The sequence below is a fragment of the Pithys albifrons genome, chromosome 18 (assembly GCF_047495875.1).
Source record: "Pithys albifrons albifrons isolate INPA30051 chromosome 18, PitAlb_v1, whole genome shotgun sequence".
NCBI lineage: Eukaryota > Metazoa > Chordata > Aves > Passeriformes > Thamnophilidae > Pithys > Pithys albifrons.
The window spans coordinates 1,322,164-1,426,443 of NC_092475.1; the positions used below are offsets into that span (position 1 = coordinate 1,322,164).

At 52.3% G+C, this 104,280-nt stretch overlaps 5 protein-coding genes and 1 long non-coding RNA gene across 10 annotated transcripts in view; 2 read left to right on the forward strand and 4 right to left on the reverse strand.

Annotated features, from left to right (window-relative positions):
* Positions 1–3,023, forward strand: part of BPIFB2 (BPI fold containing family B member 2) — a 4,666-nt gene extending 1,643 nt beyond the window's left edge. Inside the window, exons 6-15 of the mRNA XM_071573229.1 lie at positions 186–246; positions 493–584; positions 706–882; positions 1,184–1,225; positions 1,356–1,520; positions 1,799–1,866; positions 2,166–2,211; positions 2,436–2,499; positions 2,595–2,671; positions 2,955–3,023. Of these exons, the coding sequence (XP_071429330.1) occupies positions 186–246; positions 493–584; positions 706–882; positions 1,184–1,225; positions 1,356–1,520; positions 1,799–1,866; positions 2,166–2,211; positions 2,436–2,499; positions 2,595–2,671; positions 2,955–3,023 (861 nt within the window). The remainder of the gene's footprint in view (positions 1–185; positions 247–492; positions 585–705; positions 883–1,183; positions 1,226–1,355; positions 1,521–1,798; positions 1,867–2,165; positions 2,212–2,435; positions 2,500–2,594; positions 2,672–2,954) is intronic.
* Positions 3,024–6,773: 3,750 nt separating this feature from the next.
* On the reverse strand, positions 6,774–18,521 carry LOC139680380 (BPI fold-containing family B member 4-like). Its single transcript, XM_071572923.1, has 17 exons — positions 18,448–18,521; positions 17,881–17,969; positions 16,981–17,107; positions 16,114–16,228; positions 15,543–15,647; positions 15,152–15,307; positions 13,554–13,617; positions 13,087–13,150; positions 12,560–12,651; positions 11,403–11,576; positions 10,678–10,731; positions 9,932–10,099; positions 9,753–9,820; positions 8,706–8,748; positions 8,169–8,232; positions 7,775–7,851; positions 6,774–7,242 (listed from the first exon to the last, which is right to left on the reverse strand). Exons 3-17 carry the CDS (start codon positions 17,090–17,092, stop codon positions 7,219–7,221), a joined length of 1,380 nt encoding a protein of 459 aa, XP_071429024.1. The 5' UTR covers positions 17,093–17,107; positions 17,881–17,969; positions 18,448–18,521; the 3' UTR covers positions 6,774–7,218.
* Positions 18,522–29,547: 11,026 nt separating this feature from the next.
* Positions 29,548–36,323, reverse strand: LOC139680357 (uncharacterized). Of its 2 annotated transcripts, XR_011699336.1 has the most exons (5): positions 36,257–36,323; positions 35,260–35,350; positions 34,445–34,523; positions 29,860–30,029; positions 29,548–29,746 (listed from the first exon to the last, which is right to left on the reverse strand). It is a non-coding gene; the product is annotated as an uncharacterized lncRNA (long non-coding RNA). The 2 variants fall into 2 exon arrangements; XR_011699335.1 differs by having other exon boundaries at positions 29,548–30,029.
* Positions 36,324–51,910: 15,587 nt separating this feature from the next.
* Positions 51,911–60,510, reverse strand: MAPRE1 (microtubule associated protein RP/EB family member 1). Of its 2 annotated transcripts, none has more exons than XM_071572866.1 (7): positions 60,426–60,510; positions 59,659–59,782; positions 57,008–57,153; positions 55,244–55,448; positions 54,768–54,877; positions 53,931–54,083; positions 51,911–53,557 (listed from the first exon to the last, which is right to left on the reverse strand). In XM_071572866.1, the coding sequence occupies exons 2-7, from the start codon at positions 59,777–59,779 to the stop codon at positions 53,501–53,503; spliced, it is 792 nt and encodes a 263-aa protein (XP_071428967.1). In that variant the 5' UTR covers positions 59,780–59,782; positions 60,426–60,510; the 3' UTR covers positions 51,911–53,500. The 2 variants fall into 2 exon arrangements, with proteins under 2 accessions (XP_071428967.1, XP_071428969.1); XM_071572868.1 differs by lacking the exon at positions 60,426–60,510 and adding an exon at positions 59,995–60,015.
* Positions 60,511–61,661: 1,151 nt separating this feature from the next.
* DNMT3B (DNA methyltransferase 3 beta) lies at positions 61,662–81,662 on the reverse strand. Of its 2 annotated transcripts, XM_071573019.1 has the most exons (20): positions 81,585–81,662; positions 80,790–80,865; positions 76,333–76,468; positions 75,562–75,668; positions 74,392–74,472; positions 73,777–73,965; positions 72,443–72,601; positions 71,552–71,659; positions 70,701–70,842; positions 70,181–70,309; positions 69,695–69,739; positions 69,269–69,348; positions 68,907–69,019; positions 68,338–68,521; positions 68,001–68,085; positions 67,321–67,559; positions 67,069–67,159; positions 66,680–66,828; positions 65,957–66,042; positions 61,662–64,779 (listed from the first exon to the last, which is right to left on the reverse strand). In XM_071573019.1, the coding sequence occupies exons 3-20, from the start codon at positions 76,460–76,462 to the stop codon at positions 64,638–64,640; spliced, it is 2,259 nt and encodes a 752-aa protein (XP_071429120.1). In that variant the 5' UTR covers positions 76,463–76,468; positions 80,790–80,865; positions 81,585–81,662; the 3' UTR covers positions 61,662–64,637. The 2 variants fall into 2 exon arrangements, with proteins under 2 accessions (XP_071429120.1, XP_071429122.1); XM_071573021.1 differs by lacking the exons at positions 80,790–80,865; positions 81,585–81,662 and adding an exon at positions 76,705–76,789.
* Positions 81,663–88,261: 6,599 nt separating this feature from the next.
* On the forward strand, positions 88,262–93,820 carry COMMD7 (COMM domain containing 7). Of its 2 annotated transcripts, XM_071572671.1 has the most exons (9): positions 88,262–88,385; positions 89,562–89,615; positions 89,699–89,801; positions 91,329–91,385; positions 91,465–91,502; positions 92,062–92,152; positions 92,274–92,323; positions 92,816–92,864; positions 93,434–93,820. In XM_071572671.1, the coding sequence occupies exons 1-9, from the start codon at positions 88,302–88,304 to the stop codon at positions 93,508–93,510; spliced, it is 603 nt and encodes a 200-aa protein (XP_071428772.1). In that variant the 5' UTR covers positions 88,262–88,301; the 3' UTR covers positions 93,511–93,820. The 2 variants fall into 2 exon arrangements, with proteins under 2 accessions (XP_071428772.1, XP_071428773.1); XM_071572672.1 differs by lacking the exon at positions 89,562–89,615.
* The last annotated feature ends 10,460 nt before the right edge of the window (positions 93,821–104,280 follow it).

Genomic DNA, 104,280 nt, shown 5'->3' on the forward strand with positions numbered 1-104,280 from the left:
TGGTGCTTTCCCAGATCTCCCCCACAGTTCTGTGCTCACTGGACACAGTTCTGTGCTCACTGCTATTGTTCCCTGGCCCCTGGCCAGCCAATGGGGGCACTTGCCTCAGAGCCATGCTGGGACACCCAATGCCAGCAGACCCCCATGTTCATCTATCACCTCTCTTTCTGTTCTTTATTCCATAGATTTGCCTGGAAGTCTCCAAACTGCTGCTTTTCCCAAACGAACGTCTGATGTCTCTGGCAGGTGAGCACTTGGCTTTCAGTCCCATTATGGATTGAAGGCTCCAGGGATCGTTTTGGAGCAGATCATGAGGTGGGATGGGCTTCTACCCTGCAGCAGAGGCTCTGCTGCCAACATCTCCTCAGGGACCTGCTCCCTCTGCCCAGCTCTTTCCCTATCTTTTTACTTGGGAAACACAGATGTTTCCCAGGGCCAATCCCCTGTCCCTGCTGCCCTCCTTGTACTCAGCATCCTCTGCTCCATTTGCAGCTCCGTTCCCCATCACACCAACCTGCCAGGTCCAGTATGTGCCCCTGGCTGCCCCCATGTACTCTGAGCAGGGAATCATCATCTCCTTGCAAGTAAGTCCTCGCTTTCCAGCTCTCACAGCTTAGTTCCAGTCCTTGGGAGAGCCACTTCTTCCCAGTGCTACATGCTCTGAGACACCTCAAATTCATTTTCTCCTTGCCCATGTCCCTGCAGACAACTTTCCAGGTGGCAGGGACAGCGATCCCCCTGCCAGTCAGCCCTGTGCCTTTCAGCATGCCTGACCCAACGAGCCCCAGCCCTTCCCACCTCACCTTGGCTTTCTCTGAGCACTTCTACACCAGCCTCTTCTTTGCCTTGGAAATGGATGGAGCCTTCAATCTGACCATCCTGGTGAGTGGAGCAAGCAAGGAAGGAAGGAGTAGGAGATATGCACTTGGAAGGACAGCCCAGCCCTGGGAATGGCTTAGAGGAGACAAATGCCTTGCACAGAAATTAATTAGTGAGCCCCTCAACCTCACACTCCCAAAAATATTATTGGTCTAATGGAGTTTGCCATGAGGGGTAACCTGTACACTGCTCCTGGCATGGGCTGGCATGAGAAGGGCTCCATGCAGGGGCTGCATGGCCATGGTGGACACGAGGCCCAGAGCAGCAGCTGTAGTCTGATCATGGGCTGTGCTTTGTCTTTCAGAGCCCCCTGACCACTGCCACTCTGGCAGAGAAGATCACTCAGGTGCGTTGCTGTGGCTGTCACCCTGAGAGGCAGAGCCCCAGCTTGGGCAGTGCCCCCCATGTGCCCCACCACCCCCCTGGGGGTGCAGGGATGGATGCCATGCCCAGAAATAACCCTGCTCCTTCACCAGATGGGCTCCCTCTTCCCAGAGGACCTACCAGTGGTGCTGCAGACCACAACACGGAGCTCGCCTCGTGTGGCACTGGAGGAAGGCAAAGCAATCCTGAGGCTCTTCCTTGCTGCCCAGATCGGAGCAGTATCACCAGTTTTCCAGAGTTTCCTGACTGTGAACCTGGTGAGTGTGCCCTGCAAGCACTCTGAGCTCGGGAAGGGTGCACTGTAAGGGTGCCTGTGCTGCCCACGGGCACTGCCCTTTGCTCTGAGCCCTGCTCTGACTGCAGCCACCACAGGGGCTGATCCAGCCTTTTCCCATCACAGTGCTCCTGTCTCCAGCAGCGTTTGCCTGTGTGGCATCACGCAGGGAGCACATTGCAGGTGGCAACACATGGATGGGTTCATCACTATTGGAAGCCAAAGTTTCCTCACTGCTCCTGCCCTCTGTTCTTTTCACAGGACGTGTCTGCAAGGCTCCACCTCAGCGTTGTCGACACGAGGATGATCATCTCTGCAGCAGCAATAGAGTAATGAACCCAGCTGTGCTTGAGGGCCCAAAGGGGTCACGTCCCAGGCACAGCAGAGAAAGGAGAGGCAAAGGACTCCTGGGAAGTTCTTAGGTTTTAGAGTTTGGGCATTGCAGAGGTAGCTCCTTCCTCAGGGAAGCAGCAAGACTCCAGAACCATGGTTAAAAGGAAAAGTGGGAATTGCACCTTCTATTCCCTGTGCTGTTCCTAAGCCCAGCTAAGAGATTTGGGAAAACAGGGATGTCACTGCTTAATACAGCTCAGCACCAGTAGCTCTTGTACTACTCTTTGTTTTCCAGGGATATCGAGCTCAGCTTGGCTGCCTCTGACGTGGGTCCTGTGCCGGTAGGTGCTCCTGGCCCCACAACCCTCCCAGCCATCCTGGGCAGTGGGTGCCAGCAGGCAAATACAGAAATACTGACTTTGAGTCTTCATTGCACCTGGTGGAAGGGAGAGTTGGGTCCTTGCAGGGTGGGGAGAGGTGCAGAGCATCAGGACCCTCTCTCATGGGCCTCTGCCCCTCTCCTCCTGCTGCACCTCCTCTCCATGAGCTCTGGCTCTCCCCACAGGCTGCCCTGCTGCAGGAATTGTTCTTGCCCACGATCCGGGAGGAGCTGTTGGCCCAGATCAACGGTGAGGAGACGGGAGCTGTGCAGGTGCTGCCACACAGTGTGCCCAGCACAGCCCAGGCAGTGCCCAGCTGGCAACTGTCCCTCTCTCTTTCCCAGTGGTCCTGAGAGGAGGTGTTTTCCTGCCCCACATCGTCAGCTTCACCTACACCAATGTCAACGTCACAATTCACAAGGTAAGAAATAAGACATTTAAATTGCTCCCTGCTGTGTGTGTTTGATTTAAGGTGAGTGTGGGAGCAATGCTAACCTTGCAACTTTGGAATAAATCAGTCTGCTCCTCCAGCTCTGGCAGCCTGCAGAACCAAGCTCCATTGCTTTCAACAGGCCCAGCCCCTCTGTAGCCCCACAGATATGGGCCCTGGCTGTGTCAGAGGGGGTGTGGGTGGTGGTGAGCCCTGTCTGGGCTGGTTGAACCACACGGGTGCCATGCTCAGCCCTCCTCCCTCCCCTGCTCAGGACTACGTCTTGATCCCCTGCAACCTCCAGCTAGAAGCAAAGACTGGTGAGGCAACAACCCTGGGCTGAAGTTTGGTATCTGGAGTAAAACAGCAGCACAAGCATTCTGTCACCTCTCACATCACACTCCGTGGTTTGCCACTGCTTGAAATGTTGAAAATCTTCTTTCTTGCCTTATTAAAACATCATGGTGTCTTATTCTGCATAATAACAGCATTGCACTGGGACCTTTCTCCTCCAGTCCTACTCCTGGCACTTCTGTTGCACAGAAGATGGATTGTAGCAACTTCCTGTGCTTTAATTAAACATTTCTCTTTAATTCTGCATTTTCTGGTTTGACTGCTGACATTTTTCCCCCTCAGCAATTTGTACCTATAAACAGATGAATTTTGCCTTGCTGAGAACTGGTACCAGTACAGATGTCCAGATATTTAATTAAGGGAGCATGAAGATTCCACTCATTTACAAGGATGCAAACAGCCTCCTGCCTCTCAGCTGCAGGACAGCATGGCCTCTACAGTGAGAGATCTTTCATCTGCATTTCCTCCATGCCTCGTGTTACTATGGGAACATTTCTGCTGTTGGGTTTCCTGGGTCAGAAAGAAGAAGGGGGAAGGAAATCAGTCTGCAGAATGGTTTCTAATTTTAGCCTTGAAGGCAGTTATATTTTCAACACTTTGCTGCTGAGAAAGCTCATCACAGAGAAAATGCTGAATGAGAGGTGACTGCAGGTGTCATGCTGCAGTCACTGGCATTGGGATGCTCTTTCCTATTGACCAGATGCATCTCCAGGTTGTTCAGGAAGGTAAAGGGGGAAAAAATCAGCCACAAAAGACATGAGCATCCAAAAAGGAAGGGTGGGTGGTAACAGAGCTCCAAAAGCTGCCCCAGTCACTCAGTCACTGGGTGCTACTGGCAGCTGTCCTGGCCAGGGCAAGCACATGTCTGATGTACAGGAGGAGCATCCTTATCCCTGACCATGCAGCTCCCACCTCAGCTCTCCCATGCTGATATCCATCACTTCTGGCCTCTGAAGCTGCTGAAAAACACTTCAACACCTCATATTTCAGAGGCTCACATGTAGGAAAGCAAACAAAACAAGCCAGGTTGATTTACTACAAGGAGTAAAGAACCCTGAAGGTTTGTGTGCCCAGCATCAGGACCTGACTAATGATGTTAATGTCCAAAGTTGACCACAGTGGGAACTGGTCCTAATAAAAGCTTCCTGGCAGAGCTGCAACCATTATTCTTTGACTAATACATCTTACACCAGCTCCCCAAAAGGAATAAGCTATTGTAGTAGAGAGATGGATTTCTTTGCCAAGGGATATTCTGGCTCTAGGCTTCACTGCATGACTCTGCCTCTCCAGGGAAGGGCTGGATTCCCAGGAGCTGCACTTCCCAACCCTTAGCCCCATATCCCACCTGGAAGCAGCCACATTCTTGGAGCAGAGTTGGCTCATGCTGGAGAACAGGGGTCTTCTGCCTCTCCCTCCAGTCACCCCATTTCCTGAGCACCCCCAGCACAGCTGGGTGTTCAGCAGATGGGCAGTGCTGTCTTGAGCTGCCACTTTGGGTTAACCTGGGAAAAGAAATACTGAAAAAAGTGTTTGTATTGGCATCTTTGGCATCCACAAAATCCATCACCTTCTGGGCACTTCTGTGGGAAAGTACTGCCTGGTGATGCTTGGGGCTTCCTTTGCCTGTGGCACATGGACCAGGAGGCACCAACTGAATGGTCCAAACACCCACAGGGCAGCAGAGGGATGAAGCCTTACCAGGGGCATTCCTGGAGCAAGAGCTGCAGAGCCCCAGGTCCCACACACTGCCAGCAGCACAGCCAGACCCTTGAGCCCCTCCTGCTGCTCACCCAGCAAAAACTTTCCCAGCCTGTCATGGTGCCAGTGTTAAGGAAATTTTCCTGGACAGGATTATCCCAGCACTAATTGATTCTGGATTGCAGTTTCCTGCTCTGGATATACTCCTGAGACCAGCTGAAATTCAGATCCTTAGATGCACACATTGTACAAATAATGAGTTACACTGAGAAGATGCTGCCCTTTCCTTTGGAAAAGACTCCTCTGCTTTTTCCCACTCAGCCTTGTGGTATGAATGGCACGATGGAGGTCAAATCCCAGGAGGAAAAGAGGAGTTTTCCCCTCTTCTGTGACCCCAGGCTCACAGCCCTGTCCTGGCTCTGCACAGCAGTGAGTTCTTGTCACGTGTTTTCCACTGTCTTTTCATTCTCAAGTCAAGCAGAGCCCTTGGACAGTGACAGATCACAGAGAGCTCCCAAACATGCCAGCAGAATGAATCTCCCCCAGCAGAGCAGAAAGCACACAGAAGTGATGGCCAAACGAGTGTGAAAAGAGAGGCTAAACTTTACTTACTGGCCAGAAGGTGTTTGCTCAGGAACCAGAACAAAACCTTGTGCAAGCACAGCCTGTTCTGCCAACCTGTGGGCAGAAAGGATGAATGGAGACAGCAAGCCCCAGCAGTGCAGCAACCCTGAGGTGGCACAGAGCTGCTGCCAGTGCAGGCTGCTGGAGCTGCTAATCCTCCCCTCTGGGTAAAAGGGTTGCACAGACCCCCAGACCCTGCTCTGCCACCTCCATGGGCATGCTGATGGCAGAGAACATGAGCCCCCTGCTCCTGGATCCCGAGCACGGCCTGATGATCCACAGAGTTCACACGTGTTGGCACCTCACTCCACAGAGTATCCCTCACCGTGGGGTTCAGCTGGCACTGGGGCCACACCCAGCCCACTGCTTGAGTGTGGAGCCCCATCACCATACCAGGAGCATTATCACTTCTGCCCAGGGACAGGGAAACACCCAAGTCACCACAACCTTTGGAGAGCACAGTCCCACCAGCAACATCAGCCCCCACCAGGCTGGGAACCAAAGGAGCTGTTTTCAACATCACCACAGACTTCAGCCCACTCAAAACCCTTCTGCTGGACACAAGACAGGACAGTCTATGTGGTGAGAGCGTGTGACACCAGGTTTGTGTTTGTCACAGCTCAGGGGAGTGCTGGGCAGCTCATGTGAACTGGGAGCACTGACGGGTCCAGCTGTGTTCAGCAGTTCCTCTGCAGCTTCTCACAGCGATGCTGGGAACTGATCCAACAGCCACAGGCTTTGGCCTGGAGGACACTGAACTATTCCTACCTTCAGAAAGAAATGTAGAGTGGAACAACACCCCGTCCCTCACCTGCTGAGTGCCAGACCCATTCTGCAGCAGTGCCATCCCCCCACCAGCTCTGGGGACACCAGTGGGAAATAACACACTCATCATAATCTCCAGTACTTGGCAAAACAGGTGTTGGAGAGGCCATTTAAAACCTCAGGTCTGTTTTTTTTTTGTACCCAGAATAATTTGTTTTCCTGAAATCCCAGGTCCTGGGATTCTTGTCCCTGTGATGTGCAGACCTGAACAGATTGTGACATCAGCCTAAGATGTGGCTCTGGCAGGCAGGCAGGGGTGTTCCAGGGCTGTCAGACCTCTCAGTTCTCTGGTAACAAAGTTTGCCCTTCAGATTCTATTAGGAAATGCTTCATGACCTTCAGAAATTTGACTTAATTATGATTTCTGCTTGTGGATTAGTATTTGGTCAGTAGGTTACCCAGCTAAGGAGGAGCCACTGAAAATCCAAGTATTTTCTTCTCTCTGGAACTTTGAGTGGGAAGAGATTTCAAACCCAAAATCAAAATATCATTTGTCATAAAGGAACTGGATCCCAGAGTGGGGGCAGGACAGAAACTTTCCCTGAGAAGCAACACAAACCAGAATCTCATTCTAAGCACTAAAAAAGTAGGAACATTTATTAAAAGAGTTACATGACAAATGTACCCTGAGCTCCCGCTCAGCACTTCACACCCTCCCCAACTGGGATGGGGAAATTCACTTCAGAAGCCACATGCAACAAGTTCACTTTTTCTTTCTATCAGGCAGAGTTTTACCTCAGAATAAATATCTCAATTCCACTGCAGCATTACAAGCAACTGCAGTGACTGTGACCCCCCAAACCACACCAACTTCTCTAAATAAATATTTGTACAGAGAGCTGCTGATCAGGTTTGGCTTACACAAGTGTTGCTGTGTTCACACGAGCCCATTCACTCTAAAGTGTCTTAAATATTATCAAGAATCTTGAATCAAGTTTAGCAAAGAAAAGCAGATAAGGCTGGTCCTGGTGGTGTGTCCTTGCTGGTCTCTTCCTCTCTCTGCCCCCGCAGCCCCCTCCGTGCCTGCGCTCCCCAGTTCACACCAGAAGCACGATCAGGCCCTGAAGGGGAGCAGGGAGAGACACATCCATTATCCTCATTATCCACACTATACACAGAACAAAGGGAAAACCCTCCTGCAAAAATCCTCATGCCCAGTTTGCAATAAGGAGGGCACAGAACCCTTTGGAAAGTTTTGGAGAATATCCCAACACTTCTGGGACACCTTTGGGGTGCACAGCACCAGAACTTGGTGCAATTCACTTTGAAGGTGCCACTGGAAAGGGCTTTCCCAGCCCTCCAGATCCACATCAGAGCTGCTTCCATCAAGTTCTCCACAAAGGAAAGAAGGTCTGGCCAGGGAAACAGGACCTGTCCCGGGGTCTGAACCCTGATCATTGGGTCCATACCACATGTGGGTGTCACACCCTCAGGCAGCATCCCCTGGTCTGAGATAGAGCAGCCCTTTTGGCCTTTCAGGGATTAAAATCTACAGCTCTTGCACACACAGCCAGCACTGGCAGGACCCTGCAAACAGCCCTGGTGACCTGTGCCAGTGCCTTACAGGAGGGAACAGCCCATCTGAACACTCACCGCTAATATCTGAACATCCACCTTTATCAAGGGAATGCCCAGCACGTTTGGCAGTGGGATCCCGATGCTCAGGGCACCTGCAGGAGACAGACAGGTCCTTACACACCACTGAGGAGTGACCCAGCTCATGCCCCACAGCAGAGCTGCTCAGGGACACTGAGTGCAACACCACCATGCACTTGGCTTTCCATATGTTCTCTGTCACTGACTGTTGCCAGGGCTGATGCTGGTGCAAGGCTGAACATTTACCTACAGCCTCAGCATGGGAACTGAAGAGCTTTAATGGTTTCTGCTCTCCTGCCAGAGCTTCCAGACACACACAGGCATCCCCCTCTCCCCACCCTCCCCAAAACCCCAGGTGTTCCCAACATCACAGCCATTCTGGTCACCTTACCATTGAGTGCAGGCAGCAATCTTTCCATAAGCAAACTGCTGCAGTGGGGCTTCAGGATGGAGACCTGAGCCAAAGAAGGAACAAGCACGTGAGGGGAACTGCCCTGCTCAAGGCAGCAGAGACCCCATCCTTGGGCCTTGAAACCACCGCCCACTGACACAGCAAAAGAACAAACAGTCCCTCTTCTCTTTAGAGCTAATCTACTTCTATTCCTCAATTTGTATTCAGTGCTTCCTTTGTGAAAACCTGGTGACACTCCTGCCACAGCTCTGTGTGAGCTTTGCCCAGGCAGGGGTGAATAAACAGATTTCAGCTTTACATTCCTGTTATTAGAAAAGGAAGAAGGGGGGAAAGGACAGCAAAAGAAGAATTGTTATAACCTACACCACAGAGCAGGAATGCCCATCAGCAGGAATAAACTATCACAGCATCCCACAGCCACAGCCTGGCTCCCTCCCTCCCTCCCTGAAGGCTCAGGGCACCATGCTTGGCTGCTCTGCCTGCCCAGTAAAGCCCAGACTGGTACCAGAGACTTACATTACTTATGCCAACATCAGAAGACTCCAAGGAGAGAGAAGTACTGCAGGGAAAGGAGAGCAAACAGCAGGTCACACAAGGCACCAGCCAGACCTTGGCCACCTCCAAGCACCAGGTTACTCAGCCCATGGGCAGGGACCCCTGAGAGTCATCAACCTCAGGAGTCCCTCCATTGTAACACAAAAGTTTAACTCTCCCTGCTCAGCTTATTCACCTTTAAAGAGGAGTCAGCTCCTGACAGCTGAGAGCAGAGGTTCTGGAGCCCCATGGCAGGGTGTTGGACACAGATGATCTGTAAGGTCCCTTCCAACCCAAACCATGCTGTGATTCTCCATAAAAACACTCAGTCCAGATTTAGACACTGGAGAATTTGTTACAGCTTCTCATTTATCACTGCAATCACATGACTGCCCATACCTAAAATGGATGTTCTATTTCCACTTTCAGTTTCTCTTTTCCACTTCTATCGAATCTTGTTATACCTTTGTCTATTGAATTAAAAGCCTTTTGGTGCATTTTTATTCCCTATATCACTGCTACAAGCTATGCCAATTTTGCCTTTAAATCCAGCTCTTTGACAAGCTAAATAGCCTGAAATCCTCAAACCTCCTGCTATAAGGAATGCTCTTCAATCTTTAATCACACCTTGACTAGCATTAATGACAGCACTTTCCTTTCCTCCTTTATCGCTCGTGTGCAATATCAGGCATTTCAAACCCCTGCCCAGGATCAAAGGCAAGCTGACAGCCTTACAATTATTCAGGTTACCTCATTCCTCCTTGTTATAAAACTGACACAGTTTTTCTCCAGCCTCCTAAAACTTTCCAACTGTTGTAATCCTTCCTGAAACAGTCTGTCCACCTCGTGCCATCAGCAAGGTGCAAAATTCTCAGACTGAGGAAATGAAAGGTCTGATTTACAGACAGGAAAAATGTTTCAAGTCTGTGGCCCCAGAGCTCAAGTTGCAACACAGAGAATGTCACCAGCCAGCACAAGGGGGACAGTCTGCCTGCCCAGGGCCATCCTACCTGCCCAGGGCCATCCTACCTGCCCATGGCCAGCCGCAGCACCAGCCTGCCTCCAACAATGGACACACGGACATTCAGACCAAGGTCCTGAAAGCAGAGAGGAAGAGGATCAGCCCATGGAAATGTCCCCATCCCAGTCACCAGCCACCCAGCTGGGTGCACAGGACACCCCTTGGAGGTAACTCCGTCCACACTTACGGCCTTCAGCAGCAGTAAGTTGAGGATGGATCCATCTAGATGGTTAATGAACACCTGGATCAGCACAGAAAGTTTGATGCTGGCTTTGTTTTCTTCCAGGAGGATGAGCGGGTTCCCACCCAACATCAGCTTGATGTTCAGAGGGCTGGTCCCACGGCAGGTGGAGCACTGTGGGAATTGGGAACACATGGAGGTGGATACTGGCATCCCACACACCAGCCAGGCAGGGGACCAGCAGTCCTCAGGCAGACTCTCATACCCTCATAGCTCCACAGGGCCTTCCACAAGGTCACACAAGACCTTGGACAAGCCAATTTTACAGAGCAAATCAGTCGAGCAGAGTGGGGCAGCTCTCCATACTGCAGGCATAAGGAGCTGAGGACAGAAAGGTGGGCACAGAAGGGGTTGTGGGTGCCAGAGGGTGCCCAGAAAATGGGAGATACCAGGCATTTAACAGCTCTCTGTGTAAATGGCTACGAACTGTGGGAGAAGACTTTCCCCTGTTCAGGGATCAGAAGGGGCACTGGGCAGGGGCTGCCAAGGCTGGGCAAACCCCCAGTCCTTTTGCCCACTCCCATCAGCTGGTCAGGCAGGAGGGCAAGCTCAGGCCATGCTGGTGCAAGAGGAAGGCAGCAGTAGGCTGGAGATGGTTGGCAGCAGCAAACCAACACATCCAGGCGCATCCCTTGGATGGCTCAGACCTGGTGAGGTTTCCACAAACCCTTGTGCCAGAACAAGTTACTCACCCCAGTAGGAGCGATTGACCACAAGGCTTCATGCAGACGGTTGGCACCAGAGAACTGTGGGGAGAGAAGCACCAGCAGCCCCAGTGAGCCCTCCAGCTGATTACAACAACATCTATCCCACCAGGGCCACCCCATTACACAGCACCCTCAGCTGCCCACCCTTTCCCCGCTCTTTGGGTGATTCCCAACCAGCTGTTCAGGTGAGAGGACCCAGCTGTAAAAGGTGACAGCTTGAACACCTAACAGGGTGTGGACCCCTAACATTTCCCATTGGAAGTACAGTTTGGAGGCACAGGAGAAGGAAACACCCAGGGAATGGCACTGCACACACACAGGGGCTTTTCTCAGTGACATTTTGCAGATTCCTTGAAATGGATCACAGTCTGCAGGAGTCCATGGCACAAGCAGGGCACAAGTGGCCTCAAGAGGTGTCCCTGGGGTGCCCCCACAGAAACAAAGACAGCTGAGCTGTGCAGGTGCTATTACAGCTCTCTGAGAAGAGCAGGAAGGAGCCAGCACTGGGGCTTGAGCCTTTGCCAGTGAGCACACAGAGGGACACACACAGGGACAGGCACAGGGACACGCACAGGGACACGCACACACAGCCCCAGGTGCCAGCAGCACCAGGCATGCCTCAAACAGTCCTCCTCGAGCAGACCCAAGGCCTGGCTGACTCCTGTCCCTTGTCACCCACTCTGGCATGAAACAGGTGCTGCTGCACTCACAACGTCAGGCGTGCAGGGGAAGGTCTGTGGCGGCAACCGGAGCAGGAGGGTCAGGATGGCATTGAGGAAGCTCTGGCGCATCACCAGGAGCAGGAGCCTGTCCAGCAGTGGAGGCAAAGCCGAGGGGGATGAGTCGTGGGGGATGGTGCTGCCTCCCACCTGCTGCACTGCACCCTGCAAAGAGAGGTGACACAGACATCAGTCCCATCCTCAAGGCCACAAGGCACACCCAGATCCTTGAGTTGGGAGCACGAGGCCACTGCCAGCTGAACAGCCCTCCTCTTGCCAGAGCTTCAGGCAGAACCAGACTCAGAGCGGTTCCCTCTGTGTTTCACAGATGACAAGAGCTGATAGAGGCCAGTATGGATAACTGAGACCTTCTTAGTGCTTCGTCCACTGCTTCAGTTCATCCTTGAGGTCTCATTCCAAGTGAGGGGTGAGAGTGGCCATCCCAGCTCTCCCAGCTGGGTGTCAGCCACCCTCCAACTCCACAGAAACCCACAGTGACACCACCTCCTGTTGAGGAGACCAACTCTGAGCACAGCAAAGACTCATCCCTATGAAGTGACTACACCAAAGCCAGTACAGCAGCACGGGTTTCACAGGCTTCAGTGTTCACTATCAGCAGTTTCTCCACTTTAGTGCTCATGTCTCCCTTCTCACCAGCTTCCTGCTTTTATTTAATCTCTTCTGTTTGAAACTAGTTTGCTTTTTGCTATTTTTCCCCCCAGTGAGACAAAAGTAAAAGATATGCCCAATTGCCAGGTTTAGCATTCACCCACCAGAGACTGAACAGCAAAGGCAAAAAGTACTAACACCAGGTCTGTGGGGTGAGGGAGAGGAGGAAAATTGCTCATGCCAAGAGAAGGAGAACTGCTCATCCCATCAGCTACACCCAAAAGACACAAAGTCTTGGGCAGACTCAGGGTTTGTTCACAAACAGAGAAAATTTGAAAAAAAGCACCCACAGTTGCTTAGTGGCAACTTGGGTAAAGATCTAAATCCTTAGGAGCTTGCATTTCCAGGACAAATCGTTAGCTCAGCTCCTTCACAGGATTCTACAGCTCCCATGGGATGAGGTGAGCATGGCATGAGTTTGCATGGAAAGGCAACGCACAGCCACAGTCCCAGAGTCCTGCTGCCCAGTGGTCACTTACGTCTAAATCCATCCCAAGGAACTTGCCAGAGGTGTAGGGGATGCTGGCCAGCTGGTAGTGGATGGTTCCTGCTGTGCCAACAGGGACAACAGCTGCACACAGGGAAAGGATCATTACAACACCAGGAGATGAGCAGGAACACAACCCCCCTCCCCTGAGCCCTCAGACCACCAGCCCTCACACCCACAAACAGGTCTGAGAGTCGCTGCTGCAGGTGCTCACTGGTACCCCAAATGGCCAGAACATTCCCAAATTCAGCTTGGTGGGATCTGCCTTTAGGATATGGCCCAAAAAGAGCATCAGAGAAAATAAACTAAATCCAAGGGTGATGCATAAAAAAATGGTATAAGGAAGGCCAAGGTGGGAGCAGTTCACTTGGAATGCTGGGATGCAAACTCAAGGTTCAACAACAGCCCTGTGGAAGTGTTGGACTTCTACTGATGCGCTGATGGACTGGACATGGGAAGAGCCCATCCCACTGTGGGGAATGTGGAGAAGTAGCATCTCATCCTCTACAGGAAACTCACAATTGACAGTGCCCAGGAGCTGGATGTTCACAAGGTTCATCACAATGTCAACCACAGGACAGAGCTGCAACACAAAGCAGAGATGCAACAGCTCAACCCCCCTCACCACCGTCACCCACAGCCTGTCCAGACCCCCTTCTTGTCACCCAAATCCCCATGGAGAAAGTGCTGTATGGCACTGGGCACAGCTGGGCTGCTGTGAGAGACCTGGGGGCAGGGGAGCAACCCTGGAACTGGGGGACCACACTGGCAGGGACCTCTTTGGTCTGGGGAATATCTCAGGCATCATCCCGCTGGCAGCAGCCTGCTGGAGCTGCCAGGCTGCCCACAGACCTCCTGCCTCATGGCACATGCCAGCGCTGTGGGAGAGCAGCACAGAGAGATGGGGCAGCTTGCTGTGACCTCACAACAGGTTTCCCAGTGTCTCTGTGTTTCAGCTGTGAAAGGAGGGCACTTTTCAGCCATACCAAAGCGGGCAGAGTTGCTGTCAGCTGGCGAAGCACCATCTCATTTACTGACAGGGTGAGTAAGCTGGAAAGATCAGAAAAAAACTCCCAGTCAGTACCAAAAAAGCTCCAGGACAGGAGACCAAAGGATCTCCAGACTTCATCTTACACTATGCTGGTCCTCAGTCATCCCTGCAGGGCCACTGCTGTGGCTGACACTGAGGGGAGAACTGGGCTCATTACTGAGAATCACAGAATCATTAAGGTTGGAAAATCCCTCCAAGAGCATCAAATCCAACCATTAACCCAGCAGCACCACCACCAGGTTCACCCCTAAACCATGTCCTCAAGTGCCATAACCATATGGGGTTTTGACATTTCCAGGGATGGTGTCTTTACCACTTCCCTGGGCAGCCTGTTCCATTGCTTGACAACTCCCTCTGTGAAGAAATGTTTCCTTCAGCAATTAGGGAGCACAGATATCACTGCACAAAAGGAGTGAGCCTCTCACAGAGTAACCTGTGTTTGGTGGCTCCCTCTGGTATTTAAATCAGTGCTGTAGTTAAGGGAAGAGGGAGCTGTTAGGAGATATCCTCATGTTACTTACTGGGAACAAACAATTTGCATCTGGAATAACAAGAGGAAAAATCTGCTGTGTGACATTTCCACTGAACAGCTCACTTGGGACGTGCAGTGCCTGCAGCACCACAGAGCCAGTTACGTCTGATAATCAACATATTTCTGGACTGTTGAGTTGGCAAGCCACAGATAGCAGGAATTCATAGAGCATCTTGTTGTTTATGCCCAAATTCTGCCTACAGATGTGTCTGAGGAGTGCCATGAAGTCAATCATGTACATCCACATTCCCCTTACCCCCCTGGGAACTCAATTCCTGCACACCATGGCTGTAATTCTGCTAAAACTTAAAACGTGGCCCCCAGAGCAGGTGAGTTGTGTCCTTCTCTTCACTCACACAGCATTTTTCAAGCAGCTGCTGCACTGATAGAAATATAATGCATAATGCAAAAAATAATTAGGAGAAGTTCAATGAACCTGAAAAGTGAGTAATTCAAAAGCAATAAAAGAAAATATTTCCCATGATCAATTTACTGCTGCATTCATCAATACATGAAGTCAGCAAATTCTTGCTGTCAAGAATTTAATAAGACTGAGGAAGTGATGGGGCATTTGCATGGAATTACACACATCCACAACAGTCAGAGGGAAGCTCCACATGCCCAGCATTCTCCTGGGACAGCAGCCAAAGGCAGAATGTAAAACCAGGGCAAGTCATCCCCCTGTTTGCCCAGAACTCTCCTTACCCAATTACTCATACCCTTTGGATATAAATCCACTAACTAGTTCTAGAGAAAGTGTGTTGGAAAAGGTACCAACCTGATGCTTCAGATCTTAAAGTTTCCACAGACAAACAGGACAAACAAACTTTCTTTCCATTTCCACTGAAGCAACTGGCTTTGGCAATAGGAGGGAAATTCCATCCCAGAGGTCTGGCTCTGTGTCAGCCGAGCACCGTCTGTGTCCTGGCACACTGCCCATATTGTTGGATAAAGTGAAGAGAATTGAGTGCAATGGAAAACATAAATCCACAGGCACTTACCCAGAAAGGACCTTGATCTTTATGGCCCCAAGGATGCAGAGACAGTCTTCAGTGACAACCTGGACTGTGCCAGATTCAAAATTCGTGCATTTAATGTTTGCAGTGATGTTCACATCCACTAAGATATCAATTAGTTCTGAGAGCAGGCCAACCAAGCTGCAAAAGAGCAAATGGGATGATTTTCTCTCTCAGCCTCTACCCAGAGGAGCTCAGCCAAGCCAGAAGAACAAACAGACTGCACCTCCCTCTCCTGCAGACCATTACCAATGCCACAAGCCAATTTTTGGTGCCCATTTTGCACTGTGACTTTATTATAAGGTAAGAAACACCTCAAAACCCATAAAGGATGCAAAATATGGCAGGGTAGGGGTTGTTCTCATCAGCCACTCACCAGTTGCCATTGAGCTGCAGCTTTGCCCCAATGGTCAGCTGGACCCCAATCCCCGACAGCAGCACGACCGACAGCCTGGGCAGCCGGACCTGGACGAGGTGCAGGCTGTGAACAACAGCAAAGGCTGGCACACATTAAGAACATCTTCCAGCAGCTGAGCAGCTCTACCCAGTGTGGAAGCCACAGCACCCACAGCGCCACAGCCACCTCCAGCTGGAGGCATGAGGATAACAGACAGCTGAAAGCCAAAAGTAGGCAGCCCAGAACAAGATTGGGGTGGAAGGTGAGTTTATAGAGCTGTCAGCTTTTTCCTTCTGTGCTCACTTTTCCCTCTCTTGGTGCTGTCAAGTGTCTCAGACATCAACAGCACCACCAGAGCTGTCATTCTACACCTGCACTGACAACCTGCAGTGCACCTTGTCACCTGCACTGCTACCACACAGACAACCTTATCACGTCAGAATTTCAGTATCATGATAAAATGAGGATAACAGCCTGGGCCAGCCACACCCCCAGCAGCTCAGCATGTCTGGCTTCAGAACTGATGGTGCACTCACAGTGAAGCACTTACCCCGTGATGCTGGTGGGAGAGTTCAGCAGACCCCCTTCACCCATGATGTTGGGGAGCACGAGGCCCTGCAGGTGCTGCTGGAGAAGCCCATTATGAATTATGGCATCTGAGAGAACTGGAAAAGATCTGTGTGTGAGGACCAGCCCAGGCAGCAGCGACCTCTCCCCACTTGGGTAGATCTGTCCTGGCAAAGGTGGTGCACAGCAAAGCCCCTCCACTCCCAGATCTCCTCATGGAGCCATCAGCTGTCTCCATGCAGTCAAATCACAGAGGGATGGTATTTTACAATGTGCAATGACCCCCTGGTGAATTAACCAGGAGGGGCAGCAGAGGGGAGCACCCCAGACCCCCCACTCAGAGGTCACAGTTCAGCTGTGAACTGCCAGGAGCACCAGAAACCCCGCTCAGAGCCTGGACTTCCATTCACAACTCATTTCCCATTTGTCAAGGGGTTGTTTGTTGATGTTTGGTTTTGCTTTGGGGTTTTTTTGCTTGTTTTTTAGTAGAAGCAACTTGAAGAGAGCTGGAGCATTGCAAATATTATTATGGCTGCTACTTCACATCAGCTGTTTGTCAAGTATCAGCTGTTCCAATATGGAAATGAGAAACTAAGTCAAAAAAAGGAAATAACCCAGATCTAGCCCTGAGACTCTATGTGGTGGTTGCTTGGCACTGAAATGTGTCCCAGTTCTGGAGCTGGTGCTTCCCTGACCTGTGAACCCAGCAATGGCTCTCCTGGGCTCTGAGCAAAGTCTGCAGCCCCGAGGAATTATAAAATAAAGATGAAGACACTCAAGATGTTTTATTCCCCTTCATGGTCCCACAAAGCTTTGAAAACAAACACAACTCATGTTTTTCTGTAGTTACCATTCTGCATTGCCCGTGGACTGACGGCGCAGGACAGGCCAGACAGGACTTCCTGAGAGGGGCAGAGGAGGCCACAGAAAAAGATGATCCCAAAAAGCTTCAATACCGTCATCTCCAGAAGATTCCCCTGCTGGCAAAGGAGACATCAGAGGGAACAGTGGGGGGAAAAGCCTCTCAGAAGAGATCTCAGAGTCTTTAGGAGGAAAGAAGTCAAACAAGAAATCCCTCCTTTATTCTTTATCCATCTGACATGAGATTCTGCTTGAGCCCAGAGCAGCAGGACCTTCTTCATGTCCATGCACATGGACAGACTCCACATATGGGTCATAAAAGCCCTTTCCTGTTCCTTTGTGACTGGTCCAAAACATTCACTCAGAAGCAGCCAAATTGCTTTGCCCCCAGACTGATGTTTAAGTTATTTCTCTATCCCTGTGATGAGGATTTGCAGGTGTTTTGGTGAGGGGCTTTGCCAGAGGAAGCATCTGAGGACTGTCCTTGTTCTTTCTAACTTTCAAAAACAATAACTAAGCATAAGTGACAGAAACGAGGTAGCTAAAAGTTATAATTTAATAATTATTACCATAAATTTAATTGTGAAATGGCAGACATAGGCAGGTGATCAGGAGCTTGGTGTCCAGCACATTCTCCAAATACAGCCAAGGAAAGAAAGCACCAGGCACACACTGCTCTTGTGCTTCCAGAGGGAGGACCCTGCCACCATCCCTGCCACCACCCCTGTCACCCTGCCACCATCCCTGTCACCCTGCCACCACCCCCTGTCACCCTGCCACCACCCCCTGTCACCCTGCCACCACATCTGTCACCCTGCCACCACATCTGTCACCCTGCCACCACATCTGTCACCCTGCCACCACACAACCAGTGCACAGAGGGTGTTACCTGAGTCAGCCCCAGCCAGCTGAGACAGGGTCTGGGCTCCACTCAGGCTCCTCTCGACTCCTCCGGCCTCTGCGGTGTCCCCTTTTCCTCTGAGATGAGATGAAAGAAGTCACCCTTATATAAAACCTGCAGCCAAGCAGACACACCTTTTCCTCGCAGCCTCCCTGGCCCATGAGCAGCCATCCCTCTGCTCCTGCTCCCTGCAAGCAACACCCAGCTGCCACCTTCTTGATTTATACAAGGCAACGTCACCACTGACTTGACTGGCTGCCATGTCCCTCTGTGGCCTGGGTCACTTAGATGCTGCTTTTTACCCCCCCAGTTTATCTTAAAAAGAACTCCCTGCAACCATTGCAGGGATCCCCATCCCAGTGGGGATCCCCACGCTTAGAGAAAACCAACTTTTTTTAGGGAATCTTGAGTTACTGAAGCATCTGAAGCTGACAGGAGGCTGATGGGCTGCCTGGGGAGGAAGGCAGCACACAGGTCACACAAGGATGGGTTCAAGGAGCCTTAAAGTAGGAAACTATCTACTTTTTCCAGTCCCTAAGGAGCTATGGGACTTACAGTGCTCATTCTTGTTTCAAGTGCAGTCCTGAGAAAAGATTTTCTTGATAAAAAAGCAACATGGAGAGGTTGCAGAGACCTGATAAGTGTCGGCTTTTTTGAGACCAAGCTTCCAACCAATTTCAGTTGGATCTGTCAAGCGTCACAAATCAACTATAAAAAATGAAATTGTATTGAAATGCATAAAGAAAACAACAAGTGTAATTTTGAATAAGCAACACTTGGTAGCTGAGTGAGCTGAGGGCAGCAGGAACATGGGTTACAAAGGAAAATCCTATCCTGCAGGGATGAGGCTCTCACCCCTCAGCAGATGCTTTGGCCAGGCTTCACAGAAGTTTCCATTGTGCAGGGAGATCTTATCTGGGGACTTTGTTCAGGTCTGGTCACCCATGTTCAACAGAGACAGACTTGGGGGAAAACCAGGCAGCACAAAGGGCTGCTGGGCCAGCTGGGGAAGCAGAGAGGGGCCAGCGTGCTCGGCCTCATGGAACACAGAGCAGCACAGATACCATCATTGTCCACAAACAGGGGAGAGGAGAAGGAGAGAGGGAGGAGAGGAGACCTGCCCAGGCTCAGAGACAACGTTGGCACAGGAACAAACACAAGCTGGGATGTTCAGGTGGAAGCTGGGAAAGCTGCTACCCCCACAGTGAGTTTGGGGTTCACTGTCCTATGGGAATACAGAAGGCAGCAAAAACAGCCTTAGGATGCTCTTCAGTAATGTACAGGGTGTTCTTTCTTGCAGCAGCAGCAAAGTGCTCCCACCAAGTCCCTCAGCATGTGCTGCCAGGAGCTCAGGCTCTATGGAGCTGCCCTGTCACAGAAACACTGTATGAGCTCCTGTTTTATCACACACACACTCAGCTGGACTGCATTTGGTGTGCTGGTGACAGTCCAGTCCCAAAACCAGGAGCTGGACTAGATGATCTTCAAAGGTCCCTTTCAACCCACACCACTCCATGATCCTATGAATGACGTTAACCTCTCTAAGGAGGCTGGAGCCACAGAGTGAAGTCAAAAACCATCACCCCTTGGAGATGCAACCCAAGTGTCTGCCAAGATGGTGATTGCAGGGCTTGGACAGCAGGGAAGAGACACAGAGCAACACATCAGCCCACCCCAGGCTCCTCCTGGAGTGCATGGTGTGGAGCCACACAAGCAGGTCCTTCCCCAGCTGGCCCCTCTCCAGCCCATTGCAGTCCCACATCCCACCATTAGCTCTCACCCCACTTTCCCCATTTCCTCCTGGTGTTTTACACTCCCCAGTTTTATTTCTGGCTCTGCTGCTTCCCTCAATGTGCTTCTACTGCCAGGGGCAAACTTACTTTGTTCCTTTTCCAAGAGCCTCATCCAAACGTCCAGGTCTGAGGGGTCACCATGAACACCCGCAGTGAAGTGTTGATGAGACTGCCCTGGCCTTGTATGAGCTGCAGGAATATTGTGCTGGCCAAAGCCACTGCTGAGCATGTACAAATGTGGCTTTCCAGCTGGTTTAAGAGATGCCACTGTGTGTGCAACAAACCCCCGAGTTGTCCTGTACATGCACAGCACAGCTGAACACCCACATCAGACCCTCTCACAATTACATGGCAAGAAGCAGAAGCAGAGCTCTGTGTCCAGACATGCTTGTCCTGTAACACAGCACTGAGCAGGAGCTGAGGAACAGGGCCCATTTTACACACCCTGTCCATATTTCTTCTTGCTCCGAGAGTTTTTCTTCCTCAGTCACATCCTTTGCCTCCCTCCCACATGCCCATATTTCATCCTCTCCTTGCAGAAGTGATTTAGATATCACTTACCAGGAGGTTGGATCCAGTCCTGCAGTGACAAGGGAAGATACATTAAAATAAAGCATTGCAAGAAATTCAGGAAGAGATTATCTCAACACAAATGCTGCAAAGTGGAAGAGCTTATAGAAGGACCAACACCTGCAGAGCAGAGATGCTCCAGGGCAGCTCCCGGCGTCCTGCACTGACCTGAACTTGTGGTTCTGCAAGATGGCAGGTTGAACAGCAACAGGACCTTTAGAAGAGTAATATTAAAGTATATAAATGCAATAATTCATTAAATATTATTAAATTAACTGATTTTTTCTGTAATGTTCAGAACCATGGAAACCTGGGGAAATCTTAGGAGAATTGCACCATGAAGATCAAATTAAAATGCTGAGCAACACTAAATACGAAATAAAATCAGAATTTTTCCACCACATTTTTGAAGAACAGCACAAAATTATCAAGACAAATGGTGATTTTGAGACATTCCAGAGGTTTGCAAGTTATAGGAGCACAACTTCTCTTCATTGTTACGTGGCAGATAAAAAATAAATTTTTTTTAAAAAAAGGTGTAACCTCAGGCTGTAAAACTTCTTTAAATGGACAAATAGTAACTCCTTATTAAGAATATGCATAAACTGAATCCTTTCTCTGTTGCTGAAAAACCTAAATCTGGTGGCAGCACTTGCAGCCTGTGGTGGGGCTGCTTTGTACAGATGTTCAGCCTGTTCCTCACAGGGACACTTCCCAGGAGTCAGTGGCTGCTTCCAAATGGATGCTGTGACCATTAATGAACTGCTCAGCTCTAACACTGATGGAAAGTAACTCCCTAAAGCCAACAAGAAGGTGGCAGCTCGAGGGGAAGGAAAAAGCACTCAGGGAGGAAAATGACACAGCAAACCTCAAACCACATCAGGCTGCTGGAACAGAAACTGGGAAAGGAAGGGGCAAAAACGAAATAGGCTTTAAGCACTAACTGTACTTGGGCTGTGAAGTCCCAGACTGGTTTCTGAAGAGCTGGAGGTCAGGGGATGAACAGTTTTCCCCACTCAGCACTGTGCCAGGGAATATGGAGACATGGAAACCAGTCAGATCTGCACTGGGAGGTCAGGCACACGGGCCAGGGGCAGCTCAGGACACAGCCTAGAAAGGAAATACACAGAGAAGTGTCACTGCTCTGTTTCCTCTGCCTCACTGTGAGCAGGTTTGCTCAGGGCAGTTTTCTTCCCATTCCTGTTAATGAAATTGCTCAGGGAAGCAGAAGGAGGGAGCTCTGTCTGAGCTCCCCAGTGCTGAATTCAGCACCAGCAACACAGTGTGAGTGCAGCACCTGCCCCTGCAGAGTTCCCTGTCCTGGGTGGGCAGGGATGATGGATCCTCCCTGAGCCAGGCTCCAAAAGTGATTTCTAGCAACAGAATTTGCCAAAACATGAACTAAATTCTCCTAGAAAGGAGCTGGAGGGTTTTAGTAAGAACTGAGAGAATCAAGCCCTGCTCAAGTTTTGGGACTGCCCAGGATTGACAGGAACCCACAATCCCCAGGGCCAGATTTACACCTGGTTTAGCAGCTTCCATTGTCAGCAACCCAGGAGGGCACAGCAGCTTAATTAATACCCATCACTCCTGCAGCACAGCGAGCCTTGCCAAGCCGAGCCTGGGCTCAGGCTGACCCAGGGCTCCTGTTTCGTGCTCATACCCAGGACTCACGGCACAGAGTGCGTGGGCACACGTCAGAGCCCTCCTTGCCAGCTGTACCCCTGTCTGATCGCTCACCCGTGCACTTTCCTTCCCAGGGAACTCAGAAACAGAAACATCATCTCAGGGAAGGGCCACACAGAGAGCCCAGGCAGGGAAAACAAGGAGAAGGACACAGGCACAGGGGCATCAGCTCCCAGGAGATGCCAGAGGAGGGAGAGCAGCAGCTTTGATTTCTGGAAGCATCCACAATGATGAGCATAAACAGCAAGGCTGAGTAAAATCATTGCTATGAGATAACCACAAATTGATGTCTCCAGGAATTTTATAGACAGGAAACTTTCTTCTTCAGAGACATGAACTGAAGCAGAAGGAGCATAATGTTATAAGCCCTGAAAAAGGGACAAATTTCATTAGTCACAGGCAACATGATGAGCTGGAGTGCAAAAACTGAGGGAATTCTGCAGATATGACTTCAGCCCTTACCCAGAGCTCCCCAACACAACACTGACAGCAGCACAGGCTGGAGGGCTCTCAGGGGCACCCAGTTATGACAGGGAAGCCTGGGCAGCCCAAATCCCTCCCCAGCTGCTTTGGGCAGGTCCTGGATTCACTGAGTTTTGCAGTACTTGGTCAGTGTTTGTCACTGCCTGCACAGACTGAGGTGCAGTCCAATTGCTGCCCTAAGCACCTTTCTGGGTGGGTATCTTGGCTGTTGACTCTCTTAGTTCTGGCCCATTCCAGGTTTCCCCAGGACATCCTGACCCCACACAAGGCACCTTTGGTGTTAAAACCTGGTGTCAGGTGAGCAGAAGAGGCTGTGACCTTCCTGCAGGGCTGCCAGGAGCCTCCAGTGACAGATACAAGAAACACATGAGCCCTCTGCTCTGTGTTTGGGGTGCATGGCCAGAGCCATCCCCAGGATCTGCAGTAGCCAGCCTGCCCCAGCACCCTCCATCCATCCCTCCCTCCCTGCCAGCAGAGCCACAGCAGCCTGGGTTGGGTTCCTCAGTGATGCAACGTGCACCTCAAAGTCAATTCCAGTCCTGTATTTTAAACAAACGAATCCCTCTCCTGCCTTCTTCCCATCACTTCCAATCACTCGCACTGCGAGCGCTGTGAACGCCTCAATTCCTCCTCACTCTTCATTCCTCCAATTTATTTTTTGTCTTCCTTCCAGCCTGGAAAATGGATTTCTGTCCATTTTGTTGTCTCGGAAAGTTTGGGCATCGTGGTGCCAGCAGAGACTTTTAAATAAAGACAGCTAATTCCATTTGACTGAAGGAGGGTGACACAGACTCAAAACCGTGTTTCTGCCTTGCCTCAGGTTTGGGGAAGCTTCACTTTACAAAAAGAAAAGCAGTATTGAGTGAAATTGTCCTTGATAGTCTCCATTAATCCCTGGGAAGAATTAGCAGCAGCTTTATATTACATTCATACATCTTCTGGAAGTAAAGATTTCAGGCTTTCTATCTTATTCTCAGGTTTTAATAGAGACTTGACATGGTCTCTTTGGACACATCATCAGCACAGGTGGCAGAATTAGTGCCCTGCTTTGTCCAGATGCTCCTCGGGGGATAAATTACAGCCCTGCAGGCAGGAAGGGTTTGGAGTCAGCATTATGGAAATAAATGCTTATATCCAGGAAGACACCAACTGCTTTAAAGAAAATGCAGCTGAAACCAGAGAGCTCATGTTAAGCAAACCTTGCTGATGAGTTAATTATCCTCTGAGCAGGGCTAAGGTGCCATGTGCCATTTCCCTTCCATGATCAATCCAGTGTCAGTGTACGGATCCTGTCTTGGGGCAGAAGCATCAAAACACCAGTGTGATGCTGAAAGGAGACAAAGAGGTATTAAAGAAGAAGTCCAGAGCAGGCTGGAGGGTGAGTCGCACCAGACAGGCAGGCAGCTCTCCTGCCTCTGACCCTGCAGGGTCAGCATCCCAGTTGGCACCCACAACTAATGCAGAGGGCTGTGAGCACCCACCTCCTGGACACTGGGGAGGCACCACAGATCTCACACACCCTGCCTGGGTTCCTCTGAAGAGCTATTTCCACGCAAAAAGTGAACGAGGACCTCAGCTCCTGGAGATATAAACCAGAGACAAGGAGTGAGAAGCAGCACCACATCCTCACCCCGTGGTGAGGGGGCCCAGAGCCAACCTGCGGCCAGGTCTGGAGGATTGTCCCCATGGACTGATGGAATTTACCCCTGTGCCGCAGAGGAGCACAAGGGAGAGACCCCTGGGAACACGCAGGGGGCACAACGACCCCACGGACACCACGCGCGGGACTCGAACCGGCGGCCCCGGAGCGGTTCTGCAGCCCGGGCTGGGGCGCCCCCTGCGGGCGCGGGGAGGGAGCGCGCGGGGACACGGACCAGGGACCCACAGGCTCCGTGGGGATGGGATGGGATGGGATTGGGATGGGATGGGGATGGGATGGGATGGGGATGGGATGGGGATGGGATGGGGATGGGACGGGGATGGGATGGGGACGGGGTCAGGGCAGGGCAGCAGGAGGATCCTGCTGGAGCGCTGGGGGTTTGGAGCTGCAATGGCAAATGCACCGGTTGGGAAGGTTCCACAGAAAATGATTCCAAAGGCACACAAGGGATGATAACACTCCTTCAAGCGAGCCCCAGGGTGGGCAGATCCATTCCTTTGCAATGAATACAACAGAGATAAAATACAGAGAGGGATTTGACACCAACCTGACACACAGCAAGGAATGAAGTGCCAGCCCAGAGCACAGACTCAGCCCAGCATGACAATCACATGGTCAGAGTGATGGGGACAGAATTCTTAGCAGGGCCTGTTGCATTAGGACAAGAGATAGGCTTTAAATTAGAAGGGAGATGATTCAGACTAGAGATAAGGAAGAAGGTTTTTACAATGGTTGATAAGACACTGGCACAGGTTACGTAGAGAAACTGTGGCTGTCCCATCCCAGAAAGTGTTCAAGGCCAGGTTGGAGCAACCTCATTTAGTTGGAGGTGTCTGTGCCCATGGCAAGGGGCTTGGAGTAGACAACTTTGAAAGGTCCCTTCCAAGCCAAACTGTTATATGAGACTAAGTTAAAAAAAAAATTGGTTCAAGGCCAATTTCACTCACTGATACAGTAAAGACAAGACTTTGATAGCACAGATTGATCCATTAACAACAGCCACTAATGAGCTCCACAGCAGAGCTCCTTCCCTGCACAATGGGATGCACACACTGGCACAGACAAGCCAAAGGTCCTGGCCACCTGTGAGGGCTGCAGGAAAACACCACACACCCCTCACCTGCACGACAGCAAGAAATGTGCATGGTTACAAACTCACTGCAATGCTAATTAAAACCTAAATAAGGGTCCACATTTGCTTTTGGCATCCCATCACTGAGCAAGAGGGACCCCTCATAAGCATTTGGGGGCACAAGTTCTTACAACTGGAATTTGTGTGTGAAATCACCACGTGCTCTGACAAGGTGTTTTAGCTGGGTCACCCCAACACTGAACCCCAGCACGCAGCCCTCCAAACCATCTCCCAAATGAAGGATGGGATTCTTCAAGGCACCCCCAGGCTCCAGTAATTTCCAACAGCCTCTGCTGCCTGCAGATGCTCAGACCATAAATAATCACTACACATTTTTGCTGTCACTGATATTTTCTTGCCCGAGGCAGCCACTCTCCATCCTGCCTCTGAGATAAGGCTGGGGAGTTTCACAGAGTTTGGGTGCTTTGAGTGGAATCTTCTCAACATCAAAGTCCCAGTAGGGTTTTTAGTGAGGCTTCAGAACCAAGCTGAGGATTTTTAATGTGCCATCCAGCACCCAGCATCAAAGCGACAGCATCTGCAGGGACCTGCTGTTAACAGAGTCACCGATAGCACAGAAATACAGCTGAACTAAACAGCTTTATCACCAGTATTTTCAGCAACTTTTATGTACAGGATATGAGCACTCTGGAGGTTTACTCCAAGCAGAGAGTCTGAATAAAAAACCTGACTTCCCTATTCGCCATGTAAAATTAGCCAGATGGAAATGAGGACTTCAGAATCTTTGAGCTTGTGCTGCGCAGCTCAGTATAAATATTCCCATTGAATTATGGCACTTCACAGCCCTCACACACAGAATCAAGGTCATCACCAGCAGTTGGCAGGAGAGCTCTGCTATTTCAGGATACAATTGGTTTTTCTTTCCCAGCAGAAGTTATTGTGAGCAGGGGCTAGCAGGGCTGTCAGGGGAGAGGCATGTTCGACATGGCCATGGGCAACAGCAGCATTGCTGCGTGGAAAGCACAGCCCTGCTGCTCAGGAAACAAACCCCTGCTGCTCAGGCTCGGCCTCTGGTAACACCAGCAACATGCAAATCCTTCTCTCCCATGGTTCATTCCTCCCAGGAACCAGAGCATCCTGTCTCTCACACCAGATTCTCCACATGCCTCTGACACGGTGCCCTCCAGAACTGGCAGTGAAGAGGCTCATGGTGGAACCCCAACACCAGGAGTGATGGTTCTGCCTTGGCTGAGGGACAGTGAGGGCAGAAACTGCTCCTCCACCACAGCAAAGAGCGTGGGGATGGCAGCAAACAGCTCCCACAGAGGAACCCAGCCCTGCTCCTGCAGCGTGAGCTGCAACACTCTCCACAACACGAGCTGCTTTTCTGGGAGCTGGAGCAAACATAACATCTTCCTCCAGTTTCTCTCTGTTTTTCAGAGAATAAGTAAGACAAGGAAGGGCAGAGCAATGTGATTGTGGCAGAGTGGGATCCGTGGGTCACCTCTGCAGCACTGCACACCAACCAAAGGTGAAACACCTGCTGTCTCACCCAGGGGAGTGGGGATTAAGGACACAACACAGCAATTTGGTGACAGCTTCAGAGCCACAGGATTCTCATTCATTTCTGCCAAGCCCTGATGCACAGAGGAGATAAGACATCCTGAGGCTTAATTTTCTAAGGTGAAAAGAAGAATCTTGATTAGATACTTGTCCTTGTCAAAGAAAATGTGTGCCCAGCCCCACACTGCAATGCTCTGTCTTCCCACCCCTTTGCCTGTTTTCACCATTATTTTTAAAGTAACAGCCTCCAGCATCTTTTCAGACCAGCAGGCACCGTCCCTACAGATGCTGTGGCCCCACTGCTGAATGTCACACTGATTGCAGTGGTGCAAAGCAGCAGGGCTGAATTCAAAGGCTTTGGGCAGCCTCTCAGCAGCCATCCTGCTTGGCCAACAGCAGATATCTGCTGTACCCCAGGGCTGGGCAGACCCAGGGCTCCCAGCTGCCACACAGCTGAGAATATCAAACCAATATTATTAACTTAATGCCAGCCCTGGGTGCCTCCACCAGCGATCAAAGCCACCTTCGGCTTCACTGGCATGCAGTGACTTGTAAAAGGCTGAGCTGAAACAGTATTTCGTGGCTTGAATTGCTTCAAATCCCCCAGGAACAAGTGTCACGTCTTTCTATAGCTATAGTGCTAATAATAAAACAGGGACCTCTTCCAGTATCACAGCACAAACAGTAGTTATTTCTCTCTCAAAGCTTTGATTCCTGAAACCTTTCTTACATTCAGTTTGACATCAAAACACCCATCTCATTCACTCAGGCTGTCACAGGAGAGTTGTGTGCTATTAGAAATAGCCCTGAGGTGAATTAAGAACAGCCTGTAATGATGTTCCACTACAGCAACTTTATTTCTACCAAACCAAATAAATGAGCAATATTTTATCTGATGTGCCTTGGCTCGGCAGAGCGGCAGCTGCTCCCCATATGATTTATTGAATGGATGTTTTCTAAAGAGCCAAAGTCAGGCTCTGGAGCCAGCCACAAAATTTCCCATTCCTTAATAGCTGAGCAGAGACAGGAGAAGGACATTCAGGTTCTGGATAGGGGCAAGTTTGGGCATGAACCGTTTTATTTGCAATTTTCCCCCCTATAAACAGAATGTGCATGCAAGAAACTGTATGTAAAAAAATAATCTATAAATATGGATGCTCAACAGCAGACAGCAATGACACAGGGCACAGACACACCTCGCTGCACATCTGCAGAAGCAACACAGCCCAGCACAGTCAGGGGAGCTTTGGGTGTTCAAAGACACCAGTGCTGCCAGAAGACCAGGCTAAGGGTAAGGGAAGGATGGAGGGGGCAAAGAAAAATGGACCTTGGTATCTCTTTGGGAGTGGTACAGGCAGCACAACCCAGCACTGCAGCCACACTGGGGCATGGCACTGTCACCCCAGAGCAGCAGCCCTGGCACCGCAGTGAGGTGAGCAGAGAGAGGAGAAATAAAGAAATCACACAAGCACCAGCAAGCAGGACTGCAGCAGACAGAGCTAAAGTGGGATTTGGGCTTCTGGAGAACTGGCAAGAGGAAATGGATGTTCACATGAGCAATTAAAACATGGGGTATTCTGCCAAAGGACATCACCAAAGCCAAGAAGTTAACGAGATGCAAACCAGGTTGGGACATTCCCAGGGACACTGAGGACACAGGCAGGGAAGGGTTGCACTGAGCAGAGACACATTTAGTGGACATCACACCTCATGGATAACACACTCCAGTGCACTCTGACTCCGACACCAGAAGAGCAAGGGGAAGCAGGTGGGTGCTTTAACACGTGCTGCAAAGTGCTGGTGCCTCTGAAGGGCCTGACAGCAAGAGCTGCCAGCAAGGAGTGACAGTCCCAATGGATGGAGATGATCCTTTCAGGGTATTTTGATTCTTTTAGTGCCAGAGCCATGGGAAAAGCTGACAAGGGCAGGGCAAAATCCTGACCACACACAGCAAGTGCCCAGTCTGGGCAGTGCTGGGATTCCTGCTCGGAGAGAGGAAAAATGCCCCAATATTTATAGCCTGGGGAATGCCAAGCACTCGAATCCACACACTGGCTGAATGTCTGCTCTGGGAGCAGAGCACATAGCGAGGGTCCCTCGGGATGATGGAGCTGGGGGTCCCCCAGAGCGTGCTGGGGAGACACCAGTCCCAGGAGTCCCCATCTGTGGAACTGCTGATCAAACACACCCAGGCTGGGCAAAGGCTCCCGAGCCTGCTTTGTTGGTATTAGTCAGCATTGTCAGCCCTGCCTGCTGAAATGTCAGGGAAGCCTTAAGGGAAAATAGCTTAAAACCTCCACAAAAAGCTCACAAAGGCTTGTCCTGGTGCCAGTTCAAGTCCCTGTCAGCAGATTCCCAAACCAAAGCAGCCTTTGATGCCAGCTGGGCACACATTCCCCACGATATTTCACTCCAAAGCCATAAAAACAACAACAAAAAGAATTTCTCTGATACTTTGCCCTTGACTAATGTGCACTTACTGAAATAAATAACCACCTGGCCCTGCCAGTGAAGAGCAGCACAAACATTGCCACAAGCAGATTATTGACCAGAACTACAGAAGCCAAGTTATAAACAGGTCCGTAATTCAATAAACAGAACTGTAAAAAGCATTTCTAACCAGCCCATGCACACCTCACTCTACCTGCCCTCCAACAAAGGAAGTCAAATACCTATTTATGAGATTCTAACTTCCCATTTTCTACGCCATTCAACACAAAGAAGAAAAAGAATCAAGATAAAGAGAAGGCATATTTTAGGTGTACAGGATTTATTCATTCAATTTACATTTGAATCAATTATCCAGGCGACGCTGACTCTGCCAACGTGATTTAGGTGGCTGAACACAAATCATAAATAGTGCAGCATTCCAGTCATATAATCCGTGCCTGCCGTTCCTGGATCACTCCGGGAGCAGGAAGAATATCCCGGCTCACAGTGTGCCATTCTCTCTCAGTAACAGTGTGCTGGGCCACAGTTCAGAACAGAACTCAAACAAAGCCCTGGCTGACATCCAACCCAGGGGATTAGGGATAAACCCCTGGAAAGCTCGGCCAAGCCCCCAGCTCGGCCAGCACTGAGCACAAGCTGGAGGGACAGGAGGGCAGGCAGGAACTCACGTGGCTGGGCTGGACATTTGTTCCTCACTTAAGGAGCTTCGAGGTCATGGATGGCTCCTGGGGTGGGAGAGCCCCAGAGGGCACAGCTGCCTCTTTGAGGTTGTGACAACTCATCCTGTACCTCAGGATTTTGGTTTTGTGGCAGTAGTTACAGCACACAGTGCATCTCTCTGGAAAGAAAAAAGAAAACAACAAAAAAACACAGAGGAAAAAACTCAGCTAATTTCACAACCACGGAGTGAATCCTCTCCTCTGCTCAGCTTTCTCTAGAATGTATCTATGCTGCAATACAGTTTAGCCTTGTACCGACACAGGCAGGGAGACAAAGAATTATGGAGCCGTGTATCCCATTAGCATCCAAATGCAGCTGGGGAGACAAGGGGTTTTTCCAGAGATAAGGTGTCTTTGAAACAGTTCTAGGAAGAGGGAAAATTTCTTTTATGAAACACACATTTTTCACCGACCTGGAATCCACAGCGTGTTATAAAACTGAATTTGTTGCTGTTGGTTTTATTTCACAGCATTAATCACTAAAGGCTTTCTTAGGTAGCCAGGAAAAATCCATTTCCCCTCCTATTAACTTCACACCAGTTTAGAAGCCTTTCAAGGCCCACATAAATGCAAATAAACACTCCCAAGTCTGGCTGGTCCTGCACTGGTTGGACAGTCAGACATGGAGGGGACTTAAATCCTGGCAGCTCCATCACCCGATGTTTGATTTAAATGAGCATTCCTAGAACGCTGCTTCCTTTGGAATAAAGAATGAGAGGAGATTCACCCTCTATCCCTGAGGATTACCTGTGCAGGGGGCAGAAAAAGCCTGTGTTAGTCCTGGCATCCCAAGCACTGGGATTTTTCCAGCTTCGAGATTCCATGAATTAACAAGCACAAAGATCTCACCCCCTTGGCCTGCCCTGTCTCCCCATTAAGGTTTCATGAGAACCAGTACAAGGTGAAAGGAAGGGCCAGAAAGGTTCAGTGCAGATATTTAACAAACCTCTTTTGTATTTGCTAAAGCAGATGTGCAGTTACAACACAGGATTGTTACCCCAGTGACAACACGCTGCTTGCAGTCAATTCTGAGTAAAATTATCTCATTACAATGTGAAGGAACAGATGGATTTGGTGCATCATCTGGAGATAAACAGACCCAGGTCAGGTGTAGGCAAAAACACCCATCAGAGCTTGGGAATTTTACTGCTCCGTCCTCCAGAAAACCAACCCCATCTTCATACAATAAATATGAACGTTGCTTTGGCACGTGAACAGCACAGCCTGGGAGCCAAAATGATCGTTGTGGATACCTGAGGTTCATTGTGCCCTGCCTGCCTTTTAGGAATCAACACAAACACAACGTGGTGAATTGCTCCAGGAAAGAGCAGGTACTTGGACTGCTCCAAAAAGGAGGGGAAAACCACCAAAACAAAACAAAAATTAAAAAACAAAAACAAAACTCCACACAAAAACACAACAAAAAACTAAAACCACAAAACCCCCCAATAAACAAAACCCCACAGCAGCAATAACAACAGAAGAAACTACTAAAAAATAAAAAAACACCACCATTAAAAAACCAAACCTCTTGGCTTGTGTCATTTGGATTAAAAAGCCAACCACTAAAAAAACCAAACCTCTTGGCTTGTATAATTTGGATTAAAAAGCCAACCACCAAAAAAACAAACCTCTTGGCTTGTGTAATTTGGATTTTGAGTAAGGAGCAATCAGGAAAGGAAACATCCCTGTGGACTTGCAACTGATTTCCAGAACAAAAGCTCCCAAGGGACCTTGAAGGAGGTTCATCTGAAAAACAAAAGATGACCTTCTGGGCCAGCCCCAGGAACACATTGCTGCAATCCCAGCCCTGTCCTCTGGCAGCAGAGGGATTTCTGCTCCAAAGGCTTTGCAGGAGCTGCTGTGAGAGCCGTCCTGGCACTGCCACAGCCCGAGAGCTGCTGCCCAAACTGCGAGAAACTGCTGCGAAACTTCAGCCTCGCGACAGACACTGAGCTCACATTTCCCTCCCGAGGCATTTCAGAGGAGTAATTACGGGTGGCTTGGGCTCACACGTGCTTTTCTCTTTCTCAAATGCAATTACAGCTGCAGAGAAACAGAAGGAGATTTATGGAGGAAACAGCAGCAGAATCAATACATCAGCCCAGGTGGAAGACCGTGATTTTGAGCTGCTGCTGAACTACACTAAACCCCCTAAATTAACTTAATTAGGTGTCAAAACAAGTTTATTTGATATATCAAAGACATTTGTTTTTAAAAAATCTCAATACAGTTTTAAAAAAGCAGGCGTGGCTCTCAATCAACAAACAGCTCCTCCAATGAACTTCCAAAGCCTTCATGTTCCATGAGGCACAGGCCACCTCTGCAGGTATTTTATAGCTCATCTCGAATTTACATTTAGATAAGGGGGATCAGCAATGTAGAGAAAAAACCAAATCAGAAATAACAGCCAACAACTGATTCCAAGGAGACCAGGGAGACAGTTTAGCTGAAAGCAAAGCTTTAGATGCCTGAGCCTCAGCACTGCCACAATCAGCTGTTCACACATCTGGAGACAGTCACATCAGAAGACATTTTATATAACTTTGCCCATTCCCTCCTTCCTCCTTTCCCTTTCCCATAAGTTTTTCACTTCTCAGACATCCAGGGCAGCATTTAAAAACAGAGCAACTTCTCTAAATAATTAGTGAACGCTCCCACCATGGTGTGGTCTGTCCTGAGGCTTTTCACAGATGTGTGTGCAGCTGGAACAGCCCATAACAAACACCCCAGCAGGTCGGGAAACACCCGGGCACCTCCCGACCAGCATCCTCGGGGTACAAGGACACTGAGAAGGAGCATCACTCAGAATTTCCATGGAACAGCAGCTCAAAGGAGAGGCAGCTACAAACATGAGAATGTTCCTGCATTCCAGGCTCAGAGATTGAAGCTTAAGTCAGGGAAAAAAACAGGCCTAATTGTTTTCCTTTTAGAGGTGGCGGGTTCTCAGCTGCGCTGCCACACATCGTTTCCGAGATGCTGTTACTCATTAGCAGAGCAGGAGGGCACAGAGAGGAACACACAGTGCTCGGGAGGGTTCAAGGTGTGATGCACCTGCAGCTCACGACGCTGCCACGGGGACCACCCCCTGCAGCCCCCGGGCAGGCGACAAGCGGCGGCCCCGGAGAGGTGACAAGCGGCGGCCCCGGGCAGGCGACAAGCGGCGGACCCCGGGCAGGCGACAAGCGGCGGACCCCGGGCAGGCGACAAGCGGCGGACCCCGGGCAGGCGACAAGCGGCGGCCCCGGAGAGGTGACAAGCGGCGGCCCCGGGCAGGCGACAAGCGGCGGCCCCGGAGAGGTGACAAGCGGCGGCCCCCGGGCAGGCGACAAGCGGCGGCCCCGGAGAGGTGACAAGCGGCGGCCCCGGAGAGGTGACAAGCGGCGGCCCCGGGCAGGGGACAAGCGGCGGCCCCCGGGCAGGCGACAAGCTCACAGCCAGGGAGATAACCCAGGCTCCTGCTCTGTCTCAGCAACAGGGCTTTGCAAAAGGGGGACGTGCTCCAAGCCGAGTGAGAAAAATCCCTTTTCTCTTCCTGGTGGCCCCAGGGAAAGGCATCAGAAATGAGCTATGCCCTGGTTTGTAACTCAAGTGGGATGTTGTTGCTTAACGTGCTTCCACACTGGCATCAATACCACTCCACTGCAGACGAAATGAAACTACTGTGGAATAAAACAAACCATTAGCAGACAAGAACAATTAGAGAAATGAGAGAACTGATCATCAGGAGGGGATTTGAACTCGGTTTGATGTTTTCAAGCGCTGCCTCAGGAGAGGGAGCTTCAGCAAGCAGATGGACCCTACTCCTCTCCCGTCAGAAGGGAGCACACAAAACACAACAGGCTCCATTCCAAGGCTCTTCTGTCCAGCCCAGATCACCACAAAAAGGTTGGTCCAAATCCTTGCTGCCAAACCCAGAGTCCAGACCCGAGGAAGCCGCAGCTGCCTCACCACCAGCACTGCCAGTCCCTCCTGAGATCCCTGCACAACAACTGCATCCCAGCTTTTCTCTGGAAAAACCCACCCAATATCACTGATTTCAGGGACTGAAATAATTTACAAGGCCATTCCAAGTACACTTTTAAGCAACACGAGTCTCTATTTTTATTTAACATACTCAGGTCTGTACAAAGAGCACTCCCTTACGGAGAGGGTGTCAGTAAAAGGTCCTTCCCCCAGACACCTCCTGAAAAAATCCAGCCCTGCCAGGAGCTGCTCACAGGGGTGTGCCTTGTAAAACCAGCCCACCACACTCCTCTGTGAGGCTGTTACATCATGTGCTGTTGTGAGTCCCAGTTCCCCAAAACATTGTGTACGAAACATTCATAATAAACATTATAAAACATTATAAGATGCTGAGGACCTTGCCCTGTTGCTTTACTCTTACCTCTAATGATGAGAAAAATTGTGCTCTGTGCTGTGAAGATGAGTGATGAGACCTGTACACAACCAGCCCCACAGCACAAAAGTTGAGGAACACAAAGGATTGGAAAAATGTTAGGAAAAGCAGAATGCAAGGCCCGAGTTAATGCACCTTTCCAGAGGCCCCTCTTCCTCCAGGCAAAGGCACCTGAACCTGCAGATCTCCCCAGCTGCACCACCAAGCCAAAGTCCTGTAAAATGAGCAAATAAAGATGAATTAACAAAACACCAATGCACACTGTGCAGTGCACAGCATTGTTCCACCACTTGTGTTTACCTTTGTGTTCAACACATGCAGTAAAGCTCAGGCTTAGATTAGAAAAAACAGCACCAATGTCTTGTACAAGGCATTTACAGTCATCCCTTTATTTCCTTACTACCACACAGCTGAGTTGGACTCTCAGGGTGGCACCTGCCCCCTCCAGAGCTGCCCCTCTGTGCCTGACTGGGGAAGCTGCTGCCCTTTCCCTTGCACTGCCCCTTTCAAGTGCAATCCAAGCCTTGCTGGTGCTCACAGCGATGATGTAGTGGAGGCTGCCATGTGTTTTAGCTTTCCTAATTGTCCCCCATGGTCTACTAAGTGTAATTGCCAAATAATGTCTATAAACACGACTGTGTCCTTGGCAATCAGGCCCACCAGCTCCCCCAGTGTCTCCTCTGTGGGTCCCTGGCCACCCACCCTCATCCCAAAGCCTCAGCATCTCCCAGACAGGAGCAGAACAGCACCCAACACTCCACCTTCCTCTAACCTGACAGGCAGCTGCTCAGGATTTTAGGCAATAAAAATAAACTGTGGGTGTTCTAAGGATCAAGTGCTCAGAGGAAGGATGATGAGCCTCTATAAATGGTGTATTTGCACTTCACACCAGCTGCTCCCCTGTACAAACGCAGCTGGCCAGGTCTGTTGCCCACTGCCCTGAGTCTCACCTGGGGTCTCATCTCTCAGAGTCTGGGGTCCCATCCTGCACCAGAGCCAGTGCCACAGAGCGGGATGGTGGCAGATGACCCCTCTCAACACCTGCAATGCCACAGGATCAAACAAGGAGGGGCACAAAGCCAGAGATCATAAAGGAGACATTTTAGCCACTAATAAAACCAACAAAGCTCAATATGACCTTTTCTTGCTCTCACATCCTGCCCATTCCAGCAATCCTGTACCTGCCCCCAGCAGATTTGCCTCTTGGACAAGGGGCAGTGACATGTCCACACAGTTTGGCAGCTCTGAGCAGCCAGTTCTCCACGAACTTGGTTTTCATCGCCAGAGTTTTTAAATCACCTGTTTCAAGAAGCATCTCTGCTGTCACTGGGAGTCAGGGCACACCCACTCCAGGCACCTGAAAACCCAGCCAAGACAGGGCAAGGCTGTTGTGGCTCCTGCCCCTGGTGCTGCCAACCTGCCAGAAGAACCGTCTCTGGGAATGGGCTGCTGGTGGTGGGAGCCCCAGAAATCTGCCCCAGCTGCACCCTGAGCTCAGGGGCCAGGCCAGGGTGAATTCACCAACAGCTGCAATTATTGGAAACACAAGAATTGGCTGTAAATATTCCTGGTCAAAAATGACAACATGAGGTGACAAGAATTGCAGCATTTTCCCACTGATTTTAATTGTATTTTGGCCACACTGAAATTGATTTTTATTTGCTATAACTCTAAAATTTAAGTGTCTGCTCCTAAAATTTTGCTGGACATAGATCTGGTTTTGCTCAAATCTTGCAACATCTTAGGAGATCAAAAGCCAGAGGCCAAAATAACTAACTCTATGGGGACACAGCAATTAAAAATAAACAGAGGTAAATATTTATGTGTTTCTTTTCTTTTTAAAACCTACTACAAGATCTGCCAGGACCCTTCAGAGCCACGGGTTGCTCTTGCCTTATTTCAGCATTTCCAGTGTCTGCACAAGCCCTGGATCTGCTGGTACCTCACCTGGACTCCAGTTCTGCTCCTGAACTCCCACAACTGACCAAAGACTCCAAAACGTTTAAGAATTAACCATTTTGGCAGGAGCCAGCCCTCCTCACACACTTTTAAATAAGAATATACGAAGGACAAACAAACCACAAGTTAATTATAAACCTGGTCATAGCAGTTAAGAAAACACTGGAAGGTAAATATCTGCTCAGGTGAGATTGTTCTGCCACAGGGCCAAGGCCAGATCAGCATTCACAGGTGAGTATTCCATGGGGTTGTACCTGCCTGTCCTCCCCAGAGCTCCCACTGCCTGACGCTGCAGCTGCTGCTGCTGAAGTGATGATAAGCCTGAGGCTTTTTATATACCAAATGTGAGATATGTTCTTCAAATGACCCTCCAAGAGCTCAGGAGCTCTGAAGGGACCAGGGATGAAATCCATCCATTGCCACTCTGCTGAACAGATAAAATTAATTCATGAAGATTTTCACTAAGGACAAGATCAACAGTTTCTGGGGGCTCTTGTCAGTTTACCCTTTGTAACTTCAAGAAACTGCAAGAAAGTGATCTGGGGGGTAAAAAATAAAAAAGGAAGAAAAAGGAGGACTCCCATTGCCTCAGGGATGTGGACAGTGTAACAAACAATTGTACAGTTGAGAAGTTCACAGCAAATATTAGACCAACATTTATCACTCAGGCACAGTGTGGATCAGCTGAGCATGGTCTTGTTCAGAGATCTGCCCAATGTACAGTCAGGACCCCTCTGGTCCATATTTCTGATTTCAGTACAGGTGAGTTTTGGAGTTCAGTTTCCTCCTGAAGATGCTCCAGTGCTCCTGATTGTCCAGGCAGGAAGATTCAGCCATGAGCACCCACAGCCTTGGTCTGGGCTCCTGCACTTCCCTGCCCAGCAGCCCTCCTTCCTCACCCACTGAGGAAGCACAACCACAGCCTTCCTCAGCACTGAGGAGGAGGATGGTCATATCAGGACTTTGCTCACATTTCTGTTGTGGAATCACCTACAAGAGAGGACTCAGTGACTCATGCACTGCCTGCTCTCCCTCCATTGTGCCCAGCGTGTGGGCTGCAGCACAGGACCAACAATTCCCACCTTTTGCACAGCTGCTGCTTCACTCTACAGATCTTTCTGCCAGTTTTGCTCATTTTGTTTTTGCTAAAACTTAAAATTTTACCAGCAGCTCTCTGGGTCCTGAGAGATTCAGATCTTATCTTGACATTCTCACCTTCTGCTGGTGAGGTTGTCTGCAAATGTCAGAAGCATCATCACAGTCCTAAAGCTCCTACACTTCAAATCACACCCCGTGGACCATTACAATCCTGCTTTTATCTGAAGTACATTCAACATGTTTGAAGTCTGACAGCACTTCTTGAGGGGCATTACTTCTTTTCAAGATGAAGCACAAGAGAATGTCATGCAAAGACAGATTCTGCAGCAACTTTACTGAGATATCAAATAACCAGAATTAGAAAGTTTCACTGCTGTCCAAGACAAGGCAGAGAGAGAAGCAAGGGCACCAGGAGGTGATGCTTTCTCATTTCTGAAAGGATCTGTTCCCTGGGAGCAGGACTCAAGGAGGAGCAGCAACAGTGCTTAGACAGGGTGCAGAGCTTGGATGGAGCCTGACTTCCCTCCAGCTCTTACCCAAAGCCCACAGTGATGCTGTTTGGCTTGGGCAGTGTCCTCTTTGAGCTGTTTCATGACAAGAAAAGCAGATGCCAAGTCTCTGCAACAGGAAAACAGGCCATGGGATTCCCTCCAGCACTGAAGCCTGGCTGTGTGAGCCCACCCAGCACATGTTCCTCTCATCAGCTGCACTTGCCCCTTGCCCAAAAACTTTATTTCTTTTGCATACTTCTCCTGGATTCCTCTGGATTCCCAGTAACTGTCTGACTGTTGGAAATAAGTCTTATTATACCATTAAAGTCTCTGTTGGTTTTTTTACTCTCTTTCAGCATTTGGTATCATTCATGGGCTTCAAGAGCACTAAGAGAAACAGCACCCACCACTAGAAGCACTTGGAAAAGTTGAATCACTTATTTTGGGACACTTCTGGCAGGATGGTGGCCCCACTTCCATTGGAATCAACTTCTAATGGCTCCACTGGGAACCAGCACAGGATAAGCTCCACATCCAAGGAATATTCACTGGAATACCAAGAAGATAAAACCTCCTCTACTTCCCTCAAAATCAAGTGCTTTGAGAAACTTATGACAAAGACCACAATGCATTTGCAAACAACAACCCCACTCAGGTGCTGGCAGTGCCTCTGGAAGAGATTCTGAGAATCAACATGTAAATCAGAGCATTGAGTCACGAGCAGAGCTTTAATCCAAATTTGTTCTGTTGATGTGGCAGGAGATTTGTTCCACATCAAGCTGTTTATGTTAGGAGGTGACAGTGAGTAGATTTAGCTCATGTTTCAGTCTGCTGGAACCCAGAGTATGTCTAGAAACATGGTCTGTTTAATTCTGCTTGGTTTTTACTGCTGGAACACTATTAATGTGCTTACTGCCTTTATTTGTGTGGCTTCCCCATTGCTCTCCAACTTCTTTGTAGTGGGCACTTCTCCAAAACTGTAATACCTTTACAAATACTCACCGTGGTCCCAGCCCAGGGAAGGCCAGAGAGTGCCTGGACTGCAAACCAGTGATAAAGCATAATGTGGCAAAGCTCATTCCATGTGTTAATTAGCACTGATGAGACACAATTTTAACTCTCTTTAAATCTCCTAAGTAAGCAGCAGTGGAATTTGATGAGCTGGACAATGTGTAATTGGAGTGTCTGAATCAACCCAAACTTTCATCAGAATGGTCACAGGGAGGGAGCAGGTCCCTGTGCACACCCAGCTCTGGGACCCCCCTGTGCCATCAGAAATGCCACAGTGTCACCACAGACCTGATTCCAACAGGACATCAGCTCACCCAGTGTCACCAAGGGATGCCTGGGCATCCTTGGCACCTGGTGAGGGGGGGCTCAGGTGAGCTGTCCCTGGGAGGAGAGAGACCATCCAGACCCCACCACTTACACACCAGCTCTTCAGAACTACTCACTATACAAACCCATAAATGTGGGCAAAGAGCAAACCCATTACTGGCTCTTGCTGGAGACAGGCCATGATATCCATGAGACAGCATAATGGCATCATAACTGGATTAGGAGATCCATAAAAACAGCTTGTTGGGATTGGAGGCTGCTACAAGTTTAAAGGAGAAAGAAAACAATGCCCTAAGGGCATCTGCAGTGCCATGTCCAGAGGGAGAGGCCAGTAAAGCCAAGCACATTCCAAAATACTGGCCATGCAAAGTCTGAATCATCATCTCCTTGCAGGCACATTGAGGAGGATTCCTCCTCTCCCCGTGTCCTCCTCACACCAGGGAGGTGGAGCACAGCAAGTTGTTTACTGTACTGGAACCAGCATCAACAACAGCACCACGATCCACCAACAGATTCCTGCCAGGAATTATTTGCAGACAAAAATGACCCGTCAAGTACAGCCCATTAAAACCACATTAACATGCAACAAACATCACGAGGCCAAAAAGACAGGAGGCAGAAAAACTCTAATTGCATGAAGGCTGCTTAATTATTTTTAAGGTTACAAGAGAAGCCCAACAGAATACAGGCTCAAGTCAGCAGACTTTGCAGGAATTTCTATCAATCCTATCACAGTTCCACCCTCCTGCTACAGCAGTACAGCCATGAATGCTGACCAGCAGCAACTGGCTGATTAAGACACAAATCTCAATATTACTAATAAAACAGCAAGTGTCAGAAATAACAGCTGCTGTGGGCCTGCACAGATTCGCTGCAGAATGGAGAAAAAAGAACTTTTATGGTGTCTGGCCAATAAATTTATCTCTTGGGAACCATCAAAACAGAGGATGCCTTTCTGGAAAGCAATCACTGATGGCCTACAAGAACAGCAAATATCCAGCCCTGCATGACAATGACAGTGGTGTCTGAGCCAGGGAGCAGCTCCTCAGCCAAGGCTGGGGGGACAGGGCTGGGTCTGACAGGCTGCCTGAGGAGACAAATTCCAGGGCAATTGAAGGAGCCACGAAAGAGAGAAAGTTATCAAAAAATCAGAGAATATTAAAGAGGAGAGATTGGAGTTAAAACCAGCAAGACAAAGAAGGGAACAGAGGAGAGATGTTTATAAAAGCACCCAAACTTTGAACCTCTGCAGTGATCCCAGGCAGAAATTCTTGACCTAAACAGACTTGGACAGTGAAGCTCAATCGACTCATTCCATATCCAGGTAAAAGATGATTTCAGAAGAGTGAGGAGCCACTGCTGGCCTTCATTCCACGCAAAGCCAGGGCTACATGTAAGTGTTATGCAAATCCTTCAACCTGTCCTGGAAGGAAAACCAGAGAAATCCAGCACAGAGCTGGTCCCTTCCCTCCTTTCTGAGGAACAAGGGAGGAAGAGGAAATCTCCTTTTGCATGAGAGGCAGTAGGATTGTGGAAGCTGTTAAAGACTGCAAGGAGAACTAAAAAACAAGGCTGCATGATCTCATGATCCATATAGAAAAGGGAGCAGAGAAAAAGATGTGGGAAGGGCAGCACAGGAGAGGGATGCACAAGTCAAGTGCAGCGACTCTTCATACAACCCCTCGGACAGCACAGCAGCCAGGACTTGGCTCTGGAGAGTCAATGATTTACAACCTGAAATCAGAGAGTCCTAATAGAAAAATAAAATCCTGTCAGTGTAAGTGATGGTGCTTGCAGAGACCTGCCAGCCTCCTGGAGCAGCTGCTCCCCAGGACCTGCCAAGGAATGGGAAGCACCAGGAGAAAAGCTGTTCTGCCAGGAGGGATGGGGATTCCTCTGGTTTGCAGGTCCTGGATATCCCCCTGAGCAGGGAGGGCACATCCCCAGCAGTGCTCGCCGGGTCAGCAGCTCCTGGTACTCTGATGGAAGAAACACAGTTTCTGCTAAAAACTGAATATCAGTGAAAAATGAGGTGACTGCTCTGAGCTCGGGTGGAGAAGGAAGCACAGAGCAAACTGATTGAACACACAGATCAAATCTGGGCAGATCAGATTCTGGCATTAAAAAGGGGCCCAGACAAGAAGCCCTCACCTCAGCCATGAACAAAAATGTCTGGAAATTACTGTCTCTCTGTATTAGAGAAAACTGCATTTCTAAAAGAAACCTCTTTTGCCCTGACCTCCTCCATTCTCTTGCTACGGAGCACACGGGAGGGATGGCTGAGGAACAGCTCTGCCCCTTCAGCACCATCCCTGCCCCTTCAGCACCCTCCCTGCCCCCTCAGCACCCTCCCTGCCCCCTCAGCACCCTCCCTGCCCCCTCAGCACCCTCCCTGCCCCCTCAGCACCCTCCCTGCCCCTTCAGCACCCTCCCTGCCCCTTCAGCACCATCCCTGCCCCTTCAGCACCATCCCTGCCCCTTCAGCACCACCCCTGCTCTGCTCAGGTCCTGAAAAAAACAACACAAACCAGTCGTGGTTTGAAAGGATCCAGGCATAGATTAACAGCAGCAACAGCCCCCCAAAGAAACTATTTAAACAGCCAAATGCTGAATATTTAAGTAGTCAAGACTTTACAAGCCGCTCATGGGCTAAATTCCCTCCTGTGCAAACACAAAACAAACCCCCGAAATTCCGCAGAGATGACCCAGGTTAATCCCACCAAATAAATCCTTCCCTGAAAGCTGCACACAAACCCCAGGCTGCTCACAGCGCAAACCAAAGCCCAACATTACCACCTGGTGGAGATTCTCTTCTGCTACAGCCACAAGCAGTAAAAACACGGATTTCATTCAGCACAGGAAAAGAAGCCGGTTTAGGCAGTGGCAGAGTGTGAGACCGAGCTCAGTCCTGCACACCGAGGGACCACCAGGAGCTGGGGGGTTAAACCCGCAAGTTTGGCAGCACAGAGAAATGACTCTGTGTGGGAGGAAGGCAACGAGCAGCCTCCACACACCCACACCACTTCCCCTGAGTTCATCTATGGATGTCAGAGATGATGTACAGGAATGACTTTTTTTTTTCAGTAAGATAAGACAAAATTTGCAGTTTGATAAATCATGACAGCCATAGAAGACTCAACGTTACCAGCATCAAACCCAGCTGTTTAGGAGCCCAGGTGCCAGCAATGGGGATTTGGGACTCCTGGAAGCAGTAATTTAATATTCACATCTCTTGTTATTGCCAAATTGTTTGAATCTTCTGTTGCAGAGACCCCCAAATCCCAGGCAGAAGTTGCTCAGCCTGCATTGCTGAGCAGCAGAGCACAGCCCAAAAGAGGGAGGAAACAGGGATTGCTGAGGCTGAGAAAAACAGCACAAACAATACAGCTGTAGCTAAAAAAAAAAAAAATTAATGGTCAGATGTCTCTCAACTTTATAGCAGCCCAGACACAACCCCCTGCTCGGGCACTCTCCAGCTGAACAGCAACCACGGGGCTCTCTGCTGGATCCCCTCAGCATTCGGGAGCTCGTGGGTGTTTGCCAGGCTAAAGGCACCAGGAAACAGAGAAGGGGGATGGGAGAATGCAGAGCCAGAGAGGAGAAAAGTGAGAAACAGGAATGAGATGCAAATAGAGACACAATCAAGGAGTGTGAACTATAAAAAGAAAGAGGTGGGAAGAAAAGGAAAAGGGAAATTTAAATGGTGGGAATGTTGAGCAATATTTGTAAGAAAAGGCTGAGAAATATAACTGGAAGGTAAACTGGAATATTAAGGGAAGGGACTGACCAGGAAGGCTGGTGTGTGCAGATGAGCACGGTGACCTCAAGCATTGCTGCTGAATTAGCCCTTCTCCTGGGCTCTGTCCTGCTCCACTCCTCTGGGAAGGCAGGTTCAAATGCACAGGACCAAATGTACCCCCACTTTCTCTCCAGCTGGAGATGCAGAGTCCTCCAGTGCCTCACCCCATCTCCCTGCAGACACCCACACCTGCCCACACTCCCCACTCCAGACAGGCTTCCTCAGCACCTCAAACTCCCCGTGAGCCTCCCCAGCCAGTGGCAGCTCAGCCTCAGCCTCTGCCCCAACCCATCCACAAGCCAGGTGAAAAAAAAACCCAAACTAAACCAAACCACAAGCCAAAAGCAGCCACCCACCCACCCACCCACCCTCCCAAGTTTGCCAGCAAGTAAAAGGGTGCTAAGGGTGTGTTTTTCTTGGAAGGAAGATAATATTAAAGTCCCAGCAGCGTGGCCTGTTACCACGGAGCAATGGGGAAATCCCAGATCCAAGGCAGAGACCTGTCCCACCAGAGCCTGCCCGGGTGGTTTTAATGGGAGTGAGGGAAGGGCTATGGCTCTTATCAGTGGCTGAGCAGGAGGCAACAAGCTGGAGCTCAGGAATGAACTTTTTCTGGTGGCACCAGTTCCCAAGGAGTGCCTGGGAAAGAGGAAGGATCTCACTTAATGGCATTGTGGTTTGAGCCTCGGTGTGTTACTGCAAATGCCTTTTGGGAGAGGAGAGGGGAGGGGGTTCTGTTCAGTCTCATCCACTGTTCTGATTCTTCAGGAGAGTCCAGTGGAACACTGACAGTACAGTGTGAGTCTGAGGGGAAGCAGAAAACAGGAGGGAGCAGAGGAGACTGACCACAGAAGGTGGAAAAAGGGAAAAAACAGTAAAAAGTCAAATAAGGATAAAGGAAATAGAGCATTTCTGTGCCTAAGTGGCTCAGGGCAGACAGAGGACTGAGGGTGCATCACTGGCACTGAGGAAAGGCCATAAGAGCATCTTAACTGCAACATTCCCCCAGGACTCTGCACTACAAGGCAAAGGTTGTGTGAGGATGCACAGGACTCCCAGGGCAATGCCAGGACTGGGCAGAGCCCAGAGAAGCATCACAACAAAGTCCCTGCTCTGCAGAGAGCTGGCCTGGGAGTGCAGCCACCATTCCTGGGGACTCACAAGGTGTGGGAACACTGGCAGTAAAGTCCAATTCCTACTTTGATATGGGAAGGCACAAGGCAAGGAGAGGAGTAGGAGTGCCACTGTGATCAATATTTATATTATGCCAGTAGTTTATGAGCAATAAAAATATCCAAGGACAATTTTAGAGGCCAGATTCACTGCCCATTGGAGACACAGCCACAACAACAGTTTGCTGCCCTGTCTTAAAGAAAAATGCTCCGAGGTCTTCAAAGTTTAGAGTTTTTGGAGAAAATCTTGGAGACAGTGTCTCCTGCCAGGAAACAAATGCATTGCAGGAAGACCTGGAAGAGAGGCACAAATGGCTGAAATGGCAGAAGTGATATTTAATTGTTTCCACATACCATTTAGCAGTGAGTAGTAAAAAAATTACATAAAACATGAAAGGTCTTACTACTTGCAAAACATGAATGAGAAGTGAGTGGGGAGCTGAAATAATCCATGAGCAAGAAATCACATTGCACAAAGCAGCCACACTCAGTGCAAAGCTCATCCCACAAACTGGAAGCAAAAGTCCCCCTGCACAGCATGGAGCAGAATTCTCTGAGTGCTGGGAGCAGAATTCCAAGGAGCTGTGGGCTCCACTTCACACCAGGGAATGCAGCTGGAGCTCAGGGCACTGATTTACCCCTTTCACAGAAGAGAGGCTGACCCAAAGTCCTGGTGTAAAGGAGGCATTTACCCCTTTGGAGCAGAGTCCCACCCACAATCCAAGGCCGTGGCACAGCTGTCCCTTCAGCAAGGGAAGGGATCCTGATGCATTTGCTGTCACTGATATCAAGGAATTTGTGCAGGTCTGCAGAGAAAGATCCCATGGCACAGGGGTAATGACACACTGGTGGCCCTGTGGCCTCTCACCCACAGCCATTTCAACGGGCACACCCAGTGCTAAAGGTGCTGGTGACACCCCCAAATCACAAAACAACTACCAAAGGCAAAATTCCTTTGACTTCCAAGAAAAAGATACTGTGCAGAGCCCCAGAACAGGCAGCAATTTTTGTAAATGCCACAGAGTCACAGAATGGTTTGGGTTGGAAGGGACCTTGAAGCTCAGCTCATTCCAACCCCCTGCCATGGGCAGGGACACCCTCCACTATTCCAGGTTGCTCCAAACCCCACCCAACCTGAGCCTGAACACCTCCAGGGATGGGGCAGGCACAGTTTCTCAGGACAACAGTTCCCCCCAGCACGCTGACATTGCTCAGACCTGGGACTGTCAGTGCAGTCCTTGACTGATCTCTCCAAGCTGCAGAGAACAAACAGGTTGTTTTCAGAATTCAGGCAAAGGCTGCCACCATCTGCCTCTCTGGACTTCACTGTCACCTGAAGTGACAAACAGGCTTCCTTGTGCCTCTGCTCTTGGATGAGCTCTGTCCCAAAAGAGCTGCAAGTCAAATGTTTTTCAGCCACAATAACCTTTAGAGGCGAACTAAAAGTTCAAGAAAAACTCCTCAAACCACGTTAGCTTGAAGTTCATTAATGCCAAAATGGAGAGAAACAGGAACCAAGGGTCCAGTTGTACCTCTCCAGAATTCAACACCAACTCATGACCTGGTGCTCACTCTGGAACACTTCACTCAGCCAGCAGGAGCCCAAGCTGGGACAAATATTCCTTATGTGAAAAATTGCTTGTTCTCCATCTCACACTTCCTAAAAAGCAGCAACACAAAGGAAAAGGATTCCTCTCAGACATCTTCAGCCATCAATCCATGCACATTCCCCCCACCACACAACACTGCTCTGCCCCTGCTGTCTCAGCACCCAGGTTTGCTAACCCTGAAGTCACTGTAAGGATTCCAGTCTGGATGAAGGAAAGAGGTGCAGGCAAAGGAAGAAGCTGGGACTGGGATGAGCTGGGGGGGACACTGTGCTTTGATAAAAGGCAAGCACACATATGAAGTTCATCATATTTCACCCCATTGAAGGTCTCTATAATCCCTAAAAAATCAGAAATGATTGTTTTTCAAAGCACAGAATCAAAAATGGAGGTCGAGTGACCTCAGAGCAGAAGGGGGATGCCATTCAACACTTGCCTACAGTGGAGTTGGGACCTTTATCCTTCTGCTAAATATCTGCCAAACTTTTGAACTTCCCTTAGAAACTCATGCTCTACTCTTGCCCTGCCTTTAGTATTAGAAAGGAAAAAAATTGTCTAATGTGGAATTGAATTCCATGAGTTTTTTCCCCATGGGCATGGCCAGACTTCTGCCTGCAGCAGCCTCTTACAGCAACTTCAGTCTCCTCCTCAAGCCTCAGTGCAGTCTCTCTCCAGGCTCAGTTTAAACTCAGTTCTTTTAATCTTCCTGAATAGGCCATTTTACCTCTGTAAATCCAGAATCCATGGAGGAGAACAGCTGTCATAACTTATATCCTGCTTGCCTTTGTAACAGGCACAATCTCCTGCATTCCTGGGTTTACACACAATACCCAAACCAGCCTGATTAAACCCAAAAGAGAACACATTTAAAGGAGCCATTTATCACCAAAACTATTACTTTATAGTAGACATTCCTAAGTGAGGAGCTGGTTTATTAAGCCAGTTCTGTCAGGGAGGATGCTCCTGTTTTCTGCTGGATGGGAAGATGAATGCTGAAAGAGCAGACACTCCTCAGGGCAGCACAGGAGAAACAGTTCATTGGAAGCAGCTCTGAACAGAGGTTGGGCCTCAGAAATACCCCACAGTCACGTTGCTTTTTTGGGCATTCTGGAGAGCCTTCCAGCATGGGATCACTGAATTTGGGTCACACATAGTCCAGATCCTTCCTGCAGGACAGACAGTCACGTGCACAGTATCAAAGGGAGCAGAATTAATTACTGAGATTCTGTGGTGCTGACAGAGAAGAACTGTGGAAGATGGTTATGAAAACAAACACTGTCTACCACCAGTAACAAATGGGGTTCCTTTTTTTTCTTCCTTCCTTTTCTTGTTTTCAATAAATCAGGAAATTACTTTTGCAACTGCTACTCCTTCTCCCTCATCTTTCATCCCAGAGGGCACTGTCATTACCAGGCTGTGAAGCATCACAGCCAGTGTCAGCCTTCAGCATTGATATCTCCATTGTTAATATTATCTCTAATTTCTTTCCTTGCTTGCAGAACTCACTCGAACCTGTGAAAACAAGCATTGCAAATTCAGGTCTAGACTCAATCAGGTAATTCATAACTGAGAAAAGAGATGATAAACATGGCAGGTTGGAACAGATGTGCCAAAGGTGAAGCCCCAAAGCATCCTGCAGCACATTTCCAGAGTTTCCAAACCAGCAAACACAGTTATTGGAAGCCTGAATGGTGCAGTTCAAGGCCATTACACACCTGGACAGGCATGGCATAGAGTTCTTTTTAAATTGGCTCTTTGGACATGCTGCCTCCTGGTTTGCACACAGATCTGCAATGATTTTGCACATGGAACAAACCACCTCTTAACTCTGAAGCATTAAAATTGCATTGTCATTATCACTCACTAATCAAAACTTCCCAAAATTGATCAAAAGGGAATCACAGGTTGCAGCTGTTACCTTGCCTTTATTGGAACCTCTACCATGAATGTTATTGCCTTTATATACTGAATGTTTGAAGGAGGAAGCAAAGGAACATTTTTCATAAGAAGCATATCATGAATTAGGAGTGAGGGAATTCATTTCATCAAGTATTTCAAGAGATGTTTCCCAGCCTGTTTGTAGTTTACCTTAAGTGAGCAGAAATAGTTTCTTCCACTGTCTGAGCACGGGAGGGATCTGTGAAAGGCCATCCTTGACACTTGTCTGAGGATTCCCTGTGCTGCAAAGCAATCTGATTCCCAAATGGACCACGTGGAGCTTTGAAGGCACACAGATCTCATCAAGGGAGAAACAGCTGCAGGAAATGCACTGGAAACAGACTCCAGAGGTGCCAGGGGAGGGTTAAGTTGGGTATTAGGGAAAATTTCTGTCCTGAAAGGGTGGTCAAGCACTGGCACAGGCTACCCAGGACAGTGGTGGAATCACCATCCCTGGGGGGATTTAAAAAGACATGTGGCACTTGGGGACATGGTTTAGTGGTGGCCTTGGCAGTGCTGGCATTGGACTCAAAAGGCTTTTCCAACCTGAACAACTCTGTGATTTTTCCAATGTCACTATTTGTGACTCTCTATAAGAAATGGCCTGTTTGCAAAGCATTACCACTCCTGCTAACCCACTAACAGCTCCTGCCAGTGCAAGCACAGCTTTAGAGATGAGCCTTACCCGAGACAGAATGAAACCAGTTCCCACCAGTTCCTCATGCCCCATCCCTCAGCACTGTCAGAGTGGGATGGTTGTCACTTGCAGCACATTCCACCTGTTCCCACCTCCCTGTGCCTCTGCAGCTCCCAGGGTGACAGCCCCACCTGCCCCTCTGTGTGGGGCTCCACCATCCCCCCGACAGCCACTGTCACAACTCTCTCTGGCCATTTCCCTCCTCACTCTCCCAAAAAGCTTTTCCTTCAGAGAAAAGCCAAGATTAAACACGGGTTTGTGTTCAGGTCTTGAAAACAGACCCACCTTCAACATCCCTCATTTCAGCCTCGTCTGCTCACCATCCATAAATACCACCCTACAGAGCACTGGACACGCCCAGGTTTGGATCCAAGCTGTGCCCTGAGATTTAATGCCTCCTGAATGTCCATTCATCCCTGTGCTTCCCCTGGGGACAACATCAGAGTCAGAGCTCTATGAGAAGATTGACAGGCAACCATTTAATGAAATATTTTCAAGAGAAAAATGTCCACAAAACATCTGTTGGACTTTAAAACAAAAAATTGCCCCAGTTCATGTGTCCTACAGTTCTGAGAGGTCAGACAAAAGAATTTTTAATATATAAATGTATATGTTTATATGTAAATAATATAAATGTCTGTAACTTGGTTATATATTATTAATATTATTGTGTGCTGCCATATTATTTCAATATTTATACATTGCTTAAATAAATATTTAGGCATATTTAACATTGATATATATTATTATATATTATTTAAAGGCCACAGTTCACAAAGCCAGCCAGCTGTGTTGAAAAAGAGAAAACAATTTTTACAGAGAGTGACCTTTGCCTTCTCAGAACTGGGGCTGCCTTCTAGAAACTTCCTTTTTGGTCTTAGAAAGTTTCAGAAGTTTAATTTAACTTTGTTCCTTATTAAAGAGAAAATAAATATTTTTTTGGAAGATAAAGATTGTCTTAATGACAGTTTAAATCTGTGTGTCCTCAAAAAGAAGCATTTTCTTCCAGAGAGCCTCATTCCTCAGCTTAACAGGTGTTACTCAAAAAACAAACCCCATTTGTTTTCCCTTTCTGTGGCTGTACCAAATCCAGCTCCTTTCCCACAGCAGTTACCTGAGCACACAGTCCTGCCCAGTACTTGGGCACTCCTCACTCCTCTTTAGCCACACAAAAGTGCACTTTTCCTTCTCTTCCTTAGGGGTGTTCTCCCACACCAGAGACCTTCCCAGTTTTCCCTGTCAGTTCCACAGCATGAGTTTGTTCTTCTGCATTTATCCTCCATCACCACAACCTTCTCTAATTTCTAGTCCCATACTCACCTTCCATGTTCTCTGGTCTCACATTTAACATCACTCCTCCCGCTGACTCCAGGCCCAGGAACTCTCCAAACAGGATTTCTGTGAGGAACCAACAGCCACAGCCACATCCCACCCCAGGAGATCTCTCAGCAGTTCCCTCAGGTCTCCCTCCTGCAGATCACGCCTTGGATTTTGCTCCCTGTGTTCTGAGCACCACCAGTGACAGGGCTGCACTCACCTCCATCCACTGCAGCTCCACTCCAGTTAACCTGAAGTGATTATTATGAACCTGAAGCAGCTCCATCTCTCCTTGCTTTCTCTGCACTAAAAGGTCAGTAATTCCTCAGCTGCTCTGACACAGCACAGGAGCCCTGACACAAATTCTCTGCCTGTATCTCCCAGTCCTGTGAGAACAGCCCACGTTATTAGTCCCTTTCTCTTGCATCAGAATAGAGGCACGGGCTGTGCACCACCAGACTGTCTTGAAATCTATGACACAGCCCTCTGAGTTCACACATCAACTTGCAAAGAAGTGTCTTTCCCTTGTGAGGGCAGATTCCTGCCTTATCTTTGGCAGGATGCTCCCAACTCCCACTTCCGAGTTCTTCTAGTCCTGTGGAAGAACATCCCACCCGACTACGAGATGCTCAAGCAGTCACACTAAACAGTGATATGATACAACAGCAACAAAGTTTCTGGCCTTTATTTGAAGGCTTTTACCAGTTACAGTAAGAATTGTCATTGCAAACCAGGAATTTTTTAAAAAACGAATAATAAAAGTTAAAAAAAACATCCACGAGTCCACCTGCAAGTAAGACATGTTGGTACAGAAAGGAGATGTGGATTTTGCTTCTTCCATTCTGTTTGTTTTTCAAAAAACTGATAAACTAAGATACTAGGAAAGGTTGGATGCTGTTGGAATCATTCCAGCAGGTGAGCATTTAAATTTAACAGCATATACTGTACCAGGGTAACAGAGTAGCTACGTCAAGTCTATGGGCTTGAGTTGGTTTTATTGTAATTTGCTTCCCAAAAAAGGACATTAAAAACCAGATTATGCCAAGATATCCATAGTAGAGCCATAATTTGACTCTATCAGTTTGTTCCCATTCTATTTATAACTCATCTTGGTAGCAAAGAAGTGATGTAAGCAACTGGAAACCTGAGTAGCGTGTAACCATCCAGATTGCCACTGCAATTCAGCTTCTTAATGCATGTCCAGTATGTCCACATATCCATCAGCCTCCCAAGGCACACCAGCAGGAATTCTGACTCAGCATTCTCTTACCAGAAAAGGCTATTTACTTGCTTTGACCAAAATCAACCCCTGTGATGACCTGGGTGCTTCCCAGTTCCACACATACAATCCTGTTAGAAAGAGATTTGAAGCAACCAGGTCCCAGTGCACAACTTGTGACCTGCCACAAGTCACCTTCACCTTCAGCCACATCCTGCTGCCACCTTTTGCTTTGAGTTGCTGGAATAATGGAGTATTTAGAGTCGAAAAAATATGCCTCCGACTTCAAGGAAGTAATGGTAGAGATTTTATGTGCCTCAAACCCCCCCGTGCAGTCCAGCCCCAGCTGTGCCACACCAGCAGTGCCTGAGCTCCAGAGCCCTCAGGGGGCTGCCCAGCACGGGAACAGCCCTGCAGGGATCACCTCCCACTGCAAGGTCAGAAAAACCCCCTGAGCCCTTCTCTGCAGGTGCTGCACACACAGCTGAGACAGGAGAACCAGAGCTCACCTATGAAACACACTTCAAATAAAAAAAAACACCTCAGTTTATAGTCAGTCAGTCTGCTCACAGAGCCTGTTGACAGAAACAATTAACATCTCATTTGTTTATAACTAATGACCAGTGTTTTAGTAGTTTTAAAACACATTAAACACACACATGTGGCAGCATTCCTGTTACACAGCCCCAGCCCCAAACCAGGAGGAGGAGGAAGTCAACACATCCCATCCACTTGTGGGAGGGAAAAATAAAGAAAGGGGAAATAAAAAAAAAAGAACTCGAGCAACCATTTCCTCCAGCACATTCCAAAGAAAGTTCCAAGATTACTGGCACTGAGGTTAGCAGTGCCTGGGGCTCGAGGATGGAAGCTGAAATTCCAGGTCCTGCAAGCTTCACCATGGAACTACCACCAGCTTCAGCTCTGCCTAATTGTATCTGAAAGCACAAGAGACTCCAGCAGACATGACACTCTTGAAATACAGAACTTTATTTAGAAACTGCTTAAAATAGAAAAACCCTGTCAAGAAAAATCCAAGTCAAATATGGTTTCTCAGTAAAATGGAGTTTTAGGGCAACAAAAGTCTAAAAGGCCACAAGAGAAATAGCACCACTGCAATTTTAAACAATGGCAGATACTTGCATTTTTGGCATTCACTGAATTTGGGTTTTTCTCTGAACTTCACAAAGATTCATGCACTACACAATTACCATAAAATGCTCTCCTACACACATTTTAGGACAAGCTACCACCAGAAACAAATGAATACAAGCACAACAGACTGATCAATCTCAGTAGTGAAGGGGGGTCAGAAGTCTTGCAGGATCTTGCCAAACACAACAATAATGAGGGGCATGATAGCAAAAAAGGACAGTTAAGGAAAGTACTTTAAATATTAATATTTAAGTTAGTCTTGGTACTGTATTTTCTGCAATAACATTAGCTCTGTTAGCCAGCATCTTTTAGTTTTTACCCCAGAAGACTACTGAACTGGCAAGTATTATTAATATGCCCTGGTTTGAAGGGGAAAAAAATAAAGAACACAAAAAAATATCATCCTCATATGCTCAATTCACTTTCATTCAAAGCCAGTTGCACAGCACAAGTCCTGTTACAACTATTGGGTGTGATCAGCATTCCTTGGGATGGGAAAAGGAAAAATGAGACACCACGAAGGATTCCAACAGAAATGAAAATAAACAGAACAAACAGAAACAGGAGCCAGGAAGAAAAATCACTTCTGAAGGACATTTCAGGCAGTAAGACTGGATGCTTTGTTTTGTTTTTCTTACAGAAAACACAGTACGTTTTGGCAAAGCCACAATGCCACAGAAAAAGCTTCAGCACTCTTCAAGGTAATTTATGTGTCTCAGCTGTTCATACTCCCTCTAATCTTGTGACAGGCAACGTTAAGGCCCATTTCATCGAGAACTAATCACTTAGTAAGCAGCTTTACATAGGAATGGAGTTTTGTTTTAATAGCCCCTTTAGAGCACTTGCTGACACAGTGAGATTGCCATGCAAGGCCTCTCGGACAGCAGTGAATGGAGTTAAACAAACGTCTACCCCAATATGAAGCACATAAAATCTCCCATCACATTACTTCAATTTGGCATCTGGAAGCATATTTTAAATACTCTTAAGGCATTTATTATAATTTCTGTGCTGCAATTTCACATTAACTCAATCTTTCTGTGAGTCAGAGTCTTTAATTTCTCTACTACACACCACCTTAGATACAAAAAGAGTCTTCCCACAAACCAGTGTTTTACCAGCAAACCATTCTGCAACGAGTTCCAAATATTCAGCCTCTTGCTCCCTAAATATACCACCTGGATGTGAATACTGCTCTGCTACAGCGTGAGGAAGAGCTCCTAAACTCAAACCCACTGTACAAGTGAGACTTCTGCAAAGTGCACTTTAAGAAGAGGTACTTTTTGCTTATGAAAAGAAACCAGTGAGTCCTCTAAGAATAAAGTGGAGTATTTTACAGTTAAGCACATGATCTGGGGCAAAGAATTCTGATGTTGCTGCTCTGCTGGTACAGTATGTGGTCTGTTAATACTCTTCTTGTTCCTCCTGCGGTGCTCCTTCGTCAGGTATCACAAAGCCTTCCTGAAGGGGAGGAAAACAGGCACTTTAATGAAAATCTGGTGTCAAACCAGTTCTGAGTTACAAGGAAAAAAGCTACTGGGCCTTTTTTTCCCCTTTTACTTCAGATAGATACCCTTAAGTCACTATATACAGTGTCAAGATGTATTATGAGTAGTATTTTCCTCTTTGATCTCTTACATACTTCTCATGAAAAGCCAACCTTGTTTGCTGCCTGCCTGTAATTGTTATCTGCTCCTTTATTACAGTAAAAAGCTAAGCTATAAACCTTCTGGAAAAAAAAGGTCAAACTAGAAGGAGCCCTGGAAAGCAAATCAGCTTCCAATTACAAGGGCAGGGAGGAACTGTGCAACCCAGTTTATAACAGATTACTTACATCTGTGGCATAAAGAATTTCCACAATCCTCTGCAACACTGGATCATTCTCCCCTTCATTCTCCTGGCAGATCAATTCAATGTTCCTCAATTTGCCAAAGTAGAAGTCTCTCTCCTTCTCCAGATCTTCAACAGTAAGTTTCAATACATTGATCTGCCAAGGGGCATCAATAATAATTTATCCACCAGAGACAGAGTTGAGCAGGGTCTATGCAAAAGGTGGGTCCCCAAAAGTTCATGGAGGGTGTTGATATGCAAAGCACTTCAGCAGTAACTGAGATATGGGGGAGGGGGGCTGTGAGAGGAGGGAAAGGGCTGTTTCTCTAATTGTAATATTATAATATTAATGCCACAAAAAACATCCAGTCCAACACACAAAACCACTTGGAAATTCTAAAGGCTGATTCCATGAAATAGGTAAAACACTGACTGCCTGCAGTTCTTTTTGCTCTCACATTCTTTCACAACAACCCTCCTGCTGACAGCAGTTTCAGTTGTGTTTCACTCAGGATTTCAGTGAAGGAGCAGCTGCTCATAGCTCCATTGGAATGCTGAGAGCTGCAACACAGCTGTGGAAATACTTACAAATCATGCTATGTGTGACATGGCACACACTGGGGTGAAATGTCTGGGCACTCCTGTGCTGAAGGGGTTTTATTCCCATAAGGACAGCAGGACTTTGTAACAAAGGGTGTCAATTAAGTGATTGTACAGGAGCTGACTGGATTCAGACCGTTTCTTCCATCTGCCCGACCCAGACTTTTCATGGTGTTGGAGAAACAAACCTGCACACAACTCTGCCCAGCAGAGGTCAGTGGTAGGGCTGTCCTGTACCCACCTGCTCGATCAATCCGGCCGATTCCTCATCTCCTCCTCCCTTTTTGACCATCCCAGACCCAGCTTTGGGAGCTGCTGCAGTCCTCTGGGCAACGATGGGCCTCTGAGGGGCTGCAAGACCAATCCACCAATTAACTCAGACTGATTCACCCTCCCATAAAGGTACTACCTCCCCTCCAAGCATGCTCAGGCATGCAAGACTTTGAAGATATGCTCCTTCCCTGACTCCATGAGACATGTGCTTTTTTTTTGGCACGTCTTGGCACCAATCTTTGCCATCTTCTCTTTCAGAGAAGGCTGTTCCTTCTGTAGCCTCCACACCTGGGTGCTACAGCAGCCACAGAGTTTGAGCCTAACAGCTCTGAAACAAGATGCAAAATACTTCAAAAGCCCATACACTGATCTCACACAGCAACCCAGTCTTCCTTTTCCCCTGAGTTTTTGATGATCCAGATAATCTTTAACTAGTTTCTCTACCTGCACTGCCAGTACCGAGGGATTTCCTGGGTTTGTTCATGACTGGAGCCACGAGGTTTGGTGCTATTGTGTCTTGGCCTTGTCGAGCAGCAACAGGATCATAGTCCTTCCCATCATAGTTTGCATCAAAAAACTTCTTGAACCACTGAACGAATTCAAAGTTGTCCTGAAATTTTCCTTTCACTAACTTATCCACAGGAATTATCTGAAGTGGGGAAAAAGAGAAAAAAAAAAGTCAGACTCATATTAAGGATAAAGAACCTCTGTATTTTTATGTAAAGTTTTAAAATTAATGCACTCATAAGACAAAAATTCAATTCTTGTCCAGTCTAGAGAAAATGCTCCTTAACCACAACTATGTCAAATAGTAGGACTTTTGCTAATAATTGGAATGAAAAACAAATCAGGCTCACTGTGAGGGTCCACATAATTTTAAATAATTCTGCAGCAAGGTTCCTGCTACACCAAGGCCACACACAAACTGCTGCCTGTCCACGTGAAGCTGCTCAGACAGTGCTGGGTCTGATGAGCATGAACTGCTGAGCAACTTCCCAGCCTGCCAACACCAGAACTGCCACGAGAGCAAAACATCATCGTCCAGCAGATTCCAGCTCCTCTGGAAGGAGGTGCAACTGCAGGTTATTAAAAAGAAGCAGCAAAAGGTGAAGTCTTGTCTGTAGATCACAAGCTGAAGTCCATGACCTGGCAGGGCCAGGAGCCACAGCTGTTATGTGGCCACAGATTCGTGGAATCCCAGAATGGTTTGGGTTGGAAGGGACTTAAAACTCATCTTGTTTGAACTCCCTGCCAGGCACAGGGACATCTTCCACCAGCCCAGACTGCTCAGACCCCCACCCAGCCTGACCTTTAACACTTCCAGGCATGGGGCAGCCACAGCTCCTCTGGGCAATCTGTGCCAGGGCCTCAGCACCCTTCAAACAGAGACTTTTTTCCAAAATGACCATTTTCCAAAGGACCATTCAGAATTTGGAAGCCATACTGCTTGTCCAGGTGAGCACAGACAGCACTGCCCCCAAGCACAGACTGACTCTGTGCTGGAGCTGCTGCCAGCACACAATGAGGTGACTTTTTAAAGAACCAAAAAGCTTTAACACAGAAGAGTTCTGCATCCTACCAAACACCCTGTCTGTAACTAATACCTGGATAAATCCCTCTTCCATAAGCAGAACTGTCACTCAGCCTGAACCAGCCTTTTCACCAATCTCATTGTCACATATTTTAATACATGGAGGGATTTAAAAGCTTTGCAGATGTGGCACTTGGGGACATGTTAAGTAGTGGCCTTGGAGGTGCTGGGGGAACAGCTGGAATCAACGGGCTTAGAGGGCTTTTCCAACTTTAACAATTATATCATTCCACATACTGGTAAAGAGGAATCTGAAATCCTCAGGACTGTCACAGCAGCAGGTTATGGGAACACACTTTGCATAAAGAAGGTCCAAAAAGGAAGCTCAAGGACACCTCATCACATGGAAATTTCAGTGTTAGTCTGTGCCACATAAGTTGCACAGAATGAAAATAGAACTTTCATCTCATCATTAAGAACTAGAAACCTGCCCTTGGAGTAAAGCAGAGCATGTCCCAAATGAAGTGAGGGCCCCAGTGCAAACCAAAAGCAAAAGTTTTAAGAGTTACAAACCAAAAGCATAATCTTTTCCCAATTGAGTCAGCTCTCAATTAGAAAGCACATTGCATCTACACTGGCATTAAGAGCACAGAGAAATCAGTTGTAGCTCAGCTTACTTTGTCAACACCCATTCGTTTAAAACCTGCTTGTAGAACCTTGAAGTTTTGAATGTACTCATGTTCCAATTTTGCTTGAAACTTCACTTTCTTGAGTGCTACAGAACCTGGGAAGAGCATGTCCATGAACTGACAGTATGCAGCACCTGCCAAAGGAAAAGAACACAAAGCCTGGCATGAATTAAGTCAGCTCAGCTCACTGACCTTCCCAAGTTCCTTTCCAGGTAGATCAGCAAACTGACCTGACTCACAAGCCCTTAAAGGCAACAAAGGCAAGAAAACAGGAACCTCCAATCTCCTTCTTGGTGCAGCATGGCCAGAAACAAGCCCATGGGAGCTGCAGAACCAAACTTTTGGGTCATTACTTCAACTCTCATAAATATAAATCCTGCCTCCATAATTCAAAGGGAAAAAGAACAATCTAATGAGTAATTTGGCTTTCCTTTCTTCATGAATATCACTACAGATCTGAGATGTCCAACAGGCATGTAATCTGCTCTTAACAACACTAACAGCACCACATCACAAAAAGGATTATTCTAGAAAGTGTATTTCACCATTACTGAAACAGTGATACATTTACCTCCTACAAATAGATATACACAATTCAAGGTGCCCTCCAAGATAAAAGGCCAATTAAGATGGATTATATTTAAAACAGGCCTTAATCAAAGAATTGAAATGAGATAGTGGTTTTTTCTATTAATTTTAAATCCTTCATGTCCTCTAATTCAGCTCCTGCTCTAATAAGAGCAAGAGAGGGATTCAGTTCAGCACAAAGAGCAGATAATCCCCTCCAAAAATTAGCTTTTGTAGGATATAGAAGCACAGTACAAAAGATGTTTTTAAACTAGATCATCTCTCTGCAGTGATGACACACAACCATGTGCCACTGAGAACACAAGCACAACATTTAGAGCATTATGTCCCCACCAGCAAGAGTGAATTAAGGAGTAATGGGAACCCCAACCTAAACCATCAAAGAGCTACACAACAACAAGCTTTGGGGAGCAATCTGAAAGCCAAGAAGTCACATAGAACAGCACTGCCCTAAACTACTCTATTCACCTCAAACATATCCTGTAATAGTTCACTTTCTATCCAGACATTTTGCAGAGGCTTCCACTTTCACCTGCTACCAGAAGATTGATGTCATCCACAAAAAAAAAAACAAACAACAAACTAAACCAGCTCTTGCTGTTTGCCCTCCCCTGTCTCTCAGTCCAACCCCAACTCAGACACAGAGGACTTGCCAGAACCCAGGGCTTTGCTCACTCTTGGCAGTCTCAGTGATAGCCATGACCAAAAGAGGGATCACAGCATAAGTCAAAGGTCACCTTTTGTGCATTTATGCAACCTCAAACTGCTACTGTCACTACTGCCCTTGCCAAAGGCAGCAAAGCAAGCTTGGAAGCTCCTGCTCTCACAGGAGAGCAAAAGCCAGCACAGACCCAGTGAGGCACAAAGCAAGTTTGCCAGCACAGGAGACAGACCTTACTCAGCCTGTACATAAACAGCTCTCAGTCTTTCCCTCAAAACAGGTGAGATGAAATTGTGCAGAGCCACTACTAATTATCCTCACTTCAACACAGAGCTCTTGCAGCATTCAGGACTCACTCCAATGCAAACCCTCCCTGCAAATCAGCCCTGTACACAGCAGGGTTCTAACCTGCCTATCCCAAAGCAGACTCAGCTTATCACTTCCCTTCCTTCTGCAGCTGTAGCTCTTTAGGCCCTTCACCCTCAGCTTTTCTCCATCATCACACCAGACAAAAGCCACTACAAATACCTGCTCAGATGTCTATAGTGAATCTCTTGCTTCCCTGTAATCTTTGGGATTGTTTTTTACAGGCTGTCTGGACAGTTCCAAACTTACTTTAAATTTATTCCTCCCTTTATTCCACATCTCTCATTGCATGAGCAACACCTTATCTCAAAGTCACTGCCTGAGCTACACCTCCACTTTTCATGGAGTGCCTGTTGCACTTACCCAAATTATCTTGTGCCCAGGTGGCATTTTCAGCCTTGGGGTTTTTTTCAGCTTATTCCACAGACTATTATCTTTTCTTCATGCCTACAAGCCTCCTCCTCCTCCCACACCCTCCTCCCTCCTGCGACACTTGACTCCATTTCTGGACCACAACAACTTCCCCTTTTCTGCCTGTGGCTGCCTGTGAGATTCAGCTGTGCTGAAGTTGGCTCAAGCCCAAGTAAGTTGGGCTGACCCAGGAGTTGGGAAGGCCTGCAGGTGACCCCAGGAGTCACCAGTTTGCCTTCCTCACACTCCAGTGCTCTTCCATAAGAAATCACAATTGGTTTTGCTAGTTAAGACTTACTCTGTCCATTGAGACTAAATGTTTAATTCCCCCTGGGAAAACACCCCCTTCCTTAGAGCCTTTTCTTCACATTAACCCTCATTCCTTACAGCACCTATGCTGAAGTGAGTCAGGAGAACAAGCCTTTTCATTACACTGCCATTAACAACACCCACTTCAATAACACTCCAACCATAACTGCACCATAACGCTGACCACGGACCTGTTCACACCAGGAGCTAAGCCAGGAGCAGGGCCAGGGCAGGGCAGCACAGAGGGCTCACCCTGCACCTGCACAGCGCCAGGGTGCACATCCCATCGGGGTGAGCCCCTCACCTGAGCACAGCTGTTCGATCTTGGTCAGCGTCAGCTGCAGGGACTCATTGATCCACGCCAGCATGTCATGTCGGCTCAAGTTATCGCTGGTCACTGAAGTAGAATACACATTCACTGCCATTTTCTGAAAGACACAACCAGAGGCGTGAGCGCCGCAGACACCCTTCCCCACGCGGAGGGGCTGCGCAGGAGCCGCCTCCTTTGGAGCCTTCCCGACACAGCAGCGCGCGTATCGCGACAGAACCGGCGGCTGCCGACAGCTGGGAGGACCCTCCCCGCCCTCCCGAAGGGCTCGGCTCGGCGGATTCCGGGGAAAAACAGCACCGAGGCGCTCACGTGGGAACGGCTGAAAGGAACCACGGCTGCGGCGAGCAGTTGCTCATGGCTGTGCCCCGCGCCCCGGGCACGGCTGGGACACTTCCTGCCCGACCCCGGCACCTCCCCGGGGACCAGCCCCGGGCGGCCTCTCCCCGCCCAGCCCCGCCGGCACAAAGCGGGGCCGCGGTGCAGCTGCCGCCGGGCGGGGCACGGCCCGTGCTCCCCCCCGCACATCCTGACCCATCCTCACCACCCCCCGCTCCGCCACCGCCGGTCCCGCCTCACCCCCGCCCGAGGAGGGGCGCGGCCCGGCCCTGCAGGCCTCGCGCCGGTGCCCCCACCGCGGCGGCTCCGCGCCCGCCCGGCCCGGCCGGCCCCGCTGCACACGAGCGTGGGGCCGTGCCCCTCCCCGCCGCCGCCCCGCGTCCCCCCGGGCCCGGTGCCGGTACCTGCGCCGCGCCCGCCCCGGTCAGGCCCCGCGTTCAAACCGGCCCCGCCCGCCCTGACCGGGACCGCGTCACGCGCTCGCTGCGCGCCTGCGTCACGCGCGCGTCACGGCCCCGCGCCGGGCCGGGGGCGGGGCCTGCCCGGCGGTTGCCAAGGGGCGGGGCGAACCGCCGCGTTGCTATGGGGAGACCACGCCCTCTCCGCTTCGCCCCGCCCACTGACTCGTCTGCCATTGGTGGAGTCGCTGGCCACGCCCACGCCGAGGGGGACGCGTGCCCGCGGGGACGCGCGGGGATCGCGGACGGGGCGTCGGGGGCGCGCTGGTACCGAACCCCGGTACCGACCCCCGGTACTGACCCACCGGTACCGACCCACTGGCACCAACCCCCGGTACCGACCCCTGGTACTGACCCACCGGTACCGATCCACCAGTACTGACCCCTGGTATCAACGCCCTGGCACCAACCCTCCAGTACCGACCCTCTGTACTGACCCCGGTACAGACCTCCTGTACCGACCCCTGGTCCTGACCCACCAGTACCAGCCCACCAGTACTGACCCCCTGTACTGACCTTCCAGTACTGACTCCCTGTACCGCCCCCCAGTACCAATTTACTGGTACTGACTCCGGTACCAATGCCCTGGCACCAACCCCCTGTACCAACCCCCTGTACCAACCCCCCTGTACCAACCCCCAGTACCAACCCCCCTGTACCAACCCCCCTGTACCAACCCTCCAGTACCGACCCTCCAGTACCAACCCCCTGTACCAACCCCCTGTACCAACCCCCTGTACCAACCCTCCAGTACCAACCCTCCAGTACCGACCCTCCAGTACCAACCCCCTGTACCAACCCTCCAGTACCGACCCTCCAGTACCGACCCTCCAGTACCAACCCTCCAGTACCAACCCCCTGTACCAACCCCCTGTACCAACCCCCCTGTACCAGCCCCCCCTGTACCAACCCTCCAGTACCAACCCCCTGTACCAACCCTCCAGTACCAACCCATCAGTACTGACCCCCTGGCACCAACCCCTTGTACCAACCCTCCAGTACCAACCCCCTGTACCAACCCCCTGTACCAACCCCCTGTACCAGCCCCCCCTGTACCAACCCTCCAGTACCAACCCATCAGTACTGACCCCCTGGCACCAACCCCCTGTATCGACCTTCCAGTACCAACACCCCGGTACGGACCCACCAGTACCAACCCTCCAATAAAGACTGTCCAGCTGGTACAGAAATACTCATTTTTAATCAGACATGATAAATGGTAAACTGTCAACATGGATCCCCTTTCTTTCCCATGTGGAAACCCGTGGAATCATGTGGACCAGGCAGAGTTGAGAGTTTCCACACTTCGGATACAAAAAAGCACATAAAATGTGTTCAAAATGATCCATTTCACTCACTTTGAAAAGATTGTACAAAAACCCGCAACACGTTCAACATTAAAAATCCTTAACCTAAAAAAATAGCACCACGGAGAGTTAAAAACCTTTAAAAAGTATTAAAAAGGCATTTCTGAAATCCTTCTCCCTTAACAACATTTTATAAACACATAATAAAAGGCAGCTCTTACAGGGAAAAACATTTCAAGGAAGACTTGTCTACTACAATTCTCATCAAGTGAGCTTAATGCCAAGACAATTCTCATTCCTCTTTTATCTTTGTTTACTTTCCCCAAGTCCTTTTTTTTCCCTCATCTACTTGTTTTCCTTTTGATCAGATAGGAAAAGATGTGAGATATGGAGTACAAGATCAGGGATGCTGTGGAGTGGAAGACACATGTTTGCCCAGTTTGGAAAAACCAGACCCCCCAGAGGGGTCCAGGGCAGAGGATTCCTGTCACCCTGAGCCCCCACACTGGATGGTTGTTCACCCCCAGGCCCATGCTGGGCTCCAAACTGAGGAGCTGGGATGAGGAATTAGTGTTGTGGCTGAGGTCCAGCTGGACACAAGGATCAGAGGTTGGCAAGGGGTCCCAAACCATCCAGTGCAGCTGTGGTGGTGCTGATGCCAAGGCTTCCTGAACACCTTCAGTGCACACAGAACCCACCCTGTCACCTTCCCAGTCAGGACAGTGCTACATGTCCCCATGAAGTGACATGGAGCAGCTCACTTGGCCTCCTCCAGCGTTTTCTTAACTAAGGCGTGGGGCTTGAACACGTGTCATGGAGAATGAATCCCTCAAGGAAGACTTTAAAGAGTAACTTCCAGGTTAAAACAGGAAAAAAAAGCCTTTGAACTACCTGGGCTTTCTTTCCTACCCATTCCAAGCTCAACCTCAGGTTTGAGGTCAAGAGTCCTCAGAGCTGGGGTGGAAAGCTGCACAAACGGGTGGAAAATGGGAGGCTGCCATCGTCCACCACCTGGAATGGGGGTGCCAGGAGGTCCCAGCATGTCAGAGAGGTAGAAGGAGTTGGGAGAGAAGCCCTCCCTTCCCCCTGATGCTGTACAGCACCTCGTGAGACAGCCTGGCATTGATCAGGGGGCAGGTTGGCCCATGGTTTGGACCCGTTAAATTTTGAGAAGGCACTGAAAGGCTCTGCCAGAGCCAGGTGACAGGTGAACAGCAGAGGTAGGGGAGGACAGGGGGACAGGGGAGAGAGGAATGTCATGAGTTGTTTCAGTGCATTGAAATGTGCATTGGAATTCAGAGTCCTTGGAGATGCTTGCCCAGACAGCAGGCCAGTGGCTGGGGAAAACTTGGAGGAAGGGGCACGGGCACCCACCCCTCCTGGTGCTGGCCATGGGCACCCACCCCTCCTGGTGCTGGCCATGGGCACAACACACCCAGGGCTTCATGGACAGCGGGATAATCGGTCTGGCAAAGCTGAGGAGCAGAGGAAGGCAATCAAAAGTGAGCACAGTGGTGGCTGCAGGAGCTCCTGGTTTGGGGGTACATCTGCAGGAGCCCTGAGGGCACTGCCAGGCTGGGCTGGGCACACAAGCACCAGCAGCATCCCATCTCAGCACAGAGATGCACAGGGAGATGGGTGTGCAGAGGAGAGGTACAGCCCCCCTGCCTGCAGGTCCCCCAAGACCCCCCAGCAGTGGCAGTGCCCACAGTGGGGGCACACACAGAGCCCCCACAGCTTTCCCACTTGGCTGCCATGCAGGGTCCACTCCCCCTGCCCACAGCACAGGATGGGCATGGGCAAGAGCAGTGGTGTTGTCCTGGACCTTGCACCCCACTACAGGGGTAGGTGGGATTTCCCTGTAAGGAACCCCCTGCCCCACAGCAAATGCCCTGCCCCCACTGCTCGGGTTGATGACATCCTGTGACATTTGGGGGGGCTGCAGTGTGAGGATCCCACTGACCACTGCACTGTCCTTCCTGCTGACATCCAACATTCAGCTGGAAAATGGATGCTCCAAGAACATTTTCCTTTACAGACACTGGAGCCCAAATCCTCCCTGCTCCAATAACTGTCTAAGATTTCAAACCATTCAGCAGGATTTTAAAATGTAAGGGAAGGTTTTAGATGCTTCAAAAAGGAAGTAGTGAATATTTGTAAACTACAGCCAAACATAAAAAACAGTATTTCTTTAGTTCTAGCTACAAAAGTAATTCTATCACCTCACAGTTCAGTTTCAGCTACATTCAGGTCTAGAATCTCCACATTCTTATGTAATGCCTTAAAGCAGCAATAGACATTAAAACAAAATTAAAGTTTATAAAAAAAATTAAAAAATATTTGGTTTCTGTATGATCCTGTGTGTTCAGTGTGTAACCTGAGCAGGGTCCCTTACACCTGCTGCTACAGTTTCGGGGGTTTTGGCAGTTGTTTCAAGAGGTTTTGTTTGTTTAGGAAAAGCAGTAATTCACAGTGGTTCAGGTTTGCCTGCAGCTCCCCGGCAGCTGCCCCCACACTGACTGCTCAGCAAGTGGTGACTTCCCAGCTCCAGGCTAAACCTGAATAGTTAATGCTGTGGAGGAGACTCCCCATCTCATCAGGGATGCATAGAGCTTCCTGCACTGGGTAATTAAAGCTCCTTGTCCATCATTTCCTACGAATCACTGCCTCTAGTCCCTTTAAAGAGGTTACCCTGCCAGGTTCTTTGGTTACAGACGGCTCTCCCTGCGGGGCCAGGCTGTGTCCCGCAGTGGCCGGGGAGGGAAGGGGCTGTGACAGTGTGGCAGCCGTGACTGTCCCTCCCCTGCCACTCTGTGCATCATTACCAGAGAGACGAGGGACACTCAGCTTGCTATTCACAGGCAAAGTAATCCTTGAGCGGGGAAAAGAGGTGCCGAATGACAGGGACGCTCCACGATTTCTCCAGCAGCTTCTGGTGAGCCCCGTGGTTGATGTTGGAGACATCTGTGTAGTGGAGGGGGAAGCCAAAGATCCTGTGGGGTAATGCAGGAGATGGTGAGTGAGGCAGAGCAGAAGCAGGAGCCCTTTTCTCCACCTGCACTGCTCCTGAGCCACCCAGAGACACTGAGCATCAGGAGTGTCCCATGGGAAGGGCACTCTGCTCCCCGGCATGGTCAGAGCCTGAGCAGTGTCACCATTTTGAACGGGGCCAGGCAGTGCCAGCCCACCTTCCCCAGTGCCCTCCGTAGCTTTACCTGGCAAGGCTTTTGGAAGGGCCCTGTGGCCAAGGCATCTCACCTGCCTCTGCTCAGCAGCACCTCTGCAAGTACCTCAGCAGTACCTCGGAGTAGCTACTCCCTGGAGATAGGACTGAGTAGCTCTGAGTCATGGGCTGGGCACTGCCCTTACCATCAGATGAAAGTCCAAGAGCCATTTCACATGACAAAGGCTCAGAATTGTTATTTTACTTTCAAATGCCCTTAGCTCAGTGTTAACTAAAACAAATACTGGCAATTTAAATATAAACAAACAAAAATACCTAACCCCAGTCTGTGTTTACTGTCCAAAGCATCTGCTCTGTGCAAAAACTTAGTGTTCTGTCACTAGGAGTATTTGGTGTGCAGGACTGCTCTAAATGGATTTTATCCATCCCCAGTCCTTCTGTTGTTTTTTGCCACGAATTCAGGATGTGAATAGGGCTTGGAGGAGCACAGTGCTTTCATGCTTTGTCTCAGCAGCTGCCTGCTGCAGTGTGAGCTTCCCCATGCCACTACACCAGCTGAGCCCCAGTGACTGCTTGGTTCACCCCCAGCACCCCCCACCATCATGGCATGGGGCACAGGGCTGCCTTACAGCACCCCCACATCAGCCTGGGCCTTAACCCAAGGCTGGTGCACATGTGCACCCCAAGCCAGACACACCACACAGCACCCTGTGCAAGCCCCCATCATTCTTCCTTCCACAAGCTTCAGGTCCAGGGCACAGGATGCTGCTACACTTTTCCCAAAGTCTCATCACTACTCATTAGTAAGTGCATTAATTATCATGTGCACATCACTGCAGGGAAGCTGCCCCGTGCAGGAGCTGCAGCTCCTCACTCCCAGGAGCTGGGCTTAGAGCCAAGGAGGCAAAAACCCCCACATGAGCACTGCAAACCAATGAAAATTACAGCAAGAGATTCAAGGGGACAGCAAAGGACTGATTGATTACCTGTCCATCCCCGGGAGGTTGCCCCAGAAGTAACGAGCTCGGTGGGCAGCCGATATCTTGATTGCATTAATCATAACTGGATTACACTGGGGGCCAGAAAGGGGAGAAATAAAAGTTAAAGCAGTTGTGAGTCTTTTCCTGCTTGGAAAGCCCTTTCCAATGCACTGCAGGGACTTCAAAGTCTCCAGCAAATCCTCCTAAGGATGTAGCCCCCACAAACCCTGTTCCACACCACAGCACATCCTGGATGACCACATGGGATCCCAGGTCATGGTCATGGCCAGCAGCCAGTGACCATCAGAGTGCTCAGTGCTGGTTCCCCCGGGCCAGGGTGAGAACTGTCAGCCTTCGATGGGGCTTTTACACTGGGGGCCCTGCTGACTCACAGCCCATCCTGGCTACCACAGAGTTAAAAACCCTTCCCAGTCCCTGACCACCCTCCACTAGAAATAACAGGCATTGCTCTGAACAGATGCTTTCTACACGACTAGCAAAACTCCTCCCCTGGAGAACTAGTGCTTGAGTTTGACCTACTGAAAGCAAGAAGGGAGGATCCAGAGCCAAGACTAAACTTGATTCCTTGGTATGTGCACCAGGCAGGGGGTTTTCCAGTGTCGGGGCCACAGGAAACCATAGTCAGACCCTCACAGCTGGCACACCCTGCATAGCCCAGCAAGTGTCACCTGCTCCCATGCCTTTCCCACAACCAGCAGCAATGCCTACCTCCAGAAAGCGGGAAATGTCCCTCTTGTCATTGACCCTCATGGCCACCACGTTCTCAAACATCCAGAAGAAGGGCCTCTCCTCGCCCTCCTTGGGACGGGCGTAGTTGAGCAGGTGGTAGAACTCGAAGAACAGCCTCCCACTTCCTTCTGCAGGAAAAAAGCAGAGCAGCAGGTTGGGACCAGCTGAGGCATCAGGGTGTGGGGCTGGGGGGGCCTGGCTGCCCTCTCCACCACAACGGGCATGGAGACAGCCCATGCTCTCCAGGTGCCACAGGGAGCCACCACCAACACAGCCTGGGGCTGAGACACTTCCCTGGGCTGTAAGATGGCTCCATGACACAGGAACACCCTGGGGTACCCATCCCGGCAGAGGCAAAGCAGCCTTACCAAACAGTGCCTTCCTGGTTGGATTAACAAGGGAGAGGTCATCACAGGGGGTTCCACCAATCACCAGGTCAAAAGGACCCCACTCCTCAATCTACAGTGAGTGAACAGACAGACCAGACCATAAGGAAATGCCACAGAAGCAGGTCTCTCCACCCTGGTGGGGAAGGGGACAAGCCCATCCCAGGGCTGGTGGGGTGAGACCTACATGCCCATGGGGCCACACCCCCAGTTTCCCAGAGAAGCAGAGCTCACATTTCTCTTGGTTATGTTCCTGACATCGTGCACATAGGTGATGTTGCCCTCGGGCCGCCTGCTGCCCGCCCCGACGGGGTCATCACCTATCTCAGAGGCAATGTACTTCTCCACTTGGATGCCCAAGTCCTTCAGCACCATATACCCTGCCAACGGACAGAGGTCTGAGGTGGCACTGCTCTCTTTAGTCTCCCGGTCTCCTTCTTCAGCAGAGCTCGATGTGGCCGCTCCTGGATGTCCTAAGTGGGTGCAGTCACACAGGACTTTAGGATGAGCAAACTTTTTTTGACCCATTCCCTCTAGGCACTGTTTGCTTCCAGAAAACAGAATGCCAGGGCTGAGTGAACAGAGCCAAACCAGTTGCCTTCAGGCACTTCACAAGGGGTTACTGTTGTTCTCACAGCTCTGGCCTTTCAGGGGAACCAGCCACCTGAACCTCTGTGAGCAAAACTCCTATGCCTTCCTCCATCCTTCTCTCCATCTGTCCCCTTCATCCCCTTCTCCATAACCCTTCACAGCAAGAAAGGGAGACTCTGCCCTCATCCCCTACTGGTGAGGATCCCTCTGCCTTCACCCCCTTCTCCCCACCAAGCTTTCAGTCACAGGTTGGAGGCCATGGAATGACTGAACCCCATGCCCTGTGCTCAGAGCTGCCAGGCAGTGCTTCCCTACAGCCTCACCTGTTGCAATCCCATCGAACAACGACAGCACTCGAATTGGTCTCCTCTTTGCTGGTGGGACTGTAGGGTAGATTTTGGGAGCAGCCTGCAATGGAGACATCCATAAAGCCCCAGCCCTGGCAGTGCTGCATTGCCCTACAGGGCCAAACTTCAGCTCTGCAGGCATCACTCCTGCCTTCAGGAGAACCTCTGCAGGGCCAAGTGCCTGGCACCCTTGGAGAGGGTGGATGAACACGACTGAGACAGAGGGAAGAGGAATTCCAAGTCGCTTGCCCTACCCTCCATGACCCTCTTCCCCACACGCCAGGGTGCCAGGCTCCCTGCCCACAGCCCTTACATATTCCTGTCCCTTGTCACTGGTGAAGAAGTCCAGCAGGCAAGTGTTCCAGTCCTGCCGGCGCTGCAGCATCCCGGAGTTCTGCTGAGGCTGGCACATGTAGCAGTTCCAGGGCTCCTGCACTCTTGCCTTGGCTGATGTCCCTCTTCCCACCAGCACGTCCAGACACTCCACACAGAAGCACCTGCCCAAACCACAAACAGCTTGTGCTTGTCACCCCAGAAATCTTTCTGGGTCACCTCAGCCTTTCCTGGAATCTCCCCTGCCATGTACCAAAGCCCCTGCCCTGTTTTACAGGATATTTTTCCAGGCAGTACCATGGTATTTAGGGCTGCTAACGCAAGCCAGTGACTCAATGCATGGGTAAATCTCCTGCCAGACTACCCAGGGGTTAATTCAGGTGCTGCCTGACTTGGTAGGGAAAGGTAGGCTGTGCTGGGACATGCTGCATGGCAGCCAGCTGGGGAGCAGCAAAGCCCCTGCCCAGGCTCATGCAGGACCCTGATCCCCACAGCTCCCTGGAAAGGATGTCAGGGCCACAGCCCCAGCAGCAGAGACAGGGGGCCCACCTGCAGCAGCTGGAATTGCTGCAGAGCAGCAGCTCCTTGCCTGCACAGCAGACAGCACAGTAGGACTGGTAACCATCTTCATCATACATGTAGAAGTACTCCAGGAATCTCTCCTAGTGAAGCGACAGCCAGAAGGAGAGGACAGAGAATCAGGAGTTGTGCTCAGAGGGTGAAGGCAGAATGCAGCTTTGCTCCATCCCTGGTACACACCCAGAGCTCAGATGCACATCCTTGGCATTTCAGGTGCCAAGGGACAGTGCCATGGAGAACATGGCCACTATGGCCAGGACCTGGCCCAGGCACCCCCTGTCCCAACAACACTGCCCCAGGCTCCCCCTCAGACCCAGCACTGCAGCACTTACCCTGCAGGTCTGGCAGAGGCCTCCCTTGAACAGTGGGTGGAAAGTGGCCGGGTTCCTCCTTCCACAGGACAAACAGCTGTCTGTGGGACAGACAGAGCTTCGTTCACTCACAGCAGGGAGCCCCCAGGGCAGGGAACCCCCAACCCTCACTCCACTGCAGGCTGCAGAGGCTTGAGCCTCCCCTTGGAACCATGTCCAGATAGAGCCTGCCCTTGGAATCGCATCCAGATGTGGCTGTGGCTCCCCATGGAGGATCCACACAGCACCCAGTTCCCCTGAGCACAAGAGGACCCCAGCACCCTGCAGGCACAGCACTCTCCCCACTCCAAGACAGTGCTGTTGAAAAGGAACACATGACCCAGCACTGCCAAGTGGGACCCCCATCACCCCATACCTCTGCCCTAGAGACACAGGGCCAGGGATTACCTTCCAGCTTCCCATTGTTGTTCGTAACTTCAGAAACCATTTGCTCTATATAAAATTAAAAAAAAAAAGTGATTTATCATCCCTTACATAACTCTATATGCACTCTACTTACAGCTGGCTTTTTTCTTGCATTAGAACTGCTCCAGCTTGGCTGAGCATTTACTCCAGCTTTCCTGAGCATAGCGTGGAGAAGGTTAGCCAGGGGCATGTTAGAAATTTTGGGGTGAAACCCACATCCTTTATGATGGAGATATTAGAGCTCAGTGTAGCAGGTATTAGTGGAGCCCAGCCCATATCTTGCAGCTGGGTTTGCTGGTGTCTTGTTAGGCATAACTGAGCACCAGGGGACCACTAAAGCTTTTAGCCATCAGGAACCAGGCTCATGATCCCCAGGGAAGAGCCAAGCCTTTTCCCAGAGTGGTTTCCCCGTGCCCTCAGGGTGCACACCCCAGGCCATGCCATTCCCCAGCTCTCTCTGTTGGTTACCTCGGGTCTGTTCCTCTTCCACACGCTGCTCCTTGCCGTTGTTGCAGGGGTAGGCCTTCAGCCTCTTGGTGGGGGGATACTGTTCAAGGGATAGCACCTCCTCTGTTCCATTCCTCAGCACCCTGTTCTCTGCAAGAGAAAGGCAGCTCCCTTGGCATGAGCCTCCAGCCCCAGAACCACACCAGCTCACCAGGAGACATCTCTTGTCAAGCCCTCCCAGGTCCCACCCCAGCCACAAGCACAACCCTTCCTGCCCATCTGGACTCCCTACTCATGGCACAAGGCTCAGCCCAACCAGATTTCCAGGATCAAGGACTTGGAAAGTGCTTTGATCTGGCTTTTATCAATGTCACTGTCAGGAACTTGGTGAGGAGCCCCAGAACCACCTTGGGACTGGACTGGCATGATCATGGCACAGGGCAAGCAGGCTCAGCTGGGGCCAGATCCCACTGGCTGTTTACCATGCCAGCCCCCTGTCAGTCCCACACCAGCCACCCCTCCACTGATGTCACTGCCTCACCTGATGCTTTGGGTGGCAGCAGTCCCTTGAGCCCCAGGGGTTTGAAGCCAGTGACTGCCCAGTCAATCATGGGCTTCAGCTGCTCCTCCAGTGACTCCCTGGGGCCAGTTGTAAACGTCTTCCCCGACCGGCTCCGGGCAACCTGCCAAGGATGAACAGCATGGGACAGGGTGACAGGGTGGTCTCTGTCTGGGAAGCAGCCACATGCCTGCCAGGGCCACAGCCCCAGGCCCCCTCCCCATCCAACACACATGCATGGGGCTTGGTGACCCTGCGACAGTGGCAGCTGATGGATTCCTGCTCTGGGTGTGCCCTCTGGCTGTGCTCTGGTGTGCCCATCCCTGAAATGAGCCCAACTATCCTCCACCAGCCTCAGTGGAGCCAGGAGCAGACACAGCCCAGCTCCAGCTCTTGCCCAGACTCTGCTCCCTGGCAAGCGACAGGAAGGCAGAAGAGGTGCCTGTGGGTCTGCAGCCCTTTATCCTGGCATATGATGCATCCCCTGGATGGGGGTTGGACACACAGGGTGCTCAGCATCAGCTCAGACTCCAAAGAGCATCTGGCACCAGCTCAGGACACCTCCAGCCAGCCTGGCACTGCTGCTGTGATGCTTCTGCATCCAAGGCCTCATAGGGAGCCTGGCTGGGGGATGTGGAGCAGCAAGACCCTGGAGCAGCAGCAGCTACCCCTGAAAACCCAGAATAAGGAGAGTTTGGCCCCATAGCTGCACTTTGAAATAATCTTAGCAGAGAAAGGAGGAATCTCCTGTGCCCCATCCTGCTGCCAACCAAGGCCAGCTGGTTTAGCTGGCACCTCACCCACCCACCCACCCCCCCATCCCTGGTGGTTACCTCCAGGGCATGGAATACGGCACGGCGGTAGGAGACCAGCTTATTGAACGTGGAAGAATTGAAATGCTGCCTGAAGGCAATCAGTCCCACCAGCTTGTCTGCAGATACCTGTGAGAGAGCAACCAGAGCTCATCAGTGGGATGGGACAGGAATGTCCTGCCCGGCCATTTCCACCCTGACCCAGCACCAGAGTCCCCAGCCTGACCCTGCAGGACCACAGCCAGGAGAGGAAGCCAATGGTGGCAGCCTGACATGGATGGGTGGGTTGCACCCTCTGCTGGCACCTCCATCGTGACACCAGCACAGCTCTTCCCTCCCTCCCGCCTACAGCGTGGGAGGGGTTGGATATCAGGAAAAAGTTCTTCACTCAGAGGGTGGTCGGGAACTGGAACTGGCTCCTCAGGGAAGTGGACACGGCATCAGCCTGCCAGAGCTCAGGAAGCATTTGGACAACCCTCTTGGGCACATGTTGGGATTTTGGGATTGTCCTGTAAAAGGCCAGGAGCTGCACCCCATGAACCTTGTGGGTCCCTTCCAGCTTCGGATATTCTGATTTGATGAGGGGTGATGGGGCTCTGAGAGGACATCCCTCACCAAGCATGGGGTGACTGGGGCAGCCCCAGGGCACAGGGCTTGGACAAAACCCTGCAAAGGGGCCAGGCAGATGTCCCCACTGCTGGATGTTGTCACCAACCTACAGTGGCCAATCATTATTTACGGACACCAGAGCCACAAGAGCCTGCCAGGGCCTGGCTATTGAATATTGGAGTGCCTGCCCAGGGAGGCTGTGGGGCACACACACACCCCACAGACAGCCCTAAGACTGGGGCAGAAACATGCAGGGGAGGGGGTTTGGGGCTGGGCACAGGCAGGGGCAGGCAGCAGGCTTACCTCAGAGAATTTCCCGTCTCCAAACCACTGCACCCACCGCATGCCTGGCACAGCCTGGCGCTTGGCTGTGGCTTTGTGGGACACAACAATCGCAGGCCACCAGCAGAAACCTTTGATCTTTCCCCAAACGAGCTCCCCAATGCTGAATTCCTTCCCATCCTGAAAGCAAAAGATGACAACATGTACCTGCCAAAAGCACAAACTCCTTATTTCACCCGGGCAGCTGTTCAGGAGAGCCCTGGAGCACAGGGGGATGGCCCCAGAGCACCCTGAAGAGCTGCTCCACCATGTGTGTCACATACAGTATGAACTACAAAAGCAGCAGCCCCTCCCTCAAGCACACAGCCCAGCACCCCTGGCAGCACTGGCTCCCAACCCTGCACCATGCCAGGGCTCAGCAGGGAGGTCTGTGTGTGCCAGCCCCACGCTGAGCCCATGCCTGGCACACAGTGTGGTGCGTGCTCCATCCTGCACAGCCCTCCTGGCACCAGGCCCCATGCATGTCCACTCCTGCCTGCCCTCCTAGGGTCTCTGCAAACACTGGGAAGCCTTGCCCCACGGTTGCTCCCTGGGTGCCCTGAGCAGACTAAGTCCCTCCTTGGCACAGGGCAGCCCATTCACAGGGCTCACAGCTCAGCCTGTCTGGCTGCATCCCAGGGAGAGGATACCCACCTTGCTTCTTGTTCCCATTGGGGCAGCAGGAAACAGGGCAAAACAGAAACAGAGAGAGGAAAAAGAAGAACCAAAAATTTTAGTGTGACCAGTTGAGGGTCATGTCAGATGCTGTACATGGAGAGGGCACCTCACAGGGAGCAGAGTCACCTCTGCCTGAAGAGCCCTCCTTTCCAGCTTTGTTCTGCAATTAGGCACCTAATTATGCCGCAAGATGCAATTGCCCAATTCCTTCAAGTCTGGGGCCTTGCCCTGTGGCCTGCAGGCACTGAATCCCGCTCTGCAGCCCCAGCAGCTTTGGTTCTCTCCAGCATCCCCAACAGAAATGTTTTCTGCACATGCAACTGCCTGTCTCGGCGAGGCACGGCACGGCACATGCCACGCGTGCGTGTCTCAGGGGGCCCACCAGTGGCAGCTTGGCAGGGCTGATCCCCAAAGCACCCATCAGCAGCAAGGTGCCCCCAGAGCCTGACAGATGGAGACAGACTGACACCATCACACCCCAGGCACACAGGGAAGGGCAGGCAGGGAAGGGGAAACAGGACAAGCAGCAGGGAGATCTCCAGAGGTTCCCCTCGCTTGCAGGCTTGGGACAAGCCAGGGAGGTTCATCCTTGCTCCACACCATCCTGGGTGCAGGAGCAGAGTTCAGCCTTTCCAAACCTGGTATTCCAGTGCCATGCCCGTGTCTCTGCTCTCTGACTCCTCAGCCCCCAGCTCGGCAGAGCCGTTCTGCCCCTCTTGGGAGCTGCTGCCAGAGAGTGTGCTGCTGCTCTGGGATGAGTCCCGGGAGTCGTCCTCTGTAAGGTCGATGGTCACCGGTGTGGACACGGCTGAGCGGCGCCTGGAGCTCTGCATGGCAGAGGGAGAGGAATGTGACTGTGGCAGGGAGATGGGCAGGGAGCAGCCCCACCCTCACAGTCGGGATCAAGGAATGGGAGCCGGGGATTGAGGGCACTGCTGCTGCCATGAAAAGAGAGGAGAGCCCTCAATGGGAGCATCTGCAGCAGAACTGCCCTGCTTCTGCTTGTCAGACCCAGAGCAAAAGGTGACCCACTGCTCTCCCCCCTTTTCCCAAATCCACTCCAGGGTGTTCAACACACCCAATTCATAGAAGGAGCAAGAAACAGCAAACCCATCCCTACCTGCATAGGGGAAACTGAGGCATGGGGAGGCTGCACTGTGTCTGAAGCTGCTTGGCCATGGTGCAGCAGCAGGAGTGCAGGTCTCTGGAGCCCCAGGGAAACCCTGACCCCATGCAGACCCACAGACCCTCACCCGGGCAGGAGTTCGCAGGTCCCTGAGAGTCTCCACACTGCTTCGTTCCTTGATCCTCATCTTGTACCGAGTCTGCCCTGCCTGGAAAATGAGGCAGATGGTGGGATTCTGCCTGAGGCTGCTCTCCCACCCAGTGCCACCCTGGTGCCACCCAGTGCCACCAGAACAGAGAGGTGCCATGGCATGGGTGCCCTCCCCACGTGGGACATGGACAGTCCGTGTTTCACAGGGCTGAGCACCAGCAGCACTGGAGCCCTGGGGAGGGCAAGGGAAGGCAGATGTCTCATGGAGGCATCTCATGCTAAGTCTCTTTGGACAGCAATGCATCTCTGCAGGGCTCAGGAGCACCCACTGAGCAGCAGGAGCCATAGCCAGGAGCACTGGATGCCAGAAGAGCCACAGGCCCTAGCAGGGCACCTGTCCAAGGCATGGATCCACTCACATACCCATGGGTGCTTTCACACACCCATGGGTGCTTCCTCTCACAGCTGGCCCTGCAGCAACACCCAGGGCAGCCTTTTCCCAGAAGTCACTCTTACAGTCCAGCCCGGGCATGTTTCCCGTTTCTGGCATAAGTAAGGTTCAAAATTGAGTGAGATTTTGCAGTGAAGAGCCCCTGAACCAAACAGTGGGAAAGCTGAATTTTCACCCACTGGATTTATGGCTCTTTCTTTTGGAAGCTGCCTCATTTCGGGCAGATGTCCAACCTTGGGTTTTATTTCTAACTCAAAACAATACAGCAAGAAGGCAAAAATGTTTCCAGATCCTGGAGCTTTGTCAACCTAGTCAATAAAAGAGGGTGAGTGAAACTGGGGTGAAGCCTCAAGGCAACTGAAAGCAGCCCTCCCCAGGAGTGGGAGGCACGAGATGCTTCAGCCCATCAATACAGACAAGACTTTTAAAGAAAATATCAGCATAATAATTATTAGGCTGCTGTGACAAGTAATGGGCATCACCATGTCCCACACCACCCCCTCCTACTGCTCTGGTCTCATGTAAATCAAGAATTTAAAAATTAAAATATGACATTGTAAATGAGTAGTGCATCTACCACTGGACTGTTCCCCTGGCACTGAGTGCAAGAGCAGCCAAGAGGGAAAGAGAATAGGATTCCAGCACCAGGATGCCTCCATAAACAGCACCTGAAGAGCAGTCTAGGTGATATCTGACCTTCTGCACCCTTGCCAGATCAAGTGGCCAGGCCAAGTCCTCCTTGGAGATGTCTCCATTGCTGTCCTTGTTGTTCTTCAGAGGTGTCAGCCCCAGGTCCACGGGATCTGTGCAGAAACAAGGCAGAGCAGCCTCAGGCTCTCTGAGCCCTGCCATGCCCCCACATGCCCCAGCCTCCCACTGCTCCCAAGAGCACGTCATGATTTGGAGACCAAAATCTCATGTTGGAACAATGTGGCCAGGAGCAGAGACAAGTGGTGTCCCCAGGGCTCCCCATTGCCACACCACACCCCCAAATCACCCACCCAGTCCCCAAAACTGGGAGGCACCAGCAGCAAGTGTGGCAACATTCTTATCTACTTCTTTGTTCCTGAAAGCTCAGAGGCACAAGCCAGCCTACCATTCAGAGCTTGTCACCAGGTCATTTAAAACAGGACCTTGTTTACCCAAGAGGTGGGATTTGAGAACTCCAGTCTGGAGCATCCCAGGAGCAGTGATGGAGTCCCTCAAGTCAGTGGCATCCCTCAGGCTGGTGGGACTGCCCTGCTTCCCTTATTTCAGGGGACTGAATCATCAAGGGGCAGAGCCACTCTGCCAGTGTGGCACATCATGGCCTGGACAGGCTACCAGATTGCAGAAACCCAGCAGAATTCACAGAGGGATCCTGGCCATGGCTGCAGTGCTGCATCTCCCCCTGCAGAGCCTCGGGACAGCAGCTGGGAGATCCCCAACCCCGTGCATCCTTGCACACCTCAGACATGGGAGCCTCACCTGGAGTACTGGGCTTCCCATTCACCTCCACTACGTCAGGAGTAGACGGGTTGGTGCAGTCCCCATTGATGAGGACCAGCTTTGTTCTGCAGTTTGCCTCATCCTGGCCATGCCTCTTGTCCCGTTTCATGGTCGCCTGTGGAAGTCAGAGTGGAAAGGAAATTCAGCCATGAAGGAAGCCCCAAGGAAAGCAAAGCAGTGAGACCTCCAAGAACCAGCCACAACTTCACACCCTTAGCAGAGGAGTCTGACTGGACACACATCTGAAGGGTTTCTGGGAGCTAAAGAACACTTGTACAAAACCTCCCCACAAATGTGGTGGCCCTAAAGATCCACCAGCTCCAGCTAACAGAGGCTCCAGACGCAACTCACTTGTCCTTAGGGAACACCAGGCTTTTCCTCAATATCCGAACGCTGTGGAGCATTCCTGGGCTCGGTGCTGCCCAGTCCCAGCTCGCTCTGCTAGACCCTGTCTGGAGGGAAGCAGCACGTCCCTACCACCCTGCAGAAACCATGGAACAGCCGGCAGCAGGGGACAGCCCACCCCCGGGGCAGCAGCCTCCCTGTGTACGCCCAGCCGTGGGTGGGCTGTTCCGGCAGCAGCAGGACAGGCCAGCAGCCTGCCCGCCATCAGGGGCAAAGTCCTGGAACCTGCAGAGAGTTAAATTCCCCCAAAAGGAGAAAACTACTCCTGCCCCCCACTCCTGGCCTCAGCTTCCCTGCCCTAGGGTGAAGGGGCAGGGCAGGGGGCTGTGTCCCAGCACCCCCTGCCCAGCACCCCCTGTCCTGGCATCCCCCTGCAGAGCTGGGGCTCCCCTTGCTGCACTCAGAGGCCTCTGCCTTGCCTTGGGTGCCCTCCCTGGATCCTGTTTTGGGAAGTGGAAGCTCCAGCTCTCCTAGAGGCACCCGGACTCCGCAAACAACTCTGCCTCATTACTGGGCTATGGGCCTATGCTGTAACTTGCCCCTTCACCAGCACAGTCATTTCAGGAGCACGTAACTCAAGAGCTGGGGAGTGCACAGGGCTTTGCCCAACTACAACTCTGTTAGGAAGCCAAAGCAACATCCCCCCCAGCCTCAGGAAGACTCCAGCCCACCGCCCCTTTTGCGTCACTCTCGCTCTGCGTTGCCTCCAACCACTGCCCTAACAATTCAGATTTATGCTTTGAAATCATCTGTCAGCACCTCTGCAAATGAAGACCAGTTGGGGGTTGATGTTTTGGATACCAAAGGCAGAGTTAAAAAACCTACTAACCTACTAACACCCAAACACGAAGGAAAACAGGTGTCCGGTGCCTACCTCCACAGGGAGAGACCCCCATGCTTGTCCCGCCTCCTCCCCTTTAACAAAGGGAGGAGAGGAATGGCACCAGACGGAGTCTGAAGCTGCATAACACCCCTGCAGCTGTGTGCAGAAATCCCACTGCTGCAGCACATCTGCTCCCAGACCCAGTGAACAATTCCTGGGAGCTGCCCAGACTTGCTGCCTGTCCCCAACCAAGGTGGATGGTCCCACATGGCCCTGGGTGTAGTAATCTGCCCTGGCACAGCACAGCCAGGTCAGCTCCTCCTGGTCTGCTGCAGAGCAGCAGTAGCCATGGCTGGCAGTGATGCTGCCATAAAACCCAGCAAATCTCACCAAAATAGTCAATCTCCCTTGGGAATCCCTGCAGGAAGGTGTGAAAGGACATGAGGGTGACCCAGAGGGGACAAGATGATGAGGCAGCATGAGGTAGATTAAGATTCAAGGAGGACAGGAACAGGCAAGGCCACTGCCCAGCCTGCCAAACATCTGTGCCCACAAAACTCCACTGAGACAATCAGAGGATCCCCTTCATTCAGTCCTGTGTCAGGAGCCTGAGCCCAGGAAGTTCAAACGTGCACCCCAAAATGTCTTTTCCTTTCTCAACTCTGACACTGCCTCCATGTCCAGCATGGCCAGTGCCTGGCAGGCCACAAGGCCAGCCTTGTGCCAAGGAGGTGGAGGGGAAGGGTGACACAGCAGCCAGGTCTTCCCTGGAATGGGACACAACCAGGACTGAGCACCAGACGCTCCAAGCTCAGCTTTGCCACATGCTCAGGGAGCTGCCACATTGCCTTTGCTCCAGTTGCAAAGTGGGGAAAAAAGAGTTATCCCTTTGGAGGGAACTGCCCACTGGCAGAGCAGAGGCCCAGAGGCCACAGCTCTGCAGGTTCGTGGCACTCAGTTCACCCTGCCATGAGCACAGGCACGTTGGCTCACTGTGTGCTCCTGCCCTCCTCCAGCTGCACTGGCTGAGATCACTCGAGGACATCCCCATCACCATCTCTGACAGGAAAGGGAGCAGCACATCATGGCCCAAACTGCTCATTGAAAGTCTTGCTTTTCCAAAATCCCACACCTATGCAGCAGGACTGTAGGTCCCATCTTTTCTCCTCGTACTGCTGCTGTTTGCACCAAGCACTGAAGCTGCACGCCCAAGCCTGTCCTGCTGCCCACTGACCACCCAGGGTCCCTGCAGGAGCCACGTCCTCGGGAGCTCCCCTCCTCCTGCTTGGGAGGAAGGTTCAGCTCTTTGTCTTCGCCTTCCCTTGCAGAAACACACCAACATGTGCACTCGGGGCATTACGAAAATAATAAGAAACAGAGCACTGCCCTCACATGTGCTGTCTCACGGGAGGAGACCAGCCCTGCAGTGTTTGCATTGCCCGGCGCCCTGCAAACACACAGGGTGCTGCACAGCCACGCGCTCCACATGGGAATCCATGAGGAGGAAAACAACGCAGAACTCCAGAGTTGCCGAAAGCTCCCCGAGAAGAGCCTGGCGCCAGCGGCAGCCCCGGCACTGCCTGGTGACCAGGACGTGCCCTGCAGCCAAATCCCACCGAGGAGACAATGAACCCGCTGACTCTGGAGCCCGCCCTCATTTTGCAATACCAGTTTCTTTAAGATTTGCCAAACTGGTTAAAGACCATGCCACAGAATTAACTGCTTAGAGAGAATTCTGGTCCCTGTCTGGCCAGGCTTGCCGGCCACCCTGGAGCAGGCGGAGCAAGGCAGAGTGGGCAGGGCAGCTGGACTTACCTGGCAGAGAGGGCAGGGTGGGCAGGGAAGGCAGGGCTCCCCTGGCCGGGCTGTGCTCTGGACTGAACCCCTATCCCTCCTCCCGGGGCTGCTCCCCCAGCCTGGCCCGGGCTTGTTTCAGTTTTCCTTGCTGGGAAAACAGGCTGCCCTGTTATCAGGTGCGTGTCCCCAGGAGGTGGGGAGGTTTCGGACTTTGCCTCCAGACAGGGGCATGCATATCAAAAGGTTGGAGGGAAGCTTTACCGATGGCTGGGATGAAGCCATCGCGCAAGCCCTGTTTGAATAACAAAAAGAAATAAAGAAGCCTAATGGCCGGGCTGGCTCTGGGCTGTGGTGCACACTAATGGCCTTCAAGTCTCCCCAAACCGAACATTTCCCTCTAATCCTGGAAAGAAAGGAGTTGCTGGCTTGGCAGTTCCGTAAGAAAAGAGCCCATTTCACAGATGTGCTAGCAGGGAAGGGCAAGGGGCGAAGGGCAGGCTCCCCCTGCCCGCTTCCTGTGCCTGGCCCCTCCGCTCTCCCGCTCCGGCACTTCCCTCCATTCGCCTCGGTTTCCTCCTGCCCTGCTCCGCTCCCCCGGCAGCCTCGGCGCCCACCCCGGCTCTCCCCGCTGCCTCTCAGCAAAGCTGGGCTAAAGAAAAGAAACAAAACACAAACCAGCCCCTCCCCTCCCAGCGCAGACCAGGCTGCGGACGTCTCTCGGACAGCCACCACCCCTGCCAGCCGCTGCTCCAGCTGTTCTGGACTCTACCATGCTCATCCCGGTGGGACCTGCCGGGCCGCGCCCCACCGTCCTCCTGAGTCTCCCGGCGTGGGGCAGGGGCTGCCCGCGGGCAGGGCTGGGGGCAGGGACCTGAGAACAGGGCTGGCAACTTCGGGGGCTGTGGGGACTCCTGTGCACGGGTGGGTCCCGCTCAGGGGTGGCAGGTTCTCTGTCCGGAGCAGTCACTGCTTCATCTTTGCCCTGCACAAGAGGACGGACGTCGAGCGATGACAATGACACCTCGCTGTCCCAATTGTCCCCTCGCTCGGGCCCGCGCAGCCCCAGAGGCGGGACTGGGATACCAGGGCTCACTCCCCCACAGTTTATTAAAAGTTAGGAAACTGGAAACTTAGGCCGAACAGGCGAGTTCTGCTCAGGGCAGCACATTCCAGCCGTCCCCTCTTTACCCTGTCCCCTTCCGAGGGAGGTCAGTGTGGGTCCACTGCTCGCCCCAGGACCACCACTTGGCCAGGGGTCCCCCCGACGCTCCCCTCTGTCGGCTTCCCGGTACTTGTGCCTCACACTGGGGCCGCTCCGAACCTCATTCCTCTATCTCCGATGCTCTACCGCACCGAACTCCCTCCCGGCTTCGACAAGAGGCGGACGCCAGCAGAGGCCTCCAGCCAGTACCTGCCCCGGCCGCCCCGTCCCTCCGGGCCGCCCCGAGGATGCTTCGCGCCTGAGGCGCCGTCGAGAGATGCTTGTCCTGCCAACAGAGAAGGAAAATGAGCCATCAGATCTCCGACCGAGAATCGAAAACAAAGGTGTTCGGCCCGGGCAGCAGCGTCTCCGCGCCCCGGTACCCCCGGCAGCTCCCCCCGGTGCCCCCGGCCTGGAGGCGGCGCTCCTGGGGCCGCTGAGCCGAGGAGGGGGACCCGGGCCCCCCCCCGAGCCACCCCTGCCCCGCAGCCATCGCTCCCCGCGCCAGCGAGGGGACCCTCCCGCCGCAGCCTCTGGCTCAGTCCCGGCCCGGCGGGTCACGGGGGGTCCCGCACTGGCCGCGCTGTGACAGTCCCGGACGCGCCCCCGGAGCTCGCGGCGACACTGCGGGGAAACTCCAAAAGTTGCGACGGGACCGGAGGGGTGGGCGGGACCACGGGGATCGGAGGGGACCATGCCTGGGACTGTAGGAGCACCGATCCCCCAACATGCCCCGGAGCCAAGCGCCGGCAACAAGTGGCGGCGGGACCCACCGCCCCCCGCCCGCTGCCCGAGCTGCCGGGGCGGAGCCGCAAGCACTCGGTTACCGGGCACCGGGGCCGCCAGACTGGCCGGGGCGCTCTCGCCGCCGCTCTCCGGTGCGCCCGGTGCCGAGCCCTCGCCTGCCCCATTGTCCCCCGCCGCCGCCGCACACAACAAAGCCGCCCACGAGGATGTGCCGCGGCTCCGGCTCGGACCCCCCGGTTCCCCCGGTCCAGCGCTCACCTGCGCCGCGGCGGGACGCGCCGTCCAGCGGGGCCGCGCCGCCGCTCGCCGCCTCCCGCGCCCCGGCCGGCCCCCGACAGCCCCGCGCTCCGGTTACATGGCGCTTTAACCCTGCCCGTGCTGGGCAGCCCCTCCTCCTCCTCCTCCTCCTTCGCCGCCCCACGGCGGGGGAGGGGAGCGTGGGGCCCGCACCACCACCGCACCCGCCCGGCCCCCGGCGCCCCCCGGGCCCGCAGCCCTCGGGGTACCGCATTTCCCTGGGGCCCGCATCCCCCTGGGCGCCACATCCTTCCCCCCGCGGCTCTGCACGCACCATCGAGGCCTCGGTGTGTCCTCTCCACTGCCTCGCATCGCCCGAGACTACTCATTGCCCAGTGCCCCACATCCCCCCACCATCCCAGTTCCCGCATACCCTCTCGGGCGCCCCGCAACCCCTCCCCGGGCTTCGGCATCCTTCTCCCGGGGCTCCACACCATTCTGATGTCAAACACCTTCCCGGGGCTCCCCACACTCTGGTGCCCGCTGGCGACCCGGTGTGGCCCCCAGTGCCCGGCACCCCCCAGCCCTCAGCATTCCTCCAGGGCTCGGCCCTTGGAGCCCCTCGCAGCTCAGCCCCAAGCAAAGGAAACACCCCGGGTGGAGAACGGACATGCCGGGGTCGGGCAGAGCCCTCGCCCGCCGAGCCAGCCCTCTGCCCAGGGGTTTCCAGCAGTGCCATGCCCCACACAGCCCCGTGCAGCACAACCCCGTGCAGCCCAGCATGGGCAGACAAAGCCTCACAAGTTTTACATTCAGTTTTTGTTTGTTCTTTCCCTTTCCCGTCCAGAGGCGAAACACTTGCAAGGCTGCGCCGGGGCCAGGGACAGCCCGCGCCTCTCCTGCCCCAGACAAAGCATCCAGAGTCCACGTGGGGTATAATCTTCTCTGCTCATTTGTTATTACTTTTAGATCTGGCAGAAAGGTGTATACCAGTAAGAAAAGGAATATGATTATCCTGGTGTGACAGAAATGAGCTTTCAAGATCAGGAGGAAAACTTAGTTAGTCAAAGTGTCTGAAATCTGCAGCAAGCACGTGGACCAGCCCCAGGCCTGTACAGCAGGTTACCCCAACCCACCCCTCCATCCCTGCAGAACACAAGCATGAAAAACTTGGCAGCAAAGGCAAAAAAATTCTGCAAGTGAACTGGAGAAGCTGAGAAATCCACTCTGGATGAGCCCTTGGGGACATCACCGTTCAAACAAACATGCATCACATAAACCTAAAGCCAATTCGCAGCTCAGGGGAGGAGATTAAAACAAACAGATTTTACTCCCGTTTGTTTTTCCAGATTTGGGAAAGGGAAATGCTTTTGCTGGTTGTGCTCATTAGAGTTTCCAGGGCACTGTGAGTGTAGAATCAGCCCTTCCAGCATCCACAGGCTCCTCTCCCTTTCTACAGAAACCTTCCTGCTGCTGTTGGCCTCGCTGACCTGCCATCAATCTCCGCTGGCCGAAATGCCCCCTTTCCCTCTCTGCCCCTCAGTTATCATTTAATTCAGGAGAGGATGGCTGTGCAAACTGCTTGTGTGAAAGGCATGGTACCAGGCCTGGCAGACCATAAGCCAGATCCTTTCCCTGTCTCTGCTACACACACCACAGAGAGTGCTGTGAGTTTATTTCTTAACAATCAAGAGATGCTTCATGGGAAACAAGGTACCTCTACAGAGGATTTTTATATCCAGGGTCCTGCCAGACATTCCTGGTACCCTGCACCAGGCTCTCAGCAGCTTCTGCTGTGCCAGGGCTGACAGCAGCAGCCTCTGCCAGGTGGGTACCAGAGCAGCTCCACCACTGCTCCCCACCAGCCCTACGGCTCTCCAGCATGGACCAGTGATGGGATATGGCCATGAGGGCAAAGCCTCTCAGCTCCATCGCTGGAGCAGCTGCAAGGAGCTGGGCAGCATGGCCAGGGCTCATATGAGCAGGGAGGGAGAAGTGGGGGGTCCCTACCCACCACTGGGCAGAGGTGTCACATCCTCTGCATGCCACATCCCTCCCCACAATGGAGGAACTCCTACTGCAGCAAGGCTGGGCTACCCATCTTCTGCAAGAACTCATTCCAGCAAGAGCTGTTCCCCCATCCAGCTGGCATCTCAAATCCATGGAGCTGGTCACCACCCAGCCGAAGAAGCCATACCTGTCACTAACACACAGTCAGGACTGGCAACCTCCATTCACAATAGAAATGACTCCTCATCTTTCACTTGCTTCCCAGCAACCATGCCAGCCCTTCCATGTATAACTCCTCACTCCCAAACCTGAATCCTCCTCCTCACCAAAGGCTGCTCAGTCAGTGCCTTTTCTGAAGTGTACCTGGGTTATGGCACCAGGCCCAACTCCTCTCTGTCCACTCATTTCTCCCATTTCCAATTTCTTCCTAAAATTCTCTTCGCCAGACAATCCAACACCACTCCCTGCCCGCAGTTCTGCTTTGGCTCCCACCACCTCCCTTCTCTTGCTTTGTATCCAAGGCTTTGAGTCAGGACCTGCTCCATGTGTCACAGAGCACCTGGAGATCCTCCACAAGCACAGCCATTGAGCAAATAGGTGTCATTACCTACAGCTGTCAGCAATGCAACCTTGTCACCTCTGGATCTGTGGGTTCCCATTCCCAGGTCCCAGTAACGGCTCAGTTCTTGTTTAGTCTTCTCTCAGGGAGTGAGAACCATTAAATCACCTTGGACAGTTGCAAGCTTGGGTTGGGAGCAGGAGGAACTTCTCCTTTTGCTGAAATTGGTGGTGATGCCCCTGCATCCCATGTTGGTGTACACACAGTTCAGCAGCTCTTTCCCAGTCTGCAGTAACATCATTTCACTGCCCGCCATTCTTCACTGCAAGACCCCCTTAGAGAATGTTCCACAGGATATGTCCTCCTCTTCCATGGGGTTCTTCATGGCCTGAGCCCTCACCCCAGCCCTGCACTGGCTGCCTGCCTCCCCACCAGCTCCACCAGCACTGCTCCATTCTTGGCTCCCAGAGATCAGCTGCTCCTCCCCACAGCTCCCCAGAGGAGCTGTTCTATCCCCAGCACCTCACCTGAGCCTGGGGAGAGCTGTGCCACTCAGCAGGACTCTGGCTGCAAGAGGCAAGGTCTGTCTCCACTGTGGGAGAGCCTCATCCTGCTGCCATATGTGGGAATACAGCCCCAGCCTTCCATACAGCTGGGCTGGCTTTTCCCATCTGGGGGGAATTGCTGTTTACACAGAGATAGGAAGTGTTATCCCTCCTACAAGAAGTTTCTAGCCCTTCCTGTGGGCTGGCCAGGCCCACATGATACAAACCTCTAATAAAAACAAGGTTAAAAATAAGTGTCATCCATGTAACCAGAACATCTAGAAAGTCTGCAGCCACTCTCCTGCAAACTTCAAACACTAAGGCACACAAAGAAAAATCTTCAATGCCTCTCAAACAAAGCTGGCCACAAAATCCTCTTTTTCCTAGAAAACAGGATACGCCTGCTACAGCCTAATCTGAAGTGATGAGGCCTCCCCAAACCACCCTTCTAAGCACATACACTTTTATCAAGAGGAATGCTGCTCCTGGGGGGTGGCTGCCAGCAGAATCCCCTCCCTCTGTGCCAGGTCTGGAGCTGCTCCTGCCTGCCTGGGTCAGGGATTATGGACCCTGCTCAGGGCCAGGGGACCCAGTACAGGGAGGGAGGGTTTTGCCTGTGATTGCAAGGCCAAGAGTGTGCCAGAGCCCAGCAGTGAAGCTCTCAGCTCCCCTCCATCTTCAAACACAAGGCTGGAAGCCAGTTAGTCCTGCAGCAGTGCCTGCCTGGGAGCAAAAGGTGGTAAGTGTGATGGGGGAGAGGAAGGGGCATTAAACTGCAGGAGAAACTGAAGTCCTGGTCTCAGAGATCTCGTTTATCCCATGGAACAGACCTAGGTCCTCCACAGTTTCAGATGGGCAGCTGGGAAGAGTCATAGCAACCCTCAGACTATGCCCAGAGATGTTCTCTGAGTGCTTCCAGCCCAAACCAGACACTGCAGAGGGGCAGAAAACCCAGGCAGTGAGTGGGCTTAGACCAGGCAGGTGAAAGGCCTCTGAGTTTTATTCCTGGCTTCTTCACACACTCGTACCTTTTCCAGACCTTTCCCAGGCTGGCAAGTGCAGGCAACGCTCCCCACATCAGCTGCAGGGCTGACCTGGGAGCAACTGCCAAGGGCTGGTAGAGTTTGGCACAAAGAGTGGCATCAGACACAAGGATGGGGACACCCAAGGATTTGATCTCTTGGGAATGCATAATAAGCACCCTTCCCTGGCTAACAGGTTTGTCATGTTTGACATGTGAAATGAAGCTAAAAAATGCGTCTCAAGCAGGGTACGTGGATCCTCTGCTCAGTTTGGAGACCCAGTTTCAGACCCGATTTCCCTGCCTGTGTCCCCATTGCTTTGTGTTGCTGCTTTTATTCTGGTACTTATGGTGGGAAAAGGCGCATACCTGCAACTCCAAACGGTCCTTGGCCCGTCCTCAGCTCTGATGAGTCCATCAGCGACACGTTCTGCATGAGAATGGCCTGGCAGGAGCACCCGTGGGCTGATGGCTGCCTGCACCCTCCGAGCAGCCCTGGGGCTCTGCCCGGGCCAGCTGGGCAGCATCCCCCTCCAGGCGCTCCCATAACTATGGCCATCACCCTGCAACCTTCTCTTTTATTCGACTAAATCCTTCTTGATTTGAGACCTGAGTTAAGTCCTGGCAGCGCAGAGCCGCCCGTGCCACCCCATGGCTCGTGGCACTCACATGCCACAGCGCAGTCAGCTCATATTCCAGGAGGAGGGACCACCGAATTTCCTGGTGATTGTTTGAACAGGATGTTATGAACACGCAATTCAACTGAGAACCCTCTTCTTCTTGGATCCTGTCACTCAACTTTCCTTAAGAATTTGGTTTGCTGCCTGAGAAGGTGTTTAACAGCGTTGGCGTCCCCGCCTGCCGAGCCCCCGGCGGGCTCGCACACGCACCACGCGCGCACCCAGACCCTCCGCAATTACCTCCTGAAGCATCACCCTGGGAAGGCAGGGAGGTAAAGATCCACCGAGGCTGCTCCTGCACGGCTGACCCCAGCTGCAAACCAAGCACGAAACTGCCTCTTGCCCAGTTTCAGGTTTTCGGCCACAAAGTACGGGGAAAAAATCCTGGAGGTTATGAAAATGTGCGATAATTAACTGCAATTACTAATTTTCACTTAGGACAATTTTAAAGGCAGATGGTAATTTCGTGCTCACACACACTGACATCTTGTGCTACGCCCTCCATCCATCTCCCTGAAGAAGTTTTAGTTCAAATTAACTCATTTTTAGAGGAAGGAATGGTTTAAACATGCTGACTTGGACAGTTCCAGTTCACCACAGAGAAGGATAAATTGTTCCCATATGAAAAATCTGCAGCATGTTTTAAGGTATCCTAAATATTTAGGGTCAAATCCTCCAGGAACCTCCACAGCCATTCTTTTCACCTCAAAAATCGAGGTGCACTGTCCTACCCCGTCTCTACGAAACAGAAACTCTCCCAGCTGGGCTGCGAGGGGAAAGAAAAGGAAGCTGGATGCTATTTTCAGCAAGACCACCAGTAAAAAACTGTTAATTCCTCATTATTAATAGTACTTAGCTTCTTATCTCCTTGTTTATAAAGGACTGGTCGGATAGTCTCACAATGAAAGGACTGTAAAATTTCCTATACTCTCATTTGCAATTCCAAGTGTCAGTAACAAAGCAGAAGCCTCGTGGGCTGTGGCAGTTCTACCTTCCACAAAGGCTTTTTCACACTGTCCTCTGCCCCAACCGCCAGGGAACACCTTCCCTGATAAAACGGACCAGACATTTTCACACCGATAGTGGAATCCTGGGAAGCTCCTGCTCCTGCTCAAGCAAAGCTGTGAAATAGCAGCTTAAGGTAAGGGAGTCTCACGGGACGGGATCAGCTCCACTGTCCTCTGCAGAAATACATCCAGTTTCAACATTCTTCGACCAAAGCTTTCCTCCTGAGCACAAGTAAAAATGAGACCGTGCAACAGGAGGTGAGAAATCAATTTTCCAACTCCGTTGCCTTCCTACACATCTCTGAGTCAAGGAGACCTCCTGCGTATGGGTTATGGTGAGAATCAGGTTAAAATCTCCCTATGGAGCGCTGCCCCCTGGGACATTTGGGCCCTCTCTGCACGTGGGCTGGCTCACCCCAGGGCTGCTGCTTCCTTATCCAACATCCCACGGGGCCCACAGAGCCCCACCGTGGGACGTGGGCTGTGTGACCCCGGGCCAGCATCACCCCGAGCCGGTGCCAGGCTGGGCAGGGGGCAGTGCTGGGAGCGGCAGCCAGAGAGGAAAAAACACGCCCCAGTTTTCAGTTCCTAAGCTGAATTTTCAGAGGGAGAAGAAAACCACTCACTCTATAAACTACGGGTTTAAAACTATTTTTATGGGAGTTCTGTACAGTAAAAAATCCTGCCCTACTCAGCTGCCAGCCAGACCTCCAGCCCGCTGCGCCCCGACCCTGCCGCGGGCGCTCGGGCTGCGGGGCCACCCCGCGGTGCTCGGTGGCCACCGGGTGCCCTCCCGGCCGGGTGTGGGTTGGCGGCGGTGCGGAAAGTGCGGCCGCCAATGCTCAGGCTGAGGCGGCGGGGCCGTGCCGTGCCGTGCCGGGCGGTGCCGAGCCGGGCGGGCGGAGCTGCCGCCGCCATGGGGCTGCTCAACTTCACCCGCGACCCGGTGCCCGAGGCGGTGAGCGGCGACATGCACAACCTGAACCAGCTCAGCGCCCAGGTGCGCCGAGCGGGGCGGGGATGGGGTGGGATAGATGGGATGGATGGATGGATGGGCGGCGGGGCAGCCCCGGCCCCGCAACGCGCGGGGCGGTGGCTCCGGGATGGGCCGGCACCGCGGAGATGGACACGGCCGGCACCGCAGCCCCGCAGCAGCCCCGGTACCGGGGGCCACCGGGTCTCGAGGGCCTCGTGGGCCCCTCCGGGAGGTGGCCCCCTCGGGCGTGCCCCGGTGCTCGAGGCAGGGCGGGGACGGTGTCCCCGCTCCCGGCTGTCCCGGCTCGACCCCGCTGCTCACGCCAGAGCCGTTTGCGGGCAGGGGGGCAGGGGGGTCCTGTCAAGCACTGGGGTTTCTGGTAGGGCCACACGGCCTTTGGGTTGTGATCCCACCCCACACTTCCTGCCCCGAGCCGGTGCTCCCAGCCATTGGTCTGTCTGCTGCCAGATCACCGACACACGGGGTGTGCATTTCGGGCTGAGCAGCTCGTTCAGCAAGGGGTGGAGCTGTGGAAGCGCTGATTTTCCAGTCCTGCTTGCCCAGGGCCGAGGATGTCAGCCCAGTGCCATCTCCGTTCCACGGCTGAGGATGAAGGCAGGGCAGGATGAGCCCCTGCAGCAGCAGCCGGACAGACCCGGACGGTCATGGCCAGTGCTAGTGCTGGTGCTGGTGCCAGCAGAGGAGAGTGCTGGTGGTGCTGTGCCACGCAGGCAGCCTCTCCAACCCTGCCTGCTGATTGCTCAGAAAGCCGAAGGCAGCAACTAGACCCTTAACCAGTTCTCTTCCTTTCCCAAGTTAGTCTGGTTACCCCTGGGATTTGTGAAACATGAGAGGATGTTCACAACTTTTCCCACTTGCAGTTTTTGGATTGCACAAGATAGAACAGCAGCTTCCGATTAGCCACAAGTCACAAAAGCCCAGTGCAGTGCCAGTTACCAGCTGCACAGACCCTTTGAGAGGCTCTGAAAAGCATCATGAGCAAATCCCATCCACAGGCATCACAGAATGCCAGGGGTGGGGCTGACTCATTAGCACAGGAGGTCCAGCTCTGGGACAGATGCTCTGGAGGCAGGTGGAGCTGGATCAGGGTGGTACATCACCACCTAATGCTGGTGGTGCTGGATGGTGAGGTGCTGCGTGGCTGATGCCTGGCTCTATCGCTGTCCTGTTTCTTCACAGCAATTCTCAGCGCTGACTGAAGTGCTTTTCCGCTTTCTGACAGAGCCCAAGGAGGTAAGACAGAGCTCTGGAGGAGCGTGAGAGCATCTCTGGTCAGAAACAGACAAGATTGGGTCACTGCTGTTTCTCTCGAACAGGTGGAAAGGTTTCTGACTCAGCTCTCAGACTTTGCCACCATGAATAAAATCAGCTTGGGCCCCCTGAAAAACATCGTCAAAAGTATTCTCCTGGTACCCAACGGTAAGTGATGCATTTGCATATGCTGCCCTGGGGCCAAACTGTCCCATCCATTCCTGCATGCTGCCAAAGTGTGTCTCAGAACTGCGGGGCTTGCTTTGCACAATAAGAGTTAATGGTAGCTAATACAGCACTTAGCATTTAAGAATCAAAACTTCCCCTGTTGGATGACTCTCTGTATTCTTTACACCCTGCCTGCACAGGCTTAACTAAACTCCCTTAAACATTTATGCACTAAATGCAGCACAACACTGTGACAGTGCTCGGTTTAAGCTGTACCTGTAAATCCCTTTTGCCAGACCAGGGCAGCCTCATGTTAGCACTGAATCTCTGCAGGAACTCGGGTGACCCACTGCTGTAATTCCTCCAAGGATAAGTGCTGTTGGAGACAGATAAGACAGTGCACACTGGTTTGGAGTGGGCTGGGCACCAGTGCAGTTCTAGGCCACATGAAGGAGACATCTGACCTTGTAGTCTTGTTTTAGAGAAACACATAAACAGTGGGGAAGAGGTTTGGGGGGATTCCCCTGGAATACCCCAGACTCCAGCACTTTATGAGATTATTGTGATGTTGTGGCTGCCGTTTGACGTGGTAATGCATCAAACACTCCACGGCATGTTCATCCCATTGATCCTTCCTGTTATTAATAGTCCCTTGCTATTACACTTCAGTCCTGGGTTCCCTGTAGCTTCCTTCACAGCCCTGATGCTGAGCACAACTGGTTTTTTAATTTGTTCTAAGCTCTTCAAGCCTTTTCCCCTATCCAGGCATAGCAATAAATAATTTCCTTCCCTACAACCGTCCCAGGCGGATTTAATGTGGAATCGGCATTTTCTCCCATCCCAATTCTGGCCTCGGTGCCCTCATCTCATCATTCTTGCTCATGTGCTCTGGCTTCAATCCCATTTGTAACTTTTCCTTAGCTCTGGGATGCCAGGGACAGCATCAGGACGGATCACAGCAGATAACTTTGCCTCTGTGCTACACAGAGGAAAGCCACGTGGGGCTGGCAGTCTCCTTGAATTTATGACATTCCTGCTCTTGGCTTCAGAGACAGAATCCTTGTAAAGGTCCCTGTGCTGCCTGTGCCCCAGAACAAAGGGGAAAGGCGCAGCGGGGGAAAGTGTTATATGCACACGTTCACACCCATCATCCCAAACACAGCAGGTAGGGCAAATTAGTAGCCCGCCAGCCTTAACAGTTCTCCTTTAACAAGCAAAGCGGCTACAGGAGAGAAAGCAGCAGCTTCAAAACACAACCGCTGCCGCTGTTCCCATGGATACCTGCAATGGGATCTCGCCCTCTCCCAGGCACTCTCAGAGCCCGGACTTTTAAAGCACTGGGCATCTGCAAAGATACCAGCAGGCACGACTGGGTTTCCGATCTCTGAGGAGCTGTGGTTTGCTTCAAAACACAGCCCAGGAACAGAGGCTTTCCATCGCCAGGTCCCGTCCCTGCCTCTGTTTGACTCAGTAAGGATTGGTCTGACTCAATAAAAGTGATTTTTCTTTTTTGTGTTGTTTATTCAGGTGCCCTTAAGAGGAATTTGTCTTCTGAACAAGTCAGAGCAGATTTTATTGCTCTAGGTAGGTCACCTAACTTTCACTAAATAAAAAATAATTAATATTTATCACATATAGTGATCTCATATGGTCTCTCCCACAGGCCTCAGTGAAGAGAAGGCCAGTTATTTTGCAGAACAGGTATTCATATATTTTTGCTTGTTTCTAAGCCAACAAAATGTCAGTCTGAGATTGGGAACTCATAAAACCCCACTGTGCTCCTGAGACATGGCAGCACTTTGGGTGTTTCCTTCAAAACCAGCTCAGGATTTTGAACTGAGGATCCTCAAAGAAATGATAAGGAGCAGTTTGTCTGATGATATCTCTGTTTTGCTGGGGCCTCTCCCTCATCAGTGTCACAGTTCCTGCACTGCTGTGTGGCTTTCATGTGATGTTTTTGTGCTTTCCACGCCTTGAGCCCCGAGGTCAGGCAGTTACATGAACACATGGCTTTTTGCTCAGATATTGTTACACTGAACCAGGGTTAAAAGTAAACCAGTGAGTTTCATTTACAGAAGGGACAAGGCAGATGGAAATCCTAGCAGGACTCAAACACCTCTGAAAGCTCTCCCAGACACATTAGTTCTCCCTTTACCCTGGGCTTCTGCCATCCTCTGGTTTGGTTCTGGCTCTTGTTGAAATTTCAGGTACAAACAGAGGCCTCTCTGAATTGATTGCTGGTGTGTCTTTTGCTCTGCAGTGGAAGGTGAATTCCCCAACTCTAACACGCCTGGCTGTGGGTCAGACGCTGATGATTAACCAGTTGATAGATATGGAGTGGAAGTTTGGAGGTAATAGACCTACAGCATAAACTGAATGTGTTGGGAAACCCACCAGCAGCTCTCAGCTAAATTACTTTCCATTTCACCATTTAACTAACAAATTATCTGCTTTCTCTTCTCTGACTCACAGTGACTGCTGGGAGCAGTGAGCTGGAAAAAGTGGGAAGTATCTTCTTACAGGTAAATCGCCCACATCAGAGAGTTCAGGTTGTAGTGCAGTTATGGAACAAGCTCCAACCAGGCATGTGGGATGTGCTGGCTGTGAGAGGAGGGAGAGGGAAGCTGGGTGTCATAGGAACAGGCTCTGTGACTGTACCTGCCTCAGTCTCCAAGTGCCTCTGCCAGCAGAGAGCAGGCACGCTGCTGTTTGGTTCTCCTCTGAAGAAATGAGGTGTCACAGAAGTGTGGTCCACTCTGAAAAGCTGTTCAAAAACTTCAGTATAGCAAAGGTCAGGGCATCTTGGGGAGGGAGGGGAAATGGGATCAAGGCTTCCAGACATCCTCCCTGTGCCCAGGGAATCTGTTCCTATTGTGACACTTGAAAAGCCCATCAAAGATGTGTGTGCTGTGCAGCAGTCTGAAACTCACAGCACACTCCTGCCCTGCTGTCCTCTCCTGGTGCTCAGATACAGGTCTCTGAACTAAAATACCTCTGGTTTTCCTTCCCCCAAGCTGAAGCTGGTGATTAAAAAAGGGAGCCAATTGGAAAACGTGTATGTTGGTGAGTTAACATTCTGGACAAGAGGGAAGTGCGGGAAAGCTGCACGGCAGTTCGGGGCTCCAGGTGCTGCTGGAGGTGGGGGAGTCTGGGAGCAGAACTGGGGGGATCACTGCAAGGGCATCACTGCAAGGGCATCACTGCAGCCATTCCTGCCCCCAGTTTCTCCATTGCCATGGCCTTTCCCTGCTGTAGCACCTCCATCACTGCAGGCTCTCCTGGCCCAGCCTCTCCATTGCTCCTGGCCTGGCCTCTTCCTGCTGCAGGCACTCTGGAAGTGTTTAGGAACATCTGGGCATCTTCACAGCTGTGCCTCAGTAAACACAGATCTGCCATGGAGCACTGCAGAGTGGTCAGAGTAGAACAGCAGAGGAGAAAAGTAAATGATTCCCAAGTGTGGAGTGCTGTTAGACCAGCTAGTGTAAGGAACCAGCTGCTGGGAGAAAAGGTGGCTAATCCTGCCCAGCTTAGGTGAAGATGAGTTGCTCCACAGCACCATCAGAATGGCTGTGCCAGTGTTGGAAGTGCAATCTGAACTCTAAGACTTGATGCCTCTTGTTTATTTTCTGCAGAGTTAACTTTGCCCCAGTTCTACAGTTTTCTTCATGAAATGGAACGGGTCAAAGCCAGCCTGGAAAGCTTCAGCTGAAACTGCCCAGACCTGAGCCGACATCTGTCCAGGATGTTTAATTCCTCCTCCTGAGCCTGCAGATCTGCTCTTTCCCAGCTGACGCTCACACCCTGATAAGAGAAGACAAGCTGTGCAGTGAGCAGCAGTGTCATGGCCCAGCAGGACACATCAATCCTTCAGAACTTGAAACTCTGGCAAAGTTTCAGCTTTTTCAAAGCACCTACAAGCTCATACATCTCCTTTTTATACACTATTATAAGAAATTGTGGTCAGAAATATGTGGGTACTTGTACTAAACCAGCAAAGAAATAAACCCATTCCCATTCTGCTCCGTTTGTATCAGAATTTGATTTTTTTAAGAAAGAGAGAAACAGAATCAAGGAATCATTTTCAAACTTAGAAGAATTTAGCAGGGAGGACAGGGGAGGCAAGGAGAGCATCTAACCTGGTGAGCCACTTAGTGCTCCCTTCAAGCCTCTCCCTTCTCTCGCATTAAGAAACACCTTCATTAGCTCCTTCCCAATTGTGCCTCATTATGGAAAAGTATCTCAGTGGTAGATGATTTTAAATCTTAAACAACCAAACATCTGCCTCTGTGCACAGGAGGAAGACATCTCGGGAGGTGACTGGATAAATCTCATTTGGATGTGCTGCTCTTTAATCTGCAGCTTGTGTGACATTGCACAGTTGGATCCAGCCCGTTTCCCAGTGGACATATGTCCAAACCCCATGAAGTACCATTAGCTCAACTCTTCAGTTGTCTGAGGGTGAATCTGAGCTCTTCATCAGGAAGCAGAGGGGTGCCCAGACCCGACCTGGGGCAGTGGGTGATCTTACAGTCACCAAGGCTCCTCCTGTGTCCAGACTATTGAGTTGTCCAGCAGCCTGAGCTGGCTGAAGCCTCCTCCCATGGCACGAGGCTGAACAAAGTTCCTCTTACAGCTTCTTCCACTGCTGGGATGTTCCAAGGCACCTCCATGTCCTTGGCACACTCGGCTGTTGCAGTGCAGGGAATAAACTGCATCACCAGGGAAGATCCCAGTAAGACTTTCTGTTTCCAGCCTCCACCTGAAGGGATTCAGTGTCCTGTGGTGTCCTCTGAGTCTGCTGTGAGCCTGCAGCTGCTTCCAGTTAAACCCATCCCAAACAGACCATTTCTGTGAAAAAAGCATCACAAAGCTCCCTGCAACTCACATCTTCACCCGTGGGTTCTCAGCTGCAGCAAACCCAGTGTGTCCCTGCACTCATTTCCTGTGGTGCTGTGGGAGTGCTGGGGGCACAGGCTGAGCCATGTGTTTGGGAAATGGGGAATCCTGCTGGCAAAGCCGGGTATGGGATTTGTTCCTTTTCCCACATATTGGGCCAGTCACAAGCAGTTCGAGCTTTGTCACATGATTACTGCAAAAATTAAAAAAAAAACCTTCTGAAATAATATTCTACAAAATATTCTATCTCCTTTTGGCTGACAGAAAAAGCTGTTTCAGGAAGAAGCAGTCTGAAGGGCTGCTGCCTTCTCAAGACAGAAATAATTCTTTTGCTTTACATTTTTTCTGCTGCCTGTTCCCATTATTTCTCCTCACCCTCCCGGTGCCAGGGCAGCACCACTCAACCCTATCCGGTTTCAGCGGGAGCTGGGCCGTGGTGCTGTGGAGGAGATGCCAGGCTCAGTTGTGGGTCAGGAATCCGCATCCCCCCCGCGCTCCTCCCCTTGCCCCGTTGGGATTAAGCGGCTCGGGGCTGGCGCACAGCACAGCCTGCTGACCCCGAGGGCAGGGGTCACCTCCATGTCCCCACGGGCAGCTCTGATCGCCGGCATGTGCGGCACGGCGCGGCGTGACCTTCCCGCTGCCACCAGCGCTCCCGGGGACCGGCAGCGCCCTTTCATCCCACGCACTTGGCTGTGCATGAGCCGAGCTGGCAGCGCCGTGGGGAAGGGGCACAGAGGGATGCTGGCTCTGGCGGCACAGGGGGATGCCAGCCACGGGGGAACTGCATCGCCCTCCGTCAGGCTGATCAGGAGCATGCAGAGTGTTGGGAAGCAGCATGGCAGCCATGCCTCTCCTGCACAGCACAGCACAGCCCGGGCTCTGCCCCCAGCACAGGGGCGCGATGGTGAATGCTCCGTGCTCCGGGAGCTGGCAGAGAGCGGGCACAGCCGTGGGAAGGGCTGAGCAGGGACTGAGCCATGGCAGGAGCGAGGGCAGGAGCTGCTGTGGTGCCCGCTCTGCCCGGGTTTCCGGGCGGCCCCGCGGTGCCTGAGCACGTGGCCCTTTCCGCCTGCCCATCAAGCCCAGCCAGGCGAGAGCTAATCTGGGCGGCACAGCGGGCGCAGGGGAACAGGGGCCCCTCTCCAGCCTGGGGTGCAGCTAACCGTACTCCCGCAGCCGTTTGCCTCCCCAAGGGCTTTCCTGGCCCATTTCCTCTGGGGGTGGCTGAGCCTCAGCATCCCCATCTGTGGCACAGCTCCTGCTGTGTGGGGACACGTGGGCCCTCCCGGCTGCAGCTCGGCCCCCGTGGCATGCAGTGGGCAGGGGCAGCTCGGCCATGCTGAAGCCCCCACAGTCACACTCACCCCTCGCACACTCAGATGCTTGTGCTGCACCACTCCCTGCAGTGGGGACTTCTCTGCTGCCTCAGGGGGTCACCTTATCACACCTCAGGATGCCAGACAGTCTCTCCTGAGCCTGCAGGAGAGAGCAGAGTGGCCCCAGCAACCAGGCAGCAGTGGAGGTCCCATGCTGTCAGGCATCCCCCCACTCATCCCTGGCAGCCCCCACCAGACTCATCAGAGCAGTGGAGGCAGGAGCTGCGCTCTGGATTCTGTCATTTCCCAGCACAGGGAATTCCAGGATTCAATGCTGTTGTGATTCTCAGCCATGTCTGATGCTAAAGACCAGGGGAACTGGAACGGGGATGTTTTCTGATGCAGCATCTTCTCCCCACTGGAAATGCCAATGCCACTCCTTTCACGCGAGAAGGAGCCCTCCAAACCCCCAGAACAAAAGCCTCAGCAGCGCCTGCTGCCCTCCCACTGCTGGAGGGAGCAGAGCAGACATGGACTCTGCTCCTGCCTGCAAGCCCATGGGCTGGCAGGGAAGGAAGGAACCAGGGCTCACTGCCGGCTCTGTCTGACCTTGAGCAGGTCGTGTAGGAACTGGCAGAGCTCCCATGGGACCTCCTGGCTTCCACATACCTTGCCAGGAGCCACTCCTTGCCGAAGGCTTACAGCTCGGTCTGTATCCCTGTCCCAGCTTTCCCCTTTGCAAAACAAGGTGACAAATCTCAGGGTTGGCCAACAGCTGGGAGGGAGCCATGACAGGTGAGATGAGCCAGGGAGCAGAAGTGGCAGATAATGGCCCCAGCGCAGTTGGAGCTCAGCCCAGCCCCAGGCAGAGACTGCAGAGTGCCATTCCTACCCTGGCTGACTCCAGCTCAGGAAAGGCACTGCCTGCATGGTGGTGTTAATCCCACAGAGTACAGCACAGCTGATGAAGTCAGTCCTGCCCCTCCTCACCTCATGCCGTCCTCCTCCCCAGTTCCTCCAGGTTTTGGGGTAACAGCGCTCAGCAACAGCACCAAGTGTGAACAGCAGCTCCCCAAATTGCCCCAGGGGAACACCACCACCCTGCTGTGCCACGTGAATCTCTGGCTGCAGGGACCTGCAGCGGCTGCCTGGGGCTCCTTGGGGCTCCCATGGCCCTTGCTGCAGGGAGAGGCTTCTTATCCCCTTAGCAGAGCAGCTGGGTGAGCACAGCACTCGGCACAGCACCCTGCCACAGCTCCCAGGAATGAGCCCTCAGCCTGCCTTGGGACAGGATTCTGCACCCACCCTGTTTGGGACAGGGGAAAGGCATCCCACCCTGCCTGCAAAACCGAGCTGCTGCCTCCCGTTCTTGCAGTAGGTGGGGGGAAAATACTGGTGGTGTCCAAAGCAGTGGAAATATTCCTAGCATGTCCTCTGCTCCTAAGCCTTGCCATCTCTCTAGGCAGTTCTTTGTCCAGGCACACTGGGAACAATTGGGGTTGCTCAGCCAGACCACAGGCTGTCGATCAGCAGAGGGAATGAATGCTCCAGCATACGGAACCCATCTTCTCCCTCGGCATGGGGAGGTGGCCACCAGAAACTGGCCTGTGGCACAACAGCACAGGCAGAAACAATGCTCGGGCACCCCTGCCAGTGCCAGCCCTGGGAAGGGGGAGTGGGATCTCCCCAGTCCATCTGAGGAACAGCCCAGCGAGAGGGAGTCACTGGGTATCCCCAGACCCCATGCAGGGCTGGGGTTGGCATGGCTGGTGCCAAGATCCCTACGTTCACGCACACAGGACAGGCAGCCAAGGAGGAATAGCTGAGTCTTGGGGGTCAGAGAGGAGACCCCCAAGCTGTGGGGTTGAGGCTTGGCTGGCCAGTGCCTTCAGGGAGTCCTATACAGGGCTGATGGCATTTTGCTACTTGCAGGCACAGCTTCACAAACAGTGCCAGGCCTTGTGGTGACTAACCCATCCTGTCTCCAAGTGCCTGGTCTAACTTCTCCCCTTCATGACACCCTGACTGGCTGTGGGCTGGTGCATGGCAGGGGGAGCCCACCGAGGCAGCTCAGCCCATTTCCCAGCACTCAGCTCCAGTTTATAGGGCTGCTCTGTCCCAGGGGCATCACTGCCACCGCTAACGAGGTTATCCCAGACCAGGCACTGACAGAGGGAAGGCAGGGTTAACCCTTGTGCTGCTGACACATCCCACAGCACTGGGGATCAGCTTTGCATGGAATCGAGCTCTTAACAAGTCCCAGTGGCAATGGGAAGCTGTGAAACCCCAGGCAAGGACTCTCTTGCCATTCCCATGCCAGTCTCTGTGCCACAGCATCCGTCACCTCAGAGCAGCCTCACACCCCTGAGATCAGCACCAAGCCCTGAGGACACATCAGCCCTCCAACCAGGTGCCCGCAGCATAATGGGGCATGTCCCCATCATCCCTCAGCTTTGTTTCACGTTGGCAGCTGGGATGTGGGTAAGGAGCGGGATGCAGCCAGGCTGTGGGCAGGAGGTGCTGGGTGGCCGAGGCCATTGCTGCCCACGGGGACACAGCATCACTCATGTTCCTGTGGGAAAATGTGGAGGCTGCAAGCAAGGTCAAGGTCCCTTCCCTTGCTGGGACTCTGCTTCACACCAGCATCGGGCTGGCCCAACCCGCCGACCCGCGGGGTTGGGGACTGTCCCTGAGCCGTCACCCCACGGTCCCCTCTGCGGGGCTGGCTGGGACACGGGTGGTGTTGGCAGCGCTTCCCAGGGACCACCAACCCGGGCAGCCCTGTTTGCTCGGCTCAATAGCCTCGAGAAGCGGCGCTTGGGGTGAGGGTCCCCAAACAGGAGTCACCCCATTTCGCCCCCCACTGCTGAGTCCCGACAAACTCACGACACCACGGGCTCTGCCCCCCCCCCCCCCGCCCCGCCCCCGCTGCGGTGCGCAGTGCGGGGCAGCAGAGGGAGCCAGAGCACCGCGCACGGCCCCGCGCCCCCCTCCCTCCTCCCCGCACCCACCCAGTTCCCACCCTCCGGACCCCCTCCCCGCCCCGCTCCCACCCCCCGCATCCCTCCTCTCCACAACCACCCAGCTTTCACCCTCCCGACACCCCGCCCCGCGCCCTCCATCCTCCGGGCATCGCTCCCGCATCCTCCGCTCCCGACCCCCGCCCTCCCTCCCCGGGGCACACCGCCCTCCCTCCCCCGGGACATCTCCCTACATCCTCCATCCCCGGGCTTCCCTCCCCCATCCCCTGCCCTCCGAGCATCCCTCCCCCTCGTCCTCTCGCAGCCCCAATCCGCCTCCTGGCCCCACCGTCCCTCCCTCCCCGCTCCCAGCAGGCGGTCCCCCCACCTCGACCCCCGCGCCTCCTGCCCCCAACAGCACCATCTCCCCCGCAATTCCCACAAGCCTTTTCCCAGCCAGCAGCCCCGAAGCCACACTTTTCCTCCCCCATCTCAAAAACGAGTGTCACCCCCAGACAGCACCCAGCTGGGCCAGCCCCCCCCGGCCCCACTGGGCTGCCCCTGCAGCAGTTCCAGCGCAGAGCACCAGCCCCCACTGCCCCCAGCTCAGCCCCTTGCGCCGGTTCAGCTCCAGGCTGGAGGCAGAAGTCCCAGATATATTGAAAATGCAATAAAACTGACTGTCCCTGTTCCCCACTGTCATGTGGGGCAGTGCTGGAGTGAGCCCCCCTCCCACCCCACACGTCCTGTGATGTGCTGGGTCAGGCAGTTCGTCAGTCAGGCTGGCTTTGATAAGAGCAGATTAAAAATAGTCATAATAATGAGAAGACACCTCGCCTCACTGGGGGCCACCTCACAGCGCCTACTCCCAGCCAGGTAGGCTGGGACATGTAGCTTTTAGTTGCATTTATGTGTATATATATACATATATATATTACACCCCAACCTCCCTCTATGAGGGATCCCAGTGGGTGCCTGTCCCCAGCTGTGGGCGGCCTCTGCAGGGCCAGGCCCTGAGGAAGGCATCAGGGGTGTGGGATTGAGGGGGGGCAAATGCCCACGGGATGCTGGACCTTCCAAAGCCCCCCCCCTCCCCAAGTGCAGAGAGGGGGAACCCTGAGCTCAGACAGAGCCCCACAAGTGACTGGATGCATGGGGTGGGCCATGAGGCCCAGGGCACAGAGACTGAGCTGGAGCTCCCCTCACACGAGGCTGCAGGTGCAGAGCAGTTTGGCAGAGCACTGCTGGAGCAGGTGAAGGAGAGGGGGAGCACCCACCTTTCTGCTGGCTTTTCTACTTGCTCCATCTCACATATAGCAAATTCTGAGCACACAATGCAGTTATTGAATAAAATTATTCTTTTTTTAGTACTTGTATGCATGTGGGTTTTAAGGCTCTGCCTAGAAACCAACCTCTGAGCCAGGAGCAAAGACCAGAGGCAAAAGCCAGGCTAGCCCTGGACTACACACCGAGCTGGAGGTTGTGGGACACAGGGATGCAAGTGCAGCACCACCAACCAGAGCAGCTTGCAGGTGACACATCCATCCCATGCAGGTGACAAGCCTATCACTTCTTCAACCCTGGGAAGGAGGAGGAAACACTCCTGGATAGGGCAGGGACCATCAGGGAGAGTGGCCATCACAGCAAGCCCAGGGCTGCCTCGCCTCTCCTCTTCCCGTCACCATCTCCATCCCCCGTGGCATCAGCTCTGTTCCCCTCCCACAGAGCTCTGCCTGTGCCCGTGAGGATGAGTCCTGCCTCCCCTCCGCCATCTCACTCTCCCTCCAGGCAGTGGAGCCGAGGCGCTGCCAGCTCCATCTGCACAGTGCGGCGAGCACCGGGCCAAGGGGCAGGACCTGCAATCACATTTCCTTGGAGGACGTTGCGCTCGCCTTGCCGAGGGTGTTGGAAATGGGTGGCTGTAATCATGGTGCCGTGAATAACTGCAGCTCACTCACCATGGCCTCTGAGCCTGCTGTGTGCTCCAGCCCCAGCCTCATCCCCTCCCAAGGCTGTTCCCTGCCATGACGTGCCCTGCTTTCCAACCTGCCTTATAACCTCCTGCCTTGGCCCAGGTGCCCGCCATTCCCACTCCCTCCCTCCCACCCACGGACTCTCATCAGTGCTTCCCACACTGCAGTTTGGCTTTGACCTGTGTTCTCCTCCCAGCAGGATCCCCATGGGCTGGGGACACAAATCTGCCCAAATGGAGGCTCTGCTGCCCTGTGACAGACAGTGCTGCCCAAACACAGTGCAGGACAAAGAACTCACGGAGCTTTTATTGTTGCTGATCCTGCTTGGCTTCCCCAGACCTGCCTGGGGCAGAGGCTGCCCTTGGAGCAGGCACTTTGCAAACAGTCCCCCCAAGGCCCTTGGAAGGATAGAGGCACAGCTCCCCACTCCCAACTGAGGCAGCCCAGCCGCAGGGCAGCAGGTTCTCCTCTGCCACCAAACCTGGCTGTGGCTGTGCTGGTGCCATCTGTTCGTCAGGCACAGCCCCGTGTCATGCTGTGCTGCAGGAGCCATGCCAAGGCTCCCAGACCCTGCTGGAGCACCCGCACTGCAACCGGGCTCTGAGTGCCACGACCGATGCGATTTGCAGCCCTGGTGAAAAGCTGAGGGCACAGATGCCAGCGGCGTTCCCCAGCTCTGGAGATGTGCCCTGTCGGGTGGGGCTGTGGGGCAACCTGGGAGGGGGGGGGTGCCAGGGCTCAGGTGGGGGGCAGCTCACCAGACCACCCACCAGTTGGGGAGATGGGTGCCCTGTGGGGTGTCAGCAAGGACATAACCACAGGGCTGGAGTGGCACTGGGAAGCCTCGTGTTGGGCTCTGTCCCGCTCTGCTTGCTCAAGAATGAAACGATTTGTCAACAGGGAGCTGATGAGTCCCATGGGCAGCCAGCTCGCCCTCCTCCCACCACTCCCTGCCCGGCAGGTGGGCTCCTGACAGCACACAGTCATCACAGGCACCCGGAGCACGCTGGTCCTGAGTGCCAACTGCACCAGAGGATCTGCACAGGCTGTCCCACCAAACCTCTGGTATGGGGGTCCTGACCCCAGCACTCGGCCAGCACGGCAGCTCTGGAGGCTCTGACCCTCTAAGGTGTTTGTGCAGGGTGCTCAGAGTGACCCGGGCAGTGCTTGGCACACGGAGCAGCCACATGCCACGGAGATGGGAATATGCTTTCACCAGGAGAACAAGAAGAGCCTCTGATGGCTGCCATGTCCCTTGTAAACACCAACTTTGAGAGCATCAAATTACAGCCTCTGCCTCGGTTCCAAACAAGATGGTAATCGGGAGCACGGAGGCACCCTGCCTGCATCCTGCCTGCACAGCAGGGAGCACCGGGGGCCTGGTGGCACCGCAGAGACCGTGACACCCTCTCCTGCACTGCAGGAGAGATGGTCCCACTGCGCCCCGACCCCACCAGCGCAGCGACAGGAGCTCCCGCCTCCTTGCCCCGGCCCTGACGGGTTTGCTGTCTAATTCCCGGGCGCAGCGGGGGAACAGGGCGGGCACAGGGTCTCTGTGGCAGCGAAGGCACCGCGGCTCGGTGTAGCCCCCCTGGGGCACACCACAGCCCGTCCCCTGCAGCCATGGGCGTGCAGCGGGGATGGCTCCCCCCGAGGGCTGGGGGGACCAGCTCCCCTGGCTCCGTGCCCGCTGTGCTGCTGCCGTCCTCGCTCCCGCCGTCCCGGCTCGGGAGATACGCGGTCCCAGGGCCGCTCAAGGCCGGTGTCCGGGCTGCAGCTCCCGCCCCAAGGAGAGCTCGGGGAGGGCACAGTCGGGCAGGGCCAGTCCCGGGGCCGCAGCTGGCGGGGCTGGAGGCAGCTGGCGGGACTGGAGGCAGCTGCCCGCAGCGCGGGGCCCCTCGCCGGGCAGGAGCCGCTCCCCGCTGAGCGGTCCGGGCTGCGGGGAGGGTGCAGCCCCGCTCCCGTCTCCTCGGCCCCTGTCCCGGCCGCGGGCAGGACCGAGCTGTCCCTCCCGCCGCCGCCCCTCCGGTCCCACACATCGCAGGGGCACCGAGTTCCCCGCCGCGGGGGCTCCGCGCTCGGCCGGGCCGGGATGTGCGGTACCGGCGGGGGGGACACGCGGGACCGCGGCTGCGCCCACGCTGCGGCAGCTGGCGGGGAGCGGCGGGGATCAGCTGCGGCCGGGGATCAGCTGTGCCCCGCGCCGCCCCGCCAGGCCCCCCCGCTCCCCGGGGAGCGGCCCCGGCCCCCCCGCACTGCCCGCCCTACCTGCCCGCCGCCCTCCCGGCCCTCCCCGGGGCGGCTGGCGGCCGCCCAGCCCGGAGCTGCCCTGCTCTCTACTCCTCCTCCACTCCTCCTCCTCCTCCTGCTCCCGCGGGCACAGCCCTGTCTAATCCCACGGGTGTCAAATCCACGCTGCGGCTTTGACCGTGGTGGGGCCGGAGCGGATCGGATGGGGCCGGCGGGGAGGACGCGTGAGGAAGGCGCGGGATGCTCCGGCGGGGGGACCCGGTCGAGCCCCCCCGCTCCGCACTCCGCAGCCATGGCAACGGCGATGGGCTGTCCCAGCCCGGCCGCAGCGCAGGGAAGGCGAGAGGGACGCAGGGAGGGAAGGAGCCGCCGGGCGATTCCTGAGGGGCTGGCACACACACAGCCGCTGGAAGCGACCGGAGCCAATCCCCCGGCTCCCTTTGTGATGCTTCCTGACACAGATTCCCTCTCCATGGCTGACTTTGCAAGTTTCCCCATCCTCTTCCCCTCCTCGCGCGGCTCCTTTTCATTCGACTAAATTATACACGAGAGGAGGGACATGCGGTGACAATCCTAGTGACAAAATAGAAAGGAGCAGGTTTGCGCAGGCGGCTGCAGCCCGGCCGCCTCCGGGACTCCTGCGAGCCAAGAGGGACCGGACCTGGACCCAGGGCAGCAGCATTAAAGCCCGTGAATTTGGAAACCACCGAGAAAAAGGCTTTTCCTGCGGCAGCAGAGGAGAGCCGGCGTGCGGGGCAGGACCGCGGTGGGTGCCGGGACCGCGGCCCCTCCGCACACAGTGGCTGCTGTCCCAGCACACAGCGCCCTCGGGGACGGCAGGCGGTGTATTCACTTCCCCGGAGAAATGTCTTGTTTGGGAGCCAGTAAAAAATATGCAAATCTGGCAGGGCTGGGCCTCAGCCTCTGAGCAGCTTTTCTCCCCTTCCTCCCCATCCCAGAGCTCCGTGGGGCGAGCTGAGCCTTGGGCAGCCGAAGGAAGGGAAAGGCAGGGCCAGCGGGAGCGTGGGGGAAACGGGCGAGGCAGCAGGGGGAGATTTGGGGTATCATGGAATGGGGAGAT

What these genes read in the sequence shown, in the direction of transcription:
- LOC139680380 (XM_071572923.1), bottom strand. Translation starts at nt 17,092, where the DNA reads ATGACGGTATTGAAGCTTTTTGGGATCATCTTTTTCTGTGGCCTCCTC. An exon ending in CAGCAACTCTGCCCGCTTTG is followed by an intron (nt 13,151 to 13,553) that starts GTATGGCTGAAA and finishes TTTGTGTTGCAG; the next exon opens with CTCTGTCCTGTGGTTGACAT. An exon ending in TCCCCTGCACGCCTGACGTT is followed by an intron (nt 10,732 to 11,402) that starts GTGAGTGCAGCA and finishes CTCTCCCCACAG; the next exon opens with TTCTCTGGTGCCAACCGTCT.
- COMMD7 (XM_071572671.1), top strand. Translation starts at nt 88,302, where the DNA reads ATGGGGCTGCTCAACTTCACCCGCGACCCGGTGCCCGAGGCGGTGAGC. An exon ending in TATTCTCCTGGTACCCAACG is followed by an intron (nt 89,802 to 91,328) that starts GTAAGTGATGCA and finishes TTGTTTATTCAG; the next exon opens with GTGCCCTTAAGAGGAATTTG. An exon ending in TGGGAAGTATCTTCTTACAG is followed by an intron (nt 92,324 to 92,815) that starts GTAAATCGCCCA and finishes CCTTCCCCCAAG; the next exon opens with CTGAAGCTGGTGATTAAAAA.
- MAPRE1 (XM_071572866.1), bottom strand. Translation starts at nt 59,779, where the DNA reads ATGGCAGTGAATGTGTATTCTACTTCAGTGACCAGCGATAACTTGAGC. An exon ending in CCTCGGTACTGGCAGTGCAG is followed by an intron (nt 54,878 to 55,243) that starts GTAGAGAAACTA and finishes TTGGTCTTGCAG; the next exon opens with CCCCTCAGAGGCCCATCGTT. An exon ending in AAATTCTTTATGCCACAGAT is followed by an intron (nt 53,558 to 53,930) that starts GTAAGTAATCTG and finishes CCTCCCCTTCAG; the next exon opens with GAAGGCTTTGTGATACCTGA.
- DNMT3B (XM_071573019.1), bottom strand. Translation starts at nt 76,462, where the DNA reads ATGAAACGGGACAAGAGGCATGGCCAGGATGAGGCAAACTGCAGAACA. An exon ending in ATCTGGCAAGGGTGCAGAAG is followed by an intron (nt 74,473 to 75,561) that starts GTCAGATATCAC and finishes CTCATTTTCCAG; the next exon opens with GCAGGGCAGACTCGGTACAA. An exon ending in ACATTTCCCGCTTTCTGGAG is followed by an intron (nt 66,043 to 66,679) that starts GTAGGCATTGCT and finishes TCTGGCCCCCAG; the next exon opens with TGTAATCCAGTTATGATTAA.